The sequence below is a fragment of the Lichenostomus cassidix genome, chromosome 5 (genome assembly GCF_008360975.1).
Source record: "Lichenostomus cassidix isolate B80296 chromosome 5, HeHo_3.0, whole genome shotgun sequence".
Lineage (NCBI taxonomy): Eukaryota > Metazoa > Chordata > Aves > Passeriformes > Meliphagidae > Lichenostomus > Lichenostomus cassidix.
The window spans coordinates 45,861,751-45,967,912 of record NC_139486.1 but is presented as its reverse complement, the minus strand read 5'-3'; the positions used below and the strand labels follow the sequence as shown (position 1 = coordinate 45,967,912).

General features: G+C 39.7%; 2 protein-coding genes across 4 annotated transcripts; one reads left to right on the top strand and one right to left on the bottom strand.

Moving 5' to 3' along the window:
• Window positions 1–24,181: 24,181 nt before the first annotated feature.
• TOLLIP (toll interacting protein) lies at window positions 24,182–49,420 on the top strand. Of its 3 annotated transcripts, none has more exons than XM_085062815.1 (7): window positions 24,182–24,339; window positions 31,137–31,286; window positions 33,252–33,434; window positions 34,491–34,643; window positions 36,453–36,543; window positions 38,442–38,478; window positions 38,727–40,014. In XM_085062815.1, the coding sequence occupies exons 1-7, from the start codon at window positions 24,307–24,309 to the stop codon at window positions 38,764–38,766; spliced, it is 687 nt and encodes a 228-aa protein (XP_084918941.1). In that variant the 5' UTR covers window positions 24,182–24,306; the 3' UTR covers window positions 38,767–40,014. The 3 variants fall into 3 exon arrangements, with proteins under 3 accessions (XP_084918941.1, XP_084918939.1, XP_084918940.1); XM_085062813.1 differs by lacking the exons at window positions 38,442–38,478; window positions 38,727–40,014 and adding exons at window positions 40,305–40,325; window positions 45,956–49,420 and having other exon boundaries at window positions 24,183–24,339; XM_085062814.1 differs by lacking the exons at window positions 38,442–38,478; window positions 38,727–40,014 and adding an exon at window positions 45,956–49,420 and having other exon boundaries at window positions 24,183–24,339.
• Window positions 49,421–52,735: 3,315 nt separating this feature from the next.
• LOC146436527 (uncharacterized) lies at window positions 52,736–93,673 on the bottom strand. The gene is made up of 46 exons (XM_085063805.1): window positions 93,578–93,673; window positions 90,022–90,072; window positions 89,064–89,129; window positions 88,400–88,661; window positions 87,868–87,982; window positions 87,167–87,257; window positions 86,230–86,336; window positions 85,767–85,983; window positions 84,734–84,859; window positions 84,132–84,249; window positions 83,125–83,263; window positions 81,970–82,080; window positions 80,679–80,748; window positions 79,862–79,999; window positions 79,612–79,776; window positions 79,023–79,117; window positions 78,124–78,250; window positions 77,121–77,376; window positions 76,581–76,633; window positions 76,102–76,202; window positions 75,216–75,367; window positions 74,658–74,796; window positions 74,457–74,570; window positions 73,725–73,904; window positions 72,221–72,460; window positions 71,412–71,568; window positions 71,128–71,256; window positions 70,589–70,715; window positions 69,844–69,887; window positions 69,553–69,747; window positions 67,812–68,802; window positions 65,976–67,592; window positions 65,241–65,402; window positions 61,953–65,021; window positions 60,213–61,664; window positions 59,713–59,924; window positions 59,097–59,237; window positions 58,671–58,888; window positions 58,040–58,214; window positions 56,841–56,884; window positions 55,851–55,973; window positions 55,653–55,751; window positions 55,140–55,262; window positions 54,762–54,807; window positions 54,244–54,358; window positions 52,736–53,017 (listed from the first exon to the last, which is right to left on the bottom strand). Exons 1-46 carry the CDS (start codon window positions 93,648–93,650, stop codon window positions 52,801–52,803), a joined length of 12,762 nt encoding a protein of 4,253 aa, XP_084919931.1. The 5' UTR covers window positions 93,651–93,673; the 3' UTR covers window positions 52,736–52,800.
• Between the last annotated feature and the right edge of the window lie 12,489 nt (window positions 93,674–106,162).

Genomic DNA, 106,162 nt, shown 5'->3' with positions numbered 1-106,162 from the left:
AGCTTATATGCTGTAAATTTGGGTATGATCCATGGAGCCTTTACATACTACATAGAGGCTGTGTCCTTAATTCGTTTTTTTTAAAGTCAATTTTTTGGAATTTTATTCAGCCACAGGTTTGCAGTTTATCATGTGAATAACATTAGCTGCATCCCTAAGGTTAAAAGGCCAGACAGCTTTAAATTTGAGAAGTTCCTGAGTTTAAGCTGTTGCAATACAATCTCATGTCAGGATTTTTTTGTTTGGGTGACCATATCTCTTTCAGTGAAAGACAGATTAATTTTAGCCAACAATAAAAATAATTTCAGTATCATTGCTCTTAGCAGATCTTACTTATTTGCTATATATGGATCAAATCCTTATAAAGAGATGATTGTTAATTTCCCTGTGGGTTTTCCCATGGCAGTCATCACTGTAGTATGTCAGTACTTCACACTTTTTTCCCCACAACAGTCTTGTTAATTTAATTATTTTTGTTCACATTTTCCAGATGGAAATTGAGACAGAGTGATTGAGTGCAAATTGTTTCCTCACTTTGTGTTGGGCATTATAAATTAAATAGTTCTCATTGAGGATAATTTTAGCTGCAAATTCTTAGCTTGTCTGATCACATACTTATGGCGTAGGAAACAATTAATGAATGCATGTAAAATATGTGAGTTCTTTTCTTGCAGCATGTTTTCTAAAGACTGCCACAGTGGCAAGGAACAAATACAGTTTCTCAGACTATCAATGATTACCTTAAACATGAGCTCATCCTGTCCTGCTCTAAACATCCCCAGCTCCATTTGCTACTCTCCTACCAGCCTTGGCAATGAATGGGGGAATATCATATGGAACCAAGTAACAGACATGACATTCAAACTGGTATATACAAAGAGAATAGAAAAATTGGTGTTTAGCTGTAAAAGGCCCAGAGGGATTACTTATTAAAGGTTCTAAAATCAGACAGACTCCTTAAGTCCCAAATTACTTCATATACTATGTAAAAGAAAATATATCTAAGTCTATGTAGGAAAGATCTAAGTAAAATAAACACAAACTTAACCTAATTTAAAAAATCCACAAGGAAATACTGTAATGGTGGAGGGTTAGGCACTGCCCATTTTCTACTTTCCCTGTGAATTCACCAAAAAAAGAATTGATGAAGAAAGGAACTGTGGCAAAAGCAATTGAGCATAAAAAACATGGAACTGTGCATACTTCCCTGAATGATCATGGTTTACATCAAAATCAAATGTTGTTTATACTCAAGTGAGATGTCTTGCTATTCCATGCATTTTCAGTATGACTGTCTCTGTATTCACTTGTTTAATGAAATATAGATCTTGATATCTCTGCAGTGCTTCATCTTCTGACAAAACTCTTTGAAGTGATAGGTGAATATGCTCAACCATGTAATGGGACAATTTACTTTTGGGTTTAATTAATTTTTTCTTTCCTTTTTAAAAATCAGAAGTAAATTACATCCCAAATATTATATGAAAGACAAAATTTGGAGGGGCAAGTACTCATAACAAAAGGTTCTTTAAATGAAAGTAATAGAAAATATTGAAAAATGATGCAAAACATTCAAGATTTATCTAATATATTGCATGGAGATCATACTTTCATAACTCTGCTTTATGAAAGTATTATTGTTCTATACAGAAGTTAACATTTAACCAGTTTGGATTTCTTGTAAATGCTTTTGCTATGGCTGTTCTTTTTAATAGGTGTCTAAGCCACTGAATCTAAATAGGAATGTTTCAGATGACAACGCTTTGCATCAGAAGATCATGACTCTGTTTCTTGCCCCAAAAGCACTAAGTACAGAGCAGTAATTAAATGGATATAAGTTCATAAAAGTTCATAAGTTCACCCATGCAGAGGTGAGACATGTCCTGCTCTTTGCTCCTGCCCTCTGAACTGCAGATATATGAAATTCATAGTAAAATTGCACAAACCAATTCCTTTCACTTTTACAAAACACAGATTTCATCCCAAGTATCTCCCACCCTTAACCCATCTCTGGGAAAAGCATTCTGACTGTGGTCCTTTTGATTTGTAGTCAGAGAATTCCCATTGAAGTGTCTCTAGAAATCTCACCCAGGAAAGTTGCAAAGGAATGATAAGACAGTCCCTATGGTAACTAGATCACATAAATTTAGGGATTTACAAGTTGATCCTAGCATTTTAAACTCCATTTAGAAACCCAGTAACAGCTGCTACAGACCAAGAAATATTGGTGTAATAATAATTTTGTCATGATGCTGCTTTGAAAATTGGTCATAGAATTGTTCCTCAGCTTCAGTTTCCCAGGGGCATTAAGATAAAGTGCAATGCAGCTAAGTAATCTTGAAGTGATAGGAGTAGGGATTACTCTGGCAGGGATTACCTCTAGAAGAGAAAGTCACACTCTTCTCACCAGATACAGATGAGAATGTTGATAATAAATCTGACTGAGCAAAGCTTTAGCATCCTTCTGTTTCATCTAAGCAGCAGAATTCAGCTGAGGTCTTTCCAAGCTAATGAGGCCATAATAGAGGACACTTCTGTGATTGCTGTACAGCACTAGAGAATGTAGCCCAGTCTTTAGCTGTAGTAAATCAGCTCGGTTAGCTCCTCACTAAATTGGCAAGTACTGTCATTCCCAAAGCCTCCAATAGCTTCAGGAATCAAGCTGCCACCCCTAACTTTATATGTTTGCTTCAGAATGAAATGAAAAGACTTCTCTTAGTGCCTAGAAATCCCCTGTCCTCACCCCATTCATTACTACAATGTCTTGAAATTCAGACAGAATTGCTTAAGTAACTCAAAAATAATCTCCAGAGATTAAGAGATCTGCAATGAAAACAATAAGCAAGTGATCCCTTGAGCAGGGGCTTTGTATCTTCTTTTGCTTATACAAGACCATAGCAGTTTCACAGAAGCTATGGCAGCAGAAGAATCAAATGACAAAAGCAAAAAGCCCTACAATTATTGCTAATTACATCTTTAAAAATTAGGATTTTCCAATGTAAAAAGGAAATTTCAAGTGGATGGGAGGGCTTGCATGAGTTTTCTCACAAAAAACCACTCTTATTGTGAGCTGTTGATCTGATTTTGCATCAATTTTTGTGTGTTTGTTCTTTTTTATGCCTTAGCAACCAATTCTCATCCCATAAGCAGAAAAGATTTTTTGTGTGGAGTTTTTAATGTGACATCTCTAAAAACTAGAAATGATGGGCACATATTTATAAATCTGCATAGCGGACGTGGACTTTTCTTCCCTATAGACTGAGAGTGTTTCTACCTGTTTAAGTTTCATCAATGCTTAATGCACAGCTCCAGAGGTATCTGCACTATTGCTATAGACAGACAATTGGTTTCCCCTTTCTTGGCAGTCACTCATTTTATTGTTGTGCTGGGCTGAGCAGATACAGAGGTCTTGGATTTGCCCAGGCCAGAGATTAGATCACATTTAAGTGGCACTGCAATTATAATGTTTCCTTCTCTTCCCCTTCTCACCTTCCAGGTTTGCTTCTTACATGGTCTTCAGCTTCCAAAGTCCATTAATTTCTTGCTTCTGTTTTAAGCAGCCCAGCTGAAAGCATCCTCCTTTCCATAACCTGTTTCTTTTCTAAATGGACAGATATTTTTTCCCCTCTAAATATTTTCCAGTCTTCATTTTCTTTCTATCATGGCTTTCAGTCAGTCTGCTTGACAAATCCTCTCTCACTCTGCTCCCAAAAATCTGGCTTTTGATCCAGTGTTCAGCCATTTCACCTCTGGGCTTCCAGTCCTGTAACTTGGAAGACATAGCAATAAAGCAAGCACAAGTAAGACTAATCTCTGAAATAGACTGGGTAATTCTCCTTCCTATTCTCCCCCAAGGCAAACACATTGACATTTTGAGTTAAGTTAAATTCTGGCTATATAAAAAGAAACTGAAGCTTACCTATAAAGTTTCTAATGGCTAATGCTGAGAGTCTCTCAGAGGGCAAAAACTGGGGCAGAACTTGCTGCAATGAAAAGTAAATTTCTCTGGGTAATGGCAGGGAAATCACTCTTCCTCTATACGAGCAAATCTTACTGTGTTTAAACATTCTGAGGAAAGCTATTAATCCTGCGCCTGACCCATCTTACACTCATGTAAATCACAAAGAAACCCCTTGCAATCAGAGGACTTACAAAAATGTGTTAAAAATCTTTAATCATTATTAAAGCCAGGGGCCCTGTTGTGAAAATAGGGATTAAGCCTCTTCTTCTCCAAACATTTGACATTTCTAAACTTGTTAACGTGAGGAGCAATGTGATCTAGCAGCAGAGCACAGAAATAAGAGCTGGGAGGCCTTGACTCTATTCCTGGCTCCGACAGTAACATATTAGGTGACAATGAGCAGATCATTTCACTTTTGTAAGCCAACACTTCCCCTTTCACCCTTGGTCTTGTTGATCTGTAAATTCTTTGGTCTTAACAGGAACTTCAAAGTAGTATCATCATGTAACAAACTGACCCTTAAAAAGACTAATTCTAAAAGAAAACTCAGTGGGACTTATATACACTGAAGTTACTTAGGAATCATGGAAAACACATATGAAGGTATTGTTTATTAGCACTGGGATTACATCATTCCAGAGCAATGAGGCTGTTTTGTTACTTAAACTAATTTGTTATCAACAGTCACAATGCTTTCTTAAGATGACAAGAAATCAGTCTATCTAACTTGCAATTAGGGATTTTTAAAAACGCTTGACAAAAAGATTTGACCTTAATTAAAAAAATTAACACTCTGACAAAAAGCAAACGAAGTGCATTTTCAGTTTAATTAAAATGCCACAATTACAATGTAAATAATTGTGTTTTATTAATCATCGGCATTCAAGCTTGAGACTGGAGCAATACTAATGATAATTAAGTTGCTGGTGCTGAGTATGGTGCCTTAATAATTACATAGTAGTTAATACAGAATGCTAACTAAAACTGGGAAGTTCTGCATAGCAATTAAGTTATCTCAGGCTACTAATTAGTTATGATAATTTAGAACTACTTCAGTTTCCTGTGTAGACTGGGCTTGTTAAACTTCAAGTCCCCATTGTCACTTCTGTCACATTCAACGGAACTGGTGCTCTCTTTCCCTTTCCATTGAAGTTCACACAAGAATGTTTCACATCATCAAAGTGGTCTCTAAGGGAGAGAGATGCTACAGGATCTTATACTGTATTTCTTAGTTATTTTTCTGGCACGTGCAGATAACATGTTTGAAGCTAAGGATGCTTAATCATGACAAGGACCCTTCTAATTGTTGATGTCAAGGCAGAGTCCACTTTTAAAAGTAATTCTTATTAGTACCTTTTTTATAGGCAGAAAAAACAAGGTTATTTTAAAGGGATATTAAAAGAATGAGAACAAGAAGCTAAGCTGCTTCATGGATAGACCAGTCATAGGTAATTCCTGCTTGCAGTCATAATATTGAGGACTGTGCTTTAAGATGTGGGCTCTGGAGTCAGGATTTGAGCTCTAAAGCAGACACTGCAAATAGCTTGAGTGCACAAGGTCTCAGAGGTAAAAAGCAATTCAGAAAATACCTTGCAAGGGAAACTGAACTGGCCCCACTTGTCTATTTAAAATTCTTCAGAAATACAGAAATCAAACGGAGGAAGATTAATGAGTACTTTTCCTGCATTTGCAAGGAATAGCTGTCAGAAAAAGGAAGGCAGAGGTCCAGTCTTCTATCCACTCACCTTGAGTGGCTGGGAGTCAGTAACCTAATGCCCCCATTTCCTTTCACTACTGTTTGACAGAGTGGTTGTCCCTATTTGAGAATAGAGTAGGGTTGGGGTTGTTGCAGATGATAGTCATAAGATCACCATTTTGCCTTCTCTTCCTAATTCTAAAAAACCCACCTCCTCCGGTTATGTGTATATATAACTTTATGCACATATACCTTTGCCTCAGCTTTTAATAATAAGACCAGTTGTTCTTGGGATATCTATCCCCCTGAGCTGGAAGACAGGGACCAGAATGAAGACCCAATAATCCAAGTGTAAATGGATTAGTGAGCTGCTACCCCACTTTACACACAAAAATCTATCGTACTGAGGGAGTTGGTCAAAGTGCTCATCAAACCACTTTCAATCATTTGTCAGCAGTCCTGGCTAACTGGGGAGGTCCCAGTTGACTGGAGGTCAGCAAATGTGATGCCCATCTACAAAAGAGGCCAGAAGAAGGATCCATGGAGTGACAAGGCATGCCAGCCTGACCTTGGTGCCAGGGAAGGTCAGTGATTGTCCCCCAGTACTGGGCACTTGTTAGTCTCGATTGTCCCCCAGTACTGGGCACCTCAAGACCTGTGTCCAGTTCTGGGCTCCTCACTGCAAGAAAGACATCGAGTTGCTGGAGCGTGTGTGGAGAAGGACAATGGAGCTCATGAAGGATCTGGAGTACAAATCCTCTGAGGAGCAGCTGAGGGAGCTGTTTAGCCTTGAGAAAAGGAGGCACAGGCAGGACCTTATTGCTCTCTACAACTGCCTGAAAGGGAACTGCAGTGAGGTTGGTCCCAAGTGATAGGAACTAACTACTGGCAAGTGATGGGACAAGAAAAACTGTCCTCAAGTTGTGTGAGGGAAGGGTAAGATTGGACATCAGGAAAAATTTCTTCACTGGAAGGGTGATCAGGCATTGGAACAGGTTGCCCAGCAAAGTGGTGGAGTCACCATCCCCGGAGGTATGTAAAAGATGTGTAGATGAGGGGCATAGAGACATGATTTACTGGTGGACTTGGCAGTGTTAGACTTGTGTGTGAACTCGCTATCTCAAATGATTATGATTCTATGATTCTGCTCCTTCATGTCTTTAGGGAAACAATGCAAGAGTGGCCAACTTGGAGTTGCAGGGAATGTGACTTTCTATTTTTTCCTCTCTCTTGGCAGAATAAGGGTTACAAATAAAGATTTTATGCTAATGGCAATATCAAGAGCTTTAAACCCTTATGTTTTCTAATGCATGTTCATCTCCTGTGTTGACTGCTTCCTTATATTGTTTTTCACCCAGAGGGTTTTTGGGCACTGGAATGGGCTCCACAAGGAAGTGGTCACAGCACCACATTTGACAGAATTTAAGAACAGTTTGGACAATGCTCTCAGGCACATGGTGTGATTCTTGGGGTGTCCTGAGCAGGGCCAGGAGCTGGACTTGATTATCTTGATGGGTCCTTTCCAACTCAGTATATCCTATGATTCTATGACTCTATGAACATTGTAGTCCTCATAGGAAGTCATCAGGGCTACAAAATAATATTTTTCATTTTCCTCCAGATGCTACTTGAGTGGAGAACTGACACTTCATTCTGCCATTATTTTCCTAGATTTGTTTCTAACCCGGTTTTTCATGGAAGCAAAATTGCTTTTCAAGAAGCAAATACTATTCAGAGAGGCAGACTATTGTTTTCAGTGGACAACTTTTCACAGTTATCCACAATTCCAAAGGCATTGAGACCATCAGTCAAGCTGCTCAGGAATTTTTAATACCCCAGTTTTATGGAACACACAGCTATCAAGACAGGCTGAAAAACACACATACTCAATCCCATGGAAAAAAACACTCTCTGCATGCAGCGGGTAACATCCTTCACAGTGTCACAAGGCATTTTGTAAACACAAGCTAATTACATCGCCCAGAGATGGTTATCTCAACTGTAAATTCACAAGCAAGGAAACCAAGACCCAGAAGGTTTAAGCATCTTGGTTACCAAGAAATCTGTGGTTAAAGACATTGGTTCTAGAAATCTTTACCAGGTAAAGATTTATGCTCTAATTATCATGCTCTAATTACTAGGCTGTGCCTTTGCAGGGACTCCCCTTTGAAGCACTGCTGCTTTACAACCACTCTCCTGGCTATCTGCTGCAGACCATCCGGCTGCTGTCTCAATTTGGTTATTTTCATTGGCTGTGGCAGTGTCAGCAGAGACAGTTCATCTCTTTGTTCTGCATGTACAAGCAGGAAGGTCTCTTTTAGGGAACTGTCACATATGACTTTGCCAGCTGCATGTGTATGATCACAGACAGGAGCACTTCTGTCCAGGAAATTTTGAGGTGAGCCACTTCACAAGCTGCCACTGCATGGGAGCTTTGTCTAGAAAGCTGGAATTCAAAACACTCCAAGGCCTGAACTGCCTCCTACAGATGAGCCATTTCCAAATGCTTTTTGTGTAGCACAGGGTAAGAGCAGTTCAGCTGGTGTGCTGTGCAGAGGGGTCATGCATAACTTATTTCAGTATCTTCAGCCCAAATGTCTCAGCACAGCATATGTTGGGCCATTCTGAAAATCTGGGCTCTTGTCTGAAGACAGGTCAGCCTGCATCTGCTTCTGCTTCAAATCTTTCCCAAAGTACAGACATCTGGACTTTTTCAAAGAAAATCAGAAGGCAATTTGGCATGCAGCTCCAAATGTTTCTCAAAATCTTCCCCAGGAACCCTTAGCAGTACAGACCCTTGTGCTTCTGCTGTTCTGCATGTGCTGAAATAAGTGGAATTACACCACTGTAAGATAGAAGCAAGGGCAGGAAATGACCTCATGAGAGGCTCTTCTGGATAGCAGTGGTGAGAATGAAGCTGTTAATTATTATACTGCATGGTGATGAGACTCTGCTGCCAGCCTAATAAATACTCCGATCCAGCACGGTAGGATGCTTATCCAGATGTGTTCTTGTCTGCAGAGGCAGCAGAGGGATTTCAAGGTCTGCAGTGGGTCTGCTGGAGACTGAGGAATTATTAACAGTGTTAGCAATTTGAATAGTTAAATTGATGAGGGGCTTGGGGAAAATGTCAGTAAATTAGAAATCGTTTGAGACATTTGAGAGGCATTAAGTTTGAGAATTTTGTTGAAGGACATGTTTATTACAGAGATGACTGAACCCTGTTAGAAATGAAAAGGCATTTTGTAATATCACTTGACTGAAAGAATAAGGGCACAGATATGTCTGTGAGTACACACACACACACACACACACACTTGAGCACACTGGCAAGCTTTTAAAAGAGCCAAGTTTCAGGCAAACAAAATGAGAGCAAGCATTTGAACAGGGTGGACAGTTGAAACAGAAGCTTTTAACTGCTTCCTGATTTCTTGGGTCAAATATTGAATATGATAAAAGGGAAAGCAGAACAACATGATTTTCTGTTTGATTCTCTCCCCTGCTGTTTTGTGAATGGAAGTGGAGAAGCACTGAAGAGGGGGGTAGGGGAGATAGGGGTCTGAAGAGAGAAGAGAAAAAAAAAAGACTTCTCAAGGCTTTCCACTTTTGTGCATGAAAAGTTTTAAATACTGTAAAACTAATTATTTTCAGGGAAATGCACTGCTGTATTGCCTAAATGTGCAGACAAAATACTTTTTTTTTTACTGTAATCAGCAGAAATCATCCATCTCTAATGTTTTGTAACCTCTTGATTACCACAAAGTTAATTTGGTACTTATCAGTCCAAAGCAAGGAAAGCATGAAATTAAGGCCAAATTTTCATTTCTTTTCTTTGACAACTTCCTTTTGACATAAACAATCATTCTATTGAATAATGAATAAGTTTAAAATAGATGATAACTTTCTGATTTCTGCTGTTATAGATTATTTCCATGTTATTCAACGTGCCATTTTTCTTTGCTGCCTTTTATTTATCCTTTCCCCAATACTGACTTCCTCCTGAATTCAGTATTCCTCCTGAATACTTCCTTAAATAGGGCAGGTCCAGTTTAACTCTGGTGTAACTCTTTGGCTTTCCAACTTCCTTTCAAATACAAAATCAGAATTTTGGACTTGTTTTCTACTAATGCTAATAGATTAAATTATGTTGAATATAAGTGTTTCTTCTGCAGTTTGATGACAAACCACAGTGGTCCAATGAGCAGCTTCTTTTAGTTTTGAAGGCTGAACTTTTCCTCCTCAAATTGTAATATTGCCCCACTATTGTCTAAAGGAGTTTGTGTTGCTCTCCTGCATCAATATACAGCCTCACAGGCTGAAACTGCCACATGGAGTCCTTAAGAGGCAGCCTGAAGCCACTGAGGAGTCATCAGCAGCGTTTTCCAGTGATTAGCACTCTCCTTAGTCTCCCCTGGGGTTTGTGCTGCTGGTGGAGTGCTGCTGCAGGGCAGGTCAGCTGTGATGAACAGACGCTGGATGGGTTAGAAGTTGGAACATAACCTCGTGTCTCTCTTCCCTTCTCTAGAAATTTGTGGCAAAATTTATGAATCTCATTCCTTCTACCCCCAACCTTTTTGCTTCTCAGGGAAGTGCATTTTAAAGGGACATTGTTCAGAGATATTTCACTAGAAGTGAGACACTCCACACACAGAGCTGCTGCCATGTCCCAGTCTTACTAAAACAATAAGGACTTTGCTCACTGAAAATGATGCTAACAAGGTTAGGCTTTGCAATGCAAAATATATCACAATCTTTCTTGCTCCTGTTGCCTGTTCTCCCTGTTTTCCCTACAACATTAGTGGATGCTTCCATTCAAGAGATATTTAAAAAGGGCATTTTTGGAGGCCATTTGGAATTGCCTTTCTGGATACACCTGATAACCCTACTGAAATCTAATTTGCAGTATGGGGCTTTGTAATTTCATGCTAGAACAGCATAAAATGGAAGAATAACTCATCCAGAAGGAGAGGATTATGTAACAGTAGTGAAGGAGAATCAGCAGAGACAGGGAAGATCCTTTGCAAAGTTGCTGGTTCTGCAGTGCCATACACCTGCTAATTGGTTTCAAACAATGGGGAGACACACTGCCAAAAAGTGGAAGAAAAGAGAGGGAGAAAAAAAGCTTGGCATTAACACAGCTCACCTAAATTCACTCAGACAAAAAGGTATATATTGCAATTGAATAAAATCCTCCTCTATTACTCAAGCTCCATCTCATGAATGCCTGGCTTTGCTTCTATGTACAAAGTGTCACTGGTATACTTCAGCTGTTGAGAATGAAAAGTGAGACATTTGGTGTGGGGATGTGCTCAGCCTGTTACAAGTCACACCAAACTGAAGCAGGAGTTTGAGTGCTGGGAGAGCCACAGCACACCACAATAAGGATTTGGTGTGAAAGTGTGCTGAGCAATGGAAGCTGTGGACTCTGCCCCAGAAAGGACACTCATTAGCAAAGCAAAAGTATTGCTGACAGACACAGTGAAGAAACTTTGATGATTGATGAGCTGGAATTGGAAAGCTCATTAATTATTCCAACACATGGATGTTCTAAAGGTGCCAGAGATCTCCACTGAATAGGGTAGACAGCCCTACACAGCCTGCTTTGATTGTCCTGGTATTGCAGTATGTGACAATGGGACTAAAGTGAGAATAGCAATGACACTTACTGCTGGATAGAGATATTACATGCTTTAGGGTAACATTACTTCATCAGAAATTAGTTGAGACTTAAACAGTGCCCAGAAATATATAATTTTTCAAAGGAGGCAAGTACTTAACAAAGAGTGATGAAAGGCCCATGGTAGGATTCTTGGCTGCTTCTTGCCTTGGAAACACCCACAGTAAAGGCATGGACAAAATATACTGCCAAGGGTAAGTATAGGTGCACAACCACAGGCTCAGGCTGGAGAAAAACCAAGGATGAGAATTGCCATGGATAGGAGCTGGACATGGGTGGGACAGCCAAGGAGAGAGGACTAGAGGAGCTCTGCTGCAAGAACACCCCACTAGTTCTTTGTTCACACTACCATTTTTTAATGCAGTATGAATTCTCCTTCAGCTGCTAATGTTATGGGGATTGCTGCTTTATCGATCTATGCACCATGATTTCCACGTTTGTCTCCTAAATGGCTACTGTTATCTAAGAATCTCATGTACAATTCAGCTGGAATTGCTCTAACATGCAGAATGCTATGTCATCTAAAAACAGGGTCACTTCACTCTTCATAACAGCTCTCTGAACATTCATTCAGTAAATTTACCAAAAGCATCAGTCCTACCTGGTGCCTTTCACCACTCTCTGTTAAATACTTTCCTCTTTTGGAAAATGATATATTTCTGTGCATTGTTTAACTCTGAGCAAATTTCTAATTAAGTAATTCTACCCTGAAGCTCTTAATTTTCTTAAATCACCTTCTGATAATTTTTTCACAACATCTTGCAAGCAAGGGCCACCCAGTAAGAGCAGGCAGTATGGAACAGTGACATCCATACTATGTCACACTTGGGCAGGCTGGAAGCTGTCAGAGCACAGCAATATCCTGCCACCTTGACCATACTTTCTTCCCCTAACATAAAAACCTCTCTGGTTAATAATTTTTTTTTCAAAAGTGAAAACTTACAAAATAAAAGATGGCACTCAGAGAAACAGTAGCAGAGCTGGATATTGAAAATTGGAATTTACTGAAAGAAGGTGAAGATTTGAAGGATGAGTTCAGGCAACTGCAGGCCAGTGCAAACTGTTTGAGAACATCAGTAAAAGACCTACACAGAAAAGTGAATTATGCCAGGGACACACTGAAAAACAAAGACCACAAAATCAAATTATTAGAACTGCAGAGTGAAATTTTGGATTAAATCAATGAACAGCTGATGGCAGAGATCATGGAAATGTCCTGCCACATTTTTCCACACTAAGATAATAAAATATAGCAAAAGATGGATATATAAGAACCAAGAAATAGGTTTGACAATAAGGGACACTTAGAATGCTTGCAAATCACACTGGGATTGAAGGAGAAACTGTATGAGCAAGAAAAACTCAGAGCCTGCCTGCTAAGGAGTGTATTAGAAGACTTTTACAAGCTATGGGGAGTTCAGAGGAATTGTATTCTGCAAGTGAAAGCACAACTCTAAGAATTAGCTGAGAAAGATGCACTTTTGGCAGCAGTGATAAGAACAGATCCTGGGCATTTTTCCCCTTACTGTGTAAGCATGCTAAAACCAAGCTTCTGGAGACTCTCTCTCTTTGCTTACAACCCAACATTTCTCCTGTTACAATTGGAATATCTCAAAGGTTTTGCTACTAGTAACAGCTAGCTTCGGACTTTTCTGTTACTATTTTATCAGTAACAACATTCTACTATGTTTACTAGCAAAATCTTTGATAAACTGGTGCAAATCCCTATCCGTACTTCACCTTTAAAAGTGGACTATTACCATCTTAGGAATAAAGGCTCTGCAGAGCTGTCCACATCCATTTAGTAATTTTCCCTTGTACTAGTTCTGACTATGATAGAGTTAAATTTCTTCACAATAGCTTGCGTGATGTTACATTTTAGATATTCAATTAAAACATGGATGTTTTCATTATCATTGCGCAGTGCTTTCACAGTGTCAAGGTCTTTTCTGCTTCTCACACTTCCTCACCAGAGATGAGGCTGAAGGTGCACAAGAAATTGGGAGGGGACACAGCTGCGACAGCCGACCCCAACAGACCCAAGGGATATCTCACACCACATGAGGTCATGCTCAGCAATTAAACTGGGAGTGGGAGATGCAGGTTGGCATGAGCTCCATTTCTCAGGGCTGGGCATCAATCAGTTGGTGGTGAGCAAGTATTTTGTTCTGGATCACTTTTTAATTTGGTTTTGTTTACTGTGGGGTTTTTCCCTCCTCCCTTTGTTGTTTGTTCTTCTTCTCCCTGTCCCCTTGGGGAAAAAATTAATTCCTTTTCTCCCGATGCACAAGTTTTCCCACTTTTACCCTTCTGATTTTACCCTTAATCTTACCGGGGTAGAACTGAACAAGCACTGTGTGTAGCTCAGCTGCCTATCAGGGTGAAACCACACCATCCCTTTTGTGCACTAATACATGAGTTCATGTGGGTTGCTTTTAGAAATCAAGTTAACTTTAGGTTCTGAGCACAGGTTTGGGGCTTTTTTTTCAATTACATTGTTTAGTGTGAATGTATTTTATAGTAGATAGCTGCATGTAGTAAAAACCCAACAGAGAACTCACTGCTTCAAGCAAAGGAGTAAAAAAATGCAGTTTGTGCTAATCTGACTGAAAGTGTCCAATGTATTTCGTCCAGGATCCTGGAATCCACTTCCCTACTAGTCAGCTTCTAAGTTTTTTCACTTACAGATCACACTGCAGATTGCAGAGTATATCTTTTCTCCAGACTTTGAGAAAGAGCATGGAGGAACTTAAAGATGTGGGAGGCTATGTTAGTTTAGGCTGGTCAAGAAGGGCTTTCATTAGTGGACATTAATTCAGGTAGTGCATATTTACATTTCACTAAAAGCTTTTGTTTGTGCATCGAGAGACAATAGCCAGTGCAACTTTTTAAATACAAATAAATAAATAAACACATGTCATTTTTGTGGATGAAAAGTTACATCCTAAAGACTAACATGGCAGCTGGCTGACTGGTAATCATGTTGAGCCTTCGAGTTATCCCTGACATTTATGCACAAAGCAGGTAGATGATGCTTGCCAGGCAGAAGCTGGCAAACAAACAGTTCACTGAACAAATAGGATAGAGAGGAAAGAATTCTGAGATGGTGAAGGGGAAGTTGTGATTCCAACACATCATTTTCACTGTAGCTTGTAGTGGTGGCACTGGAGAAAAATTCCAAAGATGAAAAGCCCAGAACAACCCCTTAATCTCTTCTGTGCCTGTCCTGTATGACACACCACGCTTTGAAATCGGAAGAGATACAGTCTAGATGAGGGAAGTTTGAGCATAAAGAGATTGGGCAACACTCAGAGGTAAGATGAAGTCAGAACAAAGGATTTAAGATGCTGAACTGTGACTCAGAGGAGCTAAATTTTCTTCCTGCATCCTTCCTCCTTTTCCTCTGGCAAGTCACTTAATCTCTCCATATCTTGGTTCCCCAACTGAATAATGAGGCAGTAATATTAAATAGTGTGTTTATTTTCACACTTGAGACCATTTGTTTGGTTTTTTGTCTTAAACGAGAAAAATTTTACAGAACTGAGGAGGGGAATGATAAGGTAAATGTTTAAACAACGAAGTGGAGGGGGTAAAAAGGAGTTGTGGCAAAGGCTGAGGGTAGAAATCTCTTGCTCTGGATCAATAACATCAGTCAGAACAGCTTATGTACACGTAAAAATGGTTAAATCAGAGAAAATGCCTGGTACAATTAGAACCCAATCTAACTAGAGACCTTCAGGTACTATTGTTATCAGATAATACCAATACTGAGATGTGAACTGCCTGTAAAGAGGTGCCAAGGTAGTCTGAACTGTGCTACCTGTTATTCATTAATAATTGCACCTGTGCAATGCCAGACTGATGGTACCCGAGTCTTGCTGCCCCAAGGCCACAGTGTGAGCTATGAGAAAAACAAATTTTCAGTAGGGTCAAATTTCAAAAGGAAAAATGGTCACAAAGAAAGGGTTCCAGAAGTATGTCCTGAGAAGAGTCACAGAAGATTCCTCTGCAGTGGGGTAGACAGCTTTGTCACCCTCATTTTCAACAGATCTTCCCAACTAGGTTCAGCTGCCGTCCTGTATCCATAACACACTTGAAATCTGAGGGTAGCTTACATAAAATTTCCAAGACTTCTATAGGAGCCCACAGCAGCATTACAGCTTGCAGATGTATTACACAGCATAAAATTTTTACTTCATGCAACATGTAAATGTTTGGTGAATTCTGCACAGACAGAAAACAAATCTTTCTCTGCTTTTGATAAACTATTTCAATAGCATTATTTACAAGTCATACTAAAATCAAGGTTTTTTTCTGGTAAACCATGAATAAAGAACAAGAATGAAGAAAAATCACATATGCAGCACAGTCTTTTCCACAGCTGGCAGTCTTTATGAATGATGTAAAAAGGCTCAGATAATCCTATGATGTTTCTGTCTTCCCCATCTTTATTTTAGGAAAAAAAAAGGAAAGAAAATTGTGTGCATAGTTATCACATAAAAAAGCATAGTTGTATTTTTAATTCACACATTTTTTGTGTTCTGAGTGTAGCTGTAGGGCTGGATTCCTGCAGGGGAAATCTCTACAATTACAGTCAGGTAACACCACCTTCATGTTGAAGGCACCAATATGTGCCAGGAAATGCTACACGATGCTATAAGCAGCAGAAGGGAAGCCAAGCAAAAAGTGACTTGAAACAGGTATGTGAGCATATGTGTTAAACAGATCTGTTATATCTGTGTGTCATCAAACTTTTGCTTTCTTCACAGTTTATTAGAACTTTGGTTAAAACCACACTTAGAGCAGCAATCCATTGCTTTTAAATAACAATTTTCTTAATCTGAAAAATTTACATACCAAGATGATGAAAGGTAGTTTTTCTTACCTGCCTTATTTCATTACTTTTACTGTGCAAGTGCATTCCTGCAGACAACTTGAGGTGTGCATGAGGCCTCAGGAGGGTTCATGTGCATACACACTTCTGCAGTTATTCTAACTAGAAGACCATTGTGTCTTAACCAGCCAGTGATCAATAGCAGAGTTAACCTGAGACAGAGCAGGCTGGTGGTGTGCTGCACACTCAGCTTGGTGTGTGGCCAGTGCTGTGCTGAACTTATCCCCTGGCCACAGGAGAATCCCACCCTGCTGATGGGAATGAAAGGGCCTGCTGGCAGCTCCCAGGTGACACCAGTGATTACACCACCTGTACCTCCTGTAGCTTAAAACACTCTTCCACTTTTTCTGTCTTTATCCAGTCTTTCAGAAGATAGAAAGGAATGATGGACACATTCTCTAAATATTTTTTTCTTAGATTTCTTCCTCTAAAATACAGAATATATATTACATATTTCAGGAAGAACTGAAGACCCTGACCAAAAGGACATTTTGTCCTAAAGATTCCATCCCTGCCCTTGAGCATGCAGAACAATAACACTCGACAGGTGCGTTAATGTTACCTTGGTTGGGAGTGGAGAGATCAAATCACTTACTGAGATCATAAAGCCTACAGAAACTGAACTTAGATCTTCAACAAGTCTAAGAAGATGCCTACCTCTCTTGTGTTTAAAGCAATTAGCTTTAAACACAAGACAAATGCCTCATTAGAATTCTCCCTTGCAGGGAGAAATTAATTTTCTTCTGCATTCACATACTTATGTGACTGAACACTAAGGTGACAGTTTATATGGTGACACCTAACAGTCAGTGAACAGAAACAGGAGTTGGGAAATGCTTGAAATATTCAGCTACAGATGTTGACTCATCCAGTCCTGATGTTTGAGAACACTCAAGCTGACTCAGTATCTAATTGCTTTACCTCAGCACTGTCTCTAGTACCGTAACAACTTTGAAGCTGTTGGAAAAAAACATGCTAAAAAGCTGCTGAATGTGCTGCACTTTCAGAGGTGCTGCACTCCTGCAGCTCCTATTGACTTCCCTGAGGCTGAGCTATGGCAGCTCTGCAGAGGAGCAAAACTGCCATCCTTCCCAGGACAGAGCTCCAGACCCTCTTTGTACATCCATGCTGACTCACAGGAGGCTGAGGATCTGCCCGCAAAGAAACCAGAACTGGTACATATAAAAATCTTCTCACTGCAGGCACCGAGAGTATTTCTGTGCAACTTGCCCTGTCCCCCACAACCTGTCATGTTCAGCAAGAAATGCTCTGGAGGAAAGATGGAAATAGTAAATCAGTCTATTGAATTATTTGAAAATAATCTTTTCCAAAGGGAATATAGGCTACAGACTTTTAAGAGGATGGGACTTAAGGGCTGAGAAGTGTATCAAGCGTGTCAATGTGGTAATGAAGTTAGTTCTGCACTGTTTGGAAAACAGCAAATTTCCTTGCAAGGTTTGTGATTAAACATCTAACAGAAAATAATGATTTCCTTGCAGGCAGTTAGGCACCAAATGTAAAGACATAGGGGAAGAGCCCACCAGGGAAAGAACCTACAAAATATCATTACTGTAAGCCGCTGTTATTGAAGAGTCCTCATAATACTCACTCTTGATTACAAAAACTAATATCTATAAAACTGAAATACCCAGTAGAAGAAAGTATGCCATTTAACATGTAGAAATCCTTTTACACACAGCAAATTGGTACGTCTTCTGTAAAAAACAGCAGCAGGGAAGAGGAGAGAGCACACTGATTTTTATGTATATCATGTGATTGAGGAGGATCAACAAAGCAGCTAAATTACAAAAGAAAAAACTACGTTTTGCTGGAAATATGAGTAAAGATTTCTGTGATGAACTTGTGCAAGCAGAAGAGCAATATTTGCCTGTTTGGGGAGGGAGTGGGAATGAAAGAATTCCTGAGCAGAAATTCACTACTTAAGAATTAAGAAATTTGTACTACTTGTGCCTATACAAAATATTAGATCAAATGGGAAATGTATGAACAAATTGACTATGATTCAAAAGACAGCTGAAAAAAATTTGGCTTATTAGAATTACTCTAAAATAACATTCTTTCCATTTTGAAGGAAGTTGTCATTTCTTCCTGTGTCATTTCCCTCTTATTTTTCATTGTTTCTTCCCTTCCATGTCTTAATTTATATTTTGGCATGGAGAAATTTGGTGAGTGGACAAAAAACAATCCCTTAATTTTTCTTTATATTTATTTCATTTTCTGAGCAGAGAAGAAAAAAATTAAATAAATACATGGAAATTTGTACAGCACATGAACAGGATGCCCATATCATCTATTCACAGCCTGGCATGGTACTAGGTACAAATATGGATATCATAACTGAGAATGCTCCAAGTCCTCCTTTAGTGAGACTAGAATGCCAAAATCTACATTGCTTTCATCTTTATTTTCAAATAATGGCTTCTAACTTCTGTATACTCTTAATGAGTCAGCAAGAAATCCTCCTGTTTGAAAAATAATTTAGATTAAAAAAGGATAATCTGATTAAATAAAAAATATGTGAAAATTTCATTTGCTAGACTTATCTCTAAACAAGAGAGCAGCATGTTTTTAAATAAACCAACAAACACAGTGATTTATTCAGTTGCTGTGGGTAGGTTTTTTTGCCAATCAAACATAACAGGTATCCATGATATAACAACACCAAGAGGAGTTGAGAGGATGCAACTCAATAAAAACAAACAGGTCACCACACTTAGACAAGAATACTGAACTGCAGAAACATTAGATGAGGAAGAACAAGTTAAATAATAGCATGTCAGAAAGAGATTTGGATGTTAACAATGTTACGCTGCTGTAAAAAAGGCAAAACCTTATTGCAGTTTATAGCCCATGTGATAATCTACAAAACACTTAGCAATTCTTCAGCTCTCACTGAAGCTGTCTTTGGACAGCTGCATATGTGAGATGGGATGGGACACAGCCTATTTTGGACACTTCATGGAAGGTATGGTCCTACTGGGAAAAAAACCAGAGGACTACAACAATAATTATCAGGCTTCATAAAGTTATACTTGTTAGAAAAGGCTGAAGGAATTAAGATAGGTTTAATCTGACATTCCTCTGAATAGCTGAACTTCAGAGAAAAGAAATCCAAGAGGTAAAACAATAGCAGCTTTCAAATATATAAAAGGTAATTTCAGTAAGAGGAACAAGCAATTTTCTGTGTTTGCTGTGCACAGGACAGAGATATTCTGCTGTTCTGTTTTCTCTTCTCTTTTGAAGTGTTGTCTGGAAATGGACATGTTACCAAAATAACACTAAATACAGTTTTGCACTTCTACAATTTTCCTTACGCTTAAAAATACAATTTGGGGAAAGTATGGCAGAACTGGAGAAAAAGGAGAAAGTCTTCTTACGATTGTAGATTGCTCTCCTCCTCCGAAGCAGCTGGTGTCTGAAATTGTTTTCAAAGAACCTTCTCCTCTCCTCTGTGCTGAATGAACCTACAGAAAAACCTTGCACAAACTTGATTTGAAATGAAATAACTCCCGATTTGGAGTGAACTGTGTGATGAAGATGTAGTTACAAAATAAATAATGATTCAGCTCTAACTTTCAATTTTGTCCTTATTAAGTTGCTCAACCAGGTGTTGAAGCCAATAGAATTTGCTTTTCCTCTGCTGGAAAGCTATTTTGAGTGCAGCATGACTGAAGAATAGCCACTTATTAGCTGCTCAGCAGTGCTCTCGGCTTTGCTGCTAGAATCCCCCACAATTGCTCCAACAACGCTTTTGCCAATACTCATCTGGCTCAATCAGCAGCTCTAACAGTGGAGTATGAAATTCTGCAGTGGTTGTGAGGGTGGTAAGCTGCCTGCTATTTAATAGCTCTGCTTCATGCAGCAGTGTCAGGAGGGAGGCAGTGCTGGTTTTGATCTTCAGTGTGTATTTGTTTCTCTCTTCAATTTATTCTCTTCTAGGTTCAGTGCAGGAACCATCCTGACGGAAATTTCAGGGCAATATTGTGTGCTGTTACAGAGTTGCCATGTTTCATGGTGGAGCTATCTTTCCTTCATGATGGGGGACGTAATTCTTCGGTATTCCAACTGGACTGTGAGGACTAATTAAAGTTTGCAACGCACTGAGAGTACCTTGTATGCCATTGAAGTGGAAATTATTGTTTGTTACAGCCAGTCCGAGCACCATCTGGGATTTCCATGTTCCTGTTTCAGCTCAGTTGTACATTACCAAGCTTAATCTGGCACCATGAACAAAAGATCACCTTCCGTGTTTGGTGCTGTGTCCAGCCCCTGTGTAAGTCAGCATACATCCCAGCAAGCTGTGCTCAGCACACCAGGACTCCAAGGGCTTTTCTACAGCTGGAAGCCTGTGACATCCCTTTCCTTTTTCTACACTTGCACTCTGGTATGGCTTAGATCCACAAAGTGTGGGATCCACAAAGCAGTGGATCCCTTTGGCCTTCTCCACTGTCATCCCTGCCCACAATTAACTTCAAGTCAGCTTTGCCAGACTGTATAAGAAATGATGGTGGAATCGGGCTCTGCACTTTGCAAGAGATGTTTTTTTCCAATGCAACAGAACTGTCCCTTTGTGTAGAATCTAAAGTCCTGTGGGGACATGGCAAAAAGGGCTGATACTGCCTGAGATCCAAGCCAGCAAGTAGAAGTAATGCAGAGCCCTCCCACAGTACTCTTGTATGTTCATAATATCCACAAAACTTAACCCAAAACCTGTTTTGCCAGTTCACTACGAGATCCTCTGCAGGGCCAGGTAAACATCTCTTAACTGGACAAATTCCATCTGTGATTTATTACTCTGCTTTTATGCACCAGCTTTCACTCAGCTAAGAGTACATTTTAAAACCTTCTTGTGACTTCACTGTCTTTGTAAGCCAGAATAAGCCAATGGGGTTAAATGACTGTGGGAACCCCCCCAGTATCAGGAGAGATACTCAAAATGTAACCATCCAACTCACTTTTGAGCTTTCCCTAGGGAAGAAATGAGCAAACAAAGAGTTTGAAGTTTATTTCCTAATGGAAGGATTCTAATTCATATCTTCCCTAAATAAACTGGGAGGCTTGACCGTCCTAAGAGTGTACTACTTTCACAAGGGTACAAATGTAGTCCTCTCACCACACTAATTACCGCCATTTACATGTTTAAAGTGCCATCTGATAGCTTTCAGAGTCAGACCCCAATGCTGAGTGCTAAATAAACACCTAACAAAAGTCAGACACTATCCACCTGAGTTTTGTGTTCCCTCGCTTCCCCCATAGCATCAGACTCTCCTCAGCCTTTGAAGTGTCCCTTCTGGGTTTTTGAACAAGCACAGAATTAATTTGGCAGAAATTCTTCTACAACTTTTCCTCAGCGGGGATGGCATCATGTGCATTAGTCTCCTCCTCTGCCACCTTGAGACACTAGTTTCTGATTTTACGAAGAAACGCTTAGGTGCTATCTACACTTTCACATTCTGGAGCCAGCCTAGAGACAAATGTCTACTTGATAATTTTCAAACAATCCCATTATGTGGATGTGTATTTGTTTGTCTCTACACATCTACAACCAGCTGTCTGGTTTTAATCAATTTTTACCTAATGTCTTCAGAGATATTAAGCTCTTAAAAATTTCATAAAAAGAGGCAAGCGGGCCTACCACAAATCAGAAGTGTTGGTGAAAAACTGGGAACAACAGAGGAGAGATTGGAAATGAGAATGAAAAAAATGATGCAGGAGAAACTGATGTCTAAATGTTTATTACAAGATAAACGCAATTTATTGTCATTATAGCTCCTTTGATTACCTTTCAACCTTTTCTTAACGATCCCCATATGTTGCAAGTAAGAGAGTTTTACGACTTTTGTTCTCTCACCTCTCCCATGGCTTACATTCCCGCTTTAATTACTACGCTGACACCAGGCGCGTCGCTGACTGTTATTTGCCTGCCTGTCTGCGGCGATCCCTGGGGAGCCAACCCGCCTGTCCCAGGTCGGAGGCCGGGTGCCGTTCCGGAGATGTCCGCCGGGTGGCGGTGCCACCCCTGCTGTGCCACTTCAGGCCACCTGCAGGCACCGAGGTAAGGAAACGGGGGGCTTTGTTTAACGGCCTATTGAAAAAATGGCTAGGATGGCTTGAAATGGTGAATAAAAGTCAGTTATTAGAGTCTACATGGATTTCCTGAGAACCAAGAATAATTAATCAGGAAAATAAAAAATGAAGTTAGAAAGCGGTAGCACTGTCAGGAAGGGGCAATGCACACTTTAGTCACCACATATCTCTGTATGGGGAAAACAAATCTCATGAACTCCTAAGTTAATACTACTGTTTTTTTCCTGTTGATATAAATTTCATAGAGGCAATAATGTCTTCTCCTGTCTGATTATTGCAGCTATATGAGGTCTTGGAATGAAATCCACAGTGAGTAAAACTGTAATTGCTCATGACTTAGCCAAAACTAATTTCCTAGCTTGTGTGGTTATAGACGTAAGAATACCAATGAAGCATGTTAACACTCTTTTCCCTCCATCCTGCCCTCATGATGTCAAGACTGTAATGATGCAATGATGTTAAGACTTTCTCCCTGCAGAGAAAGACTTGTAGGTGATGGTTGATGACAAACCAAACATGAGCTGGCAGTGTGTGCAAAGCCAAACATGTCCTGGGCTGCATCAAAAGGAGTGTGGCCAGCAGGGTGAGGGAATTGATTCTCACCCTGTTCTCCACTCTTGTGAGACCCCACCTGGAGTACTGCACACTCCTCTGGTGTCCCCAGCATAAGGACATGGAACTGTTCGAGCACATCCAGAAGAGGATCATGAAGTTGATACGGAGACTGGAGCACCTGCCCTACAAAGACAGGCTGAGAAGGTGGGGGCTGCTCAGCCTGGAGAAGGTTGTAGGGAGACCTCACAGCAACATTCTGGTATCTGAAGCGGGCCTAGCAGGAAACTGGGGAGGGACTCCTTGTGAGGAGCTGTAGTGACAGGACAAGGACTAGTGGGCACAAACTGAAATAGGAGAAATTTAGTTTACATATTAGGGATCAATTCTTTACTGTAAGGATGGTGAGGCACTGGAAGAGGTGGCCCAGAGAAGCTGTGGGTGCCCCATCCCCGGCAGTGTCCAAACCCAGGCTGGATGGAGCTCTGAGCACCCTGGTCTGGCGGGAGGTGCCCTGCCATGCCACTGCCACTGCAACTGGAGAATCTCTAAGGCTCCTTTTAACCCCCTACCATTCTATGGCTCTATGAAGTGAAAAAGATGAGGCTGTTCCCACTGCAAGAAGATGTTAGTGTAGAGTGGAGGGGGAAAAAAAAGCTGGTGCTATATTTGGAGCGTTCCTAATTGCACGGTTCTATTTCCAGCTGCTGAAATCCGTGCTGGAATTTTAATTAAAGGCTAAAATTGTGCGGCAGATCCTGACAACAGGAAACAGCCCTAACAACGGGAAACAGTTATGTTATTTAAATAGGCTTTGAAATAATCAGATTTTATCTCCTGAAGCAGCACTCGGATGAATATTAAAGCTGCTTTTGTTCTCCCAGAAAGGGCTGCGCTTGCTCAGCGAGCTTTGGGAATCCACTGGGGCCTTTATACAGGCAGTGAGACGTTCCCTTTCCCCCACGGCCGGCGGAGCAGGGCCGGGGAGCGCCCCGCGCAGCCCCACAGCCCGCACTGCCGGCGGAGCGCCCCGGGCACAGCGCAGCGGCGCTCCCGGCACAAGATGGCGGCCTGAGGCGCCGCGCCCGCCCCGCCCCGCCCCGCCTCCGCCGCAGCGCCGCCGCGCCCCCTACCGGCCGCGGCGCCCCTGCAGCGGCGCGCTCCGCTGCGGCGACCGCAGCGCTGGTCGGCGCACGCGCAGAACCGCTCCCCGCCCCTCCCGATACGTGACAGGCGCATGCGCAAGAGGGCGCCGCTGCGCTGCCCCGGGGGCGGGGCCGGCGGGTCAGGTGACGCGCGGCGCGCGCTGAGTGACGGGCGGCGGGGCCGCGCTCGGGGCTGGGAGCGGCGGCGGCCTGGCGGGGCGGGAGGAGGAGGAAGGGGAGGAAGGGTCTCGGCCGCGGCCCCGGCGAGGCGCCATGGCGACCACCGTCACCACCCAGCGGGGCCCGGTGAGTGCTGCGGGCGCGGCCCGCTCAGCGGTATCTCCTGGTACCGCTCGCCGCTCTGGGCGGGCGAGGCCCGGCTTGGAGACCCCGATGGGCCCGCCCGGCCTGCGCCGGGGCCGCTGTGGGAGGGAGACTGTGTCTCCCGTCGTGCCCCAGCTCCGGCCGCACCGGAGGGGGGAGAGGAAAAGCCCTCTCGTCTTCTCGAGGCTGCCGGGGGCGGGGGAGGGAGGTCTGCCTGGTCTGTCGGTTCCCCGCCTGCGAAGAGGCTTTGGGAAAGGGGAGGGGAAAGTCCCTCCTAACTGCGCGGAGCGCTTGAGGCGGCTGTTTGCCCCATTCTTTGTCCAAAGGCCTTTCGAAGGAGGGAACGGCTTACATTGAGCGGCGCTAAACCGCTTTCCCTGTGAAGCAAGAGCTCAGCTCCCTGTGCTGCTGGCTCGGCAGGGCACGGCCAGGCCGCTGTCCCTGGAGCTGCCGCCTGAAAGCTGCAACGACGCAGCCAGTGCAGGATGTAGGCGGGCGTGCTGGACGCGAGCTGAGCCGTCGTAAAACCAATTTACCAGCCTTCTGGGAGGTGGTGCTGACAGTTTATTGGGAATATGTTACTATCTGGTTTTGCCCGGGGATAATCATACCTCACACCGGGATGCTCTACAGGCGTGTTACAACATCAGCTCTCGACAGATGTGCTGTTCCTGTCTGTTCCTCCTCTCTGAAAGTATCTGATAGTCATTGACAATATGATATTGCTTAGCAGGTGAAATGAGGGTTTTTTGCAAACAATAAATTTACACTGCTGTATTTTATTATGTAGAAACAACTGCTTTTTTTTTTTTTTAATCTATGCAGCCTTGTAGAAAGAACAGAGAGGTGAATTATTGCTAATCTTGAAAAACTGCACTGCTGTCAGTTGTTATCTTGTGACAGTAATATGATACGGTCATCAATTTTATTCCTTAAAATGCCTTATTTGTCTTATTTATCATAACTGCCTAGTCTTTCTTGAATGTTTTAAAGGAGCTGCATTTCAGCCTTAGAATGTTACTCATCTAGATGTCGTGTTCTAGAATTTCCCAGGTACTCCTGTATAATCTCTTGGCAATCTTTTGTTTCCTAAACTTAATTGAAGCCTGACAAGTGGAAAGGCATATGATGGTTTAACTCATGCAACTTTGGCTCTCTGGGCTTCAGGTTTTGGGATTGTTTTAACGTGTTCCCAACATTGTTGTATATGGTTTTCTTCCTTTCCCACTTTGGAGACCTGAATTCATTTTCAAATGAATGAATAAGTTATGCAATATTAAGCAGCTATTCACTGCTGGGTGTGTTGTTATGGTACATGCCAGCCTTTTTTAATTCTCTCTAGAGAGGAAGATAGAATTTTACTTGTTTTGATAAATGCAACTGCGTTACAAATGAGTAGCCACTAAATGGTGCTAAAGGATTGGGAAACACATTTTTCTTTAGCACTGGAGAGAACAGTTCTGTCTTTCTGTTTGAATAAGCAAGAAAATATTCAAGGTTGTTTCATGTGGGTAAGAAAATAAAGTGGGTTGTTGCCAGTCTTTCTCTTATACCTGCACTTTCTAATTTGTGATGATGCTTACTTGGTGCATAATTAAAATTTCTGATTGCTGTTTAGTTTTTCAGATGAAATAGAATTCATCCTGTCTGTTACTGTAAATACTCTGCTAGAATATAGATATCTCTGCCCCTTTTCAGGATGTTACAGAATTACCATATTTTCACATTTTGTGATCTTTTGTGAACAAAGCAGCATTTTAAATCTAAACTGTAGCTGAATATGTAAGGGCTGCTAAATAATACCTGTTACAAGTGAGAATATTAATAAACAGTTTGACCAGGCTTTAGTTTAAGACTGAGCCGCCAAAACGTTGTATTTGTGATTTCTTTGCTAGCCAGTCATACCCAAAATTACTCTCCATGATTGTTCTCCATGATTATCCACCATGTTGGCAAATACGTCAGGTCCTGCAAAATTAGATCAAGTACCAAGCTAGGACTGCATAGATTTCTGCTCCTAATTTCCCTAATAATCACTACTCTGATTAGTTTTGTCTTGAGACTTTCCAAAACTTTTTATGGGCCCTTGTCAAAAGTCCCTTTCCAGCTTTCTTGTAGGCTCCCTCAAGGACTGGAAGGTGTTCTGTGGTCTCCACGGAGCCTTCTGTTCTCCAGTCATAGACACAGATGTCATATGGACACTCATTCTATCTTTAACTTTTAACTCATGTTTGTATACCATAGTTCCTGCCATACTTAACAGATATTTTTTACCCCCTCCTTGTTTCATGTGAAATATGCCCTGTTTCAGTTTAACAATTGAGATCTCCTTTCTCTTTGTGTTGTATCTCAGAAGAAAACCTGGTTCTGTTTTCTCAATGATATCCTCACAGATTTGAGAAAGTTGCTACAAGGTGCATTCTAATTTTCTTCTGTTCTAAACAAATCCTCAGCCTGTCTTCACAAGAGCTCCAGACCTTTTCTTGGGCCTCTTGATGGATCTTTGCTGGGCTCCCTGAAGTTCATAATTTTTCCCGTACTGCTGGGCCCCAAACTGTTACAGTGTTTCAGGTGTGGTTCAGCAATTGCTTTCTTTTGTCAGCCCGCTGGCTGAGTTCTTGTTAATCCAGTGTAATTTTCTGTTAGGATTCATTGCTGCAAGAATCCTTTGCTCATCCATGTTTTGCTTGCTCTCCACCTCTGTAGAGGTACAGGCAGTCCTGCCAGTTGTTCTCTAGTTGTACCAGTGCCAAGAATTTTTCTGGCCAAAGTACAGGTCTTTGCCCTTGTTGAATTTCATGAGATTCCTGCCAGTGAATTCTTCCATCTCTCTGGTTGTCCCCATCCTCAATTATGCCAGTCATTTCTCCTCAAAACTGATAAGGGTACTGTCTGTCTTCACCTTGGGTTACTGAGGAAAAATATTAGACGCATAAATTATTTTCAGAACAGACCTCTGAACAGCTTCACTTTTAACCAAGCTACAGTACTGTTAACCACTGAACCTCAGCTTCTGAGCTCAGTACCTCACCCAGCTTTTCACCCATCCAGTAGTCCACCCATTTAGATTGTAATGATCCAGCTTTGATACCTTCTGCACTTTCCTTAGGTATATATTGTAATTTTATTGGAGGAGGCAGATGGCTTATCAGCTTTTTATGCTTTTCAAGCCTTGGTAAAGGCTGGCTATTCCTAGTCTCTGTTTTGGTTTTTTTCCTTCATGTGTCAAGGAATGTCTTCCAGAAGTGCTTGCTCCATGAATTCTTAGTGACTGAAGTGAAGCTAACCTGCCTGTGGTTCCTCAGGTCATCCTTCTTGCCCTTTGGAAAGCTGTGTATGAGATTTGTCTTTCTCTAGTTATAGGGGAGTTCTTCTAATCTCCATGACCTTTCAAAGATGTTTGAAAGCAGCCTTGAACAAATATCAGCTCTTCCAGGACCTCTGGATCCTTCCTATATGGTACCAATATTTGCTTCAGTTTGCAAAGCATAGAATAATAGTTCGAAATCCTGTCTCATTCATTTTTCTTTCTAAAGATGGTAAAACCATTTAAAGGAGAATGATTAGAACTTTTTTGGGTAGTTAGGTGTTTCAAGCTCTTTGATGTTTTGCAGGAGTTTCATGTTAGACTTCCTTGGTAATTGCTAGTGAGGAAACCTTAATTATGGTTCCCTGAGTGTCTTGTGCTTAGGTAAATGTTTCCGTTTCTCAGGGCATTTGTGGCTGTCCTTGATTCTGTTTCCCTTTCCCTTCATTACACGGGTGCCAGTACTTACAGAATCAGTGAGTTGAGGGTTCTGACAACTTCCCTCCCATTCTGTTTACTTCCAACCCTTGTTTCACTTTCTTCTGATCAGCCCTTTGCACTGACACACTATAACTCTCTGGCACCATTTCATGTTGCGTAAGAAACGGGAAAGTGAGACTGAGACAGCCCCATCCTCAGTTATGTCAAATAGCTGTAGAACATCACACCACCTTCAGTTTGAAGAAGTTGAGATGCAGTTTTTATACCTGCAGCATTTTACTTTGAAGATCCACAAAACTACCTCTTAGGTGGTTGTTAGCAGATGGGCAATATTATTCTATTTTTAGATAGTCCATATTTTTGATATGTAATGCTGTTGGTAAACTAGGAAGTGATTATAATGCAGGCTTCTTTTTAATGAATGCCTGCTCGACATTTGTCTGCTGAATTGTGGTCCTGTCCCTGTCCTATTGCTAAATGGAGTTAAGTTTTTGTTCTGCAGTTAGTGCAGAGCATGCTTTAATTTTGCATTCTTTCTGAAGTGCCATTATAAAAGCAGGAAGTGTGTTTATTTCAAACTGGTTGTGGAGTAGGATCAGTGATACAAGCTTGTCACATATGTTCTTGCTTTTAAAACAAAAACTGTGGTTGAATTCTGGTTATGTAACTTCATATTTTTAATTCAGGTTGGGAGGTGGCAATTATGTGCCTGTTTTTAAATGCCTTCGGGAAGTTGTAAACTGACCTGTTTTCTTTACAGATAAAAAGATTGCATGATACTTATTTGTCTCAATCAATATGGAATCAGCTGATAATTAGTGTAAGACCATACAGAGTCGTGTATTTCCTTCAATAAGCACCTCTCCTAGATATTTTGCAGGCTGTATCACCAGGGCTTGTGAACCAAATCTCATTCCGAACTGAACGCTTAAGATGAGTGTGTGCATGTCTTGTTCCCCCTCTTCCCTTTTGGAGGGGTTTACCACTCAGATCTTTTGGGAACTTAGTTAACACTAGCTGGTTTTAGTTTCTATGTATGTCAGCTCTGCAGTTCTAGGATAAAAATGTAGCTTTGAGTAACTGAATGACCTAGGATCAGCTTAGCTGCTGTAAGAAAACTTTGGTCACTTTAGTGGACTTTTTCCCCTTCGGACCTCAGTACAGAGACTAGTTTGTTTATTTTATTTTGGAGCAGATAGTGGCTAACTTAATGAAATATAATTTAAAAAGTGGAAGATATTATTAGACTTCTGTTGTGAATGACTTACGCTTTCCAATATCCACGTGAAGATGGTGGAGACAAAAGAGGCAATCCTGTTTTCTGGGAGTTTGACAGAGGGAGCTTGCATAATATGGAAATGGGATTTCAGGGCTGCAGTTGCCCGTTTTGACTATGGGAAATGTTTCTGATGTTCATTCCTAGAGGTGCTAATAATACCAGGTTTGAAACTTCCTGGAGGAGCAGGGTTGGAGGGGAACCTGCTGTGTTGTCAATGCCATTTCCTTGCTAATTCGAGGGCCATTTGAAATCTTGCCTAGATGGATTATATTTTATTTTAAAATTATATGTATTTCAGTGAGAAGGCTGTTACAACACCATATCCCATTGCCAGCCAAACTTAAATAAGCCTTCTTTTATTATTAACTTCTAGTTTCGTTTTCCCTCCCTCTGCATGTTTTTTTCTTCCCATTTCTTCAAACTGCAGCTACTTAACATTTTAATTGTAAAGTTTTAGGATCCTTGTAAGCAAAACTGGTTGTCTTTTTACTTTCTTTCCCAATTGTTCAGCAGCAGGCATTCAGTGCTTCCTCCTGAACTTTTGAGATTAACTTCCTTTCTGGCATGTGATTCCTACTGTTGCCAGGATCCTCAGGCTCTCAGATAATCATACAAAATAGTCATACAACATGTGATTTGGCAAGAGGTGCAATTTCTGTCTCCAAGATGCAATCTTGACATGCAAATGCTGTCTAATCTTGAAAAGCTATGTCCTCAAGGCCTGCTACCTTCTTAAATTATGTTCTGTAGACTCACATCTGCCAGAGACATGATTGAGTAATATTGCTTGGGATTGCAGCATAAGAAATTGCGTTGTCTTTTGTCTTGATGAGGTAGACAGTTCTGTATTAAATATGTAAACCACCCTATAGGCAAGAGAAATGAGTACAGCTTAGTTACAAATTTTCCATGACACTTCTTTTGCCTTTTAGAATATTGTTATAGTGTATTTGTTATTTTAAAATTATCTCTCTAAATGTATTTGAATCAATAATGTTCACTGAGCATTTAAAACCTAGAAACAAACCTGAGTTGTTGAATTGACAAGTAATGGGTAGAAAGTTTCCCTTTATACTGTAAAGGTAACAGAAAATCCATGGTGAATGCTGATTCATATTGGCTCATGTGACAGAAGTTCTCTACTATACTTCAACTTTTTTTTCATGGCACATTCTCATTAATGACTGGATTTTTAATTCCCACATTGTTGTTTTGAATGTGGTGAAATTTTGTCACCAAGGTTAGTTGCAGACCGGCTGTGTTTAATAGTGGAAAGGCATTAGGGCACCTTTACTCTGTTGCAGAATTTGGTCCTTAGGAAATCCTGTTTTACAACCTGTCTTGAAGGTGACTGTGGAAGTAACCTTTCAGATGAAAGTGCGGGGCTGTGTCTTGGCACAGGAACAATTGGATGCAACATGGGTGGTGAATAAGTGAAAGAGCTGGATGCCATCAGATATCATATGCAAATGTAATGTACAACTTAGTGGTTCTGACTCTTATATGTACTACTTATATGTTTGGTTGCAGAACAGCTTTAGCTGTTTTTTTCAGAGGCTTATTTTGGAAATTAGTGTTTCTGAAAGAGAACATTTGCTACATGAGTTGGCAGTTTTGTCATTTAATTAGTTCTTTGTTCATGCTGTCAAAATGAGATTATATTCTGCCTAATTTGTTACACTGATTTATATTAATCTCTTTCTCATTATAAAAGTTTGAAGTCTTTTATTTTCCCTCTCTTTCTTTGTTAAGGTATTTGTTGGTGAGCTTCCTCAAGATTTTCTTCGCATTACCCCAACCCAGCAGCAGCAGCAAATCCAGCTGGATGCCCAGGCAGCTCAGCAGCTACAGTATGGAGGAGCAATGGGTACAGTAGGAAGACTCAGCATTACCGTAGTACAGGTATAAATTGTGCCATCTTTGTACAATTAAGTAATTTAAAATAATTCATGCAATTCATTTTTGTAATCAGTGAACATGAAAAGATTTTGTGTTGGAATTTGAGTTACTAAATTACTTGTAAATGGAGAGTGAATAATTCTTAAAGGTTTTGTAGCTTCATGTTCCAGTACATCAGCATTTTGTCCAGTTTCATGTTTCATCGCTGCCTGGTGCAGCAATTTCCTGTAAACCTTGCTATTATAGCACATCATCAAATAAACTCATGGATTTTTTTGCAATGAACAATGAACAGAGAAATTTTCTCTGAAAATTTCTGTTCAGAGGCTTCCTGTAGAAACACTTAATATTGGAAGACATGAGTAATTCTGAGAATATTGTGGGGAACTGCCATTGCCTTATATATTTTCCCACATCCTTCTCCTCAAAGCTGTTCTCCAGGCAGTTTGCCCAGTCTTACCATCATATATGTTGTTTTTCCGTGGTTGAACTTGGAGATTTCTGTCTGCACACTTCTCTTAGCCTGTCAAGGTCTTTCTGAATGGCCATACAACAGGAGATAGTCTTCTCTACCTGTCTAGGAGTTTATGCAGGAATGCTATGGAATCTTGGCTGCACATTGAGACGTGGCATTCTGGATAGGAGACTTGCCATGGTATAGTTAACCTATAGAAGATGAAAATCTGGTTGAAGTGTTTTGTATTTAAATATGTGTTGATAAAGTATATCAAACAGCATGCCTTAATACTGTTACTAATAAACAGGTGGAAAATCAGAAAAAGTTTCTGGGGAGGTAATTTGCTGCTCTTTTTTTCCTTGCAGATATATAGGGATGGTGCTGAGTTTGTCTAAGCATGGCTGATTGTCTCCTTTCTTTTGGTGAAGTTTTATGATAAACTGCTTAATCCTACAACTCCAGAGTTTAGAGTGTCTGATTTATATGCCAACTTTCCTACTTTAATTTTTAAGTCTGCATTTACAAGAAACATTTTGAGACCTCTCTCACCAGCTCTAATGTATGAATTGATGAACCAGTATGTTCCCTGAAGAAGAAAAAGGCTTTCTAAGCCTGAGGTGCTGCCTTTGTGATAAATGTTATACAGTGCACTGCCTCAACTGTTGTGAGTTCTGTAAACATCCTGTAGGTGGGCAATGCCCTGGCCACCATGGTTTGTCATTTGTCTTACTATAAAAAGAGCCTGCTTAGTGCAGGTCAAAGAAACAGCATGTCCAAAAAGCCCAACTTCTGCTTGTGCGACAGTAATCAGTGTTGTGTTCAGGACTATCGTCACCTTGTTTTGTTCTAGTCTTCTCATGTAACAGCAAAAGTATGTTGGATCTCTTCTGATTCTATACAGCATCTGTTTTTATAGTAATCTTAAGACTTAAGTCCACTGAATTAACTACTCTTACATTCACATGGTGAAGTGTTTAATCACTTTGAAACATATGATCTATTATTACTAGTTTACCTCAATTGAGCTGCTTTTGCAGGGTGTGCTTTTGGATTGTGTGATATTCTTGAAGGTACTGGATTTCTGTATTTCAGCCTTTGAAAGAACTTAAATGGAAGAGGGCAGGCTATCTATGACATTGCACTTGTGATTGTATGTTGGAGGTCAAATTCCCAGGGAAAAATTGAACTTGTTACAATATCCATGTAATCATGTATCTTTTGCTTTGGTGTGAAGTAACTTATATTAGCTACAGTGAAGATGTGTATTTTCTACAATAAATAGGTTAAAAAGATGTTCTGTTTTCAAGGTCTGCCAGATATTTAATGGTGTTACTGGTTTACGTTTTAATCTGAACACTGGTTTTGTTGGTTTTTTCCTCTTTCCTCTCTGTCACAGCACTTAATCTAGTCCTTTGTTCAATATTTGGTTCTTACTGTGAACTAATAGTAATTAACTTCTCAAGTGAATGTCAGTATTATACACTTACTTACTGGGTTTCTTTTCTTTTCAGGCCAAACTGGCAAAGAACTACGGAATGACGCGCATGGATCCGTATTGTCGGATACGGCTGGGGTATGCTGTGTATGAAACTCCAACAGCACATAATGGAGCCAAGAACCCCCGCTGGAACAAAGTCATTCAGTGCACTGTTCCTCCGGGTGTGGACTCCTTTTATCTAGAGATATTTGATGAGGTCAGAACTGCATATTTATTCTACCCCTCCCCATCTCCTGTTTGGACTGAGGTTTGGGTGAAACCTTGCAGAAAAGGATTGAGTTTGCACAGACAGTTTCTTAGCCATATTCTCTGGGAGATGACAGAAATTTTTCAGAGCTCCAGAAACAGCAATGCATAAGGCTTTACTCTTCCCCAGGAATGTCAGAACTGTTACTTTTCCTTTGGTAGCTGATAGAGGGGCATTAGCAGGCTTGCCTACAAAGGAGGAGAAACAAAAGATGTCTGAGTGCCAATTAAGCTCCTCTTGGCTATCAAAATGCCCTGCGGCCTTATATCCTTCACTGTCCCTATCAAAAATAGCCTGTTGTACAATGCTGTTTTACTTGAAAATTCTTCAGTGCTATTCTAACCTAGGAAGAGCTTGGAAGCTTTCCCAAGCTTGGAATTCCTGAGAATAAAACTGTCAAATACAGACTGTATGTAGTCATTAGGATTTATTAGGAGAAGCTAAGAGACTAAGGCTGAGGCTAAAGTCTTACTGTTTGCCTTTTTTTCTTTGCTGCATCTCTCACTGTGTGTAGTAAAGTACAGCAGTGCAACAGCTGTGGGGTCGTTACACAAGTGAGGCTTTTGGATGATGCTTTGTGAGCTTAGTTGATTGGTTCAAGTGTTTCATTGCTGCAGCGGGGAGGGGGGCAGATCAGTACTTCTATCTGCTGGAGTTCACAGCCTGTCGTAGTAAACAGAAGCTGTTCACATTCATGTAATGTGTTATCACAAGATTCACACAGCCTATGATGATATTAGGACACTGTATTTCTAGAGTGTTCTGCTTCAGGTTTTCAATTTCTTGCTGTTGAATGTGTGCAATCAATCTATAATCCCACTTAAACTGTCCTTCATCCCTGTTGGAAGGGACATGGCCAGAATATTTACTGACACTTTAGTAGTTTCAAAGGGAATAAAAATTAACAAATAGCATAAAACTGAAGTGTTAGTCAAGGATAATTTTAACTTCGGGGTTTTTTTTCAGGACAATTAATTTGGTAAAACTTTTCAAATTATATTTCAGCGAGCCTTTTCAATGGATGACCGCATTGCTTGGACACACATTACAATTCCTGAGTCTCTGAAACAAGGAAATGTGGAGGATGAATGGTATAGCTTGAGTGGAAGGCAAGGTGATGACAAGGAAGGAATGATTAATCTGGTTATGTCATACACGGTAAGCTGAGTTTGGGGTGGGAAGGGAGAGAAGCTTCTTACGTAGTGGGAGGGAGATATTTTACACTGAAGTAGATCTGTTGTACCATATTGGGTGTTTGTGTGTGTGTTGGCATTTAAGATAATTATACCTAACTTTGGGAACAGCAGTCAAAAGTATTTGTAAAGACAATAAATACTTCAGGGTGAGGTGGCAAATGGGTATTTATCTTGTTTTGCAATTTAAAAAATTCATCTTATTCTTGTTGTTGAGGAATGCACTTAGAGTAGGTGCTGGGTGTGCCGCTGCAGTGAGAGCTGCAGGTTGTGCCTGGGTGGGGGACATGGTGGGAGCCCCAGACAAGGGGCTGTGACCTGGTGCCAACCCTTTGGACAGCAAAGGGCACAGGGACCTGGGGCACTGGCCAGGTGACTGGACACTTGGACACAGCAGGAGCCAGGGACTCTGGGGAAGACCCCAGACTGTCTGGGTGCACAGACTGTGAGGATGTAAAAGCCCAGGGATTCCTTTGCTGAAGGTCCCTCCCTGGATGTACCAGCTTGAGCTGTTTCTGGATTACTGCACCACGATTAAATAATTTTAAGGATAAAGATGTCTGGGACTCTGCTATGGGAAACCCAGGGTTGAGCTGGGAAGGAAGCCTTGTCTGACCATGTGAGTGTGGGGAGTGCAGGGAGCCAAGAGGGGCACCCATGGGGTCACTGGAGCTGCCCACTGCAAGGGGGTCTTGGTCTCAGCAGTTACAGAAAGGAGTGAGTGCCGGAGTGGCTCCTGGATGGTCAGACAGGAAAGTTTCTTTAACACTGTGCTACTATACATATAAAAAAGAAATCTTCAGCTAAAAAGTCCACTGTGATTTGAAATTTAATAATAATAATATTTTTAAACTTTCCCCCCCCCGAATCTTTAAAAATTCATGTCAATTTAAAAACAAAATAATGAAAACTGCAGACTTACACTGGTTTGTTTAGCAGCTCATGGAGTGTTCTGATCTGTCACCTTTGTTTTAAGTAGCTTTTAGATAATGTGTAGCACATGCAGCCCTGAATGCTTCCTTCTGCACTTGTGTATCATCTGATGTTCCAAGCTGCTGTTGAGTACACAGCTGGGAACAGATGTTCCCTGCTGCTTGAAATTCACATTCTGCCCCAAATCTGAACAGTTGTTCCATTACCCCAGGGAGAAAAGAGTTTATGATTAATCTTGAAAAATATCTCCCTGTGAATGTACTGTACGTGTTACTCAGTATTTTCAGGGATCAAACTGAACTGAAATATTACTGAAGTAATTGTGGTAGTAAAAGGGAATGGAGTTAATTGGATAGTTTGTTTAAAGCAGTGGTTTACCTCAAAAATAATTGATTGAAACTAAAATTTGCTTCTAGGAGCAGTGTACTGCTTTTAAAAATAAAAAATCAGAATGAAATTCAGATTTTGTCTAATAGTTAATTTATGATGAGTATGTTGAATATTCATTTCAGAAGACCAATGCATGAAAGCTGATTAAACCTGCATTTTAAAATAATTCACTGTGATAACAAAATTTAATCTCTCTTGTGAAAGGCTAGTTTGACATGATGTGTTTTTATTGATTCACAGGTAAATTAATTGTCATTTGAAAGATGGTAGTTCAATTAGTTTGCCAGAGATTTTGTTTAATATAGATTAGCAATCAGCGTAGTCATATTGTACTATTAAACAGGGATTTGCAGTGTGATGACTTGTTTGCAAACATGTTTCATTGCTGGCATTTTTTTTGCTATTTCCTGAGTAGTTCTAATCTGTTCTAATCTGTGCTTTTTCTGTCAAGTCTTTGCCAGCTGCCATGATGATGCAGCCCCAGCCAGTGGTCCTGATGCCCACTGTGTATCAGCAAGGAGTTGGATATGTGCCTATAGCAGGTAGGTTTTTTCTCCTTGAAGACTCTGAAACTTCCAGTGAAGGGTTTTGCAGAAATAAATACCAAATTACTCCTGTTTTTTTCAGAATGTGAAGGAAGCTATAAATGATTTTTCCTTAATCACTTTTCCCATGCTGTGTTTTTATGAGAAGAGAGAACAAATTAAGTGCAGGTCTGCCTTCATTCTTGTACCCTGTTTAATGGAGCTGCATGAATTTGATTAAATGGATTAAAATGTCTGTCAGGTTTTGAAGGCTTCTGTTCTTGAGTATATTTTTTAGACTTGGATCGGGTTACTGAATAGCTATCTAGCAGGCTACACTCTCAATGTGTGCTCTTCTAAATGGTGGCAAGCCATGTATGAAGCTGTTTGCACTTGAGAAAGTGCCCCAAATGAATTGTGCTGCTGGAACTGCAGCTTCTATAGCTCATAATGTAATTAATTTGTCTGTGGTCTTTGAAGATGCTTTGTTGGAAAGAAACTTGCTACACAGCATGTCAAATATTCACAGCTCAGTGAATGAAAAATATTAGGGAATTCTGAGATAGCTCTTTTTGATGTATTTACATAACTACAGCAAGTATTGTCAGTGCTTTTGGTTGGTTCCAACAGAGTTTTGGACTTGTAGAGAAAGGTGTGTTAACTTAGGTTTTGTAATTTTTCTGTCAAAGATGAAAAGCCTGAAGTATGTAAATAAGCTTGAATTTGTCTTACTTATGGAAGTGATAAGTCAAGTTCAGTTGAGTTTGTGTTTCACTTACAGTTCCTAAAACCCCAGTTTGTTGTATGGATATTTATTCGGTAATATGTGTCGTTTTTAGGGAAAGTAAGAGAAAAATACACATACTTTTTGCTTTTTTGTGTGTAAGCATATAAATGAAAGAGTGTGTGGGACATAATTGCAGTGCTAAGGGATGACACAACAGATATATGTATTTTATTTTTCTTTTGTAAGACTAGGGGATGATTGAATTTGAAATTCCATTCTCTGTAAAAACAAAACTCATCAACAGAAGACTACATATGTAACTTAGGAATCATACCTCCTGTTTCATTTTTGTAGAGTTAAGTTAGAGCAAAATGTGGAAAAGTTTGGCTCCATACTTTGTTCCCTGGTGAAAACATGCCGTTTGCTGCATTTAAAGTGCTTTTATCTCTCTAACTTAATTGTCAGATTTTAAGTTTTGCTTGCTTTGCCAGTGAAGTGCTTTGAACTGGAGTGTATGTTCTGAAGGGCAATTCTGTTGTGGTAAACCAGACCTTCTGTAGTGAACTTCAAACACAGTCATCTTGTGTATAGTTAAAAGATCTAATAGAAAGTGCTAGCAAATTTCTTGAATAGATCAAAATGAGAATATTCATATTAAAAAATTTCTGTGCCAGAGCATAAATGAAGCAGAAACTAGTTTCATGTATAATTGAAACTAGGCATAGAACTGAACAGATAAAACTGATAGAAGACCTTCAAATTTGCTATTAGAGTACTGGATATTCAGATCTTGATGTTCTGTAAATTATTTATCTTGAGAATATTTTCTGTTTGGACAAGTGAAGAAATAACTGATAATTTGCAAGTGATTTGCATGTCTGACATTTTAGCATCTAAGAATTTGGGGTCTATATGGTGGAACATTGCCCTTCTACCAAGACCCAACATTTTTGTTTGTTTTAATTACTGCTGTAATGCTATTTGTATTAAAAATTCTTCCTGCATCTGTGACTTGTATTTTTAAAGCACTGCAAAGTTCTACCCCTCGATTTGAATATTTTTTCTGGGAAAGCTGGAGTGTACTTCCTTGACTTCATAAATGCCAAACTTTTTACAAACCACCTTTGACCGACATTTGGTATTTTTAATTCTTTTTAAATAGTACTGTGCTTTGTGTTTGCTGTTCTAGAATTTCTGTGGACATCATCAAAATTTCCCAAACCACTGTGAGTTCTAAAGCTTTGACTTACTCACTAATCAATGACCCACTCATAATAATTAGATGGATGTTTAGGTTTGGAGTTGGAAAGTGACTTGGCTGCAGAATACTTTTGCTGTTTCATACATTTAAAGGCTTAATAAAAGTAATTTCAAATTATAAAAGGAAACAACAGTTCATCTTGGAAGGCATTTTTTGAGTTTTTAAAGATATTTCCTATATACTGAACTAGATTCTCCTCCTGGATTCTTTCAGAAAGATGCATTCAAGATGCTGGCCTTCCCTGCACAACTGAACAGTTTGTGTGTTCTGGGCCCACTCTGTTCTCACATTTCCTTTGTAATTGTATAGTGTTAGCTTTCTTCCTTTTGAGACTACTTCAAGAAGGGCAATGGTTGGACACCAGTGTGCTCCTTCTTTGCATCTTGCATCTAGTTCAGGTTTTTTTACCTGTGCAGCTGAATTATTGTAGCCAGTAAACAAGTTCTTTTTTTCCTTCTGAAGAGTGGAAGAGCATCACTGAATAGTTTATTATATTTGAAATGGAGGGGATTCTGCTGTAGAAGACTGTCAGAAGTGAAGCCTTAATCTAGGATGGAAATAGAGTGGTGGACTAAAATGCTTATTCAGACAGTTTGACAGTTATTTGTTAGCTGTCCAAAATAACTGCTTTAAAGAGAGATGGTTAAGTCAAATTTAGGTATGTCAGAAAGGCCAAGCTGGTTTTATGTAACAGAAAACTTCTGTTCAAAACTAACTTTCTAATTAACTAGCCTTCTAATTAATGTTGAAGTGGCTAATTCCTCTCATGCTCTGTCATACAAGCTGAGGTAAACCATGGAAGCAAACATGTAGTCACTGTGGTAAGCAGATGAACACAAATAATGCTCATTTCCTCACATTTGGTGGTAAATGGAGCTGTGTTGAGAATATAAGTGGCCACAGAATATTCTTACACCATGGTAATTAAATGCAAAATTTTTAAAATTGAAAACTTTTGACAACAGCAGTAGTGGCTACAAGCTATAGCTGCCATAGTTGATATATCTGTGGATTGGGTATGCAAAAATTAGAAGTTGTGAACCCTGTTGTTCTTCTAGAAGGTGAGTTTATCTGCCATCTCTTCCTGTTTCTTTTTCTAAAGATTACTTAATTTAAACTGTGGAATATTGTGATATACTGGTGCTTGCAGTATCTTCTTGTAGTGAACAGTACCAGAGACAATGAGCTAAAAAGTGTTAGTTCAGTAAACAAGCTATGTTTCTTGTAAGCTAAATATTCATGGGATAAATAGGAAACCTGTTTTTACTTATTCTATAAACACCCATGTTAAAAGTGTGTTAAAAACCTGTGTGTTTAGGGTCCTGTCAGAGTCAAGAATATCAGTTTTCATTGAGGCAAGGTTGTATGTATATGTACATTGTTTCTTTAGGTGGCCTTACTGAGAATCATGGGTTAGCTTGTGATGTTACTGGTGTTTGTTCAGAAAACCATGGATGTATGTTGTCCTTTGTGGTCTATAAAATACAATCCTTGCTGCAAACAGCTGGTGGCTTAGTTACTTTGGCAACATTTCCTCTGATTGTTACTTCTGCATAAACAACACATTTAGGAAACTTGTTCAGGGTGTAGAAGCAAATTAGTTGAGAGACTGCATCCTAAAAGCATTTAGTATTTTAGTATTAGGTACTTTAGGTTTTGCCCAACTACCTCAGTTTATCTAGCTTTCACCTTTGGAAGGTAAATAATTAATATCCTTTTAAAAATAGATTAATATTTCTTTCCCATGTCTTACTCCTTTCCCCTTGTCCCTTCATTTTCACCTGTCTTTAGGGCTTGAGTACTTTGCTCTGGGTAAGTTTCCAAGCTCTTTTCTCACTCCCATCTTCATTGACTCGAGAGTCTTTGCATGAACTCACCTAAACAGCTTCATTTGTTACAGCAGACTGTATCACAAGGTATTGCCACTTGGTTGTCACAGTAGAACAATTTAATGCATCTTCTGGAAACTATTAAAGCTTCTCTAACCTGTTGGAAAGCCTTTAAAGGCATCTGCTCAGCTTCAAGTGATAATGGTTAAACTGATGGGTGATAACTGTGTTGATGGCTATAATGGGGTGTTGCAATATTCATCTGAAGCTGTTGTATGTCAGTGAGCTTTACCAGGGGATTGTATTGGTTTTGTAGAAGAGAAACATTATTCTTGCACTTCTGCTACTGCAAGATTAGTGGAGAAGCAGGTAATGTCACAACTTTTTGTATATTTGAAAGCAAAAAACTGAGTTTTGCAATGACACTGAGAAGACAGCCTGCCAATTGCCCTAATCGTAATTGCTTTAATTAATCTTCCGATATTTTTTAAAAGGTAAAGCTTTTTTCATCAGTGCATCTTTTCCATGCACATCTGTATTAGATCCATGTCAAGTTAAGTACCTGACTAGAACTCCAAAGGCAAATCATGTTACAGGAAATCAATTGTCCTTTATTTTAAATTTCCTTTACTGTGACAACTTTGATTTTCAGTTGTGCAAAGATGCTGTGACACTGCTATCTTTGATAAATGCATTGGTCTTCAGTCAGACACATTTAGAAAATTCCAGAATGACTCCTTGTGAGATATGATGCCCTGAATTTCAGAAAGATGCTGTACATAAAACTGTTGTGGTTGTCACCATATATTTGGTTCATTCAGAGCAGTGGAATTTCAGCATTTTTCTGTTGTTCTGTACACTTAATTTTTCTAGTAGTTTGCAAAGAAGCAACATTTAAAAAAATGAGATGGCATGCATATTTTAGTACTGAGTTTTTTCCTGAAGCAAATATCATTAAGATCTATTTTGTTTTTTAGAAAAGGGTTACTGATTTCTTCATTTAAATGAAAGAATTCATGCTGAGAAGGTTCCTGATTTTACTCTGAAAGAGTCTGTGCATGGGACAGAATGATAAGAAATTAAACATAGGGCACTTGACTGGAGAAATATATTACAAGTGGGTAATGCCTTGTATGCAGTTAGAAAAGTTTACCATGTTAATTCTTCTTTGATGCTTTCATTGCTGCTTGTAGCAATTGACTTGCTATTGTTTCATGTATTGGAATGTCACTGCTTATGCCAGCATGTCTGCCATTGCCATTTCACTGAATTGGAAAACAGTGCTCCATTCTTCTGATTTATAACGCTTAATATCTGAGAGTAACTCAGAAGTCCACAATTCCATTGATAGTGGATTCTTACATTGTTTAGTTCCATTTCTCACCTGTCAGTGACACAAAGTTTTTTTAACTTAAAGCAGCTTTTTACTGAACATTGATAATTTGGAAGCTTATTATAACTTTCTCTAATGACATATGTATGTCTATTTGCTAAATTTCAGTGCATAGTTCAAGTTTAAGTCTTACTATTTTGTAAATCAGAAATTATGGATGCTTTTAGCCTGAGTGTGGAAAAACCCAAAGTACTCTTAAATTGGTGTTTGTATAGCTTGAATGTTGAGATTCATGAAAAGTAAGCATTTATCATGAAGGTATTTATTAAAAATCTGTGGTGCTAACTTCCATTTGTCTACAGTGTAGGTGTAGACAGCATGAACTAAAACTGCAAGAGCTGGCAAAATGGGTTTTGAAAATTCTTAGTGAGAAACAATACAATTAAGAAATTTCACATGTCTTAAATTGACTATATTGGAAATTCTTTTTGAGTACTGGCTGTGCAGATGTCTGGCTTCATAATTTCCTATTTTTGATGAAAGCAGTAAGGAAGACTGTATTTTAATCTTTATTTTCTTTTCACACTGATAAGGCACTGAAACATTACTGGTAAGCTGTGGGATGCTGTGGTACTTGAGAAAAGAGCCTAATGTTTAATTTGGATTTATACTTTAAACTGGCCTCTCCTGTAAGGACAGTTCATAAGCTGTTTAGGCTGATTGTTGGATAATCTTAGGGCATTGATGACTTAGTAAAAAATATTGGGAAGTTTATGTTAGAAGTAAAACATAACTTCTGTTGCTCTGTTCTTTCAGGTACTTTGCAACTTCTTTTTTTTGAGGCCACACATCATCTTATGTCCCTTTTAAATGCCTAGATTGTTTGTAGGCAGTGTGAGGAATGAGTTGAGGCTTGTTGAAGCTCTGGAAGAGGCAGTGCAAAATGCTGCTGGATTATTGGGTAAAGTGTATTTGCAGTGTTGGTGAGGACTGCACAGTGGTTTGCCTCCAGGGTGCACACATGGTCTGATTGGCCGTGTGTTCAAATGCATAATGCCAGACAGAATTCCAGGGACCACAGTCCAAAGGGCATAAAAAGCGGTCAAGCCAAGGTTTAGGGTGTTGTAGAAAAGGCAACAGTTATCTGTGATAGGTGTGTGATGCAGATGGCTGGGAAGAAACACGGGTCCAGTGTGCAGGTAACAAATCTATGAATTTATGGCTCAATATGAACTTTCTTGAAGGGATGCAGCCTGTGTGTTAGACTTAAAGCTTCTGGGTTCCTTTTTTTCCTTATAATAATAATAAAGATGATTAAAAGAGAAATTCCAAAATCAAAATTGAAGAACATTGATAAATATGGAGGTGTTTACAAATCAGTAGTGAATCCCTTCAGATAGGACAGGGAGTCCAAGTTGAGGAAAGAAATGGAAAAGAGTACATCAGGTAAAATCCTGGTTGCAATGCTCGCAGTCAGACTATATTCAGTTATGGTACCTTGTCAGCCGAAGTTGATGTTTAGCTCATCCAGCCCAGAATGTGTGTTATAATACAGCATTTTTATGCTGACGGACTAAACAAGTCACTAGGATGTTAAAACATTTGTACAAGTTAACGTGAGTGTAGATGTTTCTGACTAAATAGTTAAAGTGAAGAAAATATTGAAGAGACAAGGTAAGTATCGAAACTGCTCTTTGCTCTTTTTTTAGATATTGGGTCCTAATAGAAGTAATGTAATACAATTGTAGTATTTTCGATCACGTAAGTACTTCAGTCATTGTGCTGAGAGAGATGAGGCTGCAAAGAGGCACTCTTGAAAATGGTATTTGTTGTACATACGCCTTGTTATGATTTTTGAGCAGTTAAAATTTAGTAGAAGAGAAGCAGCTTCTGATCTACTCCTGAGTAATATATGAAAGCTGGTTCTCAAAAAGAGACTTATGTTGAAGATGTATAATAATGGTGATACAAAATTCATCCTTTGTTTAACTTACGGACAAGCAATTAATGTCAGAGATAAAAAGTAAACAGGTGAACTAAAACTGTAAACTGTGTATTGAAATTGTTAGCTGTTCAAAGAAAATGTATGCTAAATTACAAAACTCAAAACCAACAACAGCAGCACTCTTAGAGAATCTTAAGAAGTGTGAAGTAAAACAGTGAAGTAGGTTTCTGTCAAAAATTAGTAGGTCTCCTATATGAGGATGTGAAAGTGTTAAATTACATATTAAATATAAACTGCTTATGAGATTGAGTAACAAGGCTTTTGAAGATGAAATGTGTAAAAAGTTGAGAGCTATTTATTTTAAAGAAGCAGAAAACGTAGAATTACTTATGTAGTTAAATGATAATAAAGATATATGTATGTAAGGTAGTTCAAGAAAACCTAGTTGGAACATGAGACCATAACAGGGGAAGGAACTCTTGCTTTCAGAGGACTGGAGGATTGCAAAATGAAGTTTCTTTTAAAACATTTCTGAAGTAACCATTTTCTCTATTGTATAGAATGGTTAAAACCCAGGAAGACTAGAATGAACTGCTTTAAACCAATCTAGGTAGACTTCAGGAGGAAGCAACATGGTTGTGTAGGAAAAGCCTGTATGTTAAAATTCATAGGTATTTGAGTATGTAATAAAGAATGGTATGGTGTGTTTATATCACCTTCTCAGCTGCATTTGGAAAATGTTATTTGCTAATCATTCTTTCTATCATATGATATTCTGATACAATAAAGGTAATCTTGTGGTTTAATAGCACTTTGAAAAGCTGATGAACAAATAAAAATAGGTGATTATTCATCTCCTAATGGAAAGAGTTGAATCTGATGCATCTCCTTCGGTGAGGTGCATCAGATTTCTTAAAAATGTGAGGGAGGGGGACTGATAGACAATTTGTCAAAACTAAAATGCTTAACAGTTTCCCAAGTTTCTCTGAGTGCAGCAGGTTGTGGAAGGATCTCATTGTAATAAAAAGAAAATAAAATTATGTATTAAGTCTGGTGTTAAAGTGTGTGTAAAGAATAATCTTAACAAAAACATATTTGGTGATAATGTCTCAATTTGGTCATAACTATACATTAAGGTCTTTGAATTACTGTAGACTACTCTATAAAAATACCAGGTGAATAGTCTTTGACACAGTACATAAAATGCTTTAAAGCAAATAGAGAACCAAAACTAGGACTTTATCAGGGTATGCTGTATGAAGCAATGCTGTGTTTCTGTCTAGCTGCAGGTAGTTTTTCTTGCCCTACCTTAGAAATTCTACAGGAGAACTGCAGAAAATAACACAAAGGAGTGGGACTAAGATAAGCAAGGATCTGAAACTACATAGAGAAGAAATAAAATACACCATTTTCAGAAGCGGTAACATAAGATTCTAGATATGGACTATATCTGTTTTTAGTTTTATGCTAAACAAAAGGTAGTAGTTTCAGCAATGGATCTATGCTTAATTATAAAAGTTCCTACATGATGGAAAGATGATATTTTCCTAGTGATTCCTTTTAACATGAATTGGAAAACTGATTTTCCAAAACTCTGTAAACTAATATTGCTTTATTTTACATGGATATACAAGAAGTTAATGAAAAATTTCAGGTCAGATGAATTTTGTCCTTTGGAAGAGAGATGAGCAAAGCAGTGTGTGCCCATATAGGTGCTGCTCTTTTGCTTCGTAGTGACTTTGCAGGCTGGATGGAACTTTAGCCAGGGAAAACATCTGCTAAAAATTTCTTATTTGTGTGGTCCAGTCTCTTAGTGGACCCAAGTACTTTGCTGTACTTTGAATATGCTGGAGATTGCATTCATTGACTTTCTAAATATAATGTAAAACAATGTTTTTCATCACAACATAAATACATTGGGAGCTAAAATATGAAGCGGGGGAAATCAACCGCACCTTTCTGTGAGGAGCTTATTGTTTGGTTAGCGAATTGTGTGTGAACCTGGTTAATGAAAGTTGTACCTAATTTTGAACAGTACCTGTTGCCATACTATAGTTTATAACTTCTGGAATATAACCTTGGGGAAAGAAGCTGTTCCAGAAAAATGTTTTCCAGTTGCAACAGTGTAGGTATAGTCTCTGCAGTATTTTTCTTTTTCCTCCTCTGGAGTGCATGTTAAAATAAATAAATGCTGAAGTTGGTGGGTTGGGACAAGTCATGAACTGCTTTTGTCTGTAAAATCACTGGGGTTTTTTGATGTGAGTTTGTTGTTTTTTTCTTTCCCCTCCACTCATGTATGTTTTGTGGCCTTTTTTCTTCTGTTTTTAACCTGTAGGGATGCCTGCAGTCTGTAATCCAGGCATGGTACCAGTGGCAATTCCACCTCCTGCGGTCAACCCTCAGCACCTGTGTAATGAAGAGGACCTGAAATCTATCCAGGACATGTTTCCCAACATGGACAGGGAAGTAATCCGCTCAGTGCTAGAAGCTCAGAGGGGGAACAAGGATGCAGCTATCAACTCCTTACTTCAGATGGCTGAAGAATCATAGATGCCCACTTCCTGCATAGTCCCCGTCCTCGATGCCACTTATTTTTACTTGCCAAGCCAGGGATTTAGCTAGAGGAAGAATTTCCCAACAGCTTTCTGTTAGTGCATCGTGTGTGACAGATTATACCCCTTTTCTCCTTGGACATTTGAATCTTCTTCTCTTTCTTTCTCAGTCTGTACATACTCAGTTTAGCTTATGTCCTACAATAGAGCAGTGAAGCATCTTTACTATCAGCTGTGCCCTGTGTGGCTGTATTCTAATGGGGTGGGAAATAATGCTGCTTTGTTTCTTTCTTTCCCCCGTTTCATAAACTTGCTCTTAAAAAGTAACTCTATGCAGTACAGGATTTACTAGGGTTTGTTAGATTGGGAAAAAAAAGTCTTTCCATGGAAGGTTTGCTCTTTAAACACAACTGATTTGTTAAAAGTATTTTGGTTTCAGCAAGCAGCCTATTTTTGCTAGAAATTAAAGGAGACCCTTTCTTATTCTGTGGTCTTTAGTTATTACTGTGATATATTCACACCTTTTAGATCATTTTTAATTTAATAAGCTTAATTTCTTAGGTTATGCTGTTGGTATTTGTAATGGGCATCTTCTATTCAATCTAGTTATTGGGCACCAAAGCAATATATTTTTTGGTGTGCATTTGGGGCTTTGTCCTCCCACACAGTATTGTTATATATCTGTAAAACCTTAGGAGGTAACTTCTTACTCATACAGCAGGTATTGCTGTAGCAGAGAATAGGACTAAGCCCTAAGGTACTCCCACAGTTAATTGCACTCTAACTACTACTTCTGCATTCCCGTAGCTATCTCAAAGGATAAATGCAGAAGGAAAGATACCTATACCTGGAAAATGATTGAAGCCGTAAAGAATTATTTAAGATGATGTCTTACATTAAAAAAGCAGAAATCTACGATCTGGTTATAAGGCTTCTTTCTTTATACCTATGTTTCAGCAAAGTTATTGCTTTACATTAGTGGGAAAACGTTTGTATTTTTCCTGTAATAAGAAATAAGCACGAAAAGTAGCTTCCGGGTCATAGAATGGTATTATGAACTGCTCAGTGACTTGTTAGACTACAGTTACTGTAGTCAATTTATTATTATTTGATGCAGATGGAAATAAAGTTCTTTGTGAGAGACAATTTAACATATCCGAGTTACAGTCTGATCCTCAGAGGAGGTGTTTGTATTTATTGTAAGTGTAATTTTTTCAAATAAGAGTTGATTTTGGAGCTGCAGAATCTTAGAGTATGCACCAGTTACTCCTGTTGGATGAATTTCTGCAGTGTCTGTTTTTGTAAAGTAATGCACTTTAAATAGTATGCACCAATTTATTTTTCCAGTGTTGTGCAATGTTGCTGTTTTGTCTCTTTAGTGTTTGATTTCGAATACTTTCTAAAATAGCCATAGACCTTTATCTTTTCAAGAGTTGAAATGAATGTACACTTGAAATCTAGGCTCTTGAATGATTTGTGAGAACATTAAATCCAGGTTTGGAATAGGGAATAACGATCCATATTCTCTTCTTCCCCATACTTTATTTCATGTCCTATGCATAAAATATTTTCTTTATTATCTGATGGAAAGCTGATTTTATTTTCCCCCCAACCTACATTCAAGTAGCCTTTAGGTAGCACTGGCAGTAGAGCATGAATATTTATTTTTTTATCATTAAAAGTAATACTGAACCTTTTAAAATACAGCACCAAAAATCATCCCAGTTTCTGGCCTTTTAAAAGCTGTCTTCATAATGTACAGTTTTAAGTTTTGTTATGAATCCCTTAACATCTTCAATTTCCCATTGAAAGCATGTATTTAAACATCCTCCAATTGGATTTTTAATAATGAAATTCAAGGCTATAAATTCTGTGTGCTGTAGTTGTAGAGTTGCCATACTTTTGTTTTCTAAAGTAAAGTGCGTATTCTTCAAGAAATTAGTCTTGCCCCTTCCCTATAATCATGGTAAATTTTGTGATTGAGTATGTGTAGAGGCATTTGGTCTTTATAGCGCGGTGTTCCGTGACATCATGACCCAAAAGGATGAATGTTTGTAAGGATTTAATGCTTAGATACCTCCAGGAAGAGTCCCTTGCTCTACCTTTTACACAGATAGCATGAGTTGCTAGGGATGGAACAATTCAGGGAAAATGTACATATTTAAATTTTTATATTAAAACGGTGGGATTCGAAATGCAGCTTTTCATAAAAGCAAGTGGTCATGGTTCAACTTAATGGCTGGTAAATTGTACTGCATCCTATTACGGCTCCATTTCAAGCATAGAACAAAACCACCTTTCAGTCCTAACTGCCAGGAGGGGTAAGTGCAAACGTTAGGCTAGCCAGGTTTATTCATAAACTGGGCTCTGAGCCTCTGAGGGAGACTCCTGTTCTTAGATATATTTTTGGTGTGTATTTTTTTCCTAGGCAAATGTTATGCAAAATAGGGTACATGTTTGAGTTGAAAATGGAATATGTCGGAGCAGTATGGCCAGTAGATGGATTTCAGTGTCTTACACTATACTTAAATATCGTTCTGTGGATTTTTTTGTCTTTATTTAATTAAGCATTAGAGACGAAACTCTTACATCAAGATGTGCTACTTTCTCTTGTTAAAAAGAACAAAATCATAAGCCTGCTCAGCTTTTCAGCATACATATCCTTCCAGTTAAGCTGTTTGTTGTTGGTTTGAATTGGAGAGAGATGAAAAAGGACAGGGAGTGTTTACTTATTTTAGGATCTGTGAAACTAAGGTATTGGAACTGAAAGTCTGTTTCTTTATTTAAAACAAATTGTCAGTCATGATTGTAGCTTTTGAGAAAATGCTAATGGAGTAATACTGTGTTTGATGCTGCTCCTCTGCTTAACAGCTTCCAGCAGCTTGGAACCAAAGCCAGCTGTATAAGACAGGCATCTGCCAGAAGTTAGTGCTCTTAGTATAGTTTGTCCTGGCAAGAGCCTCAACTTGCTAAAGGTAGGAACATTTTTTGTCTAGCTAGATCCTTGCAACTTCTCTACTGCTCTTTGCATCTGCTGTTGGTACTGAATGGGTTTTTCCCCCCTTACAAATGTTATTGCCTGTTTGGTTGATATGTAATACCGTACAGAGGATGTTTTTTGCTGTAATTATTCTGAAGACATTGTTTCTCTGTATTGAGGTCCAGTGTCCAAATATGTTTCTTGCACTCTAAAGTACATTAACTTTTTCATTCTAATTTAATAAATGTATCATCTGAGTGAAAGTGTATTATGTCTGTGTTGGAGAGCACCACAGTGTGAGTCTTTGTCCATGGACTGATCTAGAATTCAAGTATCAGTTACTGTCTTTTATTCAGTGTTGCACATTAGTTGGCAAATTACACTGGTTTTTCAATATGAGCTTCTGGTGGGAATAGTAACAGTAAATGCTCAAAAGAGTTCCTCTGCAGGTAGGTGCCTCTTTCTGACTCTTCCACGGGCTACTTTCACAAGAAGATATTCCAGTGTTGCAGGTCTAGAGGACAGAAGGAGGCAGCAGTGAGGCTGCATTGTTTAAAGGACAGCGTTTGAGGGCAAGGGAGGAGGAAAAAGCAGTGTGTGGGTATGGAGGGGATGCTGCAGTGTGAAGAATTGAGGACTCTGGATGAGTGGTATCCAAATGAACAGTTATGAAATAGACCTTGTGTGCTATTCCAGCTACAAAAAGAACTGGCTTCATCTGCTAATATGTAATAAATTAATTTGAAAGATTTGGTTTGCCTAGCATCTCTTTCTAGTAGCATCTCTTTGTGATTGGAAAGCTATCTGGGGCCTTTCTCACTTGACAGCATTACTCTGATGCTCATTGATTATTGTGATTATTAACCAACTGCTAGTCTGAAGTATTACTGTGTTACCAAGCTGACATTTTGGGGTTTACTGTCCATTCATAGTGTGCTTTTTTCCTAATCAAGAGTTAATTTTTTTTAACAAATGATAGTTGAGAGAAATCTTTCACAGCTGAATATTCTTTGATTTATTGCTTAATGTGTTGAGTTCCTATGAAATAAAACTGTTCAAATTGTGGTTTTTTTCTAGCTCTTGAGTATCAGTTTCTATCCCAATTTATCATCAAAGGTTACAGTTTGCTTCACATTTCTCCATTTTGCTGTGAGAGATAGAAAGAATGAGAACTAGTTTACTTTAAACAAATGTTGGTGTTCTTGTGACTGCTGAACCATCTATTTTGCATTTTGTATTTTTATTAGCTTTTTCGTTTCACTGTTAATCAGTGATGGTGTGTGGGGGTGTAAAGAAAAATCAGTATTTTGAATTACTAAAACATTTCAGAACATCAGCATGAGCAGGCCCTCTAGGAGAAATGCATATATATGTGTTTTCTTAGATTAGGAAGGGAAAATGAAAATCCATATTAGCAATCTTCTCTGCAGTTTTGAGTTGTAGCCTACTGAAGACTTGAGCTTTCTCTTCTAGATCCTCAGGAAGCTTAGTCAGAAACCCAAGTTAATCTATTTTCATGCAGTGGTATATTTTAGAAGTATTTTCTTTACTATCTTGCCAAAAAGCATAATTAATTTTGTAAGAACAAGTAGACTATATACTTAGGTTACACCATAACTTTTGAAGGAAAATTTGCATATACACAGGAAAAGTGAATTTATGTAAAGCAAGTAGATTGAAAATTATCTTAGCTATATCCATGTTTCCATGGATGAGACAGCTATGAAAGTACTGCTGTTTGAAGTATTCAAAGAGTTCACTTAGAACATCATGTTTTTAAAACATTTCAGTGCAGTAGATACAAATGGACAACTTCTATAAATTTAATGTTTATCATTGAAAGAGAATTGATGATTCAATTCATTTAAAAATCATCTCCATTTATAAAATAACTGCATTGAGTCACACTGACCTTACCTTTCATGTCTCTGCTGTCTGTATTTCTTTATAGATTATTAGGAACTTGACACTGTCACAGGACAATGTTTTTCTCCCTTAAATTTGTAATCTCTGTAATAGTAATGATCTTAATGTGGAGTATTGAGGTTGATTTGAAATGCTTAATGCTGTTTTTTAAACTATTCACTAAGCAGTTACAAGAGCACATAGTGTAGTGTAGGGAATGGTGCCAAGTTGCCTGGTACAGCTGGGATACTCTGTGACTACCCCACCTTCCCAGGTGCCCTTGTGTAGTGAGTACAATGCTCTGCAAGTGGAAACCAGACAGTGGTGAGGATGATGGTTCATTTGTGCTGGAAGACTTGCCAAGGTGAAGTTCCCCTATGCACTGTGTCAAAACTGCTTCCAGAAAGAAAGATAAGGTGTTGGCATAGGAGACCCTCTTGTGGGGAACAGAAGGTCCAACTTCCTGGCAAGGCCCACTTCTTAAGGAAGTCTCCTGCTTCCCTGGGGCCTGGGTTAGAGGTGCAATGAGGAAACTTTCAGCTCTGGTACAGCCTTGGATTATTATCCATTACTGCTTTCTCATGTAGGCAATGATGAAGTTTGAAATATGAAGGCCAAGGATGATCAGAAGGGATTTCAGGGCCTTGGGGGACACCTGGTTACTATGGGATCAAGAGCATGAGTAGTATACTCCTTTATCCTTCCAGTTGCAGGGAATGATGAGGGAAGAAACAAGAACCAGCAGATGGTACTTGGTGGCAACAGTGGGGGCAACAGTGTCAAACAGAGAAAAGGATCTTTGCACAGGGCTGCAGTACGTCTTGAAAGAGCCTTAAACTGGATTGAAGGGGAAAAGGGCTAAACCCAGGCTTACTGGACATATGGGACACACTGCTGGTGGCCACACAGCAGTGTCTGAGGGATAGAGTGGTAAGCAAGATACTTCACACTGCTCCATGATGTGTGAGTACACTGGAGCACGTTTGAAATACATACAATGCATGCAGCATCAGGAACAAATTAAAGGAGCTGGAAATGAGCAAATAAGAGGCATGTTTTTGTCTTTGTACCTTTTATACCAGTAGGAAGAGCTATTTAGACATGGGTGAGGGAATTTTACTTCATCTGGGAAGAGGGCTATATTCCCGAAGGCTACTAGAGAATATACCCTTCTGAGTTAGAAAATTTCCTGATGCCTCTGTCATTTAGATAATGAAGGTGAGTATAGGACAGTCACCGTAATTTAAAAGTACTGAAAGTTTTACTGATCAAATAAAAGAAAACAGCTTTGTTCCTGTCACTGAGATGTGTTAGAACCATTTTGTCTATAAAACGGACATGCAATGAAGCTTTCACTAGGCATGAGAAGTGCAATGTAGCTGCAGTATTTTCTTGCTTTCTTTTTTAGAGACCCCTTAATTCTTTTTACCTCAATATGGGTTTTGTGATCAAGTATAAATGTGTTTGCATATTTCTGTAAGTTACACAAGGTATTTTGCACAGTCCTCTGTTTTTACCCTTCAATACTGTTACACTTAAGAAAAACCCAACCAAACACTACAATTATTAGACTTTTTTATTACTTTTTCAAATAAGAAATGAAAAAATAGTGTTAAAGAAGGAGCACAAGTTATTCTGGGGAAGACATGATTCCAGCTTCCCTAGAATCTATGCTTGCTTTTTCCAGTGATCATATCTTCAGCTCAGTTACCATTGGGAACCAAGTGATACAGCCTGTTGCAATTAGAAGCTGTATTTCACAGATTGTTGGGTTTGGGAGTCCTGTGCTGCAGAGGTTTCTGAAGAGCAAGCATTCACACACTGGCAGTTTTCCACGTAGAGATAGTTATAATTTATGCTGGTTCCGTTTTGGCAGGTCAGGGTCACCTCTCTTGTTTGGGTGCTGACTTCCTGGCAGCAACCACATTCATGTTCCATTTGGTTTGCTTCAAGAGAGTACCTGTGTTCCATGGGGGAAAAAAATGCATCTCATTAAAAGCTGACACAGAGAACCCCCCTCAGTGATTTTTATTTTTCGTTTGGGTTGGTTTTGGGGTTTTTTTGTACATCCTCCTTTCCTCCCTCTCACACACACTTATGAATGTGGTTTTTGTTACCTCTGTCTTTGATAGTGAAACTGTTCTTGCTTCCATTGAATCTGATTCAATTCAGTGGAATCACAGAATAGCAACTAAGTTAATGTATTTATGTGATTGTAGAACCAGGTAGGTTGGAAGAGACCTTTCAGATCATTGAGTCTAAGCATTAACCCAGCACTGCCAAGTCCACCACTAAGCCATATCTCTAAGTACCACATCTGCATGGCTTTTAAATACCTGCAGGGATGGTGACACAACCACTTCCCTGGGCAACCTGCTCCAGTGCTTGACAACCATTTCAGTGAAGAAATATTTCCTAATATCCAACCTAAACCCCTCCTGGTCCAACTTGAAGCCATTTCTTCTCATCCTTTCCCTTGTTACCTGGGAGACCAACCTTCACCTCACTACACCCACCTTTCAGGCAGCTGTAGAGAGTGTGAGTATCTCCCCTAAGCCTCATTTTCTCCACGTTAAACACCCCTCGCTCCCTCAGCTACTCTTAATAATACTTGTGCTCCAGGCCCTTCCCCAGCTCCACTGCCCTCCTCCGGACACATCGGGCACCTCAATGTCTTTGAAGTGACAGGCCCAGAACTGGACACAGGACTTGAGGTGGGGCCTCACCAGGACTAAGTGCAGGGGGACAATTTCTTCCCTAAGGTCCAAGGCTTTACAAAAGTCCAAGTAGACAACACCCATAGCCTTTCCCTCATCCCCTAAGTGGGTCAGCTTGTCACAGGAGATCAGGTTGGTCAAGCAGCTACTTTTCCCAAGTCCATGCTGGCTGGGCCTGATCCCCTGTTTACCCTGTGATTACACTCAAGACTATCTGCTGCATGCCCTTCCCTGGTACAAAGAGCAGGCTGACAGGCCTGTAGTTCCCTGGATCCTTTCTCCAACCTTTCTTGTACATGGGCATCTCATTTGCTGACCTCCAGTCAGCTAGGACCTCCATGGTTAACCAGGACCACTGACAATAATCAAAAGTGGCTTGGTGAGCACTTTCTCCAGCTCCCTCAGTACCCTTGTGACAAACCAGTATAAAGGAAGCCATAGAGCTGTTAAATTAATTTTTAGAACTTACACTGAGGAGCCAGGACAAGTTCCTTCACAATATGACAGCTCAACAGGTTCAGAAGACTCACAGCCAGCATGGCGGATCACAGTTTTCTTGCTGTAAGGCTTGCACTTTGTAGCTTCTTAAAAAGAGGGGAGGAGAGAAAATATACTTCAATTCTCTAACTCAGAATTAAAGGAATGCTAAAACAGTTTTGAAGTGCTTGATGCCTGATTATTGAGAATCTGCAGTATGCGATGGAGTGGGTACTGTGTAATGTATATAGAGTTGCCAGATAAATCTTTGATTTCAGCTGTAAAGTGCCTTTGGAATAATGCAGAGGCCTGAGCATTGCTGGTTTGATTTGTGGTATTCAGTATCAGGAAAAAAAATTGCAGTTTTCTTTTGAATAAATAGTGGAACACAGGGTCTTCCTAAATAGGATAAGTGAAAATAGGGTGAGTGAAGAATCCTTCCATCCACTCAAAGATAGTTACAAGTTGAATGCAGTGCTCTTCAGAACACATAAACACAGCATTACTTACGTTTACATATTTTGCAGCAGCCATCAGGAGTAGTCTCTGTTTCATCCTTTGTAAAAGTAAAGGAGGATTTGTATTAGTGCTCAGATAAAAATCATGAGTAAGAATATAAGTAAGCAGTACTGATACTGGGCAGAAGACTTCTCTGTGATGAACCCTGAATGAAACAATGGATGACTTACTGTCCTCACCATAGGAGTCTTGAATCTTTGTAGTCTCATAAGAAAATACTATGCTTTTCTTATTATTAATCATAGATTAAGCCTAGTTTCATTCTTAAGACATTCCTGCAACTTTTCATGAAAGTGATTTGTTGTATTCCTTGTCCCTCCTTGTTCATTTAAACTGAATTCAATCAATGAAAAATTGATTAAAACTTACAGGATCACACTCGTCGGCGTCGTACTCAGGGCATACTCTTTTAGTTTGGACTGCAACAAACTGATCTTCAATTTTTTCACATTTGTAATGGCTGCATTGATCAAGTGGCAGGATCTCATTAACCTAAGATTTTATAAGAAAAGCAAAAGTTGGTTTTTTTTCATTGTGATCAAGTATGTCAGAGCTAATTAAGTTCTCAAAGATTCTCATATCCTTCTGAACTTCTTTCAAGTGGCAAAAATGAAATTCTGCAAACTGTAGCTAGCTCGAAAGTTTAAATCCTGGCTCTGAAAAACTTAAACCATGAATTAGAAACCATTGTCCCATTTTGCCCCATTAACCACACAAATCAAGAATCTGATTCCAAGTAAGTGTTCAATTCAGATAGCTGGTGTGTTGTTTTTCCAGCAATTTCAGTATTATATTTTTACTAGTAAGGGACATGAGTTGGCTTTTAGCTGTTCTAACTTGTATTGGCTAACAGAGAGATCTGAAAATGAAAGGAATGCTTACATTGAGCACGTGAACAGTGTTGTTACTGAGTTTGACCTTGCAAGCTACTTCAATACACTTCCCGCAGCACTCTCCTTCCTCAGTCATGTATTGGTAACCCTACTCGGAAAGAGATGAAGAAGAAAGTATATTGAGTTGGTGATGGAGAATTCTAGTCTTGCTCTAGCTGACTGGGCAGCCTAGAGACCCTGAACTCACCAGTGGGCAAGATGTCTCACACTGAACTGTTTCACAATGCATAATGTTTGCGTTAGTCTCTGGATCTCTCTCAGAACTGCAGGTACACTTCTTACATGAATCGATTACTACTGACTTTCCAACCTGCAAGACAAAAAAAAAACCCGAAAAACATTCAAATGCCAACAGTTTATATATAATATAAAGGCAGAGTTTAAAGCATTGCTGAGAAACATTAATGTTGCTGAAATGCAAGTACAACTGAGCTCTCAAATTCTCTTTGAACATAGAGTTATGTGGTTTCATGCCTTGCAGGAAAGCTCATATTAAGAGGAAACTAAATGAAACAATGTAAAAGGGAACAGTAAATTAATGAAATGAAGACTGGTTTGTACTGTCCTATTATTTTGCCAGCTTTTCAATGCTCCATTTAAGAATTTTTTTTTCTCTCTCTGTTCAGTGGTTATAAAGCAATTGTAATTAAAAAACATATTAAAATACGCCTTTATATATGCAGATACATAAGCAGAGATATAAATTTCCATATGGATTTTAGTCCCTCTGAAAGGTATCCCCAAAGGCTCCAGTGCTAATATTTAAATTATGAGTTAATGACCTAAGTACCAATTTTAGCAAAAAGATTTAGGTATCAATTGAAGAAAAAATGTTAGCTTTATTTTTTTAAGGTTCTCTGGGCTTATTTCAAAGAGTGATTGAGTTTCTGCTATTCATCAGATTGTTTGGAAAACCCATTAATTACAGAAGTGAGAGGAAGCTTAAAAAGAAAGTACATCACTAAAAATGGTACATGCTCATACTACATGTTGAGAAACATTTCTGTGACAAATTCGATTTTGACATTAAAATAGCCAAACAACTTCCAATTAAGGGCTCTAGAGAGAAAAAAAAAAAACCCAAACCCAAAAAACATGTGCCGAGAAAAGAACTTTCTCAAAGAGTTATTTTTGTTGAAAAGATGTACTTTTCAATATACTGCTATATCATTCTCACCGTGTACAACGTTCCATTAATCACACAGACATCAGGTATTGGTTCTGAAAAACAAAACAAAAAATTAATTCCAGAATAACTCATATTGTGAGACTTCCTGAGAAGTCACGATGTTATCAAGTTTTGTTACTAACACAGAGAGTATTGAAAACTCGAATTCAATCCCCCTACGTGCTTAGACTTCGTATGCAGTGTAGCTGAATGTTTAAGTAAAGTTTCATCATTAAAATCAGCTGGAAGAGCTGGAGGGGAATGGCTTCAAACTCAACCTATGCCTGGAAAATTCCTTTTTTGCCCTTTCAATATCTGGTTCAATTCAAATTAAATTAGCTGTTTCCTCTTTGAATCCTAGGAGTCCAGTGACATTCAAAGATGCTTTAGCTATTGATTCTTTGTGACCTCTCAACATGGCTTGTATGGAAGATTGACTCTGTGGAAAAAGGTATTCCTACTGTGGTAATTAAAATTTGACAACATGGCAGAACCCATTTATTTCTTTCACAGAACTATTTCAAACTTGCTTGTTCCTTTGTTTTGACTTTCCTTTTTCAGGCTTATTTACAGGTACTTTTTTCTTTTTATTCTTTTGTACAGGTATACATATATAAAATATATGTATATAAAAGGGTATGTTTATAAATAATGTTATATAACTATAGGATTTTTTAATTTTCATGACATCTGGCAAGATCGTAAGTATAATTATTACTTTTCATACACTGACAATTCAGTTACTGATTACAATTCACTTTGTATTATTGCTTCCCATTACTTGGTCTTGTAGTTAACAGTTACGAATTTTACTGGCTTATTCTTATGTTTGTGTATCTTTGTTTAGTTGTATTTAGGCTAATGTTAATGGGCTCCAATATTACATTAATAACACTGAAAAAGATACATTGATAACATTTATGATTACAAGTACAGAGATAGTTGAGCTACAGAGACCAGTGAATGTTCAAAATATTATTCTGCTGTCCCACCCATTCTCTCATTGAAGTTAATTGAAAATAACTCTTTTTTTTTTTTTTTTTTTTAAAGGTTTAATGAATATTTAGTCAAAAATTGTGTGTCCGCTGAGACAAAACAAATTAAGGAAGGTTTTGTTGTTATTGTGATATATGAAGAACTTGCTTAGATATTAACAGAAGTGTAAATGCAATTTACTGGAGTGTACGGTAAGTATTTGTAATACTTACGGCATTCAAATTCAGGACAACATGGGTCTTTCTGTGGTAGTACAGCCATGGAAACGAATCCTAGGTCACAAACTGTTTGCTGAGGTGTCTGGCATGGGAGCGGCTGGCATTGCACAGTAGTAGTGAGGGAGTCACAGACACACTTCTGGCATTCACTTATCCACTCCTCTCCAGGCTGAAAATATGTGGATTATTTATTCTTAAATGCTCTTTCCCCCTAGTTGTTCAGTTTTAACTTAAGATACACTCTCAAAATTAGTAGGAAATTCAGATTAGAGTTATTTTAGCACACAATTTAAGAGCAGATATGCTGAGAACAACTACAGAATTTTCTTCCACATTAAAAGAATGGTATTTTACATTTCATGGCTAGTCTACTTATTTCTGTGAAATTTAAATGACTGTTATTAAAACCAAAAGTCTCTGCCATGGTCTTAGTGAGCTTTTCACCTAGAGATTACTTGAAAGTCTGGTAATGGCAGGTTAAATAACTGTGTGCTATCAGGTCCTTTGTTCCACGACCAACTTTGTTACTGAGATACATTGAGGTTGATTTGAATTGGCTGTTAAAGGACAGAAATTGGTCTGGTTTTGCAAGAGTGGTGTATTAGAAAGTAGGGAGGGGAACCACCTTTCGTGAAGGATTGACATCAGTACAGTTTCTTTCCACTGAAGTTGTGAGGGTTGTTGCGGTGGTTGGTGAAGCTTGTGGTGTAGTTGAGGAGGTGACTGAAGGGACAGGAGTTGTCAAAGGACATGGCCCCTGAAACGGCTCAATCTCACATTCCTTGCTGCAAAGTGCATAAAAATTACAGCCAGCTCTATCCGTTCTGTTGTATACCACTTCCCCTGTAGATGAAAATTGGAGGAGAAATTACAAGACCAATGAAAATACTTAATGAGAAAAACCAAGAAAATATTGTGAAAATATAAGGCATATTCATGCATAGAAAGTTCTGTGTTTAGATGATTTTGAGTGCTTATCTTTAACTGAAGAGAGTCTTAAGGGTTTATGTTGCTTATGAAATTTTTTATAATCATAAAATAAGACACTTACCAGGAGAAAATAAAGTGTCAAACACATGACAAAAGCATGGAGTTAGTTTGCTGGATGTAATGGATGGGCTGGTGGAAGAACTGATGGTTGCAGGAGTCCTTGTTGTAACACGGCTTGATTGTGATGTACCAGTTGAAGTTGCTGTTGAGCACAAGTAATAATTTAGTTTGCAGCACAGGATTTTGATCTAATAATTTTAACATATTCAAGAGGTCATTTCAACATTCTGGAAAATCAAGTGAACATTTTTGTTGCATTGAAATATTTGACCTATTAATAAGTGAAGACTGTGGAAATTGTTTCATTATACATTGAAAAATAACTGGCATTTGGCAAATCTTAAGACATTTACCTCTAAAGTTTTCAAAGGCTTCAACTTTTGCCCTTGAAGGAAGAATTAATACTATGAAGCTAACCCAGCTGTGAAACCTAGATTCTAGTGACAGAGGGGCAGATTGATTAAAAACTGGTTTATGTGTTTCAAGGAATATAAATGGTCACAGAATCATACAATCACAGATTGGTTTAGGGGAAGAAGCCACAGAACACAAAGATACGAATGTTGCTCTAAAGAAAAAGCTGATCGTAAACATTCAAGAAGTAGAGAATTACATACCTGGGATGACAGTGGTGGCAGACAAAAGAGTGGAAGCAATATTCTCTACAGTAGAAGAAAAGGATGTTGTAAGAATTTCTGTAACACCTATGGTACTTCCAGACTGAGGAAGAGTGGTAGTGAGAACACCCGGGGTAGTGGTTCTTAATTTTATTTCAGGCACAGTGAAGGCAGACGTAGACAATGTTGGAGCCTGGGTTGCTGCAGTAGAGGTTTTGCCAGAAGCAGTCGTTGCTGAGGCTGTTGTGGTGCTTCCCTTGGTAGTCCTGGAGGTGCTGGCACTGCTGGTGGCTGGGGTGGGCACAGTTGTTGTGGGTGGGGTGCTGGTGGTTGTACCTTCAGTCTGAGGAGGAGAGGTGGTGGTGGTGGTAGCAATGATTGTTGATATTTCTCTCTCTGGTGCTGTGATTCTGGGGACAGTTGTGGTTCCTATGGTGGTCCTTATTTTATCTTCTGAGGTTCTGGTGGTAGATATTGGAGCCTGGGTTGCTGCAGTGGAGGTTTCTCCTGGAGCAGAGGTGGCTGAGGCTGTTGTGGTGCTTCCCTTGGTGGTCCTGGAGGTGCTGGCAGTGCTTGTGGCTGAGTTGGGCACAGTTGATGATGGCGTGATGGTGGTTGTACCTTCAGTCTGAGAGGGAGAGGTGCTGGTGGTGGTAACAATGATGGTTGTTCCTTCTCTGGCTGGTTGTGTGGTGCTGGGGACAGCTGTGGTGCCTTCAGTGGTTCTAATTCTGATTTCTGGAGTGGAGGCCGTAATGGTTGATGTTGTTTGAATAGCAACAGTGGATAATACAGTTGGAAGAGTTTTTTCTGTAGATATAGTTGTGCTTTCTGTGGTGGTTGTGGAGGTGGCAGTGCTGGTGGCTTGGCTGGACACTCTTGTTGATGGTGGGGTGATGGTGGTCGTGCCTTCAGTCTGAGGGGGAGAGGTGCTGGTGGTGGTAGCAATGAGGGTTGTTCCCTCTCTGGCTGGGACTGTGGTGCTGGGGACAGCTGTGGTGCCAGCGGTAGTTCTTAATTTAACATCAGAGATTGTCGTGGGAGATGTTGGAGCCTGGGTTGCTGCAGTGGATGTTTCTCCTGAAGACGTTGTTGCTGAGACTCTTGTAGTGCTTCCCTCAGTGATCCTTGAGGTCCTGGCAGTGCTGGTGGCTGGGGTGGGCACGGTTGTTGTGGGTGGTGTGATGGTAGTCGTGCCTTTGGTCTCAGGAGGAGAGGTGCTGGTGGTGGTAGCAATGAGGGTTGTGCCTTCTGTCTCTGGTGTGGTGCTGGGGACAGCTGTGCTGCCAATTGGGGTTCTTAGTTTAACTTCTGAGATTGTGGTGGTAGATGTTGGAGCCTGGGTTTCTGCAGTGGAGGTTTCTTCTGGAGCAGAGGTGGCTGAGCCTCTTGTGGTGCTTGCCTTGGTGGTCCTGGAGGTGCTGGCAGTGGTGGTGGCTGGGGTGGGCACAGTTGTTGTGGGTTGGATGATGGCAGTTGTACCTTCAGTCTGAGGGGGAGAGGTGCTGGTGGTGGTAGCAATGATGGTTGTTCCTTCTGTCTCTGGTGCTGTGGTGCTGGGGATAGCTGTGGTGCCAATTGTGGTTCTTATTTTAGCATTAGATATTGTGGTGGGAGATGTTGGAGCCTGGGTTTCTGCAGTGGAGGTTTCTTCTGGAGCAGAGGTGGCTGAGCCTCTTGTGGTGCTTGCCTTGGTGGTCCTGGAGGTGCTGGCAGTGGTGGTGGCTGGGGTGGGCACAGTTGTTGTGGGTTGGATGATGGCAGTTGTACCTTCAGTCTGAGGGGGAGAGGTGCTGGTGGTGGTAGCAATGATGGTTGTTCCTTCTGTCTCTGGTGCTGTGGTGCTGGGGATAGCTGTGGTGCCAATTGTGGTTCTTATTTTAGCATTAGATATTGTGGTGGGAGATGTTGGAGCCTGGGTTGCTGCAGTGGAGGTTTCTCCTGGAGCAGAGGTGGCTGAGCCTCTTGTGGTGCTTCCCTCGGTGGTCCTGAAGGTGCTGGCAGTGCTTGTGGCTGGGGTGGGCACGGTTGTTGTAGGTTGGATGATGGTGGTCGTGCCTTCAGTCTGAGGGGGAGAGGTGCTGGTGGTGGTAGCAATGATGGTTGTGCCTTCTCTGGCTGGTGCCGTGGTGCTGGGGACAGCAGTACTGCCAATTGTGGTTCTTAGTTTAACTTCTGAGATTGTGGTGGTAGATGTTGGAGCCTGGGTGGCCACAGTGGAGGTTTCCCCTGGAGCAGAGGTGATTGAGACTCCTGTGGTGCTTCCTGCACTGGTTTTGGAGGTGCTGGCAGTGCTGCTGGCTGGGGTGGGCACAGTTGTTGTAGGTTGGATGATGGCAGTTGTACCTTCAGTCTGAGGGGGAGAGGTGCTGGTAGTGGTAGCAATGAGGGTTGTTCCTTCTGTCTCTGCTGCTGTAGTGCTGGGGACAGCTGTGGTGCCAACAGTGGTTCTTATTTTAACATCAGATATTGTGGTAGGAGATGTTGGAGGCTGGGTTGCTGCAGTGGAGGTTTGTTCTGGAGCAGAGGTGGCTGAGGCTGTTGTGGTGCTTCCCTCGGTCGTCCTGAAGGTGGTTGCAGTGCTTGTGGCTGGGGTGGGCACAGTTGTTGATGGTGGGGTGATGGTGGTTGTACCTTCAGTCTGAGGGGGAGAGGTGCTGGTGGTGGTAGCAATGAGGGTTGTGCCCTCTGTGGCTGGGACTGTGGTGCTGGGGACAGCTGTGGTGCCAGCGGTAGTTCTTAATTTAACATCAGATATTGTAGTGGAAGATGTTTGAGCCTGGGTTGCTGCAGTGGATGTTTCTCCTGAAGACGTTGTTGCTGAGATTCTTGTAGTGCTTCCCTCAGTGGTCCTTGAGGTCCTGGCAGTGCTGGTGGCTGGGGTGGGCACAGTTGTTGTGGGTGGTGTGATGGTAGTCGTGCCTTTGGTCTCAGGAGGAGAGGTGCTGGTGGTGGTAGCAATGAGGGTTGTGCCTTCTGTCTCTGGTGTGGTGCTGGGGACAGCTGTGCTGCCAATTGTGGTTCTTAGTTTAACTTCTGAGATTGTGGTGGTAGATGTTGGAGCCTGGGTTTCTGCAGTGGAGGTTTCTTCTGGAGCAGAGGTGGCTGAGCCTCTTGTGGTGCTTGCCTTGGTGGTCCTGGAGGTGCTGGCAGTGGTGGTGGCTGGGGTGGGCACAGTTGTTGTGGGTTGGATGATGGCAGTTGTACCTTCAGTCTGAGGGGGAGAGGTGCTGATGGTGGTAGCAATGATGGTTGTTCCTTCTGTCTCTGCTGCTGTAGTGCTGGGGACAGCTGTGGTGCCAATTGTGGTTCTTAGTTTAAGATCAGAGATTGTGGTGGTAGATGTTGGAGCTTGGGTTTCTGCAGTGGAGGTTTCCCCTGGAGCAGAGGTGGCTGAGGCTCTTGTGGTGCTTCCCTCGGTGGTCCTGGAGGTGCTGGCAGTGCTGGTGGCTGGGGTGGGCACGGTTGTTGTAGGTTGGATGATGGTGGTCGTGCCTTCAGTCTGAGGGGGAGAGGTGCTGGTGGTGGTAGCAATGATGGTTGTTCCTTCTGTCTCTGGTGCCGTGGTGCTGAGGATAGCTGTGGTGCCAATGGTGGTTCTTATTTTAACATTAGATATTGTGGTGGGAGATGTTGGAGCCTGGGTTGCTGCAGTGGAGGTTTCTCCTGGAGCAGAGGTGGCTGAGGCTGTTGTGGTGCTTCCCTCGGTGGTCCTGGAGGTGCTGGTAGTGCTGCTGGCTAGGGTGGGCACAGTTGTTGTGGGTTGGATGATGGCAGTTGTGCCTTCAGTCTGAGGGGGAGAGGTGCTAATGGTGGTAGCAATGAGGGTTGTGCCCTCTCTGGCTGGGACTGTGGTGCTGGGGACAGCTGTGGTGCCAGCGGTAGTTCTTAATTTAACATCAGAGATTGTCGTGGGAGATGTTTGAGCCTGGGTTGCTGCAGTGGATGTTTCTCCTGAAGACGTTGTTGCTGAGATTCTTGTAGTGCTTCCCTCAGTGGTCCTTGAGGTCCTGGCAGTGCTGGTGGCTGGAGTGGGCACGGTTGTTGTGGGTGGTGTGATGGTAGTTGTGCCTTTAGTCTCAGGAGGAGAGGTGCTGGTGGTGGTAGCAATGAGTGTTGTGCCTTCTGTCTCTGGTGTGGTGCTGGGGATAGCTGTGCTGCCAATTGTGGTTCTTAGTTTAACTTTTGAGATTGTGGTGGTAGATGTTGGAGCCTGGGTGGCCACAGTGGAGGTTTCTTCTGGAGCAGAGGTGGCTGAGCTTCTTGTGGTGCTTCCCTCGGTGGTCCTGGAGGTGCTGGCAGTGCTGGTGGCTGGGGTGGGCACAGTTGTTGTGCGTGGGGAGAAGGTGGTTGTACCTTCAGTCTGAGGGGGAGAGGTGCTGGTGGTGGTAGCAATGATGGTTGTTCCTTCTGTCTCTGGCGCTGTGGTGCTGGGGATAGCTGTGGTTCCTATGGTGGTTCTTATTTTAACATTAGATATTGTGGTGGGAGATGTTGGAATCTGGGTTGCTGCAGTGGAGGTTTCTCCAGGAGCAGAGGTGGCTGAGGCTGTTGTGGTGCTTCCCTCGGTGGTCCTGGAGGTGCTGGCAGTGCTTGTGGCTGAGTTGGGCACAGTTGTTGATGCTGGCATGATGGTGGTTGTACCTTCAGTCTGAGGTGGAGAAGTGTTTGTGGTGGTAACAATGATGGTTGTTCCTTCTCTGGCTGGTTCTGTGGTGCTGGGGACAGCTGTGGTGCCTTCAGTGGTTCTAATTCTAATTTCTGGAGTGGAGGCCGTAATGGTTGATGTTGTTTGAATAGCAACAGTGGATAATACAGTTGGAAGAGTTTTTTCTGTAGATATAGTTGTGCTTTCCGTGGTGGTTGTGGAGGTGGCAGTGCTGGTGGCTTGGCTGGACACTCTTGTTGATGGTGGGGTGATGGTGGTTGTACCTTCAGTCTGAGGGGGAGAGGTTCTGGTGGTGGTAGCAATGATGGTTGTGCCTTCTGTCTCTGGTGCCGTGGTGCTGGGGATAGCAGTGCTGCCAATTGTGGTTCTTAATTTAACATCAGAGATTGTGGTGGTAGATGTTGGAGCCTGGGTTTCTGCAGTGGAGGTTTCCCCTGGAGCAGAGGTGATTGAGACTCCTGTGGTGCTTCCTGCACTGGTTTTGGAGGTGCTGGCAGTGCTGGTGGCTGGGGTGGGCACAGTTGTTGTGGGTTGGATGATGGTGGTTGTACCTTCAGTCTGAGGGGGAGAGGTGCTGGTGGTGGTAGTAATGAGGGTTGTTCCTTCTGTCTCTGGTGCTGTGGTGCTGGGGATAGCTGTGGTGCCAGCAGTAGATCTTAATTTAACATCAGAGATTGTAGTGGGAGATGTTGGAGCCTGGGTTGCTGCAGTGGATGTTTCTCCTGAAGAGGTTGTTGCTGAGACTCTTGTAGTGCTTCCCTCAGTGGTCCTTGAGGTCCTGGCAGTGCTGGTGGCTGGAGTGGGCACGGTTGTTGTAGGTGACGTGATGGTAGTCGTGCCTTTGGTCTCAGGAGGAGAGGTGCTGGTGGTGGTAGCAATGAGGGTTGTTCCTTCTGTCTCTGGTGCTGTGGTGCTGGGGATAGCTGTGGTGCCAATGGTGGTTCTTATTTTAACATTAGATATTGTGGTGGGAGATGTTGGAGCCTGGGTTGCTGCAGTGGAGGTTTCTCCTGGAGCAGAGGTGGCTGAGGCTGTTGTGGTTCTTCCTTCGGTGGTCCTGGAGGTGCTTGCAGTGCTTGTGGCTGGGGTGGGCACGGTTGTTGTAGGTTGGATGATGGTGGTTGTACCTTCAGTCTGAGGGGGAGAGGTGCTGGTGGTGGTAGCAATGATGGTTGTGCCCTCTCTGGCTGGGACTGTGGTGCTGGGGACAGCTGTGGTGCCAGCGGTAGTTCTTAATTTAACATCAGAGATTGTCGTGGGAGATGTTTGAGCCTGGGTTGCTGCAGTGGATGTTTCTCCTGAAGACATTGTTGCTGAGATTCTTGTAGTGCTTCCCTCAGTGGTCCTTGGGGTCCTGGCAGTGCTGGTGGCTGGAGTGGGCACGTTTGTTGTGGGTGGTGTGATGGTAGTTGTGCCTTTGGTCTCAGGAGGAGAGGTGCTGGTGGTGGTAGCAATGAGAGTTGTGCCTTCTGTCTCTGGTGTGGTGCTGGGGACAGCTGTGCTGCCAATTGTGGTTCTTAGTTTAACTTTTGAGATTGTGGTGGTAGATGTTGGAGCCTGGGTGGCCACAGTGGAGGTTTCTCCTGGAGCAGAGGTGGTTGAGGCTGTTGTGGTTATTCCCTCAGTGGTCTTGGAGGTGGTGGCAGTGCTTGTGGCTGGTGTGGGCTGTGATGATCCGGGGATGATGATGGTGGTTTCTTCTGTTGAGAGGGCACTTGTTGGGCCTACAGTGGTTGTCATTTCTCGCTGTGGAAGAGTGGGGAAAGCAGTTGGTGTTAGTGCAGGTCTTGTTGCTATTGTGGTGGTTTCTGCTGTGGAAAGTGTGGTGGAGGTGCTTACCGTGGTTCCTGTGAGTGCTAATGTTGTCTGGCAGTGTTTGCGGTCACAGCACAGCACTGAGACCTCATAGTCAAAGCACGTGGGGTACTTGAGAGTCTGATCCACATTTCTGCACACAAGGCCCCTGTCAAGGCTGCACTCAAATTTCTGTCCCATTATTTCCACTATTCTATCAGGATAATCTTTAGCACGGCACTTGATGTCTTGTGGCTTCTCACACAGCTCATACCCAGCGGCTCGGATGTTTTCAAAAGTCTCCATATCTCCATTTTCACTGCCCGGACTAGGGGAGTCAACGTTAAACCACTGCGTCCAGGCACAGCGCTCCACCACACAGTTGTCTGTGGTGTTGGAGCTGCGGAGAGTGGTGCTGGCTGGGGTGGGCACAGTTGTTGTGGGTGGGGTGCTGGTGGTTGTGCCTTCAGTCTGAGGTGGAGAGGTGCTGGTGGTGGTAGCAATGATGGTTGTGCCTTCTCTTCTTGTTGCTGTGGTGCTGGGGACAGCTGTGGTGCCAATGGTGGTTCTTCTTTTCACGTCAGATATTGTGGTAGGAGATGTTGGAGGCTGGGTTGCTGCAGTGGAGGTTTCTCCTGGAGCAGAGGTGGCTGAGGCTGTTGTGGTTCTTCCTTCGGTGGTCCTGGAGGTGCTTGCAGTGCTTGTGGCTGGGGTGGGCACAGCTGTTGATGCTGGGGTGCTGGTGGTTGTACTTTCAGTCTGAGGGGGAGAGGTGCTGGTGGTGGTAGCAATGATGGTTGTTCCTTCTCTGGCTGGTTCTGTGGTGCTGGGGACAGCTGTGGTGCCTTCAGTGGTTCTAATTCTGATTTCTGGAGTGGAGGCCATAATGGTTGATGTTGTTTGAATAGCAACAGTGGATAATACAGTTGGAAGAGTTTTTTCTGTAGATATAGTTGTGCTTTCCGTGGTGGTTGTGGAGGTGGCAGTGCTGGTGGCTTGGCTGGACACTCTTGTTGATGGTGGGGTGATGGTGGTTGTGCCTTCAGTCTGAGGGGGAGAGGTGCTGGTGGTGGTAGCAATGAGGGTTGTGCCCTCTCTGGCTGGGACTGTGGTGCTGGGGACAGCTGTGGTGCCAGCGGTAGTTCTTAATTTAACATCAGAGATTGTGGTAGTAGATGTTGGAGCCTGGGTTGCTGCAGTGGAGGTTTGTTCTGGAGCAGAGGTGATTGAGACTCCTGTGGTGCTTCCTGCACTGGTTTTGGTGGTGCTGGCAGTGCTGGTGGCTGGGGTGGGCACAGTTGTTGTGGGTTGGATGATGGCAGTTGTGCCTTCAGTCTGAGGGGGAGAGGTGCTGGTGGTGGTAGCAATGAGGGTTGTTCCTTCTGTCTCTGGTGCTGTGGTGCTGGGGACAGCTGTGGTGCCAACAGTGGTTCTTATTTTAACATCAGGTATTGTGGTAGGAGATGTTGGAATCTGGGTTGCTGCAGTGGAGGTTTCTCCTGGAGCAGAGGTGGCTGAGCCTCTTGTGGTGCTTCTCTCGGTGGTCCTGAAGGTGGTTGCAGTGCTTGTGGCTGGGGTGGGCACAGTTGTTGATGGTGGCGTGATGGTGGTTGTACCTTCAGTCTGAGGGGGAGAGGTGCTGGTGGTGGTAGCAATGAGGGTTGTTCCTTCTCTGGCTGGTTGTGTGGTGGTAGGGACAGCAGTGGTGCCTTCAGTGGTTCTAATTCTGATTTCTGGAGTGGAGGCCATAATAGTTGATGTTGTTTGAATAGCAACAGTGGATAATACAGTTGGAAGAGTTTTTTCTGTAGATATAGTTGTGCTTTCCGTGGTGGTTGTGGAGGTGGCAGTGCTGGTGGCTTGGCTGGACACTCTTGTTGATGGTGGGGTGATGGTGGTTGTGCCTTCAGTCTGAGGGGGAGAGGTTCTGGTGGTGGTAGCAATGAGGGTCGTACTCTCTCTTTCTGTGGCTGTGGTGCTGGGGACAGCTGTTGTTCCAGCAGTGGTTACTATTTTAATTTCAGAGATTGTAGTGGGAGATGTTGGAGCCTGTGTTGCCACAGAGGAGGTTTCTGCTATAGTGGATGTGGTTTGGTAACCTGTTGTGCTGACTTGTGATGTCGTTTCAGTCAGAGGAGTCGTTCTTTCTCTGTTTTTCGATGGTGTTGTAGTTACTTCACTTTCTTGGTTTTGCGTTGTTGGTTTTATTGGTGTCTGTACTGTAAGTGTTGTTGGCTCTACAGCAGTAGTTGTGAATTCACTTGTGGTTGTTGGTATTGTGGTTTGTATTTCTGAACATGGTATATATCTGCAGCATGATATTCTGATTTCATAATTATAGCACTGCTTAGATTCTTGGTCCTCGTTATTGCATATTAATCCTCTGCTTTGACTACACTCTATGGTTTGGTTAAGGTTTGTAATTTCTGTATCTGGGTATTCTTTGGCTCTGCACTGAACATCACTCGGGTTTGTACACACACTGTATCCTTTATTCTTGAGATTTTGAAATGTTTCATAATCTCCACTGTCCTCTTTGTTTTCAGGCTCAGTGGAGTCATACCATTCTGACCACTCACAGACATTTTTCACACATACAGTTGTCACTGGTGTTGCAGTTGTCATTTCTGCAATTTAAAGAAAAAAACATAAGTCTTGTCTGTTCCTATTAAAGAGAGTTCCAGGAAGAAATTATTCATCTTCCATACCTTTTTTTTTTGTTATAAATAATTTTTTATATTATGTGATATTTTAATTTTAATGACTTAAATTTGAATATTTAGTTCTTGCTCTAGTATAATTTTTGGATATATTTGTCACAATTACTTAGAATTTGGTCACTGTAATTAATTAACTGCAGGAATTATGTAGCATTGTACTCCAGGAGTAGAAGGAAACCGTTGATTAGGATATTAAACACAATTTGGAAAGGTTCCAAAACACAGTTATAAATAGTTTAAACATTCCCTCAAACTAAATTTCTTAACTTCAGTTTGTGCTTATGTGTTCAGTAATTTAAGAAATGGCAGCAATTTTCTTTCATGTTTTCAGAAGTTGGTCTAGAACTGCTGGTTTTTGTTTGCAAGGAAATGAGAAGATTCTCCAGAATGCAACGATTAATAAGCTCTATTATGTTTTCCCCTGGGAACACCATGGTGAAACAGAAGAGACTGAGTTTGTAAATAATGCTGTGTTCATTTCTACGTCCTTGACTATGGACTGCTTTTTCAGCTAAAGCTGCCAGGTGAATTGGTGGCTCCAGTAGAAGTCAACAGTTTCAAGTAAAATTATATACCATTAACTTAGGAAAAGGTCCTTTCAGGTAATTTTTGGTCACTTACAGAGATTTTTCACTTATTTTAGAGATTCCTGCATACCTGAAGCAGTAGTTGTGGGCTGACTTGTGGAAAATGTAAATGGGGTTGTTGTAAAAATGCCACATTTAAAGATGTCTCTGCTTATTGTTCCATTGGCATCGCATGTTGCACTGAAACACCATCCAGTTCCATCTGTGGTGTTGTAGATGAGTTCACCATATTTATAGCTATTCCCTTCATAAATGCAGTTGCAGGCTGTAATTCAGAAGGAGTTTATTGTCAGTTCAGGCATCTATGAAAAGATGATATCCAATGTTTAATTTTCTAAATAATTTTTCTTAGCTGTCTTACCTTTATCATCGAACTTGCACTGTAAACCTTCTGATGTGCACTCACTGAAACAGAAAGCATAAAACCCCATATATTTTGTGATTGTGATGTAATTTTATTAATCATCTTTCTGACAGATACTGGCATCAAAAGACAAGGCACTTTTTTCGTTTATTCCTAGAGTGTTCTGTTTGTTTTGGCTTCTTTTTGGCCATTATTTTCTGAAATCTTCCTCTATATTAAACTCAAACTTATAAATAGAAGTGAAATTAAATATTATGCAAAGTTATAGGTAGAAGTCTTAAGGAAGACTTTCCTTTTTTTTCCTTCATGCCACTTTCCTTGCATTTGCAATGGTTTTGTACTAAATATCAGGCTAAAAGTGAGAGTCTAAATGCTGAAACGATGCAAGTATTAAATAAAATCCTTGGAAGTAAGCCACTATTAGATATTATTACTCATGGCACAACATTTTTCCTGCCACAGGAATGCAAAATAAAGAAAGCCTATTCATAAAGGACTTCTTGTTCTTGATGTATCTTTATGCTGAGGATTTACAATATAATGAGGAACAAATTCAATTGAACATAAAATCACATAAAACCTTCTTATTAATGCAGTAGGAAAACTGGCATTAGATCGTAAGTCATTATTTTTACACAGGTAGCATAAACTAATCCTGTCACATAACAGGAACATACAATTTCCCCCTGGTGTTTTGATCTTTTTTCCTTGTATATGCTGAGACTGGTATGTAAAGTCTTACCATATGTTACATTCTTCCCGTTTATATATCTTTCCATCTTCATCATCATAACAGTCACAGAGACTAACACACTTCATCTGATCCTCATGAAAATATGGCTTGTCTGGTGGGCAGTTAGGGTAGCAGCCTGAAGGAAGGAAGGTAGAAAAGGCAAGAATGAGGTACAGTCAGCAAAGGTTTTATTTGCACAGAATGCATTTGCAGGTCTTGTTTTTAACAGTCATAATGTTTTTACTTTATGTTTTGCAATAACTCTAGGAAGTGCAGAGTTAGTAGCATCAGCAGAGCCCATCCACAAGAATTTAGTCCTAGAGATCTTCTTAATCCCAGTTTCCATACTCTGCCTTCATTTCATGTGGAGGTAATGATATCAGAGAAAATTGAAATGTGCAAATGCAGCTGATGGAGGAAATACACTTCATTGATATTAGAGAAAACTGAAATGTGCAAATGCAGCTGATGGGGGAAATACACTTCATTAAAGACAATTAAAATATAGTAATATGTACCCACTAGAAGGTACTTGCAGCTATTTTTACCTTCTAATCCTGGCAAGTCATTGAGGCACTTTCCACTTGGGTTCTTACAGGTCTTCATACAGGAAGCACCACAAGGCTTATAGTGCCATTCACATTCTCCTTGCTGATTGTAGTAATCACAGAACAGGGCTAAGGAGAAACAGAAAGATGGACATGTTCATGAAAAAGAAAAAAGAGCAAATAGCTTAAGCATGAAAAATCTACACAGTGAGATATGAATGCACACATGTAAGATACTGTGCATTCAGCTACACTTTCAGGAGTGTTCATGACATAAAACTTACGACAAATTGATGGGCTTCTCCAGGCTACACATACACCAACTTCACTACATGCTTGAGCATAGGCAGCTACTGCTGTACAAAAGCAGTCACAGTCTCCTCCACTGTCACAGGCACAAGCGTCTGTCACACATGCTTGGTAATATTTTGCTGGTTCAACCTGTTATTACACAAAAATATAATACTATGCATCCTGCCTTCTAAATTATTTCTTACCTTTGCTAGAGTAATTTTGCTACAGTTGTGGTACCTCAGAGGAAAGACCTACACAGGTAATTTCTTTTTCTTTCATAAAAGACTGTTAAACACCAGAGGTGATGCCAAATGATACATCCAAATTGTGTATTGACAGATTTTTAGGCACCCAGACTTGTATCCTGGTGGAAGATTAGATTAATTTTCAAAAACTATATTAGGGAACTGAACAGTTACCTGACAACATTTATTATGTACAATATAAGATAAAGGATATGCTGTTACTTCATTCCTATGTTTTATTATTTCATTGAGCTTGTCTTCTGTACCTGGTATATGAGAATTTTTATTCAAGTCCAACTCCAAGGAAATACATAGTAATTATGAAATTATTATTCTTCTGTAATTATTTTTCTTTTGTAAATGTATTTTCATTTCTTACAGGTAGGAACTATAAATTTGTGCCATTGAGGGGGATGCAGACTGAAGTTTTCCTGGCACAATTTGAAGTGAAACATACTAATAAATGAGGCATGCATGTTAAAGGCTATGAGAATAGCACCTTTGATAACACACAGACTTAGTTTTCACACAGTAAACTTCTGCCCTGGTAATACCTGAGAGTGACAGGCAGAAAAGACATTGCTGTTGATGATACTACACTGCTTCTCTGACCAGGACTTCCGATAAGGGTTGGTAGAGCATGGGTCCTTGACACTGGAAGCATCAGGGCATGTAGAGGATACTTTCCAGCTGTTCCCAAACTCTAGGACATTCTCCACTACAGACTGACTCCTTGTAGTAAAGTCATTGACGCTGTTGCCATCATAATTTCCACAGAGACCACAGACCTGGCCCTGTGAAAGGAAGTAAACAAAATAATAATGGATGTGAGAAAACTTGAAACAAAATCTGAGACTGAAAGAATACTTGAAATTCAGCTATTAGAATGGTGGCATCCCATTCTATCAGTCCTGAACATCTTCAAACTCTGTTTCCTCAGGAACAGAATATGATCACTGAGGCTAGAAAGATACTGCTCTTGACTTTTTTCCTTTCAAATATGAACAATGAACCCATCTTTGTCACTGTAACCTTCTGTCTTTGAGGTAGACTTTTAACAAGGTAATGAGGACTGACAGCTGGTTAAGCTTTTCATTTAAGCCTTGTTTCATACAATAGCTGTACATACAAAAAAACCCCAACCTTCTAACTGTTATAAGCCTATAAGCACTACCAGTTCAACCACCTAAACTACTCATTGAGTCTTTACCATTAAGACTGCTCACAGATATAAAAAGAAATCACATTGTCCTTGAGCATCCAGAAATATCCCTCATTCTGCTTGTATGGATTCCAACAACTGTGATAGGCTGCAATAGATGCTTTCTCCATGCATCTAAGGTGCATACTTTCCATATTACTACTATTTTTGTAAAATACCAATGGGTAAGGCAGCAAAAGAACCTATGGTACTGAAACAAGTTGGTATATCTAGTTCTAAATTACACTTAATTTAAATACCTAATTTAAATGTTACTGTGCTATGCAGTAGGATAGCAAATTCTGTATTTACTGCAGCTTTTAGTGCTTATATATCATAAACTAGGAAAAGGAGTATCACAATTGGAAATAATTTTCCTTATCACCTGTGTATTTATATGCTTGCCAAATACTTGGTAGCATACAAGAGCTTTCACTCATAATACACTTCCTTGTTTTTGCAGTGTTATAATTTGTGTGTCAATGAGAACTGGAAACAATAGATTATTTTCAAGATCAAGCCTACTTGATTTATACACATGTAGTTATGTAATTTTAATAAGTCTGATAACCTTTAACAAGGTTCAGTGTGTAATTTCAACAGAGTCAAGTCCAAAATAGTGTTTTGCCAACTCAGGTTCTGTCAGGCCAAACAGGCACTCAAAACTGCCTTCCAAGCTCAGAAAGCAGCAGGATGATGACATGGCTTCCTGAGGTACCACAGGAATGGAAAACAATGTGGGATGAACTGCAGGAATGCTAGAGACATCACTGTTTGGGATCCTGGCGGGGTCTCAATAAGATTCACTCCCAGTCGAACCTGGAGTGTAAATTGCCATTTAACTGCTGGTTCCTCACCTTGAAACCAGGGCTGAGCTTGATGAAGATGCTGGTTTTCTTGTCCCACATGAGGATCAGTCCTCTTTTGGTCTCAATTACCATGTACATTCCCATATAGCGGACTGTGTATGGCACCTCATCATTCTGTCCTCTCTTTACAACACTGACACGCTCTTCACCAAGGATCAGTTCATAGCTCTGAAACAGGAAGAAAAAGCAATGAGAAATGAGCTCAGTAGCTGCAGCTGTGCTCTCAAACATGTTTTTCTGCTTTTGAGAGTACTATAGATGGTTTAAATAATGAAAATAAGTAATCAAATTGCAATAAATCAAAACTATATAGTTCAAAGCTCAGCTTCCTGAAAGTGTGGTAACAGATATTTTAAATGGTGTAGGTCAAAAATGTGTCTTTTGACTGTCATGGAGGAACTGCATTGCATACAATAAAAGAACCTTCTGACAAAATAGGCTAAATTTCTGCTAAAGGCTATTTTCCTTCAAATCTTTACACCTTCAAATCTTTACACCATACTTTTCCCAAGTATGGTATAGGATAGTGTGGGAAGTGGAAGACATAGAAAGGCAGGATGGTCTACCATATATTTCACTTCAATCTCATGCAAACCTAATTTAATAGTTTAATTGCTTTTTAAAATATTTTCCAACTTCTTTAAAGCACTAGAAATCAAAGCTTCTCCTAAGCTTTAGCAGGTGCAGAACAAAACTGGTCTATATGCAAAACCTTCTTACCTCTAAGAAAACCTTGATAGATTTTGAGCAAGTTGCCCCAGTGTTGCCACAGGGAATATTTTCAGTGACAACCCTGAAGGTCCCATTGGCTGTGCCACTTTTCCCACAGTGGTCCTGGGTAGAGAATAACATTTAAAAATATATTATTTTTACAGACCCAATCAAGATTACCTCTCATTTGCTATTGCAAACTGTCAGTACCTGGACTAGTGTGTATTCACAATTTCCATTGAAGCTGAACCTTTTGTCATCAAAGGTATTATAATGACCATCTCCATAAACAGCACAAGTGCCCAGACATTGATCTTTGGTACATTCCCACTTCCTATTCTTGCATACACTAGAAAAAAAGAATGAAATATTTTAATAATAAAACAACTCACCGTTTTGTGTAGACATATCTGAACAACCAGTATTTGTTTGGCAACTCATCCCTGCTAAATGCTGTATTGTTTCTGGAGTTAAAATAGTCTTTTATATTTTCCTTGTAAAGAATTAGAGCAAAGTTCTGTTCTGCTACTCTGAATACCTTAACTGCAAGGCAATATACTTAATGAACCCTGTAGCCCTCCCATTCTGTGCTTTGACCATCTGATATAGATCAGAAGGCAGCCTGCTCATACTGTATAATCCAAAACTAAAAGATTCATCAACTGATTAAATGTGCAATCCAAATCTTTCCTCACTGCTGTACTGATTTAAGGCCTTTAGAAAGGCAAATGATGAAACCAGGAATCCTACTTCTGCAGATATATTTACCAGGTGTTACAGTCAACGTTGATCTTTTCCCCAGGCTGATACATGGCTTCATTGTGAATACATGGACATTCCTCCTCAGGAATGCAACCACCACTCCCATCTAACACAAGCCCATCTGGGCACACACAGCCAGATGTACATTGTGAGCTATACTGGAAAACACAAGAAAAAAACCACAATTTTAGGGTGAAAAGATCACAATAGAAAAAGGAAGATTAAATTCTCATAAAAGGTGCCTTATAGGGTCACAGGAGAGAACTATGAAGTAATTAAAGGATAACAGAGCAGAAAAGAAGTTCTTAGCCATAGATTTAATAGAATATTAATCTGTTTAAGAGAAATGTTTTATGTACACCAATCCAAACACATTGGATCTTGCACTTTGTAGTGGGTGATTTGTGATTGAATGGACTTTTTACAAGAAAGACAATATTTTTTTCAGTTTGGTTGAATTATACTGAAATCTGTTTATCTCATATGGTACTTATGAATGAAATGGCATGTGACTACCAAGAACTTAAGTAGAGTGACATATTTAAATGTGCAAGAAGTTCATAATTGCAGCCTGGTATGAGAAAGAATAATTTCTTCTAGCCAATCTTTACTCAGAATTTTCTTCTACAGGAGTCAAATATGTGGTAGAGCCCTAGATTTTTCATTACTGTTACCTGCAGTTGCTCAAGGAAGGTAGGCACTTAACTTAAGAATGAATTTGGGTATTAATTAATTGTATTTTGATCCAAGAGTCCCATTATTAATGCTTCATAACATCATTTTAGGCTTTTGCTACAAGAATAACCTATCTGTGTTGTAGATTTGGAGTAGATCCCATAGATCAATTCTTTTAACCTGGAAGCACCATTTCTTTCAGCCATGACATACTTACACACTGCATATCCAGAGTCTGGCAACTTTTTTGACACTCTGTTCCAGTTGTTCCTGCCGTGGTGTTTTCACAGTCAAAGTAGACCATGGGAGATTCACAGTCTAGAGGAAGGAAGGAAGTGGCACAGGGTTTATTCCACAGCTGTAGCCATTAAAACCATCTACAAATTCTTTGGAAATTCCCTATTTCAGTTGGTAGAGATCGTTGTCCCTATTCAATGTTCTGATTAGATTCACTTCAGAGTGCTCAGTTCCCAGAAAAAAAAAAGAAACCCACAGTATTTCAGAAAAAAAAAGTCTTCATATAAAAAGAGGTTTTATGATTAATCTGGGTTCACTCCTGCCTTTTATGATAACTGTAGCACTAGGATTAAGTGAGAAATTCTTCTATTAAAAAATACATTAAGAAGAATCAATTCTATGAATTATTCTGTGCAAGACCTGGTAAAGAGAAAAAAATAAGTGGGAGATAATTTTTACCTTGAGTTGGATTTGATTCTCCAATGCAATTCAGTCTTCCCTGGACACAAGTACTGTGAGAGAGGGAAAAACAGTCTATTTTCTTCTCTCCTCTCAAAGCATGTATTGAGATTGAGAGCTATTTATCCCTTGTCAATTTTCAGAATTTTCAAAGAAATTCCAAAAGCCTGTTTTGCAGTCTCAGGAAAGAATTTCTCTTAATACCACTAGACGTGCTACTTTCATATTATCCATTATCCATTCATATCATCCATTAATGCTGAGCAGGAAAATTCATGGATTGTAATGCATATATGTCACTGCTTGTTACTTACATTCTCAAAAGATCTCTCCTTGCTGGTGTTGTCATAACTTTATACTTGGAAGATTATGGAATTAAATAAAAAATGCACCTAAGTATTATTGCTCTATCGATCTAGAAATATTATAGAATCACAGAAAACTTTAGGTTGGAAAAGACCCTTGAGTTCCTCGAGTCCAACCCTTAACCCAGCACTGCCAAGTCCACCACTAAACCACATCTAGAAAGGATTCACTTACCACACACGCCCATTTTCATGAACAACCTCTCCAAATGGTATTGGAGATCCTCTGTAGTAGCAGGGGCACTCATTAGCAGGCACACATTTGCCACTGTCATCCATGTAGGTTCCATTGACGCAGGTGCAGCCATCAACAGGGACAAACTTTATGTTGCATGTGACATCAGGCTCACTCAGGGACCGGCAGGTGGGTTGACAGGAAGAGATGGTATAGCTGTAGCTCAGGGATTTGGGACATGAGGTGGTGTATTTTGCTTGAGAGAGGAAAATAAAATAGATTGTTAATTCCAGATGGTAAATTCCCATGTGAAAAAAAGAACATAAGCAGTAAAAATAACATGTAAACAATACTGTACACCTCTGCTTATGTTGCATCTTTCATGTAAATGTATTTCTGAATACTTTCAGAGTTTGATCTGAAAAGCTACTGTACACGTGGTGTAAAGGATGCATGCAAAGAAGAAAAGATTTTTTCAAATGAAAGTTCAGAAAGAAACTTCCATTTGGTGCTGCCATTCATTTCCAAGACTTCTAAACTTCTTGAAGAGTGAACAAGGTGTCTCCCTGAATATCATCTGGTGTGCTGAAAACAGACATACTGGGTGAGCAGAACCCAGCATGCAGTTTCAAAGACATTTAATTTGCAAGTGTTCTAGTTAGTATTACTAGTACTGTTATTCTAATACATTACAATTATCTCTGCAATAACTTGGGATACTTGTGAAGCTGTAGTGAAAAAGTTGCACAGAAACAGGTGGAGGCACTTTTGCAACAGCAGTCCCTTTCCTAATCAAGCCATGTCTCCCACCTACTCATATTCATTCTCACTAGCAATGGATTGATTCTAAGGGGACAGCAGAGAATTACTTCCAGGAGTGCACTTAACAAAATCCCTTCCTCATCACTTACTGATTTGTCTAGAAATGAGTAGAAAATTATCTCTGATCAGCAATTTTTATTGATGTGTGTCCTTAGGAAATGGGATAGTGGAGAGTACTTACTGCAGACATCAGTCCTCCATCCCTCCAGCTGGATTCCTTTTGCAGCACAAGCTCTCACATAGGAAGACAGGGCTGCACACAGACAGTCCTCACTATTTTCACAGTTACATGTGTCAAACATGCAGTTCTAAGAATGGAGAGAAAAATAAGGTCTCACCATTGGTAATATTGTCAATATTAAAAAAACAGTGAACATTATTTTTCTGGTCTTATTCCTTAATCCTTCCTGAGATATGCTCACCCAGTAACAAAGCTTTATCACTTTCTACTCTTTGTCTAAGGTTCCTGGCATGGGAAAATGCAGGTAATGAAAATGCAGTCGATATCTGCAGTTATAATTAGGAAATGGTGGTCCAAAAGTCTGTTATATATTTCACAGCTTCTTGATCCTCTGAACCATATTAGTGGATATGCTGCACAATAGCATCCAAAGCACTATGAAGCTTGCACAATGTGCAGTCCAGACACATCATTTCACCAGTGTCCATACCTGGGTGACTCCAAGTGAAGAAAACAATTTGCAACACATTGATAGCAGAATGATGGTAATTAAGTAATGGCTTTTGTGTTCCAAGAGGGTATTAATGAGATGCCAGCCTGATAAGGTGACAATTGACTGATACTCAAACAAGCATTTGATATGCCTTTACATACACTACCTGCCAAATGTATAAAACCATCTGGGAGTAAATAGCTGTCTTTTCCTCTGCAAACAAGTCAGGAATTTGAAACCAAGACTGACAATTGAAATAAAGTAATGTTACAGCACAGAGAGAAACACATGTTGAAAGAAGGAAGTACTGCAGTAGGGCAATGAGGATACAGGCATTGTGTAAGACCTGTCTGGGACAATTCCTATTTCTATTGTTTCTAAAGGTAAAAACAGTCTGACAAAGTACCGTGTGGTAAACAGCAGGATTCACTGCATAGTGACAAGCAGCAAAAGGTCCTTCACTCTCAGTGAGTAATCCACACCAGTGCTGAGCGTATTTTTCTGGGAAAAGAAGAAACAATACAAATGCACTTTACTCTTTATATTTCTTTAGTCACAAACCCATGCTGCCCTGGCCTATGAAGACAGTTCTGACATTCAATTAAATCTCTTCTTCTCCTTTTTTCTTTTTTTTTTTCCCTTTCTGCTCAGCTTGGTTGTTAAGGTTCCGAAAACTGAAGAGGACTTGATGAAGGGGATGAATTACAGGTTTCCAAAGATGCTCCTGCAATCCTCTTTGCTGACATCTAGTTTCAGCTTGGAAATCTACTGTATTTTCAATGGCCTTGCAGTTTGCTTCACTTATGCTTCTGTCACTATTTTACATTGTTACTTATCTTCAGCGCTTTCATTTTGAATATTTGTTTCTGAATTCAGATGTATGTTTGTACCAAATATATGTCTTTATTTTTCATCTTTTCTTTCCAAAACATGATTTTTCCTTAAGGATGAGCAAAAAACCAAACAAACCAGAAGAAATTCTAAGAAGCACTCACCATTATCAATGCTGAGTGCACAAGGATTCTCAAAACTCTGCTGGATATTAGGGCATGAAGCCTGAGTTTTCCATGTATTAGCAAATGCTGATGCTGTTCCTTCAATTATTCCACTTATGACCTTGAAGTCATCAGTTTGAATGTTATTGAAATTTCCACAGAGACCTGTTGAAAAGCAGTGAAAAGTTTATACTGCTCATACTACAAAAAAAGACATTAATCTAGGTGTCCTCATATTTCATTCACTTACCACAAGTCTGGTTTTTGAAAGAAGCATCCAGGCGCACAAACACTTGCATCAGGGGTGTGAACTGTATTTCAACCTGGACACCAAAGCTTGTGTCCATGATCATGAAGAATGATGAAGGTCTGAACATGGTGACATTAGCTACACATGAGAAACAAAATGGTCACTTTCTGAACAAAGTCAAATGCTGGAAACATGGTACTGTTCTTTTTTAATTTCTATCGCAGTTTTTGCAAATTCAGAGGTGGCATAAAGACAATTTTTGTGACAATTAATAAGAAATATAAATCAAAATTTATAGTTCAAAATTTGTTTGCAGCTACCAAGTATTAACTTTTTTTGCTGCCTCAACATAAGCAGTTGGACATTACTTCTTCAAAGAGAATAAGTAGGAAAAACTGTGTGGCATTGAGAGTTAAAAAGAATACTTCTATTTTTGTTTCTATGCTTGTGTAGATTGGAGCCCTCACTGTGGTGGAGAGGGAAAATAAACAGATCTGGATGTCAAAGCTATCGCATGGAATCATTAGTTATTGAAACAGAGAACAAATATCAAATTTCTTTCTAAGCAAGTGTGAGCACAGGGGTAGTAGTTAATAAAAAAATAAAGTAAAAGAGGTAAACAGATGTCTTTTGCCTTCAGTTTTGTGCAGTGAGAAGGAAGTAAATCTCAGAGTAATCAAATCAGGAGACTGTAAATGCTGTTTGCTACTGTTTGAACTCTTGCCTGTGCTTTTCCTGTGTCATTTCTCTCTGACACCAAACATTCCACTTTACTTCAAAAGCACTTGTGTAATTCACTGTTAGAAAAAAAAGCTACCTGCTGACATGGGCAGCTGGGTGTAGATGGAGTTCACAAACACACCACCATCAGGTTTGACCTCGACGATCTGATAAGAAAGAGGAACAAAGGCAACTCAGTGAATCACAGAACGGTTTGGTGGGGAAGGACTTTTAAAGGTCCTCTAGTTCCAACTTCCCTGACAAGGGCAGGGACACCTCCCACTAGACCAGGTTGCTTAGGGCTCCATCCAACCTGGCCTCAAACACTTCCACAATGGGGCATCCACTGCTTCTCTGGGCAACCTGTTCCAGTGTCTCAGTGTCTTACTTTCTCACAGTAAAGAATTTCTTCCTTATATTTAATCTAAACCCACCCTATTTCAGTTTGACACCATTGCCCCTTATCCTATCACTTCATGCCCTAGTAAAAAGTCTCTCTCCCTCTTTCTTGTAGGCCCATTTTAGGGACTGAAAGGCTTCTCTAAGATCTCCCCAGAGCCTTCTCTTCTCCAGGCTGAAAACCCCCAACTCTCTCAGTCTTTCATCATTGGAAATGTGCTCCAGCTCTCTGGTCATCTTTGTGGCCCTCCTCTGGACTTGTTCCCACAGGTCTATGTTCTTCTAATGCTGGGGACCCCCAAACTCGATGCAGCACTCCAGGCAGGGTCTTCCCAGAGCAGAGTAGAGGGGCAGAATCCCCTCCCTCACCCTGCTGGCCACACTGCTTTGGATGTAGCCCAGGATGGCTTTCTGGGCTGCCAACTGCTGCAGTGAATTAGCCAACCACATGTGAAGAATAACTATAGTCCGAAGAGTAATAATGAGGAGGACTACAGTGATATTAATTAAACAGATGTTCAATAAAAATGGTAGATCTTTGTGATTTCACCTCCTCCTTATTTCTAATTTGTACACTTCACTAATTTTCCCTGCCATTAAAGAATTACTTTTAAAGGGACTTTCTTGGCTTTTTAGGGGATTACATCATCTTATTTTCTTTGAACACATCTTAGTGATTAATTACATCCCTAACGGTTGTAATTGTAGTTACTAACCTTGAAGCTCATGGTTTTTCCCCATCTAATTGGCAGAGAAAATAGCATTTTTCTGCTTTTTGAGTACAATGCATTTCTTAATGAAATTCCACAAAGCCAGATTTATGGCTGATCTGATTTTCATAACAAAATCCATTTCTTCTCACTTGATTAAAAATACCATGTACTCATCACATATGCTGAACACCTGACAAAGAAGTGCAGCTCCATGACTGATTAAGCCCTAGTTTCTTTTCTCCCTGTATTTTTAATATGCTTATTTTGCATTCTTACAGTCTGTCCTTTATTCATGTTGAGGGTCACTGACTTTAAGCAGGTCTCAGTGTCGGTCAGACCACACTTGCGTAGTTCTACCAGGATGGTAAATTTTTCATCGTTACAGTCCTGAAAAGAAAAGTCAAGTTATTTCACAAAAGACTAATTACAGAAACTTTCCCTATAAAAATTTCTCTCAACAGTGAATTTTTTTTTTTTCTAGAGAAGATACAGACAAAACCTTGTAAATCCCTGGCATTCTTTGGCTGAAGATTCAATTTTGTCCTGTTATAATGATTAGGAGCAAGAAAACTAGAATCTGCATTTAATTGATTATTTCCCTATGCATATCAAGATGGAGATCCATATTCATATTTGATGGTTTTATTCGTGCCAACTTCTAATGCTTGATTGAATACCACTGTAACTCATCTTTCTGTAGCTGGCATCAATTCTAACAAAAATTTCTGATGAAACAATATTTCAGGTAAACAGTAACATACATTTTATTTCCTTTTACTGAGTTGTGCAGATGGAGAAAAAGGAAGGCAAAGAACAAACAGAAAAAGCCCCTAAAATTCAAACCATTTCACTTATACATCTGTAATTAACTATTTTAATTATAATTATTTTCCAATTTTTCTATTTCTTGTTGAGTTATTTTTAAATTCTTAAAAATGTTTAAAACCTACGTGAAATGTATCAGTTAACTTGAAGTGACCTTCTGTATTTGAACTTCACAGAAATGAAAAAAAGAAATCTGTTTTATAATTATTTTAAGAACTGTTAGTGTAATTCTCAGAGTTGTACCACTTGGCCAAATACTATACAATAGAGTAACATGGCAAAAATTACACAACTCAGCAAGAAATCTGGATTAATCATACTGAAAGATGTACACTAAGCAAATTCTTAAAAAAGACAATGCTCTACAATTACTTGCTCCAAGAACTGAAAATTTTCCAGTGAGCATCACACATGGTTGCATGATATCCTAATAATTACCTGATGATTGTCATTGGAATGGCAGCATAGCACACATTTGGCTACATGACAGGGAATCTAATGTTTGTATGTCAGAAGGGGGAAGTGTCAGAAGTGTTGATTGAGATAATGTTTTCTTTCTATAAATGTCTAAGGCTTTATGACCTAGTGGTATATTCTGAGTCCCACCTTAGAGAGGACATAAGTGCAGTCTCCATGGTGATCATAATGCTTCTTATCATATGTGGAAATGTGGGAACCTCCCACTACAGAGCATCTTCCTGGGCATGACTTGTCTTGGCAACTCCACTGGCCTCCATTACAGGTACTGGAAGAATAAAATTAGGTGAAATCAGTAACAGTGGTTCAGAAAAAGAGGACAAACAGTGATGTGAGGTGCAGCTGGTTTGCTATTGCTTTTCCCTTCAAGCTGTGGTTTGACACACGGTGAATCCAGGTTTAAGATTTTCCAAAACATTCTTAACTTTGAAAGCAATGATATTGACTCTGATAATCATTTGACATTGAATCTGATAATCATTCATTAATTTGACTCTGATAATCATTCACCTTGCTTATTTAATTCTTTTCCTGCTTTGGACAGGTGACAGGTTTTGAATAAATAATTGTTTGGGTTTTTTCAGCTAACATAAAGCACAAGGACAAGCTAAAATATCTTCTGAGTTTGTTTTTTTTTAATACAAATGTATCATAAACTAACAAATAAGAAAAGGTAACTCCACGTCTACTCCTGATGCAGACTGTGTCTATTTTCAAAGCTGATGTGGTAGAGCACAGGTACAGGATTAATAGTTGTGAAATCAAGGTTGTATTGTGTATTCCCTTGCTTTCTCCAGAGAAAATAAATATTTGCAAATACATTAATGGCTATAAGTTCATTCCCCTTAGAGAACTCCAAATGTTTGAGCAAAACAAATAAAGAGGAAGCATTTTAATTGACTGGTGAGAAATCTAAACATTGTAAATCCTTGCTTTGATCACTATGAGATAGAGTGCAACGCTAGTTACAGCTGTTGTTAAATAAAACAAATAATGTTCTTTAGGGGTGCTTTGGGACTGCAGCAGTCAGTTAAATACACATGTCAATTACCAATGATGCAACTGCATATAATAAACTATTAAACCCATTAAATATATGAGAGGAAATAGTGAGTTAGAAAAGTAACAAAGGTTACCAGGTCTGGCATGGCTCTGAAAAAGAAGCTCCTGTAGTGTAGGTTTTGCCATTGTAAATACAGGAGCACTTCTGCTGGGGAATGCAGCCAGAATTGTTGATGTCATCAAATACAGTCCCTAGATTAAAAAAAACAAACAAAAAAATCATTGATCAATCAGAAAGGCATTTGCTATACACCATTTTATTTGTTACAAATCCTAAATATCATCTTAGTGAGAGATCTGCAGTTGTGAGTGGACATACCAATGCTGAGGACAGCAGGACTATGTCAGTTTGCTGAGTGAAGGATTCAACCTTTGTATTCTTAAATTCCACCTGCTCTGAAAGATGGACTTCTTGTAGCACAGGTGGTTGGTTGAGAGATTGGTCTTGACCCGTTTGCTGTTCTTTTTCCTTGCTTTCTGAATATTGCACATGTATTGGCAATTAATTCAGGTACCTTTTCTCAGCTGACACTGAGAAAAAGGTGTCACAGACGCATGACAAATGCTTGTCACTTGCAGCTGTGAAAAGTGAAACTATATGGGACTTAAACCCCATGGAACCTACAGGTAAGCTCTTGTTCTTTGAGATCAGAGATGTGAGCACTTAAGAACTTGCCTGGGGGGCAGAAGCAGCCATCAATACAGTGTTCTTCACAAAACAGAGATCGTTCAGGATTCGTGCATGTATCAGCACAGGGAGAGTTGCACTCCTGGTACTGCATGTTGTAAGGACACTCCTTGGCTGAAATTTAAAGGAAGAGAGATTTTTTTTTTCAGTTAAAAGTATTTCTAGTTCACTATATGTGTAAATATTTATATCCATTTAAGTTTTTTAACTAGATAAAAAAATTACACCAAACTGCAGATTGACCACCAGCTCTCAATATTTGCAAGTTTAACCACCTAGATCCATATTTTACACTTGAGATGTGCATTCCATGACTGTGGTACTGAACTGGCTCAATGACTGTATTTCTGGGGACAGCGAGGTAATGACTCCAGAAAGTCAGCAAGGTCTGTGTTTACACTGAAGGCTCCCTTCCCATGAACACCAGTATTGCTAGTGAAATGTAAGACTTAAATTCCTAAATCCTTAGTATATTTGCATTTTCAAATACCATCAGAAGGAGAATGGGCTTTTGTTTTGGAGCAAATGCTGACAGTATCGACAGCTACTCACCACAATCAGGTACAGGTTTAAATCAATACCAACTCATTACTACCAAGCAAGAGGAGATAAATAAGTGATTAACCAGCCCTACACCTGGGAAGATCCAATCAGTTAATGCAGAACAACAAATGCTGTAGCCTCCACGAGAAAAGGAAACAGGAGTACAAGCAAGCAGGTATGCCTTGTTCTTTCTTCTTATTTCTCCTTTATTTGCTTCTTTCGCTGCACTAGTTCACTAAATTACACTTTGACTCTTATTACAGTATACATGTAAGTGTTTTGGTAGCATTTAATTCAGTTTGCATTAAAATCCTGAACTCTTTTGCTGAAGTCTTCATGCTGGAATTTATACATCAGAATTTTATAAAGAATTCAGTCTTGAACATCTGTAACTCCTCCTGCATCCTCAGCATAATTTGAGAGCTTGTTGTTTGTTAGTTACTGAGCATAAAGTCAGGCTATCTCCAGTGATACTCACGGCACAGTTTTGAGGTTCTCCAGTCCAGGGGCTGCCCACCAGCATGAGCACACTGCCGGGAGTACTCAGCAAAGGTGTCACAGATGCAGGAGCTGTTTTTAGATTCTTCAGAGCGGCACAAGTCATCTTGGCAAATCTTAATGTAATCTTGAACATCAACTAGGTCATTACACTCTGAAAATGCAGAGCTGGTCAATGTTTTCTCACATATGTCATCCTTTGGAGAAAAAAAATAAACAACTCCCAGTAAAAAGAAAGAAGTTTTGGGGGGTTTTTTTGTTTGTTTTTTGGTTTTGGTTTTTTGGGTTTTTTTGTATTGTTATTTTGTGTAATTGCTGTTTAACAAAATCTTATAGCCCTCTTTAAGTTGTTGTCTGAGGGCTTTTGCTATTGACCTGTATGTAGTTGTAGAAGGGAATGGATAAATTTGAAAAAAAAAAAAAGAATAGTCAATGATCCTTACGAGATCAGAGCAATTATATGTTGGGATAGAAGTGGAGTCTTCACAGTGTTCTGTTGGCCCATCCATTTTCTGCATATTCCCAAACTGCAAGGCTGTCATCTGAACATCTGCAGAAAATAAGTTTAATAATGAAGGTCAGTGGTTTTTGTTCAAAGCAACTGCCTTTTATCTTTTCCTTCTCTGAAGAATTCAGGTCAAGGCTGGCCAAGGCAGCTAGCTCCCTCATGCCTTTACATGTGATCGTCACCCCTTCCACAGGAATCACCACATCACTGCCTCAACTTACTTTATACAGTGCCCTGGAAAGAGTAAACATTGGGAAACAATTCTCAGCCTATTACATCTAGATGCACACTAAGATTTTTGTCCGAAAAATAACAAACTCTTTCCAGATTATATTAAGTCCCTACAGGGCAGAGGAAAAAAAATCTAAAAAGGGATTTGGACAATAGAACTGCTGTAAGACAAGGTTTAAGAAAATGCTCAAGCTAGGAATAGTTAAAAAGATAAGATCTTACAGAGATCATGGAAATCAGCAGGGAAATGTGGATATACCAATTTTGAGGCAAAAAAGAAACAAGAAATGTACTGTCTAGAAAATATAATTGCCTTTTGTTTTATTGAATATATTTCTATATTTATTTATCTTATTAGTGAAAATCTGGTCATTTTTATGGAGTTACCTGATTGGTTATACCAGCATGGGGTACAACAATGACATACAAGAGATATGCAATCAGTTGTTAGCACCATTATTATATTTACACTCAAAGTATTAAATTACATAATCTGACGTCTTTACCACATATTTTTAAAAAGAGATGGAATCATATCTTCTGGGTAAACCATTAAACAGGATGGGAAAGAAGAATGCTGATGATTCAGAGCCTGTTGAAGACCCTATAAACCTTTTTTTTTTTAAATTTAAAATACTTACTGTTTGAAATGAACTCATTGTACAGGGGAAAGCCGTTGAAGTCACCGCAAAGTCCACACGTCTGATTGGCATATTTCTCATTCAATTCCAGCTAAAATGATGAATAGTAAATTGATAGAAATTCATATAAATATTCTAAAGTACATTCAAGACCAGAGAAAACACTTGCACCTGCTGTCTCCATACTTTTTGTCAGAGCTCTGAAATTTTATTTAGCAATTTAGTTCAAACATGAAGGATAGAATAGTCAGCTTAGATTTGATTGCAGAGTCCAAACTATTGATACTATTGACAGAGACTTGAGATTTCACCATAGTATCTATACTGCTGTCAGCCACTTTCTATTGATTCCTCTGGAAGAAAATCAAATCCACAGCAAAAATGAAGGCCTAGGAGAGTGGAATTTTGCTAAAAAATATATTTGAAAGGGTAATTAGGCCCTATAATAGTACCAACAGCTAATGATACAATGAAAGTGATTTTTCATCTCGTTTTAAGCAGATGCCTGCTCTCCACTAGGTATAAATCCATGTAATTTTCTTTAGGATTAGCTGGATACAAGCCTGTCTTTACCGAGAAAGAATTGCTCAACATTATGAGATAAGAAGGCAGTAGTAACTCCCCAAGCAGGTAGGGACAGGCCAAATCAAAGATTATCTCTAGTGTCTGAAGGTGTAGACAAGTTCAGGAGCAGTTCTTACCAGGATGCTGTCCTTTTCATTCCACAATAACACAACACCGATTTTGCTGCCAACTTTCACATAAATGCTGCTCTTCTCCATCGTAATACCAGATTGACTGTATGGCAGTTGAACTCTGGGAAAAGGCAGAAAGAATGCTAGTTAACTTCTGATCCAAATGTTTGATAAGAAGAAGGGAAAGTCTTGTGGTATCTGGCATCTGTTGGGATTCTAAAATGTCACATTTTTGGGAAAGAAAAGCAATTACAAAATAAGATGGTCCAACATAATCAAATGTGGATCTAAATTTGGATCCAACTTCTCAGAATATTTCATCCAAATTTGATTTTTGAGGTAATCCTTAAGTGAAGGAATAATTTTCTGTGATGGGAATGAATAGCATTAAATTCATTATTTGTGTTGATAAAATTGTCAGATTTATTGAAGAACACATAATTGTTCCTCCCCCCCACCACCCCAAATACACCAAAGTACTTGGCAAGATTGGAAAAAATGTCTGTGGTTACCAAAGAAGTGCTATGAATGAATTTACCTGTTGCCATCAACCATGACAGCATCCTTAGTTAGCTCAGCAACAACACCTTCCAGTTTCATGGTGATGCGGCTGATTGCTGGAGCATCTGCCACCACCTCACGCCTAATCTGGATGTTGAAGTCCTCATAGGCAGCGTTGCAGTGGGAGGCAAAAACATAATTGCAGAGCCCAGGGAAGGTGAAAATGTCTCCATCAAAGGTCTTGAAGTGGAAGTTGCCCCATGTGCTGCACACACGGCCATTGTGGGCAGGATTGGCAGCTGTGAATTAAAACTGGATGTTAAAGAATGGCTTAAAATCCCCAGCCCATGGGGAAAATCAACTTCCCAAAGCTTCATTTTTTCATTGAACATTTTTTGCCTGCCTACTTCCATTTATCTTTATCTATCCATTATACAGCTGTGTATTCATTCATCACTCATCTTATATCTGTTACTCATATATCCCTATAAATGGTTATAGTTCTGTTCAGCTAGAGCTTAATTAGTCACCTTCATTTCAGCTAAAACAACAGTTTAAGATTATTTCTTAATCACCCAGTTTCTGCTTTTAATTATCCATGGCTTCCTTTATCAGTGCCTTTCTCCATTTGTATTAAAATCTGCTGTCTATATCGCCTAAAACGGAGCACTTACTGAATACGTTTAATTTCCTTTACTTACGTGTTACTGCTAGATTTGTCAGCAGTGGTGGGATGATGTTCAAGTTAGCTGGCATTCTGAGAGAAGCTAGAAAAAAATAAGAAAGAAATCAAAATCTAGTATAACAATACCAAAATTTTCACCTAGGATAGACCCAGGAAGGACTAGAGAGTTAATATGGCAGATCCAAGGGAACAGTGTTAAGCCTGTTTTACACAGGTTAAAAGTGCATTCTAAAATTCGAACTCAGGATAGTTAAATCACAAGAAATTGCTTTCACCTGTGATGATCTGCATTTTTTACATTTTAATTTTGACCCTTTTATGAAACTGTGTTGCATTAGGCTATTGGAATTATTCAGATACACTGAAAAATACAAGGGGCTAAGCTGTACTAAATTAGCCTCTTACTGGTACAAAAGCATAGCTGCCTTCTCATTACACCTCCTCTTTATAAGGAAGGAATAAAAACCTTAATTATAATATTTTCTCTGTTTTGTATTTTTCTATTAAGGGGCTGAAAACCCTTTAAAAATGCCCACAAATTGGTTGTACAGGACAGACATAAATCATTGCGTGGTAAAAGTCAGTGAGGATGGGTTGCCTTCTTGATTTCCCAACATCAGCCTCTGATTTCACAGCAGGCCAAGGTGGTCTCACTTCCTTTTTTCAAAGAAACCAAACATCACTTTGGGTTTATATACACATGTTCATGCACATATGCATACACACACATATGTTTTCTTAGTTAACTATGATTATAAAAATAATACCATACTCTGTTATGTGTGTGTGTGCTTAGTAACTGATGTCTAATAAATTTATTACTATTCTTAGAGAGAGAGATATGCTGGTTAATACACATTTCTTTTTATCTGACACTACAGGCAATATGCTAAGCAGGGGGTCTAAAAGGCATTTTTAAAAATTTAGTCTAGATGTAGCAAATGAATACAAATATACAGTATAAACAAATGTACCATTTTGTTTCCGTAGAAGACTCTCAGAGAGCTGACTTGTTGTCTGACCGCCTGTGAAAAAATTGTGGAAAATACATTAAGAGTAATATCCTGTATTTGAACTTTTAATGCAAAGCATTTAGCTAGGATCAAAGGACCCAGATACATGTCTGTAAAACAAAGGGGAGAGTCCCTTAGCACATCAGAGAAAATGAAACAGGTTCCCCACAAAAGCTAAATTGTAATTATAGAAAGAGATGTTCTATTAAAAACACAAAAAGTTTGAAATTCAAATAACATATAATGTATATCTGTTTTCTTTATTTCTCTCAAAAGTCACTGCAAGAGATTCTAATGACTGTATAACAGTCCTCATTTCATTGCTGCTTTAGATCTCACTAATATGTGAAAGAATACAGGAAGAATTCACAAAACTGAGTCAAGTAATTTATTAAAATTATTGTATAGTAGCCAGGTTATAAGAAAAGACATGGAAATGATTAAAATAATCTAAGGACTTCAAGCTTGATCCAAAAATGGCTGCAGATATTGATGACAATTTCTCTAGTATCTAAGCATAGCCTTTTCTCCAGGAGCAGACTGGATGCCTCAGTCAGGGATCTAGATTTGCTTTGCAGCTGGATACAAGGAGGGACCTCTGAAGTGCAAGACAATAGCCTGAGCAGCAACCCAGAAGTGATCAGATAAACCAGGTTTCCTGTTCTACCCATCTGCTCACTCAGAGATGGTTCAAACTCACATCTTCTCTGCAGAAAACCTTAAACATCATAATATAAATCCATCTGACCAAGGGTTCTTGCTACAACACCTGAATCTCACACTTCTGAGAGATGACAAATGTTGACACGAATGCTTTGCTTCCTAGAAAAAGATTGACCCTGACCTCCTGGGCTGACGTCCTAAGGTCTTGGATTGCCTAAGTAAATATGTCAGGCATTTCCTGTAAAAGTTGAAAGGCTACAACTTTATTTTGTGAAGGAGTGAATCCAGTCAGGATGTGATAACTCTACTTGTAACATATTGACTAATATGTATGTATAACCTGCTAAGTCTAAATCCTCACAGGATTTAAGTGATTAAATGACCAATATCTGAATCCTTACCTGGATTATGTGAATGAGCACTGTAGGTGTCTAGAGGATTTCTCAGTGAAAGCAGAGCTGCCTATGGAGTTTACCCTAAGTTAAATCCCCTTTTTCCTTATTAAATAGGTGAGAAGTGTTCACTGAGTCAGAATTGGATCCATAAGACCCATCTCACTGAATTGGGAGCCACATTGGTGGAAGAGGGGGAAATGCTGAAGTCAGGGGTGTGCCATAAGTCCCAGTCCCCTTTGGTGCTTACATTCCTTGCTGAGCATTTCCTCCACTGGAGAACCTCAGCCCATGTGCCTCCATGAAAGCTGAAGAGCTATCTTGGCCTTTAAAATAATTGGATCAGGAGCACCTTTTTTTTTAAAAAAAATCTGTTAAATACAACTTCTGGCTGTGTCCACCATGTAAGCAGACTTATTACTCTATCCCAGAGCTGAAGAATGCCTGTCTGAAGGAATGCAAGCCCCTCACTCCCAAAGAGGACTCCAAGACACTACTGGCTTGGAGAAGGTGGTTCTGGGCAGCCCCACCATAGAAGTTGCTGCAGTATTTGCAGTTTCTTTCAGCTCTAAGCTTTTAACTCTTTTCTCATTTAACTTTGTGCTTGACCTCTAGTGATGTGCAAAGAAGTAATGTGGGACGGTTTAACCATTTTCCATTTCCTGCTCATCTTTGACTATCATAGATAATAACATTGAGTAACTGTATTCACATCATTATAATTTATACTGATTATAACTGATGAAAATATAATTGGTGAAAAAAAATTGATACTGATCAGGCAAGAGAAATGCCCCTTTAAGTCTACATAATAGGCTGAAGTTTGCTTTCACATTACAAATCCATAGGAATCTCAGGAGGCATAGAATCATAGAAGGTTTGTTTATTCTAGTGTGGGAACCTTTGTAACAGAGCAAAATAGTCCATACATGTATTTCATTCTGTTAATTTTTCTCAAGGAAACAGCAGGAGCTTTTGTTTACTTAGCAAATACATCATTCCCAAGGAAATTCTACCTGCATTGGTTTGTTTAGCAATTACACAATGCCACTTTGTTTACTATTATAAAAATAAGTGTCTCTCAGTTGTAAGAACAGTCAAGATAATTTACTATTTTGTAATCTGGAAGCTAGTTATTAAGAATATTTGGATGCATCCTGCTAAGTCTATATCCAGCTGTTAATTATTGTTGTCATCAATTTATAAAAGTTAATATTTGACCTGAAATATAAAGGCAGGCATAGAATGTTTGTGGAGAAGGCATGGGATTGGACCAGTATTTTTTTGTCAGGATATCGGAAAATATTTTCCACAGGGTGTGATTCAAATAATGTGGTGTTTGCTGAACAAGGTCTAATCACCACTCATTTTTCAAAGCAGTTTATCAGATTAGAACTGCACAGGAGAAATAACCTTCTTGTTTCATGAATGGTTGAAAATACTTCCGACTGACATTGTATAACTCTAAACATAAGTTTATACTCTATGAGACTGTGGTGTATTCAAGTACAATATAGATCAACTGGCCCGTATTTTAGGGTTTATTTCTCAAACTGTAAAGCAGCCTAAAGTGGTATTTGCACTTCTCAATGTTTTGAAAATTATAGGCAAGACAAATTTACCTAGGCAATCTGCAGATTTTAAAATGTTAGCTCACGAGCCAGAAATTACTGCACATGAATGGGACTGACTTAGCAAGCTTGTAATCCTGCAAGTACAATTTTCAATTTGATTGGTTCCATCAACTTAACAGGATTACTCATATTAATAAAAACTGCCAACCCTGATGGATAGAATATTTACAGGTGAAAAAAGCCATACAAAATGATGGATTGTATGGGTTACATAAATCTGCCTGTCCTGCTCATACTCAATATCTGTAACTCATATAAATATTTTGCCTAGGGTATTACGAATTTGTTACTGCACAATTAGTTACTGCACAATTAGTTACTGAAAATCCTTGCCATATGAATATTCCTTCCTGGTTTCTTTTGCAAAAAAAGTTGCAAGAAATGTTGAGGAATCTGGTATTAGCCCCTGCTAGGTCACAATATACTGAAAAAGATTGACCAGTGGTCTGATCTAGCAACTAGACAATGTAGTGTTTTAGATTTCATAAGAACCATAACATTCATAATGAATTCTAATACAAAATGCAACAGGAACAAAGTTCTTTTGTAAGACATAAGCGATACTGAAAAATAGTAATTTTAAGACATGAATAAGAGTTCTTTTGGATTTGATCTTCAAGGCTACTTTCCAAATATAGTTATATACAGAAGTTTGAGGCAATATTAAATCGGTCCAGTTAACAGACAGACATTTAATATTTAATGAAAATATATAAAGAAATCGTGTCAATCACTTCTTATATAAATCAACTAGTACAGTTGTTTAAAATATATTACTAGGTCTAATCAGACTATTTTTTTTTCCCAGTAAAAAAGAAAACTTCTTACCGATTTGATGGATACAGCAAACTGCTAAGAGGAAAGCCCATTTTGGTAGCCATATCCCCCTGCCAAACCCCATCTTGAGTGGAGTTTGGCACAAGGATGTTGGGTCTAAACTTGATCAGGACCGTAGTTCATCTGTGCTTTGTCGCTCTTATATAGTAGGTGACTTTGGCTTCAGTCCCAGGTTGATTCAGAGAGTGGAGAAAGGTGAGGTTTGGGGGATTTTAGCTAATGAACAGGTAAACAGAAGATGCTCTTCCTTCCTCAGAAACTGGCCAATGGTATTTGCATTTTGGGAGGAGTAAATACATTTACGTACATTTTGTTAAGGTTCAATCTAGTAAAGAAACGTAACATGATTGCAAATGAAACACAACTCCTCCTCCACAAAGAGCAGGTCCTGGAACAAATTTAATTTCGTGTTGCTTTATGGTTATGCAGATGGCTTGAAAGTATCTGTTCTAAGTTTTTTAGTACTATAACTGACGACAGGCAGCTCCTTGGCAAAAAACCCCACAGATTTCAGAAGTCTGAGGAGGTGTGGAGTATTTCATATGTGGGGATCCAGCACTAAGAAGTCTCTCCATGCTTATTGGGGCAGCTAATACTGTAAAATGAATGGAATATTAACCTTGAGGGGTCCTGCAGTCTCACGTGGTCACTCTGAGTGCTCTGTGTGGCACTGACAGGCATGAGGCACCCATCTGAGAAAGACTCAGCCAGCTTCACCTACACATATCCTGCATTGGTTAGAGGTGGCTTTAAACCTTGAAATCTACTTTTCAGTTCTCTGGGTAATCTCATTTTGCCTTCTCCTGGAAAGTATCAGGAGTAATTTCAGCCAGCCAGCCAGTCTTATACCAGCTTTCTAGGACTAAAAAGATTGATTATAGCCTGTGATCATGATGACATTGTTTCAGTGTCATTCCTGTTTAATTCCATCCACATCCACAGAGTTATGAGAACTACAAATTAGAGAAACAGGCAATGAATCAAGTTCATGAGGCTTGCCAGTAAAGGTTTTAACAGACCTTTTTTTTCCCTGAACATTGATTTTTTGCAGTTTTATTGAGTAATGATTTCAAAAGCAGGAACAAATGCACATTACAATAAGCACAGACAGTATTGCTACTTCATGTCACTTTATCTTTTGTAGCTTGACATTGGAGATAGGTAGGATGAGTTGCTCCAGGCAGATTTCTCTCTCTTTCCTAGGTCAATAGATCTTTCTTTAATATAGTAAACGATGGCCAAAACTATTCAAAGTTAGTAAAAACATTTTTTAAAACTGCTAGGTTTGGCAAAAACAATTCACAATCCAGCACTCAGTATATCCGTCATTTTCCTCAGTTCACCCTCAGCTTTAGCCTCCTCACAAAGCCTTTAGCCTTTACCAGAGACCAGGTAGCTGATGGATTTAAAAAATCTCCATCATAAAAAATGGAATGAAGGCTGCTGCTCAGTGGAGGATTTAGCAAGAGGAATCTGGGAGATATAATTGGGGTGGCGGAGCCTCAGGAATAAGGAGGAAAACACCCACAAAAACTAGGATATGTGGAGAGGCAGAAAGAGCTTTCTTTGGGTAAAATTGGATGGTTTTACTTCTACATGGGTGTAAGATTCAGTTCAGCTGTCTCTGCTTGTGTTTATTGTTTCTGCTGAAGCAGGGGAAGAAGATAAATTCAGGAAGGTGTTTTCACTGTAAAATGGGATCACAGCCATAACCTAACTCCCCTGGTTCTTACCAAAATCCTACCCTGGAATTATACATTTAAAAATATTTCCATAAAAGAGCAGGAGAGTATAATACAATTCAGGAGTTACTGAATGTAATGGTGTTATTTTCTTTCAATTTTTTCCGGTTCAGCCCCTATTTCCACTTCTGTTTAGCTCTAAAGAGATCAGATCCTCATGCATGTAGTATTATAAAACAAAGTATTTTCTTTATGAAGTGTTATATGAATTTGATTTCTGGATTGAAATCAGTGTAAGCTTGCTATGGCAACGTTGGGATACTTAAGTTGACGGCCTGCTAAAGCGTGAAACATGTTCTCTGTCAAAATGTCCAGGATGTTTAATGAAGGTTCATCTTCCTAATCAGTAGTAAGCTGTTTACACACTGTAGATCTGTATCTTTATGCTTCAGCAAACCTGAAGAAAAGAAAATACTGCATTTCCTGCCCATAGAACATTGTTTTATTCTGTGCCAATACTTATAATGAATATAAATTCATTTGTACACAGAGAAAGCAAATGATTTTTTGTTTACGTGACCAGTTAGCTGTATTAAACAAATATACTCTAGTCTCACTTAAACAATTAGAGAGGCCACCCAACAAACTAGGCTTTCAGCAACTAATGTGCATATACCTTTAGCAATAGGCTGTTTGTGATGATTAGAAGGAGCAGAGCTTGCCTCCCTTCTCAGTTACACCCACCTCTGCATGAGGGGCAGAACAGAAAGTCAGGATCTTCTTGTGTTGCTTTGAAGCATTCAGAGAGAGTTCTTGCTTTCCACTGGATGTATTTGAGCAAGGGAATACAGATAAAGTGTTGATCTTTCTGAGGGGCAATCAGTGCTTTTCGTACTCATCTGGAAAGGGTGAGGAGGGTGTCTATACCCAGGATGACTAGGTGTGTCACTGGGGTCAAGGCTGCTTTTTCTTTTGTCCTGTCTCTTTTACTGGAGTTGTTGCTAAGCAGAGTGCTAATATCAAACACTTCCCTTTTCTTCTAAGACAGTTTTTCATTTTCACTCTCATAACCCTTTGTGACCAAAGCAATGCATGTCAGACTTGGATATGTTATTCCACTAAGCATTTAGCAGTGCACAGTGGTAGTTGAGAAGGCTGTCCCAGTTGCACTCAAGGTGTTCTTCAAAAGATATTGCCCAGGTATTTGTCTCAAACCTTTTCACCTTCTGGAGTTATGATTGCTACTGCTCACACAGATTTGTTATCTCCAAGGATGGTCAGACATGTTCCAGTACTCAGCTTATCCAGCCTTACAGTCTCTATGTTCTTCCCCCTGCACACCAAGGAGTGGATAAAATTGTTAATAACATAACAGGTGCAGAAGAAATTCAGGTCACTCTGTCAGGTGGCTTATGAAATTTTGAAAGCTATCAGATTTTTTTGTTTTTACTGATTGCCAGGGGAATCATGTCTGCAGATGAAAGTATCACAAAAAATACAAGGGTTTAAACAAACATGTTCACTGGTCACAAGAATGGTTTCTTCAAGTGGTTCATGTAGATTAAAAAAAAAGTAGCCCAAGGATTATTTAGTTTCCCAGATAATACAGTGAAAAGAGCTTCTTATGTAGGAAGGGAGGAGCAAGCTCCCACCTACAGTTGTATGAGGGGAAAGAAACACCAGAAGAAAGTTTTGAAGTATTTTAATAACAGAAACGTAGCAGCTGTTTTTATTGTTAATGTACACCAGGAATACACTAAAGGACCACAGTTTTTGCTACTGGCTGGCACTAAAACAAAGCACTTTCATTTCCAAGAGAGAATTTTCAGGGAAATGTCGAAGGTATTATTGATTTCTTTCCTGCATTTTTGTCTGTTTTTCTCAGTTTTAATGTGTGTAAAAACCAGAAGCTTGTCTTGACATCTCAGCATCAATAACCTTGGAAATTAATTCAGAATAGATCTGTAGAGATGACAGACAGCAGTTATTGTAAAGTTATTGTAAGTCATTGGAAGTTAACTGCAACAGCCAAGGATATGGCTGACAAATATTCTTCTCTCATTTTGATCTTGCATCAAAAATCTGTACCAATGGATTGGTCACTATAAATACCTCTTGTAACAGTAAATCAAATAATTCTGAGGATGGATATAATATCTCAAATTTTATCTTTTTTTCTTGGTTTCTTGCATAGAAGTAGGGGCAAAACTTGAGACATTGATTGTAATATTAGATTAAATCAGTATAAACACCAGATAAAATGTGAATAACATATATGCAATAAATACCATAATTGCAACCTGAAAGTAGATCATATAATATGGGAGTGGCAAAAGTAAGCATTCAGAATTTAGGTAGTGGTAATATTAAGGCTCTTAATGAAAGCCAAATTCATTGGCTTTCTGTGTTCAAATTACAGCTCCAGTAGTGTTAAGAACTTATATTTCCTCACAAGTGTGATAAACCAGAGATAGCTGGGCCCCAGGTTTTGAGCCTGGGTTGGGTTTGTGCCTGGGCATTGTGCCTCAGATCTGTGAAGTCATTGCTTGCCATGTCAACTGGCAAAATGAACTTGGATTGGTCAGAGGAGAGGCTATTGTGGTGTGGAAAGTAATGTAACGTAATGACAGGCTGCAATTAACGTCAACGAAGTTGGTATTAACTTAAGTAGAGGATCCGGCACACCCTTTCCCCTAGCTCTGTAGAGGTTTAGTTGCTCTCCTCAGCTTGTACTGCTCCAGCTTTTCCCACCTGTCTCTGATAGCCTCAGTCATTCTTTCTTTCCATCCATCCACAGGTTCCTCCCCAGGGTTTTACTTTCCAGCCCTACCCAGGGATTCACTCTCCACCCTTTCTTTCAATGCCTTGTTAACTTGCCCGTGATAAATATATGCATTGGCACTGTGGAAGGAAATGGGGGATGCTCTCTGGCCATGGGCTCCTTTCCCTGGTTCTCAGAATAGATGATACAGTCTGGTTTTGTTCAGTATAACACGTCACACCACTTGAGAAATCTCATAGAAGTTTCTCCAGGGAAAACAAGGCTGAAAACCATGTGGAAAGAGAGTTAAACCCTAGCAATGAATAGCAGATGAGCTCTGTGTTCTATATTGTTATCACTTTTTACTTTGTTACAGCAATTTTAGAACTGGTTATGCAACTGCCTCATTTGTCAGCCATATTAGTCAACATTCCTTAATTACAGAGTGACACCTTAAGGATGTGGTTGTTTTAAAGATTGTCTAGTTCCAACCCCCCTGCTGAAGGGCACCTTCCACTAGGCCAGAGGAGTGGGTATAGGTGAAACAGCTCTGCAGACACCCAGGTCAGTGCAGAAGGAGGGGGAAGAGATGCTGAAAGCATATCATTTCCCTTGTATATGCTGCATGAAAGCTGATAGATTTTTCACCTTCAGTATTTGCTTGGTTCTCACAGTGCTAGGATGATGTTTATACCTCTCATTTGGTTTGTCTGGCTGGATTTCAGGGGTTTTTTCCCTCTTCTGCATAATGCTGAGTACACCTTTCTGGATAAATATCATCACTGATGCTTTGCTATCTGTTTGGCATTTTGTTATCTCTTTGGCACTACTGTGGGTTTGCCTTGCCTGTGCATCTTTTCTATATTTCAGAAATTTCTTATCCCGTTGTATACTAATAACATACATGAGCCAAATCTGACCTTTTGAATCCTTGGTGGGAGACTTAAATACAGTTCATTTTTTTTTAAATTTTGTTCTTCTTCTCCACAAGCTTGGCATAATTATTTCTTTTGTCCCAAAAATTGCACATAGCCCTTTGTTTTAATGACTTTTTATTTTCCCAAACCAGTCTTGAGTTTTTATTTGCATTTCTTTGCCTACATCAGAATCTGCTGTTCAACGCATTTTGGTGTATTTTTCCTTGTGAGGCTTTCTCAGTGATACTTGATGAGTCACTTCTGCACATGTTCTTTGTAAAACTGTTCAGATTTGAGTGTGCTCATTAGTGCTGCACATGTCCTCCAAGATTGACAGACTAAGATTGTGCCCATATTGGCAGGTAACTTTGAGTTCAGCCTGAGCATTGTATGGGAGGTTCAGACTCCAAGTTTAGTTCTTATCTGCAGTGCTGACTGAGTTTAGAGGTTCAGCTGAACTTCTGTCTGAGGAGCCAAGCTTATCATTCTGTGTCTGCTTGTCAGTGGATGTCCTGGCTCCTAAATTTCATCACCCTTTTGTGAAAGATTATCCATCATGATTTTAATTTTTTTCCTATAGTTTTGAAAAAAACCCATATGTGGTTTATGATTGATTGTTTCTCCAAATTCTTGGGTACATGAACAGAAAGCCTACTTTTTACAGATGACATATTTGTTGCTTGAAATTTTTTGGAGGGAACTTCTAGGTCTTCATACAAGTCCTCATCCTGTAACACATCTAAATGCTGCAGGATCAGCCTTTTACCCTTACTGCTAAGTCTGTTTCCATCTTTGTTTTTCTTACTCATTCTTATTTAAATTTCAGAGCTCATCTCTAGTTGTTAAAAATCACCATGAGATTGTTAAATGTGCCTCTGCCTATTTAGGAGCAGGGAATCAGTGTTCTAGTTTGATTCCTTTTCTTATATATGGTCATCTTTCATCAAATGCTTCCTATATGTAGGATTGTGCAAATCCCTAGCCATTGTCATGAATGTAAGATGTCACAAGTGCTGCCACATCCATGAAGGAGAGGGACTGTGAGCCTCGTGGCTGTGACTGTATTGCTCTGTTACAATGCTCTCCTTATTTTATCTGTCAAAACACTGGTAACTAGCAGACACTGAGAAGAGAGCCCAGCCTGGTACTGAGTCCACCACCTGCTCTCTGAGGGTGTTCTGCAGCCAGCAGGCAAAATAAGAGAGGCAAAGCAACAATAGGGGTAAGCAAGCTTCTGCTTTCCACAGATCATGGCATCATGCTCTATTTTAAGACCAAGCAAGAATTACAGGACAGCAAACTGCTGCCTGCCACTGCTGGGGTAAATAAAGCAGTTGAACTGATTTTCAGAGAACTTACAACTCATTTAAAATACTTTGTAAACAAAATCTGGTTATTCCTGCCTGTGTCTGAGTATGAACATGGATCGGACACAATTCAAAGAAAGAATCTTGGTAGTTTTTTGACTGCACTGGTGGAATAATTTTAGTTGCAACAAGAGGTTTCAGAGTAATAGATCTGTACTGATTGCTGTTAAAATGTTACTGCTGAGGTGAGTTGCAATTTTGAGTACTGGTCTTTACAAATAGAAAGACCATGCAAAGCAATTCGCACTTGATTTCAATTAATTGCCATTCTGCAGATGGTATTTAGGGGCCAGTCAAAGCAGAATATTGATGAATCTCAGACAGTCAGTTTATTGTAGCTCAAATAACTATTTAAAACTGTTAATTCTTTTCTTTTGAGCATCCAAATAATGAGTAATATCAAGGTAGCTTATTAAATTGCATTGCATATAGAAGTGCTAGAAATTTCCTATCATAATGAAAAAAGGAGGATGCAAATATTTTTATTACATTTTTCTCAGGATATCACATAGTCATACTGCAAACGACTGACAGCTCCAATGAGATAGAGTAGCTCATTGTCTGTGTAGAGCATAATATTTATATCCATATACCCAGTGCCATATCTTAGTGCTCCAAGATGAAGTGATTTAAGCAACTTGTCATGCTCTCCAAACGCACATCTTGAAGGGGTGGGGAAAGTAGCTGAACTGTTTCAAACCACCTGCAACTCATTCAAATTACCTAGGAAACAAAACCTGTTAATTTCTGTTTATGTTTGAGTCTGGACATGAATAGGACACAGTAAGAGTATTCATGTATAATGTAAGAAATGTTAACAGAAAAGTATCAAAATAGATTTGCTCTAATTCAGAATCAAAGTAATGGTGTGATCATTAGCAGGAGTAACCAGGATACTTGTCTCTTACAGAAATGGATATGGCAGTCTGCTGAGAGTCAGGAGTCCTTGGATTTGCTATCAGCTTCACGATGTAGAATACCAACATGCAAAATTTCTCTGTGTGCCTGATTTCCCTCTCTATCCCTGGCTAAATAATTTTATTATAAATGTCTCAAGATGAAACCAACAAACTCTACGTTTACATCCTATTCTGACAGAAAATCAGTGCTGCTTGCTCCAAGAGTAAAAAAACCTAATAATTGAAAATTGCTAATTTTAAATGTGAACCCTTTCCCCCATATTTTGCTGCACTGAGGGTAGGAACAGGGTCTTCTGCCTGTGATGACTTAGTTATACTTGCCACTAGGAGCAAATTAAAGTACCTTCCATGTTGTCCTAATCTGAGCAAAGTAACTAATGCCCTCTTGTTTCACTCATGGAAGTCTTTCACCTCTTGTGTTTCACCTCTTGGGACTCTTTTATGTAATGAAACATATTGTTGGATTAAAATAATTTAATACCCTTAATTGTGAAGGGTAAGGTGGTCTCAACCACAGTCCTTGCTGTATACACACCAGGACAATCCAGTAGGTTTTTCCATTTTGTGCTACTTATCTCTTAACAAAATCCTGTACATATCAAGATCAAAGAGAAGTAAGACTTTGGGAAAGAATTTCCAGTTTGACCAGTCATGAAAGAACTGAATGAGCTCATTCTGTACATAAGAGACATTAGCTGTACCCAAAAAGACATCTGGCTCTAGAATTATTTACTAGGATATTTGTGGATCAAACCCATATGAAAGTTCTGAATGGAGCAAAACCTTTGGCATGTTATATTTTGAAACCAAGAAGAATTGAATAGAATGTCAAGAAACTCTCATGGTTGTTCTTTTGGGCGTACCTGCTAATTAGTCACTATTCTAGCTAATATTTGCTCATAAAGTGAAGGAAACGTAAGTATATTTATGCATGTGATTTAGTCAGTTCTACACCAAAACTCATTTTAAAAATAATTTTTCACAGACCATTTTTTTTTCAAAGGCCCTTGAAAGTTAATGTGGGAAAGTTTTTCCCATGGGCTTACAGGCAGGAAGATAATCTGAATTGTTTTAATGAAGGATGCCTTGGGAGAAGAACTGTCTTTGGATATTTTTTTTCTGTGGTCCAGAAATCCAGATAATGGAAGTCATGACAAAGTTCTATGCAAATTTATATTTTTCTTAAATTATGCTTATTTGCTAAACCATAAGAATTTGCACTTGTATTTTAGTGGTTAAACTTCTAGCTCTCTTCTATCCTCTCTTCTTCACAGATGGGTAAGAATGTAATATATGTAGAACACTATTCAACCCCCACTGAAATCAGTGATGAGACTTCTATAGAAGTTCATATAAATTTTATTAATCCTTTAATAATGTATACTTTGATAATGATTGTATCCTTTCCCATGCTGGCTCACTAAGTGGGCAGAGTGCCTCCTGTCCCAAGGCAATGTATAATGCAATGTATAATCACAGCAGCTGAATGACAGCATATCTACTGCTATGAGTTACTATCTTGAACCAGCATTTATACATTAGCTTGAACATAACTGACTCAATTTTTTTGTTTGCTCCTGAATGTTTCTTATATCTTTACTTTATATCCCTGCCAGATGTGATTACATTTTCCATGCAAAGACCCTCTTTCCAATTGCTATGACTTTGTCAAAATTTTAATGTTTTTTAATGTCTTAAATTGACACTTTATAGATTTTTTGATCTACTTGTGCCTAGTGGTTTTTTGAAGGAGGAGGTGGAAATATTCCAATGAGAATGTAAAAGGAGAATAAATTGCTTGATATCTTATTTTACAAATCAACATATTGCATCAGCATGGAGTTTGGTGGGATCTTGGTTATGTTTGAAAATCAGGGCTTGTCAACTACACTTGAAAGACCTTACAATCTTTTTTGGAATGCACCAGAAATCAAATTTTTTGTACGACTGCTGATGCTATCCTAGGGTGTTACATTTAGCTCAGAGAGATCCTGGTATTTCTATTGTGTGGTAAAGCATTTAATGGATGCCAAATCAAACTCTTAACCTTTCTGTAATTCAGCAGCAAAGTAAACTAGACACTGGGAAACAGAATCAAACCCTTCTGACAAACATGTTTGCTTTGCTAATAAGTTTGAAGGTTTTTTTTTACTCCAACACTAATGAAAGACAAGAACAGTAACTAAGCTGATGTTGGTTTTGACCAGATGAGAACTTCTTCCACCCTGATTGTTTAGTATAAGCATGATCACAAGTACATTAGAGAAAATGGCCATCCAAACCAATACCCCATCTGTGGCAGTGGCCAACATAATATGTCAAGGAAAGAGCTGAGCAACCACAAAGTGATAATTCTGACAAATACCCTTAAATGCTTCACAAACATGTGGCTCAGGGAAGCTTTGAGTCCACTATCTCTATGGATTTGTTGTTGTTGCTTTTGTTGTTGTTATTGTTTTGTTAGTTGTTATAAAGGGCATGTAGATCATTGTTGCAGTCAGTGTGGAGAAGAAGCAAACAAAATGGAACTTAGAAGACCTTTAACTTTGTTTAAAAGTTCTTTGATTGACCAATTTCATGCACTTCATGACTCTCTGCTGCAGCTCAGCTGTTGCCAGCACATGAGTTTTCTCTTCAATGCCCCTTTTTGTTTTGGCCTTTGCTGTTGCTGTTACTGGATTGTGAGTGTGTCAGCTTCCTCTTACAGAAACCAAGGAGAGGTGGAAAGTGCAGCACTGACTGGGACAGATGGCAGAAGAAGAAAGTGGGCCTTGGGGATCATACAGGCAGAATAGCTGGAATGAGTGAGGCAACAGAATAGCTGGAATGATTGAGGCAACAGAATGCAGAAAGGTGTCAGAGGGAAGTGGGAATATCTGGATGAGTGAGGAAGCTGAGATGGTGTGTGAGATAGCAAATGAAAAAATTAATGAGATATATCACTCTTTGTACCTCCAGATCCTGGAGACAAAGTAAATCAAACACAATTGAAGATGCTGGCTGGCCTTTGTGACTAAAAGAGTTAAACAGCTTGGTATAAAGAATTCTCTTCTGTGCTGTTCTGGGCAAGCCATGAAAAGGACGTCATGCTTCTGAATTTTATTTGTCTTGGAGGTGGTGCACGGACATCCTTGTATCTCAGAGTCTCCTTTAGATGACATTGCTTGCTGCAGTGCAAGAAAAGCTTCTGTCACTATTCAGCTTTGATCCCTCCCTGTTTGATGACTGCTGTCCATTCCGTGAAAGCTGTGACTACTGTCTGAAAACCAACAGAGCAGGGAGTACACTACAGAAATAACTTGCAAAATCTTGGTTTTAAGAAGTTGTCTGTTTCCTTTAAGCTTCAGAAACAGCATAGGTAACCTTAGATGCTTATTACTGTTCTCTCTCTCCTCTCTTCCGTGTCTTTATGTTACCTTTTATCTCTAAGAATTCTCACGTTTCTTGTTTGTACAGCACTGCAGAGAGTAATTCTATGCTCTTCTTCTACAAGTAACACCATGGCTTAATAAATACCTGAATAAATAAAAATAGGACAATGCAGAGAGGCATAAACAAAATTAAACTCTAATCTAGTTTGGCAAAGTGTGCATGTGCATATTTCAAAGAATTGATTCAGTGCACAGGATATTATGGTGCCTAGCACAGGAAAGTCCTGGGCCATGTGAGTGGAGTTCTTAGCTGTTAGGGTAAAATTAATGCCAAAGCATGCACTTAGTTTATTCTGAAAAGCCTATGTTCTTAAAATACCTTTCTGAACAAGTGTGTGGAATGGAATAGGGTTTCAAGTGGAATCTGACTTTAAAGACATCAGTAATCCCAGTTGTTCCAACACAGCTATTCATGAGTTTAGAGTTTCATAAATTCTCAAGAATGTTGCTGAGTTGACAGCTAAGAACCAGCACCCCACAGCCATGAAATGGAAATGTTCTTAATGAAACTGAATCAGAAAACTATAAAAAAAATACAACAGACAAGGCAGGGAGGGAAAAAAAAAAAAAAAAAGAGGGGGAGAGAGAGACAGACTAGGATTGCCATTTCCTTGTTACTCATTCCTTCCTCTAAAGGAATGTTACTCATGCTGCTGCATGATTTTTGCAGATAAACTTCAGCTAAAGCTCCCAGTCCTTGCTCTGTTTCTATAGCATTCACATGGCTTCCAAACAGGCTGCCTTGATTACTTATATTGATCTTTTCATCAGAGAGCACATTTTTGACAAGGATTTACTTTTACCAACAATTATTTTACAAGGCTGTAATCTGTCAGCATGTGCATTGTGTCAGGGTAGAGTCAAGACCATGCCTCAAGGACCTTTTTAGGCACCAGGCTGAAGGTAATACACCTCATCCACAATGCCAGTCTCTGTCTGACTGTTTGTTCTGTATAGATTCAGTTTGTGTGACGCTGTTAAATATCTAAGCCTTTGTCAAAATGAATAGGAGATTTATTATCAGAGATAAAATGACAACTACTTTCAACCTTTGCAGAACTCAAGGGCAAAGCAGTTTTTCCAGTTCGAAGAACTTTGTCCAGTACCAGCAGCTAATGACATTACATGCTTGGATAGAAGTGGAGGACGCTGAAAAATCCTGCCATGAAACCTGATTCAGTAAAGCAAGCAACAATCACAGCCCCAAACACACCAACGTTAATTAATAGCAGAGGGACCAATCTTTTCTGCTGGGAACAATCCCTCGAGAGCCAGGGCCCTTGCTGTTTACAGGTAAATGCTGACTGCTTGTTTAGAATTTAAAGGGGTTGTTGGCATATGTGTCTTAGATGCAGTGTAGTGAAATGTACATTAAAATGTACACCAAACAAATGTACACTAAAGGAAGTAAAAAACCACTGCTGTACCAGTACAGCGAGCAGAAGTGAGTCCTGTAAGCCCCTTGTACATTTAGCAACACACACATATATGGCACAGT

Coding starts and splice junctions, on each gene's coding strand:
- TOLLIP (XM_085062813.1), top strand. CDS start 24,307: ATGGCGACCACCGTCACCACCCAGCGGGGCCCG. Junction 34,644..36,452: donor ATCTGGTTATGTCATACACG/GTAAGCTGAGTT, acceptor TTTTCTGTCAAG/TCTTTGCCAGCTGCCATGAT. Junction 40,326..45,955: donor GCTTGAGTACTTTGCTCTGG/GTAAGTTTCCAA, acceptor TTTAACCTGTAG/GGATGCCTGCAGTCTGTAAT.
- LOC146436527 (XM_085063805.1), bottom strand. CDS start 93,650: ATGGGGTTTGGCAGGGGGATATGGCTACCAAAATGGGCTTTCCTCTTA. Junction 69,748..69,843: donor GTGCAAGTTCGATGATAAAG/GTAAGACAGCTA, acceptor TCTGAATTACAG/CCTGCAACTGCATTTATGAA. Junction 59,925..60,212: donor ACCTCTGCTCCAGGAGAAAC/CTCCACTGCAGC, acceptor TTCTGGCAAAAC/CTCTACTGCAGCAACCCAGG.